Here is a 143,395-nt window from a genome sequence, read left to right as displayed (position 1 = left end):
ACCCAAATGTCCGTCGGAAGATGAACTGATAAAACAATGGTGGGTAGCCATACAGTAGACTATGATTCCGCCGTCACGAGGAGTGAAATACCGATGACAACTTGGATGAACCTCAGAAACATTATGGTCAGTGAAAGAAGCCAGACACAACAGGGCACAGATTATATGATTCCTTTCATGTAAAATACCGAAAATAGGCAAATCCATAGAGACAGAGAGCAGATGAGTGATCGCTAGGGGGTGGGGGGAGGAAGGAGCAGGGAGTGAGGACATCTGGGAAGAGGGTGTTCTGCTGGGGGCGGGAGGGGCTAGAAAACTTTGGAAACTGCAGAGAAGTGGGAGATGCACAACATCATGAGTGCATGAAATGCCCCTGAATGGTACACGTTAAAATAGGTGAGAGTATGTTGAATTTCACCTCCGTTTTTTAAAAAGTGACATAGAAATAGCGAGGCCAAGCCAGTGACAGGGACCTGGAGAGAGGGATTGAGAGGGAAGAGACAGAGCAATCAGGAAAAGCTGTAGGCCATTACAAGAAATTTATTAGTTTTGTTCGGTCAGCGGGTTGCCGGCTAAATTTAATATGGATCTATATACAAAGAAAATGCCTTATTCTACATAATGAATATTTAATCATGCATGGGTTGGGCAATTTCACAGAAGTAATTAAAAGCAGTCTTTTGTTTATTGCTCAAAAATGATAGCGACCCGCTGACCGGAGCTACAGACACAGTGACATATTGAAAACGTTACCTACTGACATATGTTATTAAAGAGGAATTAAAGGTTGCTTTCTTCCTCTCCCCTTAGAAGCTAATCATTCCTAAGCCCTGCTGTCTGCTCACATGCAGAGCGCAGTTCCAAGAGGAGGCCACCTCCCAGAAGAGACTAGAGAGCTAGGCCAGCGCCCCTTGATCTACAACCTTCCCCCCAAATCCATAAACTGAAACAGATGAGCTGGATATTGAGACCCCAGAAAGGAAATACGCCATGACGTGTATTCTCTGTGGAAAGTTCTCCCCACTGTCCTCTCAATCTGGCCAGTGGCAGATTCCTGTCAATTCCACTCCTGTGACCCTAGTCATGGCACTCCCTGGTTTGGCTCTCCACTGCACCACAGTCTTGTTCTCCCCATTCCCATCTACCGATGCCTCCGCCTGGATCTGTGGGCCAAGGCACTGCTTCGCTCACGCATCTCCTGTGGTTCCCACTGTCTGTATTCCTCCTCGCCGACACATTAAAGGCACTCCGTTCACTGGCACCAGCTGACCATACTGCGTTAGGGTTCTTGCTTGCCCAGTGAAAATGACCATGGCTAACTTAAGCCAGGAAGAACCTATTAGGAGGACACTGGGGATCTCACAGACTCAATGGGAAGGATGGGGAGGTAAGCCAGCAAAAGGCAGAGCTAGAGTCATGCATGCAGGGGTGGTCCAGTGAGGACGCCACTGCTGGCAGCTCCACCCCTGGCCACTCACCACCCCCCAGTGGCTCTACATCCTCCAGGTATAACCTCTAAATGTGCCCACCTCCTGGCATCAGCCTCTAGGCCTCCAGTTCTAGGTGGGAGCATCCAACAGAGAGAGTCTGGTCTTCTTCAGCCTCATCACCACTTCCCAGGGAGAAGGGAGTCTGGCCCACTTTGCTTCCCCAGCGAGAGGTAGGAGGCAGGGCCTTCAGTTTCCAGACACACTGCCTGCCCCACAGCTACACCAACATTTCTTCCATACCCACCTGGTGCTGTCCCATCACCCCAGCTCTGCTCTTGCCTTCTCTCCCCTCAGAATGCCTCACCCCTACTTCCTCATAGCCTGTGGATCATCCTTCAAATTACCCAAATACCACCTCCTCCAGGAAGCCTTCCCCGATTGCCTCCACCACCCCCAATCTGGATAATATGCCATCTGAGGCTCTCAGTGCGATGTATTAGAGCTTGTCATGCTCCTGGGTGGCCCTCCACTATGAGACCCTGAATGTCTAGAAGGAAGGACTCATGGCTTCTCTTATCCCCAAAGCCAAGCACAGAGCCGGGCTGGTGTATACAAAGAAACCTTAACTGGACAGAAACTGGGTCTGTGGAAACCAGGCCATGTGCCTGTGTCTGCCTTCTGGCCACATCAGAGGTCAACCCAAAATAGTACTGAAACTAGCTGGGTGTCTTCCATATGCACGCTTACCCAGGATTTCTGGTTTCCTTGGCCCACGAGCATCCCTGGGGAGCCTTCTTAAATTCAGATCCCTGGGTCCTACCTCAGCAGATGCTGATGCAGAACTCTGGAGTGGGGACTGGAATCTGCATTTTCCCCAGAGTCCCTCCCCTATAACTTGGACGCAAATGGTCCACAAATCACAACTGAGAAATCATAGCACTTGGGTGACCACCCAAGACTAAGGCTGAGCCTGACCACAGGCTCTTCAATATACAACAGTAGAAATTGTTTCTACAAATTAGAATCAAATTCATGACACCATCAGCACCTCTCCTTACTCACATAAGAGCCAGTTCTAAATCAATGAGCTGTATCACCCAAGATTTGTTCTAAAATAATGACAACAACACAGTCACCTAGGTGGGGGAATTTGTACTTGACCATGAATTCTTGATTTTATTTATTTATTTATTTATTTATTTATTTATTTATTTGACAGAGAGAGACAGTGAGAGAGGGAACACAGCAGGCAGAGTGGGAGAGAGAGAAGCAGGCTCCCCGCTGAACAGAGAGCCCGATGCAGGGCTCGATCCCAGGACCCTGGGATCATGACCTGAGCCGAAGGCAGACGCTTAACGACTGAGCCACCCAGGCGCCCCATAGTGAAGTATAATTTACCTGTAATAAAATGCATAGGTTTTACATGTGCAGTTTGATGAATTTTGACATATGGATGAATTTTAACAGATATTCACTCAAATGACCACCACCCCAATCAAGATATAGAATTTAACGCTATTCTAGAAAGTTCTTTCTTGTCCTTCCTAGTCAGCCCTCAACCCCACTGCTGCCCCTAGCAACCATGGTTCTGATTTCTATCACTATAGGTTAATTGTGTTTGTGCTAATATTGCATAAAATGCAATCATTCACTATATACTCTTTTGTGTTGGCTTTTTTCATCCAGCAACATTTCTGTGAGACTCACGCATGTTGTCGCATGTATCAGTTATTCGTTCCTTTTTGTTTCTGGATAGTATTCCATTGCGTGGATGTGTTACCATTAGTTCACCCTTCCTCTGGTTGATGGCGGCTGTGTGGGTCGTTCCCCCTCCCACCATGGGGGGCCATTATGAATAAAGCTGCTATGAATATTTCTATACAGGTCTTTTCATAAACAAATGTTTTCTCTTCTCTGGGGTAAATACCTAGGGGAGAAATGTCTGAGTCATGAGGTCTGTGTCTGTTTTACTTTATACACAATGCCAACCTATTTTCCCAAATGGTCGCATCATTTTATTCTCGTACTGCAGCAAAGGATGAGAGTTTCGGTTCCTCTGCATCCCCTCCAACACCAGGGTTGCTCATCTTTCCATCATGCTTTCAGTCATTTTAATTTGTGTTTCTGCCATTCACAATAATGTGGCACGCTTTTTCCTGTGCTATTGGCCATTTGTATATCTTCCTTTGTGAAGTATCTGTTCAGGTCCTTCACCTACTGCTTTTTAATGAGGTCGTTTGTCATTTTATTATTGAGTTATAGGTGTTCTTTATATACTCTGGATAGGGGTTCCTTGTCAGATACATGTAAGGAAATAATTTCTCCCTGTCTGTAGCTTGCCTTTTCATCTTCTTAATAATGTCTTTTGTAGAGCAAAAGTGGGTTTTTTTATTTTATTTATTTATTTTGTTTGAAGAGAGAGAGCACGTGATTGGGGAGTGGGGAGGGGCAGAGGCAGAGGGAGAGAGAGAATCCCAAGCAGGCTCCACTCTCAGAGCAGATTCCAATGCGAGGCTCGATCCCATGACCCTGATACCATGACCTGAGCCGCAATCAAGAGTCGGATCTTAACCAACTAAGCCACCCAGGCGCCCCAGAAGTATTTAATTTTGATGGAGTCCAAAGTATCCATTTCTTTCATGGTTAGTACTTTTTTTAGAGAGAGAGAATTTATTCTTAAGTAATCTCTACACCCAGCGTGGGGCTCGAACTTACGACTCCAAAATCGAGTCGCATGCCCTACCAACTGAGCCAGGCAGGTGGCCCCTGGTTAGTCCTTTTTTTTTTTTTTTTTTTGTCCTATATAGTCTTTATCCCAAAGTTCTGAGGATTTTTTTCCCCATATTTTCTTCTAGAAGCTTCATAGTTTTAGACTTTGCATTCAGGTCTGTGATCCATCTTAAAGTAACTTTTGTATGTGAGATGAGATAGGAGGCCAAGGTGTATTTTTTCCCTTACAGATGTCCAGTTGTCCCAGCATCATTTGTTGAAAAGACTATCCCTGACCTATTGAATTACTTTGGTGCCTGTAAAAATCAATGTACTATATATAAGCATGGATCTATTTCTGGATTCTCTGTTCTGTTTGATCCATTTGTTGATCCTTATACTAATGGTACACAGTTTCAATTCTTATATGTTATTGATGACTTTTGAGTCCAGCTCTCTCTGACACCTTTTGCTCTTCTCTTCCCTCTAGCACACATTCTCCAGGCACATTCAATTCAAGAGGCATTTTCCAAGGAAAGCAAAGGTGGTAAAAACTACTAGCTGCCCCCCAACACCCAATTCCTCCTGTTTCTAAAGAAATAGAACCCCATGTTTTAGTGGCCATTTGGATTAGAAGCTAGATTCTGCAACCTCCCTTACACATGGCTAGATGTGACCATGTCATATTAGTACTTGCAAATTCCAAAATGTGTCCTTAACAGGAGAAGGTGCAACTTTCTCCTTCTTTCTCCTGACGGGAATGCAGAGATAATGACTGGAGCCCCTAGACAGATTATAAAGCGATGTTGGAAATCAAGGCCATGAATGCAGAATAGGAAAATAAAAGGAGCTTGAGGCTCTGGCACCACGGATTAGCAGCCCTGAACCACATACGTGAATCTTTTACATGGGAGAAAAATTAATTTCGTTCCTGTATAAGCCATTGATATTTGGGGTTCCGTCACTCACAGGGAAGCCTACTTTACAACTGACACAGGAAAGGATGGGAAAGATACAATGTTTATCAGGAATGTGTGCACTAGGCTCTGTCCTATTCATTATTTCATTTTAAGTCATAGTTACAACCCCATAAGGCACATACGATTATCCTCAAATAGATGAAGAAATGAAGGCTCAGAGAGGTTGAGTGACTTCTCCATAGTCACACAGCTAGTAAGAAATAGAGTTGGAATTCAAACCCAGAACTGACCAGATCAAACCCAGGCTCATTGCATGAGCCTCTCATATGGATTCGAGGCCCGAGGCTGTCTTTTCGTCTGCACCAGCCAGGTCACCCCCCTCCACCCCGCTTAGCACTTCATCTGCATTGTCAACTGCTCCATCCCATTTCCTCCGGGACTCAGAACATCAGCTCCCTGAGGCCAGGACCCATCTTAGGAGGTTTCCTTGCCCCAGCTGTAGCCACTAAGCATTTAATACAGACTTACTGCATGATTGATGACTTAAAAACCTGCGCTAAAATCCCATAAAGATGAAAGGCGGCTAGAGCCGGGCTGGCCGACAACATGAGCACCCCGGGGCGCACTCACGAGACTTTCATCTTGCCGGCCCTTGGACTTTCTGGTTTTAGTGTGTCTCTTATTACATTGAGAAACAAAAAGAGAAACAAACGATTGCCTTTTATCAACCAACATAAATGAGTACAGATTCCAAACTTCATTTCAAAGATCTTCATGGCAGTATCAGCTGCTGACCAACTAAATCTCACAAGATGCCTTGGAGCTGGAGTGGGTCAGGCAAGGGCGAAAAACCAGGAGGCTGAGGACACGGTCCTTTGAAAGAAGGTGGGAATGAGGCATCGCCTGCCTGGGTTGCCATGTTGCAGGTATAAATAGAAAGGCAGGAATGGTGCTCAGGCCCAAAAGGGAAGCTTGAAATGAAACGTCTCCACCAGAGGCCAAGATCACTGTGATCAGCAGGGGCATCAGCCTGGCCTTCTGGAGACAGCTTCTAGGGCACGTGGGGCTGAGTGGCCCGAGCTGCACAGGGAAAAGCAGGATCTGTGACTGACACCAACCAGCCCCAGGTCACGCTAGGGCCAACAGCCTCCAGATTTCTCCATGCACTGCAACTAGGGTGGCTGGGATAGGGCTCTACTGTGCCTCAGTTTCCTCCTGGGCAAAGTCACCACTGAACATAAAAGCTCAGATAGAATATTATCCAAAAAGACATGTATTTGGTGTTAACTATGTGCTCCACCACATAACCAGCCCTAGGAACATTGCTTTCCATCTCTGTGCCTCAGTTTCCTTCCCTGTAAAATGGGGGAATAATACCAGGTTGCAGGAGTATTTCCAGAATCACAGGAAATTCGGGGTATAAAGCAGCTTCATTCCTGGGCTTTCTGGTCTTTGTCAGTTCCCATGTCCCTTTTTCTGAAGGAAGTTTTAGAGGCCTGTATCCTTTATAACCAACAAGGCTGAATAGTATAGAACCGTGAAGCTCTGTACAAATCCAGTAGTTTCTCCAACCATGGCAATGGATTTTCCCTTTAGTTGTGAAACAACTAGCAGCCCCCACCCCAAGCTTCAAGCCTGGGAGGCCAGGCTGGCCGTGTCAGGAGCGAGTCGAGGGCCATGAGCTCCTTTCAAGGCTTTGCTCCATCCCAGGAGCTCAAGTCCTGGGCCCTGGAAGGCCCTCCCTCTGCAGCCCAAGCTCCGCGGGGGCAGGGGGCGCACGGGGCCTGGGCCCTGTGCTTCCTAGCGGATGGTGATACCCAACGACCCCAGGCTTTCCTGAATGAGACCCAGTTTCGCACACTGGGGAGCGATGTTTTCTGTGTTCTTCCCATTTCCTTCCAGGTGATAGTCAGCTCATCACTGGCCTTTGGGGCCAAGCAACACACGGGCCATGTGTATACACTTTATGATCAGCAAAGTGTGTGGTCACTCATGACCTACCTCATAAACCCTCGCAAACACCAAACTACCAACAGACCCACAGGGATAATTAAACTCATTGTTTGCAAGTTGAAATTAGGGCCCAGGGAAGGTGAGCGGCTTGTCCAAGGCTGAACAACTGGAAATAGCAGAATTGTGGTTCTCATTCACACACACCCACACGCACCCAGGCAGCTTGGTTGCACCGCCTCACTGTGTCCTCCAGGAAACATGTCCAGTGAGCCCAAGATCTTCTCCTGGATGCCAACAGAAAGCTCAGCACTTGTGATTTAAGAAGCATTCAGAAGATTTAGTCCCAAAATGGTTCAGTGATTTTTTTTGGGGGGGGGTTCAGGGGCGGGGCCTGGGGATTCTGTCATCCGACTGGCATTCAAATCTCAGCTCCTCAATCAAGGTGTGGGGACAAGAGCCCCCGGGCCGCTGCGAGGATTCACTGAAACAACTTGCTATCAGCCCACAGCCAGTGCCCAATGGATGGTCATCCCCCTCCCCTGCTCCCATTCCATACTGACATGAGCTGCCTGTCATCTGTCCCAAACCCACTCATCGCTAGGACCCAGTTCAAGGTCTTGCAAGAGGCTTCCTTCTCGGACATCCCAGTCTACCTTGATCCCTTGTCTCCAGAACTCTTGTCCCATCCCTGGCCTGGCCTGCAGCATGTGGTTTGACGTTTCTTCCTTCCCAAGTGTGTTTTGGAGATTCTAGGTCTTCCCTCCGGACCAGCTTCCAAGGGAGCTCCAGGCCAAGTCCTAGGATCACGCCGCTCTCCATGGCACCTGGAACTGCCTTTGTTCCCAGCTGTTGCCTCCTCTGAGCACCAGGGAGCATCACAGGGGCTGAACATAATTGAGGTCTGTGCACAGAGAAAGACGCCAGCTACGTGAGACAGGAAGGGACTTTAATGTGTGACACCAGAGAGCTGGGGGGGGACCGCGCTCCTACACAGCAGGGCGGCCCTAGCCCGCTTCCCCTCAGAGTCAGTGCAAAAGGGATCAGCTGGGCTCTCTCAAAGGCCCTTTTGGCCCCACTTGTCTCTAACTACGGGTACCCCACGCCCTGCCAGGGGCCGAGCATGCTCCTGCTCCGTCCTGGTGTGCCAGCCCTTCATCCCTGTGCTGCAGACCTGCCGTGCCCAAACCCATCATTAAAACTGGCCACACCCCTGCCCTGTCGCCGTCTCTGCTCTGCTGCAGAAATTCCACAACAGCCAGAAATCTGGGAAAAACATCAGGTCATGAAAGGGGGGTCCGGGAAACCCTCTCTGTACCATTTTACAATTAATAAGGAGGCAGACAGCTTGCGAACAGGGGCCGTGGTGGCTGTCCTTCACGGTTGAATCCCTAGCACCAACCACAGATCTGACACGCTGCAGGTGCTCCCTAAAGATGTGTTGAGTGAATGGGTGAACAGCAACCTCAGTCACTGCACCAAAACGTGCAAGGCTGGGCCCGGGAGGGGGAGAAGGACTTCTCCGGGCCCTTCCACTCAAACTTGAACACAGAGTCTGCTCTGTCCCCAAACCTTGAGATGAGTATCAAGCCTGTCAATGCTTCAGCCTAGCTGCTCTGTACCCCACGGGGGCCCCATGGCCTCAGACATGGAAGGGTGCTGACCCAGCGCCCAAAATCAACCCAAAACAAGTGTGAGACTTGCATTGTTGCACGCACTGCATATTTGTTCAACTGTCTGGGGCTAAATATAAAACAATGAAGATGAAAGGGGTGGAGTAGGAGACGCACTGAAAGGAGAAATCAAAGAGAAACCAGCCATCAGCTTATGTTTAGCAATAAGCAGGGTAATCACAAAGGAAATTAAAAGCGAGTTTCCTTGAAGAAGAAGTGGGGGGGACTTGTAATTGGTTCCCTCTGCTCTGAAGTCCCAGCACCTGCCCTCCATCTGCACCCAGAGGTCGGGGGACTGATCTACCAAAATTCTTCCAGGCAGTCTTGAAATGCAAACACACACACACACACACACACACAGATCCATCCATGTGAGATTTAAAATGCACAAAGCTTCAATACTTAGAGGCCAATGCTAGGGCCCATCCTCCCATCCTTCATCTCGTACTAAGCCTTCAGTCACCTGAAGGAGCATCAGCAGGGGGGACGGGGTGGCTGTGGCTAGGCAGTGATCAGCTGTGAGGTGTGGAGTAAACCATTTGTTGCTGATGATATGATGTCAACGACTGTGAGTGGTTTGCTTAATTATATAAATTGGAGAGGGTCCAAGATGATATCATCACCTACAGTGATGTCACCCTTAACCCCTACACACTCCCTTCTGCTTTCTTGTCGGACGGGCAAAGGTGAGGTGGACAGCCATGGCACCGAAAATGTGCTTCACTCCCAGGAGTGAGCAGCCCTCCCAGGGGTGAGAAGCCCACTCCCAGGGGCTTGCAGCAGGAAAATGTTCATAGTCTGCGGTCTAGAATGTGGACCCTGAAGGCCGACAGCGCTGGAAGACATGGGTCTGGCCCATCGACAACCAGCGACACTTACTGATATTGTGTACCTGGGGCCTCGTGCTGGTGGAATCAGACGGTCCAAAAGAGAGAGAGAAAGCGGGTCAGAGGGAGAGAAGGAGACAGGGAGGGAGGGGAAGAGTGAGAGGAAGAGAGCAACGGAGCTGCTGCCGGGGTTCCCCTGGGCATCAGGCCTTTGTGAAGCCATCCTGTCTTTGTGTCCTGTGACCCCCCCTGCTCTTCTGGTCAAGTCACTTTTTGCTCACGCCCCTTGGGAGTTGACTCTTGTTCTTTGCAAAAAAAAAAAACAGACCTCGGTCAAGGCCCATTCCTGGCTTACCAGCTGCAGGGGAAGGACGAGCAGGCTGGGGGAGCCTCCCAGAGGCTGCACGGAGGTGGGGAGGCCACATGGAGCCCCCGGGCTGTGCAGCGGCTTTCCAACTGTGCTCCTGGTGGCTGTAAGGGTTCTGGAAAGGACCCCAGCAGCCAGCACATTTTCTCTTCCAGTGGAAGTTTGGTTTGAACCCAGTGCCCACGGCTTTACTTCTTTCGACACCCACAGGCACCGCCCAGGGCACTGGTAGGTAGAGGAGCCTAGATGCTTCCTAGCTGGTCCACTCCCTCGCTCATTCTACTCGAAGGAACAGAGGGAAATCCCAGCTGCTTCCTAGCTTCCGCGCAGTCCTATGGGGAGCACCGTAACTCGGGTTTGCTAGGAGGCCGCCATGTTGCAGGCCTCCAGCTGGTGTGGCCAGCACACGGACCGTGGAGGATCCCCCTGCTAGGCCCTTGCTGATAGGCAGGGGGACAAAATTAGACTTTGCAAGTGGACACCCAGATGAGGCAGAAGACCGCACCATTGGCCTCGGGCACAGAAGCAGGGGAAGGTGCAAGCCCTCGCCACAGAGATCCTGCCGGATGCCACAGGGGTCCCGACATTCCTGCAGAGGGGACACTGTGGGCAGCACGGGGTGTGAGGACTCTCTGCCCAAGAAGGAACTTTCAGAGACCTGGTAATCAAGTACCCATTTCACAGAATGGGAGACTGGAGGCCCCGGGAGGGAAGGACTTGTCTAAGGCCACACGGTGAGTAACATGTCATCTGACCCTTAGGGATAATGTCCCCTGAAGAATCAGCTGTGTCCTTCCCTGAGGCCAGATTGCTGAGCCGAGTGTCCAGACTCTAATCCCTTCTGGCAAAGACTTGCAGGACACTTTCAGCCTCCTTCCTGGCATTCCCCGGTGTCAGGAATCTGTGATGCGATTCCTATGATGCGAGTCTGGTCTAGGACTTGGCAGTTCATAGGACATAGAACGATAGAAAGAGAACTAGTGTCCAAAAGCTGTCTTGAGGGGGCCCTGGTTGTCTCAGTGGGTTATCTGCCTTCGGCTCAGGTCATGATCCCGGGGTCCTGGGATCAAGTCCTACATCGGGCTCCTTGCTCAGCGGGGAGCCTGCTTCTCCCTCTGCCTGCCACTCACCCTGCTTGTGCTCTCTCTCACTCTCTCTGACAAACAAAATCTTTAAAACATAAATTTAGGGCGCCTGGGTGGCTCAGTCATTAAGCGTCTGCCTTCGGCTCAGGTCATGATCTCAGGGTCCTGGGATCGAGCCCCGCATCGGGCTCCCTGCTCAGCGGGAAGCCTGCTTCTCCCTCTCCCACTCCCCTTGCTTGTGTTCCTTCTCTCACTGTCTCTTTGTTAAATAAATAAATAATATCTTTAAAAAATAAATTAATTAAAAAAAAAATCAAAAGCTGTCTTGACTCCTCTAGGTGATACTCCTCAAAGATATCACTTACCTCCTGGTCCTCGGTCTCCTCATCTGTACAATGGGATAATGCAAACTGTTCTGCCACTTTCTCAGGCCGAAGGGTTAAATACGACGGAGTCTGGGACCAGGATGGCCGCATGGGTATTGGGGACCCGTGATGCTCCCACTACCCCAGCCTTGCCTGCCTGATGAGACATTCCTGGTACCACACTGACCTCTTACGGAAAGAACGTAAAGCAAATACTTTCCACAGGACCTGGTTCAGATGCTCTACACCAGCACTCACGGCACCCTGTCTTGTTTTGATGGCGGAAGGGGGAGGTATCCGGGACCCTCTTAAACAAGGCTTCCAAACGTGGGATCCCATGCTGCTAGGGACCCACAAAACATGGCCATGGGACCTCCAGACTAGTAGCAAGATTTCAAAAAGTGTGATGGAAGATATTTCAAAGGTCAATTTTCTTTGCTTTGGACTAGAATGTTCTTTCAGCGTACAGTAGTAATACCTCCTCTCCCATGGCAGCCAGAAGCTCCGCTTGGTAATAAGATGTTTCTGATTAATATAACTATGCATCCTAATTGTTACATGATAAGTGAGATTTGCTTGATAGGAAGACCTTTTTTCCAAAGTTACAATCCCCAGCGATTTCACTTTTAGGTATTTCTACTAAGAAATAATTTTGAATACATGCAATGATTAATGGACAATGTATCTATTAATACATCATGTACAAAAGTTTTTTAAAACAATCGGTTAAAATTATGGTGCATTCAAATGATGGAAACATATGCAGTCACTAAAAATCCACCTTGTAGAAGAATCTTAAAACATCGAGGAATATAGTATTTGCATGTTGTCAAACAGAAGAAAAAAGCTTACAAAACAGTAATGTAGCATGATTCCAATTTTGTACAGTAAAAAGAAAGATGATGCAAACCAATGTTAAGAATAGTTACTCCAGGGGCGCCTGGGTGGTTCAGTCGTTAAGCGTCTGCCTTCGGCTCAGGTCATGAACCCAGGGTCCTGGGATCGAGCCCCACATCAGGCTTCCTGCTCCGCGGGAAGCCTGCTTCTGCCTCTCCCACTCCCTTTGCTTGTGTTCCTGCTCTCACTATCACTCTCTCTGTCAGATAAACAAATAAAATCTTAAAAAAAAAAAAAAATAGTTACTCCAGGGTGCCTGGGTGGCTCAATTGGTTAACCGTCTGCCTTCGGCTCAGGTCATGATCCCAGGGTCCCAGGATCAAGTCCCACATCAGGCTCCCTACTCAGCGGGGAGCCTGCTTCTCCCTCTGCCTCACCCCTTCGCCCACTTGTGTTCCCTCTCTCTCTCTCTCAAATACATAAATAAAATCTTAAAAAAAAAAAAGTTACTCCGGAGAGTGACCTCAAAAGTGACCCATTGTTTTCTGCACTTTTCAAGTTTTCTGCAAATAATATATGTGATTTTTACAACTGGAAGAAAAGGCAGTAAATGCGATTTGGGGAATTTCTGCAAGAATCAAGTCTCTAAAAGGGTCCTGAAAGTTGAGAGTTCAGGAAGGAGACCCCCAAGAGCAGGTATTAGCGGGTTCTCCTCCCCGACCTGTAACAACTGTTGGCTTACAAAACTCTCCCACCTCCATTTGTCAAAATGTCAAGCTGACATGCCAAGTGTCGGTGAGGATGTGGATTCCTGGTACCTCTTGCCCACAGCAGTGGGAGGGTAAATTGGTACGACCACCGTATAAAGCCTTTGACTTTACCTCCCTAAGCTGAACGGTCCCGTGCCTGAAACTGAAGGGATTTTATTTATTCATGTGAGACAGATACAGAGAGAGAGAGAGAGAGCATGAGTCGGGGGGGGGGGGCAGAGGAAGAGGGAGAAGCAGGCTCCCCGCTAAGCAGGGAGCCAGACTCAGGGCTCGATCCCAGGACCCTGGGATCCTGACCTGAGCTGAAGGCAGACGCTTCACCGACTGAGCCACCCAGGCGCCCCTCATGTGCCTGAAACTAACAGCCAACGTGTCCGCCAGTAGGCATGACAAGAATAACCTAGCAGCCCCCTTCACCTTGGCAGAGCCCGGGGAACACCCACCACCCTTCCTCCACAGGAGAAGGAATACATGCCCCGAGCTGTGCTCCCACAGTGTGCAGGAGGCAAAACAGATTAATTGGCATTTCAGTTCAAGAAGTTGGAAGAAGTTCTGGAGCTGGATATAAGTGATGATTGTACAACAATATGGATGTACTTAATGCCACTGGACTGGGCTCTCAGGAAATGGTCCAAGTGCTACATTTTATGTGATGTATATTTTACCACAATAAAAAAACAAACAGGCGCCTGGGTGGCTCAGTCGTTAAGCGTCTGCCTTCAGCTCAGGTCATGATCCCAGGGTCCTGGGATCGAGCCCCACATCGGGCTCCCTGCTCGGCGGGAAGCCTGCTTCTCCCATTCCCACCGCCCCCGCTTGTGTTCCCTCTCTCGCTGTGTCTCTCTCTGTCAAATAAATAAATAAAATCTTAAAAAAAAAAAAACTACAGTGAACTCAGTCATATGGATGTAATTCAGCGATGATAATATTAAGAAAGAAGTTTCCAAAGATGACATACAACATGATGTCCTCTTTATAAAGTTAAAACAACCAAAATTAAACATATACTTTTTTCTTTTTTTTTTCTTTTAAGATTTTATTTATTTATTTATTAGAGAGCGGGCGAGAGAGAAACAGCATGAGAGGGGGGAAGGTCAGAGGGAGAAGCAGGCTTCCCGCCGAGCAGGGAGCCCGATGTGGGGCTCGATCCCAGGACTCTGGGATCATGACCTGAGCCGAAGGCAGTCGCTCAACCGACTGAGCCACCCAGGCTAAACATATACTTTTTGAGAAAACCTAGAAATACAATAAAAGTATGTAATAAGAAAACAGTGGCTCAATCGGAGAAGGATGGGACTCAATCTTGGGGTTGTGGTTTCGAGCCCCATGTTGGGTGTAGAGATTATTTAAAAATAAAATCTTTAAAAAAAAAACAAAAACAAGAGAATGATGAACACAGAATTCAGGATGATGGTTACTTGGACTGGAAAAGAGTCACCTCATAGCTTGATGTGTGCTATGATTAGGGTCCTGTGTTTTGTTGGGTCAGGGAGTCACAGGTGCTTATTACATTAGAAGAAAGAACATGGAAGGAAGGGAAGGGAAGGGAAGAGAAAAGAAAGAAGAGAAGAGAATTAAGAGAAGAGAAGAGAAGGAAGAGAGTTGGAGGGTGAGAGGGATGGAGGGAGGAGATAAAGGGGGACAGAAGGGGGTCTTGCATGCGCCTTCTTTAAGATGAGAGTATGCCATGAAACAAGGATTTGGGTTAACCCAATGCTGGTCACCTGGGGTCCTTTTACTTTTTTTTTTTTTTTTTTTCAGGAAACAGTTATTTGTTTTTATTTTTTTTATTATGTTCAATTAGCCAACCCTTTTAAAAGTGCTAAACTGAACAATAATTTTTTTTAGGATGGATAGACATGTCAAAAACCATTTATAAAAAGTAAATGGGGGCGCCTGGGTGGCTCAGATGGTTGAGCGTCTGCCTTCGGCTCAGGTCATGATCCCAGGGTCCTGGGATCGAGTCCCACATCGGGCTCCTGGCTCAGCGGGGAGCCTGCTTCTCCCTCTGACCCTCTCTCCTCTCATGCTGTTTCTCTCTCGCTCGCTCTCTAAAAAAAAATAAATAAAATCTTTAAAAAAAATAAAAATAAAAAGTAAATGGATGATTAACACAAGATTTAAGATAATGGCTGCCCTGAGGTGAGGAGGGGGATATATTTGAACTTCCCTCCCTGCTCCTGGCTCTCCATTTCTTAAACTCAGTCATGAATACACGATTGCTCATTTTATTATTATTCCAAGAGCATACACATAGTTTATATGCACTCTTTTGTATGTGTGATTTACTTCACAATTAAAAAGTAAAAAAGAAAGGGAGCATAAATTAAGGAAATAGAATGCAAAGAAACAAGAGAATTTTGAGTTCTCTAAAAACGCTAACACATAATCAAAGCTCTGGCAAGACTGATCCAAAAAATAGGGAAGGCACATATATTCAGAATGCAAAAGAGGATACACACACCTATAGATACGTTTAAACTCTTAAGAGAACACTATGATCAATTCTATGCCAATAAATTTTAAAATAGACAAAATAAGTCAAGTTCTAGAAAAATGTGTGCCAGGATATTAAAATGAGCTTTTCTCCGGGCTCCCAGGTGGCTCAGTGGGTTAAGTGTCTGCCTTCGGCTCAGGTCGTGATCCCAGGGTCCTGGGATCAAGCCCCGCATCAGGCTCCCTGCTCAGTGGGAAGCCTGCTTCTCCCTCTCCCACTCCGCCTGCTTGTGTTCCCTCTCTCGCTGTGTCTCTCTCTGTCAGATAAACAAATAAAATCTTTTTTAAGAAATAGAATAAAACAGGACTTTCTCTATCTCCTCCTCAGTTAAAGTTCCAGAGACTGAGAGCAAGACGCATTGCCGAACGCTTCCCCATTCCTAAACAAGACGCCAAACCACCTGGCCTGCATAGGGCAAGCTAAGTTTTGTGAAACCAGTTCTGCCCGCACCGGCCTCCACCCAGATCTGGCTGCTAAAAGGAGAGGCCTGGAAGAAAGAAGGATGCCTCTGGAGATGAGTGTGAGGCAGATGCTTCCCCTTCCCTTCAAACCAAGTGAGAGGGGCTTGAGGGGGACCACCCAGGGGGTTGGAGGGGCTTCCAGGATTGGGGAGTCCTAAAGGCTTGCCTATACCTGAAAACGCTAAAGGCAAGTTCACAGAGAGCTGCCCGGCAGCAGAGAGAGAGTAAGGAGAAAGGGCTGTGTTAGGGGCGCTCTGCTGATGGTGCCCAAGGAAGCAGGCCTTCACCGAGGGCAATGGGAAAGGGGTTGAGGGAAAGGTGTCTGCCCTCTAGGAGGCAGGACCAGACAGAGAGGGTCTGACTGGGAGGAGCAGATGGCCAGCTGGAGTCAAGAGGGCACCTCGCCACAAGCTTAGGGACTGGAGGTCCCAATGGAGTGGATGGGCCTCGGAGAAATCCACAACATTACAAGTAGAGAAAGAGCCACCTTTAGACTTCCAGAAGCCTAGGGAGCACCAATCCCCTCAAAAATGCACCTGTCTCCTAAAACTCTGCCGTGTCCCTTACAACCCCTGATCCAGAGAGCCCTGCAGATTGAATATGGTTATCTCTCTCTCTCTATCTATCTATCCATCCGTCCATCCTGGCCACATGCTGCTTATCCTGGAAATGCAAGGAAGGTTTAATTTCAAAAAAAGTAACTAATGCAATTCTCTCTCTCTCTCAAATAAACAAATAAATCTTTTTTTAAAATATCTTTTAAAAAAGGGGGGGGTACCTGGGTGGCTCAGTTGGTCAGGCATCTGACTCTTGGTTTTGGCTCAGGTCGTGATCTCATGGGTCGTCGGACTGAGCCCCATGTCAGGCTCCACACTCAGCATGGAGTCTGCTTGAAGATTCTCTCCCTCTGCTCCTCCCTGAGTCATGCACCTGCTCTCTCTCACTAAAAAAATAAATAAATCTTTAAAAAATATATACCGAAAAACAAACAAAAATACTTAGAGATTAGGGATAGTGGGACCTTAACTTAATAAAGCGTATTCTTGGGGCACCTGGGTGGCTCAGTCTGTTAAGCAACCAACTCTTGATTTAGGCTCAGGTCATGATCTCAGGGTGGTGAGATCAAGCCAGGCGTCAGACTCCATGCTCAGCAGGGAGTCTGCTTGAGATTCTCTCCCTCTCCCTCTGCCCCTCCCCCTGCTTGTGTGCTCTCTCTCTCTCTCTAAAATAAATGAATAAATAAATCTTTTTTAAAAAATAAAGGGTATTCTTGAAAAGTATGCAGCAGCAAATGTGCTCAGTGATAAAACATCAGATGTGTTTTCTTTAAAATGACAAATCATGTTATCTAGAATTAAATCTAACAAAAATACTCAAGACCTATAGGAGAAAAATGTAAAACTGTACTGAAGAGCCTAAAAGGAGACTTAAATAATAGAGCAATATAGCACACCCATAGAAGGAATGTCTCTATATCATTAAAAACAATGATCTCCCCCAAATTATGTCTATAAGTTCAATGCCATTCCAATCAAAATCTCAAAGGATTTTCTCATAGAACTTGATAAGATGATCTTAAAATAATATGGGAGGAAAGAGGGCCAACAATAGCAAGGCAATTTTGAAAACCAAACTTGGAGAATAAGGAATTATTATAAAGGTATCTATTGTAATTAAAACTGTAGTATTGCTCCAGGAATAGATAAACAAGTCATGCAATAGAATATATAGAGCCCAGAAATAAACCCATAAACATAGCTAATATGTACTAGAGGTAGAATTACACATCAGCATAATGAATTCTATAAATAATGAAGATAAATAATGAATAAAAGAATGAATTATTCTATAAATTGTACTGGAAAAATAGCCAATTGTTTGGGGGGAGAAAAAGTAAAATTGAGCCTTTCCCTCACATTGTATGCAAACACACAATCCAAGGTGAGTAAAGATCTAAATGTGAAAAAAAAATCAACATTTTTAGAAAAAATAGGAGAAAAAAATAAATGTATAACATCAGTAGAGGAAAAAAATTAATCAAGATACATTAACTACAAACTATAAAGTTTTTAATGTTGGAATATATTAGAATTTAAAATTGCTGTCTGACAAAGGCTTTTATAAATGAAATGGAAAAGACAAGTCACAGATTGAAAAGATATTTTATTTATTTATTCATTTATTTTTTTAAGTAGGCTCCACCCCCAGCACAGAGCCCAACAGGAGGCTTGAACTCACGACTCTGAGATCAAGACCTGAGCTGAGATCAAGAGACAGACGCCTAACCAACGGAGCACCCAGGCGCCCCCAAAAAGGATATTTTTTTTCATTCTTATGTTAATCCCCATACATTACATCATTAGTTTTAGATGAAGTGTTCCATGATTCATTGTTTGTGCATAACACCCAGTGCTCCATGCAGAATGTGCCCTCCTCAATACCCACCACCAGGCTAACCCATCCTCCCACCCCCCTCCCCTCTAGAACCCTGTTTGTTTTTCAGAGTCCATCGTCTCTCATGGTTCGCCTACCCCTCTGATTTCCCCCGCTTCATTCTTCCCCTCCCGCTACCTTCTTCTTCTTCTTTTTTTCTTAACATATATTGCATTATTTGTTTCAGAGGTACAGATCTAAGATTCAACAGTCTTGCACAATTCACAGCGCTTACCAGAGCACATACCCTCCCCAGTGTCTATCACCCAGTCACCCCATCCCTCCCACCCCACCCCCCACTCCAACAACACTCAGTTTGTTTCCTACAATTAAGAATTCCTCATATCAGTGAGATCATATGATACATGTCTTTCTCTGTTTGACTTATTTCACTCAACATAATACCCTCCAGTTCCATCCACGTCGTTGCAAATGGCAAGATCTCATTCCAAAAAGGATATTTTAAACAACAAAGGATCAGTATCCAGAATATATAAAGAACTTCAACAAATCAGTAAGAAAAAGACAAACAACCCGACAAAATTGGGCAAGGCATACGAAATGAAGGGAACAGGGTGGCAAATAATCACATAAAAATAAGCTTCATCTCCCTAGTAATCAGGGCAACACATGGGAACAACAGGGATTCTAATTCATACTGATCAGACTGGCAAAATTTTGCAAGTCTGAAAACAGTCATAAGCAAAGGGCACTTTTATGCTTTCTGGCAGGAGAGTGTGTTGGTACAATCACTTTGAGGAGGAATTTAAGAATACCTAGTAGATTTGAAGATGGTGAAATCTCACAATACAGCAAAACCAGTTCTAGGCAGCCGCTCTGAAAGGACCTTCAGGAGCATAAGGAGACGGGTATGAAAATGTCCATTGCAGTCCCGCTTGTGCTAGTGAGAAAGTGGAGATAAAGATCACTGGGAGAATGGAGATCTACAGATGTGGTTTATTCAGACAGGGAAATGTCATACAGCAGTTGAAATATACCAGATGCATACATATTACCTCTCACATTTGTTGGCTACGCTTTTTATATATGCCACCTTCTTGAGGTACGTCGTATCTATTCACTCCTTTCCATCTGCCCTGACAATTCCCTGCCATCTTTTAGACCTAATGGACCCCCCTGCTCCATCCACATTGCTCCCCGCGAGCTATCCAGCAGCCAAAGTCATCATTCTAAGAGGCACACCTGACATCACTTTTTTTTTATTAAAGATTTTTATTTATTTATTTGAGAGAGAGCATGAACAGGGGGAGGGGCAGAGAGAGAGGGAGAAGCAGAGTCCCCTGCTGGGCAGGGAGCCCGATGCGGGGCTTGATCCCAGGACCCTGGGATCATGACCTGAGCTGAAGGCAGACGCTTCATCTTCTGAGCCACCCAGGTGTCCTTGACATTGTCTACTTGACTGCTTAAAACGCTCTGATGACCGTGGCCTACAAAAAAGCCCAAATATCTGAGCCGAGCCCACCCAACTCTCGCCAATCATCCTGCCCACCTTTCCAATCAAGTCTCGCAGGATTGTTCATGGTTGACCAGACATGCCAGCTTTTTGGCCACCGTGCCTTGGTCATAGGACTTGCTCCCTCTGCCTGCAATGAGCTCTCCCTTCCTTAGGCCCTTCTCATCCGCACTGGTCCACCTGGCGAAGTGCATCACTGTGCAAGTGTCCGTACCCAAAGCTCAGCTCAAGAATCCCTATGACTCCACACATCCGCAGCCCTCATTCCCCACTCCTCTGTTTTCTGTAATCCCTCTGACCGCCGCTCAGGTACAAGCCCAGGTTCTCTTTGCTGTGGGAACCAAGGTAAGTCATCTCCCACTCAGGGCCAAAACCCACCCCTGAGCAACAGCGCTGATCTTCTTCCCAGCGTCCCATGTAGAGGCTGGTGCGCACAGAGAGCCCCAGACTGGGGTGAGAGGCCGGTCCTCCTGCCCCGATCCCACTGCTCCTTCCCAGCCTTGTCAAGCTGCATCACTATACATAGCTGTTTCCCTGCTTCCTTCCTCTGCATCCCTGCACCAAGTTCACACTCTAGGACCAGCACTGAAGACTCACCAGTTGAGCCCAAAGACCCAGGAGCTCCAGCCTGCTGGGTTCATCATGGGATAACTTCCGTAGAAGAGAACCTCACCCGCCCCGCCCCCCAGGAGGCACCCATACCACGGATGCTCAAAGCCAAACTCCCATGTCCTTCTCCACTTTCCCACACACGTGGCCCAGAGAATCAGCCAAGAGGGAGGAGAAGGAGCCTGGATTACAGAGGGAGGAGGGCAGCCGGGAGAGCAAGTTTGGACACAACCAGGGAGGAAGGAACAGCATCAAATGCTACTGAATATTCTCGTTGGCAAGTTTGTCCAGAGGACAGCACAGAGCCCAGCCTGGTGGACAACGAATCAGAGGCAGTATCTTCACCCTGCCCCCGCCCAAGCTGTGTCAGGGCTGTAGCTTTGTAAAGCTTTTTATTTTTTATTTTTTATTTTTTTTTAAGATTTTATTTATTCATTTGAGAGAGAATGAGATAGAGAGAGCATGAGAGGGGGGAGGGTCAGAGGGAGAAGCAGACTCCCTGCCGAGCAGGGAGCCCGATGCGGGACTCGATCCCAGGACTCCAGGATCATGACCTGAGCCGAAGGCAGTCGCTTAACCAACTGAGCCACTCAGGCACCCCTGTAAAGCTTTTTAAAAAATCGTTATGATGACACCCTTTTATGGAAGCTTGATCTGTGGAGTAGAAGTCTCTCCGCCTGGCGAGCACCCCAGGTTTAGGCATGTGCACTTGCAGGCTGGAGCCGCTGGGCACTGCTGTGCGGAACAGAAGGAAAAGCATTTGGACATCCCCGAGGAGGGAGGGGGAGAGAATCAGAAAGGGAAAAGAGAGGGAGAAACCAGTCGGTAGGGGAAGGTTGGGCAGCTGGGGGCGAGGAGGCAAGGCAGAGTTGGAAAATAAGAGTGATTTTAAATCACCGCTGGGTGATGCTCAGTGTGGCCCCTCCCTGGGTGGGTGGAAGAGTCTGCCACGTTCCTGGATCCTAGTGTGTGTGTGCATCTCTCTCGGGAGTGGAGATGGAGTGGTGGGTTATGTGGAGTAAAAGAGCAAGAAGGTCCCTGGATCTGCACCTTGAGAGCATGGGGTCCCTCTGGGATCAGTGGAATTCTCTGGAGAGGTGGAGAGGCTTCAGAATGGGGATCTAAGATGCTCTGATCTAGATCTTAGGTGCCTTCAGCCGACATCTGAATCACTCTTGTTAACTGCAGAGCATCCAGTAAACTTCAAAAAAGCTGTTCATTTTTTCAGAGTACACTCAAGCCCTCCAGCACAAATGGATAGGTATGCGCACCGACCACGTCGTCACAAGTGATGTTTAACACTCCTTCCCTGCACCTGGCCACAGCCCATGGTCACTCAGTTATAGAGGCCACAGAGATAACCCAGACGAAAGCCCATTTACAGATGGGGTCGTGAAGGCCCAGAGAGGGAAAGCGACTTTCTCAAGACCACACAGCTAATGGGTGCAGAGCTAAGGTTTACTTTTCCTACCCCCAGGTTTGGGCTTGTTCCTCAGGGTACCACAGCTGCTTGTGGGTTAGGCTGGAGCCAATTCAGGTTTGAGGGCAATTCATTAAAGCATGTCCCCAGAGTCAGAACAGAAGACAAGGAGGCCTTGTTTTCTAAGTGAATCTCCCGGGGCTATGAGCTCCAAGCAAACACATTCTTGAATGTTTGCCACCACATTTAAGACCCAAGTAGAGAAGTTATAAATGGGCTTTTTCTCTCTGCAGATAAGAGAACCACAGGACATCAGGTCTGCGAGAGACGGATTAGTGAGATGGTTCCCTGCCTAGACTCTCTACAGCCTGAGAATCTGAATTCTCTACCAGGCACCCTTAGAGCTCCATAGGCAGGGAAGATGCGTGTGTCTTTATAACTTCGTCAACAAACACGGGATATATTTTTAAATTGTGCTTACTTCTTTCATCAGAGAAAAACAATAGGCATTCAATGAATTACATTAAATGTTTTGCAAAATTCAAATTTATTTCACTCATCAAGAATCCATTTCTTTTTTTTTTTTAAAGATTTATTTATTTATTGGGGGGGAAGCAGAGGGAGAGGGAGAGAAAGAATCTCAAGCAGACTCCCCTCTGAGAGCAGAGCCCGACTCGTGGCTCGATTTCACAACCCTGAGAGCATGACCTGAGCTGAAATCAAGAGTCAGCTACCTAACCGACTGAGCCACCCAGGCGCCCCAAGAATCCATCTCCATGACCAAATGTTAATAACCATTGAAGTTAGGTTCTGGATACATAAGGGATTCATTATAGTATTTTCTCTACTTTTAAGGTATGGTTTTCAAATGCCATAATAAAAAGTTAAAATTATATGCTTATTTTTAGAAGTCTCCTTCTTAAATAAGTATCAAAAGGACTTCCATTGTAAACATTTGGCCTCTTGGTTAAAAAAAAAAAAAAAAAAAGCCAAGGGGCACCTGGGTGGCTCAGTCGGTTAAGCGTCTGCCTTCGGCTCAAGTCGTGATCCTGGAGTCCTGGGATCATGCCCCGCATCCGGCTCCCTGCTCAGCATGGAGCCTTCTTCTCCTTCTCTCACTCCCCCTGCTTGTGCTCTCTCTGTCAAATAAATAAAATCTTAAAAATAAATTAATTAATTAAATAAATAAACAAGTCCTAGAACTGTAACATCCAGCATGGTGACGGTCACTAATAACACCGGATGGCACGTTTGAAAGTTGCTATGAGAGTAAATCTTAAAAGTTCTCATCATAAGAAAAAGAAATTCTATAACTATGTATGGTGACGGATGTTAACAAGACCTGCTGTGATCATTTTGCAACATATACAAATATTAAATCACCTTGTACACCTGAAACTAATATAATACATGTCAATGATACCTCAATTTAAAAAAATAGCTCTCATTTGAAAGATGAAATTAAAAGTGCTATTTGAAGGTGGAAATTGAGACTCAGGACAGTCAGGGGCACTGCATAAACCCCACCACAAATTGAGGCAGCAACTGCTTCTCGTCGCTCTTTGTCACACAATACTGGGGGTGTGTTGCTGGGTCCCATGTTGATCACTGACCCCGCTGGGCTCTCGGCGCCCGCAGCAGGAGTGGGTGCCCCCGCTAATCCACACTGGCCGCATGATCTTAGAATCCCTCCCTCCCCATCTGTGTCCTCAGCTACCCTCTGGCCTCCTTGAAGGCGAGGATGAGGCCGGCCCATCTCTAGATTCTGGGCTAGCCCCCATGCCCGCACACAGTGAGAGTGGGCACTCAATAAGTAAATATTAGATGATTCTCAAGTCAAACCAGGTAACATTCTGGGGTTGGAGTCCAGAGTAGGGAGAAAGATGGGAGAGAAGTGACCTAAGAAGTGAGGCAAGACCCACGCTCCTCATCTCCACTACATTGCTTGTATCCAAGGGGCCTCCGTCTCTCCATCAGCAAAATGGGAATAAGAAACTTGACTTTGGGGGCGCCTGGGTGGCTCAGTCGGTTGGGTGTCTGCCTTCAGCTCAGGTCATATCCCAGGACCCTGTGATGGAGTCCCACGCCGGGCTCTCTGCTCAGCAGGGAGTCTGCTTCTCCTTCTGCCGCTCCCCCTGCTTGTGCTCTCTCTCTCTCAAATAAATTAAATAAATAAAATCTTAAAAAAAAAAAAAAAAGAAAGAAACCTGACTTTGCAGGGTCGTGAGGAAGAAGAGAGATGATGGATGTGCAGTGCCAGGTCCATAGTAGGTGCTAAGTAAAAGGCTGCCCATGACTAAAACAATGACCCTGGGATGTAGATGACGTCTGATGCTGAGCTTGGGCCAACGATCAGTGTTTCCAGCGGGGGAATGCAGGGTTACCAGACGACATTAGCCAGAGGTTCAAGATCTTTTTATAAAAGCCAGGGAGGAGAGCAAATTCACAGGTGTTGAATGCCGTATATGCCGTAACTTTAATCCTCTTGTCCAGGAGGGAAGTGAGTGTTTCGTGCCCCGGTCTACAGGAGGGAAGGAAGATACGTGCCGCCACTCGCCCAAGATCTCAGGGACGGAAACTGGTGGCATTTCTGGCCTCTGGGGCAGGAAGTATTCCTGGGCTCCTAGTACTCTCCTTAGTCTCTTTAAATTAAATCAAGTCTTGGAAGCAGCTCAAAACTCACCCTTTTCGGCGCCCAGTCCCTCTGCCTTTGTTTAACAGCAAACATGGTTCCATTCCAGGCTGGCCTGGTTCGAGCTGATGAGGATAAGGCTGTCAGCCGGGAGGTGTACCAAGCTTCTCTTTTCCCTCCCCGCTGCCCAAAGAACACGACCCTCTCTCTCCTCCAGGCCTTGCTTGCCTTGGGTTCAGCTCTGAGCACTCCACCCTTGGAGACCCTTCCCTCCCTTCGGAATCTGGAGTGAAGAACTCCGAGGGGCTCAGAGGTTGGAGAGGACCTTGCCCAGAGGGACCAGGGAGCAAGAGAAAAGACAAACCCAGGAGGGCGATCCCAGCCGCCTCTTCACAGGCCATGTGATGCTTGGTCAAATGACTTCACCCCACTGTGCCTCAGTTTCCTGCAAAATGGGGACAACGGTGCCCGCCTCCGTTCTCAAGGGTTGCTGTAAGAGTCTTTATGATAGCAATGTGTAGACAGTGCCTGGCCAGTAGAAGGTGCTCAGTAAATACCCGTTTCCTAGTCTGTCGAGCCAGAGCAAAAGGGCCTTGGCCATTTCTGCGCACCACCAATAAGAGTCTCCTGTTTTTCTATACAATGATTCAGTTTTAAAACTCCATCTCATGCAAGCAGAAAGCCAGCAGCCCTTGGAAAGTTTTTATTTCTTTGTCTCATCAGTATTTGTTGAGTGTTCACCATGTACCAGGTACTGTTCTGGGCACTGGGGATACAGGAGTGAACCCCCAACCCCTCATCCTCACAGAGAGTACATTCCAGGGGGGGAAACAGTGAACAAAGAGAGATAGAACGTGACATCATTGACAGCGTCCAGGAAAAGAAACCAAGGCACAGGGTAGCCTAGAGAGACAGGGTACCTGTTTCATTCAGTGGGAACAGAAGTGGACTCATCCCAAAATTAATAAGGCTTTCGCTTCAAGGCTTTTTGTGTGGTCAGGTCCCTTCCTGTTCCCATTCTAGATACTTCCCTACCAAATTTTGTAGCCCCAACTGGGGATGCTTTTTCCTAAAGAGCACTCTCCAAAATTAAATAAGCTTCAGGCAGGCCCCACAAAATCTGGTTCTGGGCCCGGTGGCCAGGGAAGCCCTCTCCAAGAAGGTGCTACGGGAGCCTGGACCTGAATCCATAGAAAGGAACCATTCAAATGAGCAAAACAAAATTCTTGGCCCTGCGGAAGCCAGTGATTCTAAAAGGCCCCCAGTCTACCTGCTTTGCCGAGTGGAAAGGCTGACTCTGAAATCCTACCTCCAGCCAGGTCTCCAAAACAGGTGGAGCTGGAGAGTTTCTGTCTCCCCAGACCCCCCTCCCCACAGGCCATGGGCCTATGCCAGGCCCAAGCGTGGATCGGAGAGGGTGGGAGCTCGGGGAGGACAGGAAGCGTGGACTGGCCGTGGGCCCCGGGCAGTGGCAGGGACTCGAGGCCAGAAGGAGGAAGGAACCCGGACAGACAGCGTCAAGTGCCGATGAGAACATGGAGCAACTGGAACCTTCACGCACTTCTGGTGGGAAAGCAGTGATCCAACCATTCTGGGAAACAGTTTGGCAGTGTCTTGCAAAGTGAAACACGTACTTCACACATGACTCAGCAGTCACCCTCCCTGGTATGTATTTTAGAGAAATGAAGCCTTATGTTCAAACAAAAACCTGTACACGGATGTTCCTGGGAGCTTTATTCATAATAGCCAAAAACTGGAAAAAAGCCAAAAACGGCCCACATGTCCACGAGCGGGTGAACGCGTGAACAAACTGTGGTCTGCCCAGCAGTGGAGTGCTCCTCAGCATTACAAAGGCACAAACAATGGATACGCCCAACAGCACGCGTGAATCTCAGACATCACGCTGGCTTCTGGAAGAAACCAGACACAGCAGAGTTCATCTGTAGGATACCATCATGTGACATACGTTCTAGCTCTAGGAGCAGAGGGCAGATGACTGCCAAGGGGCAGATGGACATAAATACGTTGTCAGAACTCATTTTATTGGATATTAATTGCTCATTAGAATGGGCGCATTTTCTTATATATGTTACAGCTTAATTGAGTGATAGCCTAATGAAGTTGACATGAAAGTTCCATCACCGTGTAGTCCAAGGGAAAGACCCTCCTTGAGCTCAGCCTTCCGCCCCCTTCACTTTATACATCAGGAAACAGGCCCAGAGAGGGGAGTGACTTTCTCAAGGTCACACAGTGAGTCAGGACTATTAACAATGAGCAACTGAAGGGCTACTTGAAGTTCACAGAGTGTCTTCCAAACCTGCTCTGACTCAGTGCCCCGGATACTTTGTGAGGCTGCAGCACTCCCATTATGCCCGGGTTACAGATGAGCCCACTGAGGCCCAGAATGGTTGGAAGACGCACCTGAGGTCACAGAGCCCCCTTCATGACCTACCCTGTTGACGGAGTGGGAGTACAAACCCAGCTACTCTGCTCTCAAAACCCAGTCCTTCCCTCCTCCTCAGCACACCTCCTCTTGCCCACTGAGTCGGTGTGAGCCAGAGACCCTTCACGGAAGCCCCAGGGCCCAGAGATGGAGGGAGGGACAGCATGGAGCTCCGGGGGGCTTTCCACTGTGGGGCTGCAGGCTGGGCCTGGCAGGGCACACCCAGGGGGCAAGGGGGTTGGTGGGGGGGAGCAGGGACAGCCCTGGCTTTGCTCAGAAAGATCCGGTTTCCCCTGGATGCTTTTTCCAGTATGGCCTGCCAGGGGAGATTAAGATCGCAGAGAGCAACATGATGCCGCTAGAGAAGGAGATTAGTGGGTTCCAGGGTATTTGTCTCTCTCAGAAAGGCGGTTTGTTTGGGATCTGACTCCAAGCCACGGGATGAAGCCACGCCAAGCCCTGCTGGAGCTGACTCCAGGAGAGACACAGCCCCTCGGGCAGGGAGAGGGAGGGAGGCCAGACCTAACAAGACTGGGGTTTTCAGAATCCCGGAAGGACCATGCGGGGGTCCCTCTGGGGTCCCACGTAAGCCTCCAGTTTAGCCGAGCCCGGGCTGCATTACAGACAGACCGCTGGTTGGCTGAAAACCCACCTGGCCTTGACCCTGTCCAGCCAGCCTGGGATGGGAGTAACTGGGGTTGTTTGCTCCAGAGTGGGAGGGCCTGGGCCCAGAGGGTAAGGGGGAAGGGGTGGGGGGGAGTAGCCACTAGCATGAAGACTGGCGGAACCTTAAAAACAAGTAAAATGTGTAACACAAAACCTTACTGAGGTTCTCACTGACCCGAGCCCAGTGAGATACCAGCTGTATCTTCAGTAAGGTTCCTGTTGCCCCAGCAACTTTGGAGTGGGAGACCAAAGAGAAAGACCTAGCCCAAAGTTTGGGTCCGCTCCAGGGAACAGATAAGGGAACAGCCGAAAGGAAAAGTAGGTCTCACGGAGGCAGGAGTCTGAGCCTAAGTGGGTGGGGACAATTCGCAGGAATTTGCATCTTAGAGGCTTTGTGTCCCCCAAGGGCTGACATGAGAGTTTCGGTCTATGTCATTCAAGTTCCCGGAGGCCGGGGACTCTGGCGGCCATCTGAGTCACATGTGTTCGTGCCATGGCAGTGGGGGTGGGAGTGGACACAAAATTGGATGTGGCGTGTGTCCTGCCCTCAAGCAGCACCCAGCGGAATTCCGCAGTTACGGCAAGCTCGCAGCAAGCTCTGGGTGGTGGGGACCGAAAGAGCATGATGGGCAGGGGCAGGGCGGGTAGAGCAAAAGCCGGGAAGAGGGAGGGACAGAGGGAGAGAGGTGGATTTTTTTTTCGCAACCTGGAGACAGTAACATAAGGAAGCCCTCTGAAATGAGATCACATTTAGGCCAAACAGTTGCCAAATCAGTAGGCTATGGCCTTAGGGATATGTGGAGAGGGCCCCTCGGGGAACCTGGCGTGAGCACAGAGGGGCGAAGGCACAGAGCACTGAGAAGCTGGGGCAATGGAGACATGAAGGGGGAGCCCTGGGGGAGCAGGTTGGCCGAAGTGTTAGCCCTCCACCTTGCCGGGCACGCCAGGACCTTGCTTGAAGATTACAGTCCCGGAAAGGAAACACCTATGAAATAGTCACACAAATAAATACAATGTTTGAAATACTGATAGTGTCGCGGGGATACCATTTCAATAAGGCTCTTTCCAAGCCAACCCCAGAGAGCGTCAGCTTGGTCAGGGCAGCGATGTCTGCGATCAGAGGGGAAGCGTGGGCAGAACCAAGTGGCCGAGGAAGGCGGGGTGGGGAAGAGCGCTCTAGGCCGAAGGAACGGCCAGTGCGCAGACCTCAGGGCCGGACAGAACATGGCACCGTTCAGGAACTGAAGTGAGTTCCTCCTTGCACCTCCCCCATTGCACTGCACACCGGCCTGGGCCTCACATGTGTGCCCGAATTCACAGACTCCGACTGCTAATTTGCTCCCACGCTCATCCCTTTCTGCAACTTATACTGATCACCTCGGGGCACCACTGCATATCCCCGCGGCTGATTTCTTAGCCCACGGCCACCAGATGCACACCAGTTTTGCTCAGTTTTGTGAAAGTGGGCCTGCCTGAGTCCTGCTTGGGTCCTCCCCACTCACCCCTCCCCATCCTGCCTGGGAGGCGAGAAGCCCACAGGAACCCCCTTGGTCCAACACAAATTCACCATGCCATGAACCCTGGATCAGAGGGGGCTAAATAGGTGTTACCCCTTCTTCTCCAGCAGGCCCTTTTGAGACTCATCTCATGAGGCTCTGTAGAAGGCTCTGGGAGACAGAACGGAGGCAAATCCGTCTTGCATCCAACAACGCGTGCACAGATGGGCTTTGCAGATGGCTGGGTCCTAAACCCCCAGCCTCTCTGCTCAGCTGCCACACCCCTGACTTGATCACGTTTGAACACCCAGTCTGGTCCCCACGCTGACTTCTCTTAATAGCCAGTCGGCATGTTTACCAAGAATGTGTTGACCTTTACTTTCCAATGGCAGGGACAACGTGATACATTACTTCCTTGTTTGGAGGTTGCTTGCTCAAAGGCTAAGTGGCCACTCCACCGAACCTATATGGTGGCCTGTATTTTCACCGGCCGCTCCAATGCAGCCTGAGGTCCTGGTGTAGAGCCCAGCACCACTGCCTGGGTGCTGGGAGCCTGGGCTCCCAACCAAATTCGGCCATGCATGCTATGCGACCCTACACAAGTCCCGGGCCTCTTTGTCTCTTCCCTATGAACTAAGGTAGGATGGACGTTCTCCAAGGTCCTTCAAGCTCCAATCAGAGGATCACGCTCCTTCCAGTGCCCAGAGAAAATCAAGTTCAGGTCTGCCCAACAGACCACCTCCCCAGCTAACGTTCTCCCTGCAATCAATCACTTCTTTATAGTACCTTTAATACCATGTATCTTTAATACCACGCTTTTTGACTGGGATTTACGGGAGGTGGGAGGTGGTAGTGTATGTGTATGTCCCCAAAATTCAATGCAACATTTTTTAACAAAATAGGGTGTGGGAAAAGAATCAAGACACACTCCAAATACAACTCGTAGAAGGTCCAAATCAGGCTGTGTTTTGAAAAACATGAAAACAGCAACAAAGTGGGCGGTGCTTCTTGGCTGTCACTGGCACCAAGAGAGGCCAGATTCCTAGGTGGGGGCAACTGCTTGTGACTGTCCATATTAATTAGGGGGTGACCAGGAAGCCGAGCCTGAAGCCTTTGACAACCTAACGTGATTGTTTCTTACATATAGAAGCATTTTACCATATTGTATAGTTAGATCTAGGATGTTGGTTGGGATTGGGGTTGACAGGTAAAAATAAAATGTTCCCCCTTTAAAAATAATAGAACATAAACAGAAGGAAAGGAAAGGAAAAGAAAGATGTTCCCAGAAGCATTTTCACTGAACAGCTCATTTTCAGAGATAAATTACTGACATGAAGCAAGAGATACTGTGAGCTCTTCCCATTTGCATGGTAGTAGTATTCCGGGGAAACGCAGTATATATTAAAGCCTTGCAAATATATTTGGTGTTTATTATGTAAATCAGAGTTTAGTTTTTAGCTCAGATAATCATCTACATCAATGTCTGGAAAGACGTTCTAAAGTCACGTGGAATGCAAGACAATTCTTCATCGTGAGATGGGCCCAGGCCCTGCAAAATATCTAGCATCTGGCTCCTCCCAGGCTCCCCAATGCCAGCAGCACCTCCGTCAACCCTGTGACCCCCGGAAATACCACCCCCCAACATTTTAATCCCCTGGGGCTTTCCTACCTTCATGGTGACATGATCTGAAAGAACACAGTCGCCAGATGCAGTAGGGTGGGTGAGGACAGGGCTTGGCAATGGTTTCAAGGACCCCACCATTCTTCCCATGGGCATTTTTTTTTTAATTGAGTTATTCACATATCATAAAATTCATGCTTTGAAAGTGGTTTTTAGTATATTCACAAAGTTGTGCAACCCTCACCACTAACTCCAAAACATCTTTATCAGCCCAAAGCCTCGTACCTGTTAGCAGCCACTCCCATTCTCCCCTCCCCACGCCCTGGCAAGTTCTAATCCACTTTCCACCTCCATCCATCTGCCTACTCTGGACATTCCATATAAATGGAATCATATAACATGTGGCCTTTCATGTCTGTTTTTTTCACTTAAAACAATGTTTATCAAGGTTCACCGATATTGTAGCATGGATCAGTACCTCATCCCATTGAATGGCTGAATAATATTTCATTATATGGATATACCACAACTCATTGGTTGATTCAGCCGTTGATGGACAGTTTGACCATTATGAATAGTGCTGCCATGAACATTTATGTATAATTTTTTGCGTGGACATATGTTTTCAATTTTCTTGGGTATACACCAAGTTGTTGCTGGGTCATATGGTAACTCTACAGTTAAATTTTTGACGACCTGCCTGTTTGTTTGGTTTTTTTTAAGTGATTACACTATTTTAAAATCCCACCAGCAAAGTATGAGGGTTCCAGTTTCTCTACATCCTCACCAGCACTTGTTACTGACAGTCTTTTGGAAAACAGCCACCCTAGTAAGTGTGAAGTAATGTCCCATTAGGGGTTTTGTTTACATTTCCCCAGTGACCAATGATGTAACACATCTTTCCAGGTACTTATTGGCTATTTGTATTTGTTCTTTGAGAAATGTCTGTTCAAGTCTGTTGCTCATTTTTAACTGGATCGCTCATCCTCTTGTTGAATTGTAAGAGTTCTTTATATATTCCTGCTACAAGTCCCTTATCAGATGTGTGATTTGCAAATTTTTCTCCCATTCTGTGGGTTGTCCTGATGATGCCTTCTGGAACACTAAAGTTTTTAATTTTTAATTTAATTTTGATGAAATCCAAAGTATCTCTTTTTCTTCAGTTGCAGTATGCCATGGACCTTTGAACCAGCTGTCCCAGCAGCCCCACCTCACAGGGCAAGGCCAGGGAATGGAGGCTGCCGTGATTTGAATGTGGGGCCACACCCTTCCAGCTTCAAAGCCTCTTGCTGGGATTCCATAAACAGGGTTTAATTTCTCTAGATAAAAAAACCTCTGTCCCTGCCCAAGTAAATAATGTCCCCAGAATGGGCAGCACCAACCCTACCAGTCATTCAAACCTTAGAGGCAACTACTACCCTCCTGGCCCTTTCTCAAAGAGCGAACCAAGCTGAGGGTATGGGGACCCTGAACCCCGAGTGGGCACCACGTGGGTCAAGGGACACCAGAGAGGCAAGCTGGACAGTGGGGAAGGCCAAGGTCACCGCTTTGCAGAGGGAAGTCATCACGAGCTGTGTCCTCCATGGGCCTCAGCTGGGAGCCCGCCCCTTCTCTACCTCAGGCCACGCTCGGGGTGCACAGCAAAGGGTCCTGCTAAAACGTAAAGATGTCTGCAGGCTGGGGACACATTCCTGGACAGCTGATGCTGGACTGCTCTGGGGAAATCAAGGAAATCCTGCAGCTGGGGAAATCGAGGCCCGGTGACACCAAGGCCCTTACAGCGAGTCCACACTTATCCTCCTGCTCCCCCTGCTGACCTCCAGTGAGCATGTTGGCCGGAATGAGGTTCGTGGGTCTCTGGCAACAGGCAGGGCCCGTGGGACATGAGCAGCTTGCTTGGGCAGAAGAGGCACAGAGAGGTCCATGTCCCAGCAGGTGAGCCCACTGACGGAGCAGAGCAGGGAAGCCTGAGCAGCACAAGGACGTGACCCCTTGGCAGGCAGGCGACTCACCTCTTTGGGACGACCCCACAAATCCCATTGTCTTAATAACAGTAACAGCGGCCGTCCCTTAGTGCTTCCTTGAGCGCCAGGTACCGTGCTCAGAAATGTACACGCACCACGGCACGGATCCTCCCGACAACCCCACGAGACCCACAGTAAGTTTCTTCCACGAGGACACCGAGACTAGAAGAGGTTAAGTGACTTGCCCATGATCGCGAATCGTAAGAGCTGAGCAGGCTTTCAAACCCAAGCCCTCCAGCTCCAAAGTCAGTGCTCATAATGGCCATACCTCCTGGGTTCCGGAGACCCTGGAGTTCTCAGCTCTCCAGTTGAAGATCCTCCCCTGAGTGAATGGGTGGGCTGCTACCCTTAGCCGGCTTCATCAAGCTGAGCTTGGCTCTGGCGCCATCAGAACCCTAGTCTGTTCCCCCAGGGAAACCTGGGCTCTCCTCTGGTGTCACAGCGCCCCCTGCTGCTCACTCCCACTCTCTTCTGCAAGAATCTCTTACTGCCAAAGGGCCACCTGCTAACAGAGGCTCTGGGGGTTCCCTATCCTCTTAAAGGTCCTCCGGGGGCCTGGAGCAAAGCAGGGAGAAAATATGCATGTTTGTTTCTGGATGCTGAGGTCGGCCCCGGGGCCCCAAATCCCTCTAGCTTGCCACCCTCCCGTCACAGAGCAGGCAAGAGGAGCCTCCACACACTGGAGGTCAGCGACCCCACTCCAGCTCTTCACATTCCTGCAGACGTGTGTAAACCGAGTCTCGGTTCCCTCATCTGCCAACGGGAGACAGAATTGCCTACTTCCCTCCAGCACCCCATACTGAGCTCCTCCCCTTCCTGAGCCTCAGCTTCCTCATCTCCTGATGTTTCTTGGGTACCTGGCCTTCACCTGCATTACCTCATTCAATCATCACGGTAATACACGAGGTGGGATAAGGAAATCGAGGCTCAGAGGAGTCAGGCAAGTTGCCTGAAGTCACACAGCTGGCAGTATCTGGAGCCAGGATTCCAACCCAAGCAGCCTGGCTCCAGACGCCCGGCTCATAACCACCATGTCACAGTGTCGTCCAGGGGCAAGATGCCTTATACACTATGAAATGTGCAGACTTGGCATGGGTCTGGGCAGATGCGAAGGAGGAAGAAATTAGAAAAATTAGTAATTAGAAGAATAAGGCCACAGTGGGAAGACTCCTGGGCTTGCATCCATCTTGGCAGACTTCCTGGAGGAGGTGGGGGCTGAGCCAAATCTCTCAGTGTTACAGGGTCCAGTGGTCAGAAGGACTGGAGGAAAAGGGCCTGCCTGTCCTCCATTTGCCCATCTGGAAAGGAGGGGTTCCCAACTTCACAGGAACCTCGAGAGAACAGGCATGAGGGATCGTCACACTAATAAACACATTTGCTGGGTATCTATATGGACCAGGCACAGTACTGAGTGCTTCACGTGGATCATCTTTTTTAATCTCCCAAGAGCCCTGTGGGTTAGGAACCATTAATACGGCCCCTTGACACTTGAAGAAACTGGACTTTCCGAGACTTTGAGTGTCTTTCCTGAGTCCTCACAACAACCAAGAGGAGAAGGCAGGATTTGAACCCAAGTAGCCTGACTCCATGCCCTGTGCTACACGCCCAAGTCATAGAGCTACACTTTCCCCAGGAAGAAAGCCTCTGGCAGCAATCCTCACTCTCCTGCCATCTCCGTGTGGGCATCCTTCCTAGATGTTCCTCCGGGTGACTTTGCTCTTGGCTGAAGCAAAACAAGGAGAAGAGGAAAGCCTTCCTTTCTCCCGTGTCCCAGCATCCAGAAGGTGTCAAATGGAGGATACTCCCAGAATGAAATGTTCTTGCTTGGGGAAGGACAGATTATCTATGTCTCTGGCGCCCCCTGCTGCCCCAACAGAGAACTTCATGAGATGGCCTCGCTAGGGGATCACCCCAGTGCAGGCAGGCAAAGGGGGTCAGGAGCAGGCTTCTGACAAGCCATCTGTGAAGAAGGACCAGGTTGTCATTGTGGTTTTTTTTTTAACTTCCAGTCTGTCGCAGACTAAGACTTTTTGTAAGATGCAATACAAATGAATTAGGGGAAAAAATGAAATGCAGCTTAAATATTACAGGCAGCCATGTCAAATTTCTATAAAAGCTTCTCAATGTGACTCTCAAGTTCTCAGTTCTCTAAGAATTTCCTGGGCCTGTCTTCAGGTGACAATGGTCTGTGAGCCAGCATGGGCCCAGGGATCTCAGTTTGAGTAGCACTGGTCCAAAGGGCCACTGGGCAAGGCCGGCCCAAGATCGATGGCTAGCTAAAAGGAATCCACCCCCTGAGGCACTGCCTCAGTGGACAGCAAGGGTTCCTGTGCCATTCAGAGACTGCTAACACTGTTAGCTGCTGCTAACTTGGGGGACAGCTCTACACCTGCAGTTGGGAAAGAAGGAGTAGCCTCGGCCTAAGAGAGCCCCAGGGACAGCGTCCCAAAGAGGGTGTGCAGAAGCCAGGCCCTGGACTCTGCCCTCCCCATCTGTAAGCAGGAAGGTGAGCCTTTCTGAGCCAAGGAAACCTCTGGAAATAGCTCTATCCTCTAACAAGCTGGGAGGTTGGGGGGTGGAGGTCTGATGTTAGACCAGGATGGTGGATGCCCTGGTTTCTAGTCCAAATCACCTCCCCACTCTGAGTTTCCTCTTCCACAAATGTTAAAAATGAGGGGATCCAGGGGCACCTGGGTGGCTCAGTCGGTTAAGCGTCTGCCTTCAGCTCAGGTCATGATCCCACGGTCCTGGGATCGAGCCCCGCATCGGGCTCACTGCTCAGCGGGAAGCCTGCTTCTCCCTCTCCCACTCCCCCTGCTTGTTTCTCTCTTTCGCTGTGTCTCTCTCTGTCAAATAAGTAAAGTCTTTAAAAAATAATAATAATAAAAAAATGAGGGGATCGGATTGTCTCTGAGGTCCCTTCTAAATCCAACATGCTGTGCTTGTCCTGGAAGATCTACCGCCTGCACTCGGCAGGGGAGGGCGGGGAGCGCAGCAAGGCTAATGCACAGCCAGGAGGAGAAAGCAGAGTGGAATGGAAATGCATGGGTTGTGCATTACAGGCTGTCCCCAGGGCTCCTTGAGGACAAGGGTGATCCAGGGCCAGGGAGACCAGACCTGGCTTCTGGGCGGTACCTTGGAGGGCAGAGGTGTGGCGGATCAGCTGGGCAGAGGCATTTGCTGGAACTGAAGGAGCACTTGAGGGAGGGGAAAACAGCTCTTTCCACGTTAGCTAGTGGCCACACACAGCCACACTCATCTTGTCACCAACCCCCCCCCCACCAGCACCCCCCCACCACTCTCGGGCCCCGCTTGAAAGAGAGCAAACAGCCACGGAGCAAGGAGCCAGCTTCCCACCCATTCCCAGCCAAGGTGAACAGGCTGTGAGTTTGTTGACAGAGAAAAAAGTCATCAATTTTTCATTACCCAGTGAAGGCAACAGAATGTCTCGGGATGTCAACAGTTTCCAGGCAACAAAGACAAACCAAATACACAGTCCCCTCACCTAAAAAGATGTTTCCTTTACAAGCATCAGCTTGGATGGGGAGCCGGGGGAAGACGAGAGGCTGAGGCAGGTGAGATCACTTGGCAGGCGCAGGGCCAGATTCATCCAGACGTCGGGGGTTTGTGGCTGTCTCCAGTGACCCTGTTAGCAGATCTTGTCAGACTATGACTCAAGCTGAGCCTGCTTTTGGAAGCATTCAGGCCCAAGACGTCAGAGCAAGACCCAAGAGATCAGCTGGTGTAGCTTATTCATCCCTTCATTCAAAACAAACATTTTGAGGATTCTTAGGGCCTTGCACTCAGGCCTGGGGCCCAGTCTAGCTGCGGCGATGTGTCCGTAGACCACTTCACCTCACCCTACAGATAAGAAAACTCAGAGCCAGAGAGAAGAAATGACTGTCCCAAGATGACGCAACCACGTGTAGGCCGAGCTGTCCTTGAACCCACAGCTGAAGGCGCTCTGCAGCTGTGCCATGGTCCCCAGCAGGCTCAGGACTGGGCTCTTGGCAGGGGGCCCACCAAGTGGCTGGCCCAGAAAGAGGCTGGTCCAGAATCAACACAGGAAGCTTTCTAGAGACCCCTAACAAAAGTGTTCAGATATCGAATCTAAAAACTAAAAGGAGATCATTAGAATCTCTTGTGGTGGGTATATTATTGTGATTTTTAACTCTCAAGGTGGTTCTAACCAAAACAGGAAGGATGGCCCTTTCCGGAGCACTTTGTCAGGCCTGCAGGCCTCCAGGATGTCTCCTTGTGTTTGCATTGACATTTCCCAGTGAATGTCAATGACGACTCAAGAATAAGTCAACACAGGTCCTCACAATAAATGCCAAAGCTTGTTAGCAGAGTAAACCGTGTGCTTAGCCTGTCTTAAAAGAATCTTTGCTGAGTAAACAGAAGGAAGGCTTTCCTTGAGAGCAAACAGAGCAAGGAGCTGGGTGCGCCCCTCCGGAGGGCTGGTAGGTGACTCCACTGGCGGACGCTGTAGAGACATCTTCAAGGGGGGCCGCGAGGTCAGGGGGCTTATCTAATGTCACACAGCCCCTTCAAGCAGAACAGACCTCTCTCCCCAACAGCCTCTGATCCTTCAAGGAGCCACCTCTCTTGGGAAGGAGGCAGAAACCAAGACTCAAAGTAGAACCTAGAGATGCATCTCCTTTGCTCAGAGATGTCAAGGAACTCATGTCTTAACCTCCCCAGGACCATTTTTTATTTTTAAACACGATTACAATGAAAGGTAGCCCTAATGGTGGCTCGTCAGAAGGCAGTGGGAAAGATGTTTTTGGTCCAAATGGGCTACCAGCTTTCTGTCTCAATATTATCCTTGGTGGTAGTGGATAAGGAAATGATCCTTAATAGCTGCTGATCTTTAGCTCACAACTTACCACTTCCTTCTTGGCCTTATTTACATGAGCTTCTCATTTTCCCAAGTAAAGACACATTACGGTCTGAAATCTTTGACCCATAAACTTGTTAGTCTCAAAAACCCAAGTGCAACCACTGACTTAAAATCATCTCAGATAGCTTTTCACCAAAAAGAACCCCTCAAATATTCCACTTTCCATTTAATTTATGGATTCCTTGCCTCTTTCTTGAAAGAATAAAAGAGCGTAGATCAAAGTATAAATATGCAGCGAAATCATTAAAAGAGCCACACACAAAAATTTTTTTTTAATTAGCACCAAGTAAACAAGGAGGAAACATTACCCATCTTGGGTCAATTTAACTGCTGAGAATAGGCATCCAGCCTGGCACTGTTCCTCAGTAGCTGAGACGGAGGGGCAAGCGTGGTAAGTCACAGAGCTCTTGTTATGATAAAAGAGGCATGGCTACCAATTCCTCAGAGGATACAAACTTTCTCTTGGCCCTAAATTTTTAAAAGAATTTTCACATGAGACCTTGTAACAACAAAACAGCCTCCACAAGTCTTATGGCAAAAGCAGAAGTGGTTTTCATGTGGCTGTTTCTTCCAACAACCTTGGAGGAAAGCCAAGGGCACGCCAGATAGCACAGCAGCTCAGCAACGTGCTTCTTTGTTTTTCGACAAGAAATGAACTTGAGCACGTTAAGAAGAAAAGTCAAATGTTCTAAGTAAATTACACAGGAGGCATGACCATATTAAATAAAGTGCACTTGGTTTCCTCTTGGCGGAGTCACTGGTGGGCATACAAACAAGCCTCTCCTTCCTGAGGTGGGGACTCACTTGCTCACCCCTGGGCCAACAGCCCACCACCCCAGCCGGCTTGACTCACACACCCCACCCAGCCCAGGCGTGCTCTGGTAAGAAAAAGCCGACTTATCTAAGTAGCCAGTCAGATGATTGGCCACTGTGGGGCAGCACTGAGCCAGCATCTGGAAAACAAACTTCCAAAAAATTCCCTTCGTAAGCAAAGCCATCCAGCATATATGCAATTCTACCAGTCCACTAAATCCATTAATCCTGAAAATCCCATATCTGGTTATTTCCACAAATATTTAAGGGTGGAAAAATAAAATAGCCCCTCCAATAGTAGAAATGTTTTCTGTGATTCTCTTTTTAACTTTTTAAGTGTCGATCCGTCATACAAAACAGCAAAGAAATACGAACATTTTTTGAACAGGAACTGTGCTGAGTGTCTTACATGTACCATATCATGTAATTCTACAAAAATTCGATGAGGTAGGTGTCATCATTATCCTTATCATGTAAGTGAGGAAACTGAGGCACCCAGGGTTTAGACGACTAGCCTAAAGTCACACAGCCCTATTCAGTGGCAGAGTGGGATTTGAATTAATCCAGGTAGTGTGACAGAGAGCATTTAACCTACCTCCTTAAAGACCTGGGTATCTTAGAGCTGCAAGAGACATCTAGTCCACACTCCTCCCAGAAGCAGACATTGTATTCCCCATCCCAGCCTCAGGCTAATGGCCAGCAAAGTTTTTCCTTACTTTTCTTATTTTGAGCTAAAACTGTCTCCCAGTTGGTCAGAGTTCTTCCCTCCAGAGCTACATAAAATAAATTCAGTTTTCCTTCCTTTTTTTTTTTTTTAAGATTTATTTATTTATTTATTTGACACACAGAGAGAGCACAAGCAGGGGGAGTGGCAGGCAGAGGGGGAGGGAGAAGCAGACTCCCCACTGAGCAGGGAGCCCCATGCGGGGCTCGATCCCAGGGACCTGAGCTGAAGGCAGATGCTTAACCAACTGAGACACCCAGGCGCCCCAAGTTCAGTTTTTCTTCTATATTGAAGCCCCTTCACTTTTTAAAAAAATTAACGATACTGTTAACTGTTGCTCCCCAACCACCCCCTCTCAAAAAAACCAGCCCTGTGGCAGGAATGGGTCATTATTCCTAATTTACAAATGTGCCCCATCCCATTCCTGCTGGTTAACAGCAAGTGCTAGAATCTCCTGATGCAGAGGTGTAACAATAGATTAGTTGCTTTAATTGGCTAACCAGTGCCGGAGATGACAATGCCATTACCAAACCAGACTTAAAGGCTATTAAAAGTAATACGTGGTTGTGGTTTTTAAAAATCCAAGCAATATGGAATGGATAAACTGAAATGGAAAAATCTCACTCCCATCCTCCCAACCCTTCTCCTCAGAGGTAATCTTTTACCTTTTACTTGTTTTGTGTTTTTCTTCAACCCTTCCAGAATTTCCTTTACACATACAAACACGTGCATGTGAATCTTTCAGGGTCATATTACGTATACTGGTCTTCAACTTGCTTGTTTCATTTAACACCGTATTCTAGATCTCATTCAATAACAGCGTTCCTGTTAATAGCCACATGAAAGCTTCCTCACATGCAATTTTCTTCTCTCTTACAAAAATGCTTCATTGAAATTGTACATGCACTTTTGGATGGATTTCTACAAGTGAAATTCCTGGATGAAAGAGTACGTTTAATTCTGAGAGATGGGACCCAATCACCCTCCTTAAAAAGTGGCAGTAATTTACACTCCAACCAACAGTCCATTTTCCAAGTGTGGTCAACGGGGTTTATTATCCAACTGTTAAACCTTCCTTCAATATCTGAAGACAGTTACTAACTCAGTCATTCTTTCGGACCGTGTTTATCATGCACCCTGTACTTGTCAGGCACGTGAGCAGCTGGCTTTGCCCTAAACCAGGAGTTCCCAACGCTTCCCTCGCCCACACTCGGCCTTTAGCCCCGCCTCTCGCCCCGCCCTCCCAGACTCTTGCAGAGAGGGGCTGAAAACGCAGATCCCCGTCCCCCTTCGCCCGCCCCCCGGGTTTCGGTTCCGCGGCCTGTGAAGTGTGCAGGGGCCCAGGAAACTGGGTAGTTGTTGCTGTTTGTTTCATTCGGGTGTTTTGTTTTGTTTAACAGCTTCCCAGGTGACTCAGCTGGATGATGAGCAGCCAAAAGCAGAGCAAATCTCACTTCTTTCTCTGGGTGAAAACGCTTTCTGGAAATGAAGGTGCTGGGAAGAGTCAGTACCCTCTTCCCTAAAGTAAAACAGGGAACCAGTTGGGGTCATATTAACTACTAAGGTCCAACCGCCCCTTCCGTCGAAAACCAGCCCTGGGACATTATTCCCAGTTACAAATATGCCCCATTCCTGCTGGTTAGCGAAAGTTCCGGAATCTCCCCGCAGGGGGGTTTCACAACGGACTAGTTGCTTTAGTTCACCAACCAACGCCCGAGCCCGGGAAGCCTCCCCTAAACCAGACTTAAAAGCTAGTTGTTGGAGGACCTGGGTGGCTCAGTCGTTAAGCGTCTGCTTTCGGCTCAGGTCATGATCCCAGCGTCTTGGGATCGAGTCCCGCATCGGGCTCCCTGCTCTGCGGGGGGCCTGCTTCTCCCTCTCCCGCTCCCCCTGCTTGTGTTCCCTCTTTCGCTGTGTCTCTCTCTGTCAAATAAATAAATAAAATCTTTAAAAAAAAGAATTTTTTTTTTAAAGCTAGTTCTTGCGGGACCATGTTAATGAGCATGCGCAAAAGGCTCCGCGGACCCGCGCGCGCGTCCCTAACGGACAATGGGCCTCGGTGCAATGGAGAAGTTCGGCTTCCCTCGCCCACACTCGGCCTTTAGCCCCGCCTCTCGCCCCGCCCTCCCAGCACGGACGTTGATTGGCGAACAGCGGCCTATAAAAGCTCGAGGGCGGGCGCACGATTCTCAGGCACCTGTGCGGGTTGAAGACCTTTTTTTCCCGGTACGTGAAGCCGAGGCGAGCAGAGGACCCTTCATCCGGCTGCCTGCCCTCCGTCTCCAAGCTCGTGCACCTTCTCCGTCATCCTAGACGACGTGGACGTGACAGGTCACTGTGTCCGGAAGGCAGTTTGCGGGCTCCGGGGCGCCACACCTTTGCTTCTGCTGCCTCACCGGCTGAGAATTCCCGGTTCGGCACTGAAGCCTGGCTCGGGCCTCAGTTGGGGAAATCTCCGGACGCCCCTGCTTTCCGTTCACGGAGCCGGGTCCCGCGGGTTCCCGCCTCGGGGCCTGACCGCCCACACCTGTACCTGGCAACCTGGAAGGTGCGTATTAAGTGGGGAATGAATGAACGAATGAAGCTTGCGGTGGGGGCAGGCCTGGGTTTGTGCCCCTGTACCGCCTGCTACAATGATAAGACTATTCGCTGGTCCGGAGACTTGGGTTCCAGTTCTGGCTGTCCCATTCCCTGCTGCTGAGCAAGGTCCTCCTCCACTCTGGGCCCCGAATTCCTCACGTGTAAAAGGAGAGGGTTGGACAATGGGATGAATGCATATTGAACACCAACAATGAGCCAGACATTGTGATAAGTATTGGGGATACAGGTGAGCAACACAGCCCCAACCCCCAAGCTTACTGTACGGAGGAGAAAGATACTGAACAAACTCTCACAAACGCCTAATTACACATCTACTCTAAGCAGCGTAAGACAGGGAACTTTCAGCAGAGAATTTAATACAGCCTGGGGTGGGCTTCTGAAAGCTTGAAGGAATAGAATTAACTGGGGTAGGTGGTCAGTGGCCTGGCGATAGTGGGGAACAGCAAGTGCGAAGATATGAAAGGTGAAACATGCACATTTTTTTTTTCATTGTAATTGGATGTCCTAATAACCCTCAAAGTATACAAGCCAGAGGAGTGGAAGCTCTGGTGAGTTAAATGGAATAGAAGTTGGAGGGTTCTTTGGAAGCCCCTATTTGAGCAATCCTGTGAAAATACGCAATGGCCCCTGACCCCGTGTCCTGATATAAGTGTTCTGGAAGATTGTTCAATCAGACCTAACAGCTCAGGTTCGTGATGCAGGCTGTGTGGCCTCTGCAATCTGACTCTGAGGGGCATCTCCTGGCTGCTTCAGAAGAACTAAAAATACCAACGCTCTCTTGAAAGTGGCCCATTCTACCTCGAGCTGAATTATCCAGGCTTCTTTGCAAAGATAAGAAGATGGAGAAGAGGCTTGTACGGTGACAGAAAAAAATCAAAGGCTCACCACCGAACCTTACAAAAGTGCACATATGGGGGGGGCGCTGTGTCGTGGTAGAAATACTGGAGACAACAGAGGTGGCAGGCCCAGCTTTGCCTTCCATTAGCTGTGCAAACCTGGCAGGCACTCAGACTCTGAGCACCAGTCTGGTGTGTGACTAGGGCAAATTCCGTGCTCTTGACATGGTCAAGTTCAGAATGGGAAAACCCGTGAAAGTTATTTCTAAATTATAAAGCACTATGCAACCAAACCCATAGGCACCTGGCTCACGTTGTTCCCTCAGAATTTTACTGAATATGCTCCTTCAAATTATGGGGAGAAAGGATTCGACATATTGTATTTGAATTTGTAGCAATATACCAAGTTGTTTTGTTGCATAAATATTTTGAATTCTTTCATTTTAATTAGAGTGTTTCTCTTTTCCAAAAGGTGGTTTTAGAATTTCATGTGTGGTTCTCTCATTTTTAGAAGAAAGAAGAAAAAAAAAAAGAGTAAAACTGTTGACAGGAGCTTTGGATTTTTTTTTATCCCATTGTGTAACACATTCAGTGACAATATGGATTTTTTTAAAAATTGTTGTTCTTAGATGGTTTGTCAGCAAGTCTGTTCCTAAAATTCTCCCCTACACCTAATCCTGGCATCTTGCTGATGCAAGATTATAAAAGGAGTGAGTGAGCCAGCCACGGACCTGGGTATGCTTTCCTTGTGGCCGCCACAGGAGTGAGTTGAACAGAATCTTAGGAACAACGGAACTTATTAAACAAAGTAGAGAGTATGTTTGGTGAACAATCAGTAGCGCAAAACCAGTCATGAGAAACCAAACTTGCTGCCTGATTGCGAAGGACTGGCAGGGAGAGGTCTGAAGAGCACAAGGCTTAGGCTTGCTGGACCTAGGGATTCTCAGAACTGTTCTTTGTACCTTACACAGAAGGGAAATGGCATCTACATACCAGCGAGCATTGATGGGCAAGTTCATTCCCCAATATAAACTAGATATTCCCATTTTGCAAAGAATAAATAAAGGGTCAGGAGAACTAAAAGGGGAGTGGAACTGGGCAGACTTTTTAATTCAGTATCAAATGAATAAAAGGTTAGCATTTCTACATGTATAAGTGGGTCTCCTACTTTATCAGATCATTCTTTGGAAAGGTTTTAGCTCTATTTAGATTTTTTACTACGTTAAAAGATTTCTTTTCAAAAGCTGGGCCCACCCATGAGGCCATGTTAACACTTGAGTCTTGCTATAGTGAACATTTGTCACTGTATAGTTTGGGTAACCGAACTTGGTATTTATATCCCAATTTACCACTTAATTTTCAGCTGTTCTAGATGCTGTTTTCCTTTATCTTCTAGTTAAGTGTTCTTTTTAATCTGTTCAAAATATTTTCTTGGCCAAGTGTCCATATTCCCTCCTCACACTTAAGTGCTCACCGACTGCAAGGAATTCCTGTTATCTCAGAACTGTCTAAAACCCAGTGAGGCAGGTCTATCGTTATAGATGAGTAAACTGATGCAGGAGGGGAAAAGGGAGCAGCGGTACGGGGAAAGATGCTAAGAGCAGGTTTAGCAGAGCCTGGTCTGAATCCTTCTACCCATTTACTAGTCTTTACCTCATGTTAACCTCTGAGCTCCCACTGACCCATCTGTGACATGGGGTTACCATGGGATTGTTGTGCAGAATGACAGGACACGCTAGAGATCAGCACAGCATTGGCTGTTAGCTGATAGATGAAGATAAGGAGGAAAAACACTTAAATGTGGGCGTATATCAAGCTTTAGGTAAGCTCTTCACCGGCCGGACTTGAACTCATGACCCCAAGGTCAGAGTTGCATGCTCTACCAAACCAGCTAAGCGCCTCACAATCGCTTTATGACCCTTTCCTCACGTGCACAAAGGACTCATCTCTAATACATGAGAACTCCAAAATTTGAATGACAGTAACATCTATGTACTACTATTCATTGCACTTCCTCAAGGTCCTAAATTGATCATCCCTTACCTTTCTTGTCTAATCCATCTTATTTTTGAGCTTTAGGAAAAGGGTAGTGTGCTGTATGCAGTTTACCAGGACTTGTTCTTTATCTAACCTTACTTTTAATAATTCCTCTATACCCAGAGCTCATTTTCAGGGCTGATAATTTAGGATCATTTGTTTTCTGATTGATGGAACTTTGAGATTTTTGCTATCTTTTAAGTACTACTTTAAACATTCCCAAAAATGCACCGACGTCCATAATGTAGGGTTGTTCAATTCTGTAAGGTACACCAGCCATTAACCCATGTGGTTCTAAAACTTAACACTAATGGTCTTATACACTGGACAGCTGGGGCTAGGAATCCTGCTTTTCACCAACTCCTGATCTCCTCTATTAAATGGAGACAGAGCAAAGGGCAAGATGTCCAGGTGCCTGGCACCTAACAGATGCTCTGAAGACAAAGTAATCATATTTTATAAATCCAAATCTTAGGGTCCCCTGGCATTTTGAAGTGAACTAGTCTCCACACCAGTGCTCAGCCTGCCCCCTTCCCCAAACCCTACTTTGTTAGTGTCAAATACAGGTTTGAATTTTGGTGTTAGCCTTTGTGTAAATAAGGACCCAAACCTGATTTTTGAGAGTGAGAGCGAGAGTTCAGAGGGAGAGGGAGCAGCAGACTTGCCACGGAGCAGGGAGCCCGATGTGGGGCTCAATCCCAGGACCCTAAGACCATGACCTGAGCCCAAGGCAGACGCTTAACTAAGCCACCCAGGTGCCCCATCAAACCTGAGTTTACACCACTCCTTCAGTATTGCTGAATTATAAGCCCAGGGACATAGCAGTATTCTACCTCTGATGGCTCAGCACAGCTCAAAAATTTGTAGCCAGGATTCTACTTGGGATTTTTAAGAGGCCTTGATTATACCACCACCGCTGCTTCTTATTCCTGTCAAGGGGACAAACCCTGTCATCGTGAACTCACACAGGTGACCCCGACAAGGCATTTGCTCTGATCCTTCTCCCACCTCTCCATGCAGTTCTAGATGCAATTATTAGGTACATTCTTGGCACAGAAGTGGCTGGTGTACTATTTCTCACCATGAGATGGTGGCAGGGGGAAAAAAACTCAGCTGGTGTCATACCAGAAAAGGCTGAAAACCAGTGTTGCAGAAGGGAGATCATCCATACATAGTACATTCCCAAATAAATGGCAAAACCAACAGCAACCAAGAGTTCAGCTTTTTATTGAGCAGCTTATAGAAGAGGTTTAGTCAAAAAGACCAAAGCCCATGTCATCATCGGACTCCTCAGATTCTTCCTTCTTTGCTTCCACTTTCTTCTCCTCAGCTAAAAAACAGAAAGTCAATCACAGCTGCTCAGTATTTTAAACTCCAAAGAGCTCCAGGCCCTTCAACTTACATGGTTAAAAATACCCTAGCCTTCTTTCCAACTATGTCCGAGTTTAGGATTTCTACACATCATCTACTCTTAGCAAATTAAGTATTATAGGCAACACTGTTCTTCATCTCCACTCCTCCCTCCAATACCAAAAAAAAAAAAAAAGGTCTACCTGGGGCAGCAGCAGTGGAAGGAGCAGGACCTCCAGCTGGCGCAGCACCAGCTGCTGGGGCAGGTCCACCAGCTCCTACATTGCAGATGAGGCTCCCAATGTTGACGTTGGCCAGGGCCTGCAACACACATGCATACAACAGATCACACTCAGTTCTGGCCTTTTGTTATGGTACCAACCCCCTTTTGAACGGACAGTAAGCAATTCCCAACACTATTACTGTTCTTCCTTCTTCGCTAGAGTCTGCCAGTGACATTTTGTCTTCTGCTTGGATTAGACATAGATAGGGCCACACAGCTATGTTAAAAATTAATCACACACACAAAACTACTCAAGCTTTAAATCTTGAGTATTGCATTGCGATACTTAAGTAGCAAGGCAGAATAACTAACTGAATTTCTTCCTTTTATAGATGAGAAACTGGCCCACAAAAGCTGGCTTAAGTTGTTGGCAAAAAACTCAAGCTTCCTTAAACACTCAAACCAGGATTCTTTCCACAGTTCCAAATTTTTTAACAGTGAATTCAATTTTTCAGACTGCTAAGTCCAGGGACTTTATTAAAGGCACAATGTTTTCAATCATTCAAGTCTTTGGACACAACCTGAAGAGATGAAGCTAAAAGCCACTTACCAAAGATTAAGTAACATATACAACAGAAAAGGGAGCCAGTGCCAAGTTCCTTGGGTAGGAATCTTGTCTTCATTAGTCTTTTTAGGTATCCCAACAAATAGTAAATGGTCAATGAAAGGCCACTACACCCAACTTCCATGAAATCAGAAGGAAGGATCTCCTTGGAACGGCATGGGTGGTGGTATCCCCTGGGTGACCCTTTTAAGGAGGAGTCATTTGGTGCATATGTCATATATACATATACATACACGTACAAATATATGTGTGTGCCATGGTTTCAGAACAGAAGGAAAGAGAAACCAGATTGAAATCAAGGAAAAGACAAGATAAACTTTAATTAGGTTCTAGAAATGGAGCTATGAAGAAATAGAACTTAAAAAAGGTCCAGTGGAATACGGCACCTTCCAGTCTTTTTCGTGTTACGTGAGCACCTGACTTAATAAATCAGTAATGTCCCCAAATTTGCTTCTCCAAATCACTTTGCTGCCACCACCTTACCTTTGCAAACAAGCCAGGCCAGAAAGGCTCAACATTCACACCCGCTGCTTTAATGAGGGCATTGATCTTATCCTCCTAAAAAAGATGAAACAGCAATCCATCAGAGCAAAGTGTAGTTTTCGTAAACGTCTCCAAAATACTGCAACTGACAGTAAACCACTCAAAACGTGTGTACAAAACCATGTTTAACCATTGCAAATATTCTATCTGTATTTCACGTATGCTTATTTAAAACGACCATTTCTTACTCCTACGATTACCACGAGCAAGTGAAATGCATCCGGCTCCTGTGTGCCAGGCACCTTGCAAGGCGGCGAGCCCATCGCTGCCATTTCGCAGGCTGGGACCTGCCCAAGTCACGCCGCTATTTTAAGTTACGAGACAGGCCGGGAGGTGGAGCAAGCTAACGTGCTCTCCACATCACGCAGCCTGGCCCAACAAGACCTACCAGGACCACCACAGGAGTTCCAGGCCATCACACCAAAGAGGGATAGTGACCCTATCCCATCACACCACAGAGGGATAGTGACCTAGAGGGTGAGGATGCCCACACGCCGCGGAAGTTTCGCTAAAGCAAGCTTCCAAAGCCGGAGCGCGCAGCCCAAGTGTACTCCAGTCCCCCAGGAAGCTGCAGCACGTGGCCGGGGCCCCAGGCCGCCCCGCACGTGCGCCCGCCCGCCGCGAACGTCGATGGCCGCGGCTCCCGCCGGAAGGGCCTGGCAGGGAGGCCCGGCACGCGGAGAAAAACGGCCGCCCGCAGGCCGACCCCGCCGCCGGCCCGGGCCCGCACTCACCGTGACCGTCACCTCATCGTCGTGCAGGATGAGGGCCGAGTAGATGCAGGCGAGCTCCGAGACGGAGGCCATAGTGCTGGCGAGTGCTGAGCGGACGCTGCCGGGCACGGTGCTAGTCGCCGGATGAAGTGAGGGCCTCACCCCAACGCGGCCTTAGCTTCCTCGGAAGGACCGAGCACCTTAGCGGCAGCTGAGGAAAGGAGGTCCCGCGCCTGCGCGCAGCCTCTTATACTGGTCACGCGGACCAATCGGTGCCCCGCGCCTGGCGGAAGAGGCGGAGCGAGAACCGCCCGCACCGACCACTGTTGGCGCCTGCGCACAAAGTGCGACTCGCTCGTTCAAAAAGTTGGTGGGTTCCAGCAACTGCGGGTTCTTTGGGTTAGGCTAAAACTCAGGACTCGTGAACAGTAAAAATATTTTTAAGAAAAAGTTATCTAAGTACATGGCTTTCACCCCCATCTACTGTAGCCCGTGTGACACTATTTGGACCTTTAATGACGCCGCCAGCCTCTCCTGGCTGGCTGTGACCACCTGGAGCGCAGGAGCTAAATTTCAGCCTGGCGGCCTCTGGTCCTTAGCACAGCGTCTCGGATGAATTAAGTGATGGAGGAGGAAACGAGAAGCTTCCAGCGTGACGATAGCAGTACCATTGGAGCGCCTACTGTGTCCCAGGCACTGAGCCACACTCTACAAGGATTCATTTAATCTTCACACAGCATAAGAGGTAAGTACTATTATTATAAGTATAAAAGATCTATTGGGAATGTAGGGGAACTTTCCATATCAATTTCATTTTTTTGTAACTAAGGCATGTGTTTGGGTGGAAGCGTCTTGAAACGACCCTTAAGACGTTCAAGACTTCTTGAAGCAACTCTGTCTAGGTGCTGCATTGCTGTTTTGTATCTTTGAGGCTTAATAAAACTGGATTCATATTGAGAGTTGGGCTTTTTTTTTTTTTTTTGAAGTATAATTGACATAACATTTTTATTTCTGGTGTATAGCATAATGATTCGATATTTTGTGTATTGCAAAACATATGTCAACCATTTTTAAGGTCTATTCAGCAACTTTTAAATATGAAACACAATATTATTAACTATAGTCACCATGTTGTACATAACACCTAGTGACTTACAACTGCTGGTCTGTAACTTTTGACTCCCTTCACCCATTCCACCGCTCCCTCTGGCAACCACCAATCTGTTCTCTGTATCTATGAGTTTGGTTTGTTTATTTTTGTTTGTTGTTTGGATTCCACATATAAGTGAGATCATTTGTCTTTCTCTGACGTGTTTTGCTTAGTGTAATGCCCTCAAGGTCCATCCATGTTGTCTCCAATGGCAAGGTGTTATACTTTTTTACAGCTGAATAATGTGTGTGTGTGTGTGTGTGTGTGTCGCATTTTCTTCATCCATTCATCCATTGATGGACACTTTGGTTGTTTCTGTGTCTTGGCTATTGTAAATAATGCTGCAGTGAACATCGGAATGAATATATCTTTTCAAATTAGTGTTTTTGTTGTCTTCCGATAAATACCTGAGAGTGGAATTGCTTGATCATATGGTAGTTCTACTTTTAATTGGGGGGGGGGAACCTCTGTACTGTTTTCCACGGCGCCTGCACCAATTTATATTCCCACAAACAGTGCACAAATGTTTCCTTTTCTTCACATCCTTGCCACCACTTGTTCTTGTCATCTTTTTTTTTTTTTAAGATTTTATTTATTTATTTGACAGAGAGAGACACAGCGAGAGATGGAACACAAGCAGGGGGAGTGGGAGAGGGAGAAGCAGGCTTCCCGCTGAGCAGGGAGCCCGATGCGGGGCTCGATCCCAGGACCCTGGGACCATGACCTGAGCCGAAGGCAGACGCTTAACGACTGAGCCACCCAGGCGCCCCTGTTCTTGTCTTCTTGATGACAGCTTTTCTAACGGTTGTGAGGTGATATCTCACTGTGGTTTTATTGATTTCCCTGATGATTGGTAATGTTGAGCATGATTTTCATGTGCCTGCTGGCCATCTGTATGTCTTTGGAAAAATATTCAGATCTTTTGCCCATTCTTAATGAAATTTTTGTTGATATTGAGTTATAGGGGTTCTTTATTCATTTTGGTTATGAACCCCTTATCAGATATATGATTTGCAAAAATTTTCTCCTATTCAGTAGGTTGCCTTTTCATTTTGTTGATGATTTCCTTTGCTGTCCAGAAGTTTTTAGTTGAATGTTGTCCCACTTGTTTACTTTAGTTTGTATTGCCTTTGCTTTTGGAGTCAGATCAAAAGATCTTTGCCAAGACCAATGTCAGGGAGCTTACCGCCTGTGTTTTCTTCTAGGAGTTTTATGTTCCAGGCCTTACATTCAAGTTTTTATTCCATTTTGAATTAATTTTTGTGTATGGTGTAAGATGGTGGTCCATTTTCTTTCTTTTGCATGTTTCTGTCCAGTTTTTCCAACACCACTCATTGAGGAGACTGTCCTTTCCTGATTATATATTCTTGATTCTTATGTCATAAATTAATTGACCATATATGAATGGGTTTATGTCTGTGCCATTGATCTGTGTGTGTGTGTGTATGTGTTTAAGATTTATTTATTTATTTCGGAGGGGGGAGAGAGACAGAGAGTGCCTGAGCACACAGGGTGGTGTGGGGAGGGGCAGAGGGAGAGGGAGACAAGCAGACTCCCCACTGAGTGGGGAGCCTGACAGGGCTTGATCCCAGGACCCTGAGATCATGACCTGAGCTGAAACCAAGAGTCAGATGCTTAACTGACTGTGCCACCCAGGCACCCCTTAATATCCCAAACTTTTAAAAAAGCTTTAAAAGCTATCAAGCTTTCTAAAAATAAAACTTGTTTTGAGTTTTCATCCAAATCTAGAAGCAATTATAGTGGACTTTGGGTGGAAAAAGGTAAAGCTATTGAAAAATTCAAACATTTCCAAAGCCAAAATGAATCAGTCTAAAACATAGTCATCCCCCTTTCCCACCCCTAGTGTACTTCAAAACAAAACAAAACAAAAACTGATCTGGCAAATATACATCAACAAAAAGTAAAACAAAATATTGCCTCTCTTAAACTATACTAATAAGGGACCTTTTTACATCAATGTTTTGTTCCCCAAATTGTTTTATAACTGTAATAGTAAAACCTGAACCTTAGAATATAAGAAAGGTAAATTGTAAGTTCTTCTCACTTATGAATATAAACACAAAAATCGTCAATTAGTAAAACTGGAAAAACTTAAAGATTAATGAACTGAATGCAGTACTGCGTGTCGAAATATGGTATATCATGACTAAGGATAGTTCAACATAAAAGCTATTAAAAGTAATCCATTAACAAAGAGGAAAATCTAGATGAAATTCTTACAGATTCAGAAAAACCACTTGATAAAATTAAGTATTAACATAGACTCTTAGAAAATTGGAAGAAAAGGTAACTTCCATATCCTGATAAGATATCTGCTAAAAATCTACAGTAAACATCATACTTAATGGTGAAACTTAAAACCTACTCTTTAAAACCAGGAACAAACAAGGATGTGTCCTTCCTCTGCTTCTACTTCAATTATGGTTTTAGAATTTACCCATCTCCATAAGACAAGAAAGAGAAAAGGTATTAAATTGGAAAGTTGTGAACTCTCATTATTCATAAATAATATGATTATTTACCCAGAAGTTCCAAGAGAATCCATAAACAAATCAGCCTAATAAGTAGTTCAGCAAGGTAGCTAGTTTCAAGATTAATACACAAAAGCCAGCAGCATTTCTGTGTTCAGCAAAAGTCAGTTACAAAATGTAGTATTAAAAAATACACCTCATACAATAGCAACAAAAATCATATAGTTTCTAGGAGTAAATCTAACAATTTATGCATGATCACTATTTTTAAAATTACAAACTTTATGGAACAACATAGACGCAGCCTAAATAGAGTGATACACCATATTCACAGATGAAGATCTTAAAGTGGGTAATTCTCTTCAAATTATATAATTTCAGTCAATATTCCATAGGAATATTCCAATATTCCACTGGTCAAATTCCATCTCAAAAACCCTAACGGGGTTTGACCTTAAATTGACCTTAAATTTTCATGGAAGGCTTAAGGACCAATAAAAATGAAGGCAGTGTTTCAAAGTAGGAATAGAAGCTTTACTTAAATGTCAGTTCCATGGAGGGCACACACTTTGGTTTGCCACCACATCAATTGTGCCTAAACAGTGCCTGGCACATGGGGGCACTCAAATAAATACATGCTGAATGAATTAAAACTATGTTATTGATATACAAGTAGATAAACAGACCAAGAGAACAGAGAACCTAGGAATCCACTCTCATACATATGGGAACTTGGTAAGTCAGAGGTATGACTTTATAAATGGGGAAGTGAGGTGGTTAGGGGGAAGAGTACCTTTTCAAAAAAACATAACTGGGACAATTGATTTTCTATCCATATGGAAATGTGGAAAGAATATTTTTAAGTCCATCCTCATCATATATAATGTGAAAAGAAAAACTCTAAAATTTTAGAGGAAAACAGGAATTTATTATTATTGAGTATATGAAAAATTTCTTAAGGCACAAAAACATAAAGGAAAAGATTCATAGGTTTGATTACATTAAAATTGAAAACTACAAGCCAAAAGAAACCATAAACAATGTCTAAAAAAACTGTTATAGCCAAGAGCCTAAGGAAACACAATGACTAAATGTGATATGGTTTCCTAGATGGGATCCTGGGAAGGACAAAAGACATTAGGTGAAAAGTAAGGAATTCCAAATAAAATACGGACTTTAGTAAATAACAGTGTATCAACATTGGTTTATTAATTGTAACACATATTGATATGTTAATAATAGGGGAACCTGGCTGTGATTGTAAGGGAATTCTAATCATAATTTTTTGGTAAAACTAAAATAATTCTAAAAATTAAGTTTATTTTTTTAAAAAACCACCATAACCAAAGTAAAAAAAAATGTCAGATTGGGAGAAGATACAAGGTCCAAAGTACCCAAAAGCTATATAAAGTCCCACAAACCAGTAAGAAAAGACACAACTGTCCTGTTTTGCAAAACATCAAAAATTACCAAGTAAGGGGCGCCTGGCTGGCTTAGTCCACAGAGCACATGACTCTTGATCTTGGGGTCCTGAGTTCAAGCCCCACACTGGGCATAGAGCTTACTTAAAAAAAAAAACAAAACAAAATTATCAACTAAAAGTAACTATCTAGGGCTAAGAAATTTTTACTTAAACTGTAAAACTGAGACAGTCATTAGCTAAGTGGTTGAAAGCTTTGATGTCAGGCTCAGACTTGGGCTTAAGTATCAGCTCCATCATTTATGATTTTGGGGTCATTAATCCTCTCGATCTGTTTCTTCACCTATAAGTTATAGATAATACCTGTACAGCGTGTCAGATGCTGAGCACCCAGTTAACCACAGCCATTCTTCATAAATGTTTAGGAGAACTCTTTAAGCAAAACATCAACTGCCCATGCATTTCCCTTTGTTATGTGTAGTTCCCGGACTTAAAATGGATTCAACATCATACTTTGACTTTAGACAAATTCTACTACCCTCATTCCCCTATCATAGTACAAACGTCCTGTTAAGATGTATTTTCAAAAGACTAAGCAATATGCCATTTAAAAACATTAAAAATAAGAAATGGAGAGGTTAAATCCAGTAACATCTACTGAAATAGGATTAAACTTTAGTGCTCTGGAGCATTCTAGAAACACAGTTGTGACATTGCTTACTACTATACTGTTAGTGACAAGTGGTTTTTGTGGACTAATATTCCACCTTCACTATTAATGTAACAGATTACCATTGTAGTTAAAAAAAAAAAAATCAGCCTCCAAAGAAACCCTAATTTAATCAGAAGAAAAATGTGTCTTTACCCAGGTAATAATGTCTATTTCATCATGTTTTTCAGTAGTGCTTTTTCTAATTTATGTTGTCCCCATACCATGTTTTTTGTTTAAATGTCTAGAAGAGCATACTTAATACATAGATATAACAGTTGTTACACAAGAAAGACATTATCAATTTATTGTCAAATTACTTTATATTTCCTACTGCCTTTTTTTTACAATTGCAAAAATTCTACTTTTCATTTTTTTCTATTGAAATGTGTTTGACATAATATTTTATAAACTTACAGTGTACAACACCTTCTAGTATAGAATTTGATACATTTGTACATGGTAATATGATTGCCACTGTATAGCATCTCTATCAGATTACATAATCATGCTTTCTTCATAGTACTTACAATAATTAAGTTCTAGTCTCTTAGTAAGTTTGATGTTTGTAATACTGTATTACAGTATTACTGTGCATTAGATCTCTAGGACTTACTTACTACTTGTTTTAAGTTTATACCCTTAAAAACATCTGTCTTGTCTCCCCACCCCCATCCCTTGATAACCACCATTTTATTCTCTATTTTTACAAGTTTGGCTTTTTAAAATTGCACATGTAAGTGATATCATACAGTACTTGTCTTTCTCTGGCTTACCTCACTTAGTATAATGTGTTCAAGGTCTATCCATGTTGTGGCAAATGGCAGGACGTCCTCCTTTCTCACGGCTGAATAACACTCCTCTGCGTGTGTGTGCAGGGCATGCGCGCACCACATTTTTTTATCCATTCATCTACTGTTGGCCACTTAGGTTGTTTCTGTATCTTAGCTGTTGTAAATAGTGCTGCAGTGAACATGGGAGTGCAGATATCTTTTCATGATAGTGTTTCGATTTTCTTCAGGTAAATACCCAGAAGTGGAATCATATTGTAGTTCTAATTTTAATTTTTGGAGGGACCTCCGTACACTGTTTTCCACAGTAGCTGTGCCAGTTTACTTTCCCAGCAACAGTGCACGAGGGTTCCCTTCTTTCCACATCCTTGCCAACACTTGTTATTCTTGTCTTCTTGGCGATAGCCGTTGTAATACCTGTGAGGAGATATCTCGCTGTGGTTTCATTTGCATTTCCCTGATGATGAGTAATGTTGAGCCTCTTTTCATGTACCTGGTGGCCATCTGGATGTCTTCTTTGGAAAAGTGTCTATTTAGTTCTTCTCCCCATTTTTAAATCAGATTGCTTTTCTCTTATTGAGTTGTATGAATTCTTTATATATTTTGGATATTAAACTTTTTTTTAATATTTTATTTATTTATTTGTCAGAGAGAGAAAGAAAGAGCACAAGCAGGGGGAGCAGCAGGCAGAGGAAGAAGCAGGCTCCCCACCAAGCAGGGAGCCCAACGCGGGACTCGGTCCCAGGACCCTGGGATCATGACCTGAGCCGAAGGCAGACACCGGCGTCCCTGGATATTAACCTTTTATCGGATGTGTGGTTTGCAAAAACTTTCTCCCATTTTGTAGACTGCCTTTCATTTTGTTAAATCTTTTGTTCAAAAGCTTTTAAGTTTGTTGTAATCCCTTCTGTTTTTACTTTTGTTGTTTGATGTCATATCCAAAAATCATTGCCAAAACCAGTCTCAAGGAGCTTCTTCCCTATATTTTCTTCTAGGAGTTGGATAGTATAAGTCCTTATGTTCAAGTCTGCAATCCATTTCACGTGAATTTTTGTGAGTGGTGTAAGATTGGTGTCCAGTTTCAGTGTTCTGCATGTGTTCAGTTTTCTCAACACCATTTGTTGAAGAGTCTTTCTTTTCCCCATTTGGTGCTATTGGCCCCCTTGTTGAATATTAGTTTAATGTATAAGCAGAGGTTAACGTTGGGCTCTTTGTTCTGTTCTGTCAATGTGTCTGTTTTTGTGCTGGTACCATACTGTTTTTAATACTATAGCTTTGTAGTATAGTTTGAAATCAGGAAGTGCAATATCTGTAGTTTTGTTCTTTTCCTCAGGATTGCTTTAGCTATTTGGAGTCCTTTGTGGTTCCATACAAACATTGCAGCTTATTTTCTATTTCTGTGAAGAATGCCATTAATATTTGTTGGGGATTGTGTTGAATCTATAGATTGCTTTGAGTAGTATACACATTTTAGCAATATTAATTCTTCCAGTCCATGAGCATAGGTTATCTTTCCATTTGTTTCTGTCTTTTTCTATTTTTTTCATCAGTCTTGTAGTTTTTGTTGTACAGAACTTTCACCTTCAGGGCAGCCTTGGTGGCTCAGTCAGTTGGGCGTCTGCCTTCGGTTCAGGTCATGATCTCGGGGTCCTGGGATCAAGCCCCATGTCAGGCTCCCTGCTTGGCAGGGAGTCTGCTTGTCCCTCTGCCCCGCTCCCCCTCTCTGCCTGTGCTCTCTCTCTCTCAAATAAATAAATAAAATCTTTAAAAAAAAAAACAAAAACTTTCACCTCCTACATTAAATTTATTCCTAAGTATTTTATTGTTTTTGATGCTACTGTGAATGGGAAAGCTTTTTTTTGTGTGACCATTATTACCTTTTTCTTAGACTTGACAATCATTCTATTGAAACATAATTGACATAAAATGTTTTATTAGTTTCAAGTGTACAACAGATTGATTCCACAGTTCTGCACATTACTCATGGCTCACCATGATAAGTGTAGTCACTATATGTCACTACACAACATTATTACACTATCATTGACTATATTCTTTATGCTGTACTTTTCATCTCTGTGACTTATTTATTTTGCAACTGGAATTTTCCTCCAATCCCCTTTATTTTGCCTATCCCTCCACCTGTCTCCCTTCTAGCAGCCACCAGTTTGTTCTCTGTACTTAAGAATCTGTTTTGTTTTTTAGATTCCACATATAAGCGAAATCATATGGTATTTGTCTTTCTCTGTCTAACTTATTTCACTTAGCATTATACCCTCTCAGTCCATCCAGGTTGTTGCAAATGGCAAGATCTCATTCTTTTTGATAGCCAAGTAACATTCCCTGCGCACGCACGTGTGTATGCCACATCTTTATTCAACCACTGATGGACACTTGGGTTGCTTCCATATCTTGGCTATTGTAAACGATCCTGCACTGAACATAGGAGGGAATATATCTTTTCAAATTAGTGTTCATTTTTGAGGGGTAGATACCCAGTGGTGGAATTACTTGATCATATGGTATTTCTAGTTTTAATTTTTTTAGGGACCTCCCTACTGTTTTCCACAGTGGCTGCACCAGTTTGTATTCCCACCAACAGGGCATAAGTGTTCTATTTTCCCCACATCCTTACCAACACTTGTTATTTCTTGTCTTTTTGATACTAGGCATTCTGACAGGTGTGAGGTGATATATCATTTTGGTTTTGATTTGTATTTCCCTCATGATAAGTGATGGTGATCATCTTTTCATGGGTCTGTTGGCCATCTGGATGTCTTTGGAAAAATATCTACTCAAGTCCTCTGCTCATTTTTAAATCAGATTATTTGTATTTTTTTTGGTGTTGAGCTGTACGAGTTCTTTACATATTTTGGGTATTAACCCCTTATTGGGTATATCATTTGCAAATATCTTCTCCCATTCACTGGGTTGCCTTTTTGTTTTGTTGATAGTTTCTTTTGCTGTGCAAAAGCTTTTTATTTTAATGTGGTCCCAGTAGTTTACTTTTGTTTTTGTTTCCCTTGCCTGAGGAGACAGATCATATATATGTTTAAGGACACATTCCATGAGATTACTGCCTATGTTTTCTTTTAGGTTTTTATGGTTTCAGGTCTCACATTTAGGTCTTTAATCCATTCTGAGTTTATTTTTGTGTATGGTGTAAGAAAGTGGTCCAGTTTCATTCTTTTGCATATAGCTGTCCAGTTTTCCCAATACCATTTATTGAAAAACTGTCTTTTCCCCCATTGTATATTCTTGTCTCCTTTGTCATAGATTAAGTGACCAGGTAAGTGTGGGTTTATTTCTGGGCTCCCTGTCATGTTCCACTGATCTATGTGTGTGCTTTGTGCTGGTACCGTATTGTTCTGATTACCATAGCTTCGTAGTAAACCTTAAAATCTGGAATTGTGATACCTCCAGCTTTGTTCTTTCTCAAGATTGCTTTGGCTATTTGAGGTCTTTTGTGATTTCATACAAATTTTAGGATTAAAAATCTGTGAAAAATGCTATTGGTATTTTGATAGGGATTACACTGAATCTGTAGTTTGCTTTGGGTAGTATGGACATTTTAACAACATTAATTCTTCTGATTTATGAGCATGATGTATCTTCCTATTTGTGTCATCATCAGTTTCTTTCATCAGTGTTTTATAGTTTTCAGAGGACAAGTTCTTCACCTCTTTGGTTAAGTTTATTCCTAATAATTTGTTGTTTAAAGCCACTGTTCCCTTACGGATTTTCTGCCTGGATGATCTAGCCACTGATGTTAAGTGAGGTGTTAAAATCCCCTACTGTTATCGTACTACTGTTAATTTCTCCCCTTATGTCTATTAATATCTGCTTTTATGTATTTAGGTGTTCCCATGTTGGGTGCATAGATATTTACAATTGTTATACCCTCTTGTAGGATTGGTCCCTTTATCATTATGTAGTGTTCTTCTTTGTCCTTTGCTACATTGTGTTAAAACCTGTTTTGTCTAGGGGCACCTGGGTGGTGCAGTCAGTTGAGTATCAGACTTGGTTTTGGCTCAGGTTGTGATCTCAGGTTCATGAGTGAGCCCCACATCGGGCTCTGCATGGAGTCTGCTTGAGATTCTCTCTCCCTCTCCCCCCACACATGTGCATGCTCACTTGCTCTCTCTCCAATAAGTAAATCTTTAAAAAAAATAATGAAGTTTGTTTTGTCTAATGTAAGTATTCCCACCATGGCTTTTTTTTCTTTTTGCTTCCATTTGCATGGTATATGCTTTTCCATCCCTTCACTTTCAGTCTGTACATGTTTTTCAGTCTGAAGTGAGCCTCTTGTAAGCAGCATATAGATGGGTCTTGGTTTTTTTATTTTTTATTTTTATTTTTATTTTAAAAGATTTTATTTATCTATTTGACAGAGAGAGACACAGCGAGAGAGGGAACACAAGCTGGGGGAGTGGGAGAGGGAGAAGCAGGCTTCCCACGGAGCAGGGAGCCCGATGCGGGGCTTGATCCCAGGACCCTGGGATCATGACCTGAGCCAAAGGCAGATGCTTAACCAACTGAGCCACCCAGATGCCCCCCTTTTTTTAACCCACTGAGTCACCCTATGTGTTTTGATTAGAGCATTCAGTCCATTTACATTTAAAATAATTGTTGATAGGTATGTACCTATTGCCATTTTGTTAAATGTTGTCTGGTTGTTTTGTAGCTTTTCTCTGCTTTTTTCTACTTCCTCTTTTCCCTTGTGATCTGATGGTTTTGTTTAGTGTTATGGTTGGATTCCTTTCTCTTTTTATTTTTTGTATATCTGTTATAAGTTTTTTTTTTTTTTTTAAGATTTATTTACTGAGAGAGAGAGAGCACAAGTGAGAGAGCACAAGCAGGGGAAGCAACAAAGGGAGAGGGAGAAGCGACTGCCCGCTAAGTAGGGAGCCGGACACGGGGCTCGATCCCAGGACCCTGAGGTCATGACCTGAGCCGAAGGCAGCCGCTTAACCGACTGAGCCACCCAGGTGCCCCTCTGTTATAGGTTTTTGATTTGTGATTACCACTGGGTTCATGTATAACGTCTGATGTATATAGCAGTCTGTGTTTAAGTTGATGCTCTCTTAAGTTTGAACACATTCTAAAACCTCTAAATTTTTACTCCACTCTCCATGTTTTATGTATGTGATGTCATATTTTACATTCTTTTGTGTATGCTTTGCTTAATTTTGTAGAGATAATTGATTTTGCTACTTTTGTGTTTTAACTTTCATATTGGCTTTATAAGTAATTAACATACTATCTTTATTATATTTTTGTTTTTATCTGTGAAATTTTTTCCTTTCATTATTTTCTTCTAGTTATGGCCTTTTTTTTTTTTTCCCCAACTTAAGAATCCCCTTTAACATTTCTTACAAGGCCAGTTTAACTATAACTTTTGTTTGTCTGGGAAACTTTCTCTCTCCAGTGATAACCTTGCTGGGTAAAGTATTCTTGGTTTAAGTTTTTTCCCTTTTAGCCCTTTGAATATATCATGCCACCTTCTTCTGGCCTGCATAGTTTCTGCTGAAAAATCAGCTGATAGCTTTATGGGGTTTTCCCTTGTATCTTGTTTTGGTTTGCTGCTTTTAAAATTGTGTCTTTATTATTACTTTTTGCCATTTTAACTATTATGTGTTTTGGTCTGGACCTCCTTGGGTTCACCTTGTTAGGGGGGCTGTCTTTGCTTCCTGGACTCGGATGTTTGTTTCCTTCCCCAGAGTGGAGAAATTTTCAGCTCTTATTTCTTGAAATGATTTTCAGCCCTCTCTCTCCCTCTGGCACTCTATAATGTGAATGCTATTATATTTGATGATGTCTTTTCTCAGGTCCACTGAGCATCTTTATGACCATTACTTGGAATTTTTTATCAAGCTTATTATCTCTCTTTCATTTAGCTCTTTTACTGTGATTTTGTCTTATTCTTTGATTTGGGACGTATTTCTTTGTCTCCTCATTTGGTCTGTTTTTATGTATTCGGTAGATCAGCTGTATCTCCTGGTCTTTAAAATAGTGGCCTTGTGTAGACGAGGTCCTGTGGTGCCCTGTAGTGCAGTGCCCCCGTGGTCAGCAGAACCAGGTGCTCCAGAAGGATCTCCTTTGTGGGCTTGGGTGCCCTCTCGTGGCTGAGCCGTGACTGCCTCCAGCTGCGCTAGCTGCAGTCTGCCTGCCTTGCCTGCTGTGGCGTCCTGGGCGTTTACTCCCCCGCTGTTGTGAGGCCTCTGCAGCAGAGGGGCTTTCATTAGTGGACAGAGCCGGCAGTCAGTCCAGCTGTCTGCACTTAGCCTCTCTGCCACAGCTGTGGGCACACTGACGGGCAGGGCTTGCTGCATGCACAGTCAGCTAAGAGGCTCAGTGCAGGGACTGCATGCATGTTGGTGCGTGGGCTTATTTCCACCACGCCTCAGGACAGGAGTCACTTTGGAGGGATACTGGGAGGCGGGCAGTTGGATTGGGCAGATCTGCAGGAGAACACTGGGGTAGGGGCACACAATGCTAGCAAAGTAGAGGGAGAGTTTAGTGCTGGCTCCTGCAAGCATCCAGCCATCTAGGCTGGGGAACCAGCACTTTTGTTCCTGGAGAAATCTCCTGCAGATCCCTACCTCTCCAAACACATTCTAAAATTAGTCAGGATATCTCTTTCAGGTATACCCTAGGTGCTTTTCAGACTGCTGTTTTCATGCTGTGTCTCCAGCCAAGTTATTTAGTAAATTGGCTCTTTAAGGGTGGGGACTCCGTTTCCCTTCACCCACCCTCTGAATTTTAAAGCTCTTGGGCTGAAGGCCTGTTGGTTTTCAAAGCCGGTTGTTATGGGGACTCCTCTTCCCCAGTGTGCGTCCCCAGTGCTGGGCGTGCCTGGTGTGAGATCTCATCCTCTCGCTTCTTCCTGTCTGTGGCTAGTCACACTGGGGGTCTGGTTCCCAACCCCGTCTCCACCCCCCTGCACTTTCTGATGTGGCCTTCCCGATGATTAGCTGTGGAAGGTCTGTTCTGTCAGTCTTCAGGTCATTTTTGGAGTTAGTCATTTAGATGTAGCTGTTGTCGCAGTGTGTCCATGGGACAAGGTAAGCTCAGGATTCTCCTCCGCCGCCATCTTCCCAAAATTCCCTCAGCAGAAGTTTATTTCTTTTTCAGATGTTTCATACCTCGTGTATAGAAATGCAATTGATTTCAGTATGTTGGTTTTGTATACTGCAACTTTATTGAAATCATTGGTTAGCTCCGACAGTTTTTTGGTTGAGCCTTGGGATTTTCAGTGTACAGAATCCTATCATCTAAAAATAGTGACAGTTTTACTTCGTCCTTCTCAGTTTGGATGGATTTTAGTTCTTTGTCTTGCCTAATCGCTCAGGCAAGGACTTCCAGTACTGTATGGGATAAGAGCGCTGAGAGTGGACATGCTAGTCTTGGTCCTGATCTTAGAGAAAAATTTTTTCATTTTTACCTCCACCGAGTATGATGTTATTTGTGGGTTTGTTGTATATGGCCTTTATTATGTTCCATTTTTACCTCCACCGAGTATGATGTTATTTGTGGGTTTGTTGTATATGGCCTTTATTATGTTCCATTTATATCCCGTCTACCAAGGGTTTTTACTATTGAAAGTATGTTGTATTTTGTCAGATTGCTTTTTCTGTGTCTATTAAGATGATCATATGATTTTTATCTTTCATTGTTTTAATGTGATATATTACACTTATTGATTGGCATATATTGAACCATCCTTGCATCCCAGAGATAAATCCCATTTGGTCATGGTGTATAATTTTTTTTTTTTTTTTAGATTTTTTTTAATTTTTATTTATTTGAGAGAGAGAGCACATGAGAGGGGGGAGGGTCAGAGGGAGAAGCAGACTCCCCGCTGAGCAGGGAGCCCAATGCGGGACTCGATCCTGGGACTCCAAGATCATGATCATGGTGTATAATTCTTTTTATGTGTTCTCAAATTCAGTTTGCTAATATTTTGTTGAGAATATTTGCATTTATATTCATCAGGGATACTGATCTAGTTTTCTTATGGTGTCCTTATCTCTCTTTGGTATCTGGCCTTATAGAATGAGTTTGGAACGATCCCTACCTCCTCAACTTTTTGCAAGAGTTTGAGAAGGACTGCTGTTAATTATTCTTTGAAGGCTTGGTAGAATTTGCCTGTGAAGCCATCTGGTCCTGAGGTTTTCAGTGTTGGGAGGGTTTTGATTACTGATTCAATCCCTTTATTCCTTATTCATCCTTTCAGATACTCTATTTCTTCCTGACTCAGGCTTGGTGGATTGTGTGTTTCTAGAAATTTATTCATTTCTTCTAGGTTGTCTAAATTGTTGATGTACAATTGTTCATAGTAGTCTCTTATGGTCCTGTGTATTTCTGTAGTATCAATTGTAATGTGTCCTTTTTCATTTCTTGAGTCTTTCTTTTTTCCTTAGTCTGGTTAAAGATTTTGTTTACTGTTTCAAAGAACTGGCCTTTAGTTTTGTTGATCCTTTCCGTTTTTCTGGTCCCTATTTCTTTATTTCTACTCTGATCCTTATAATTTCCTTTCTTCTGCTAACTTCTGTTCTTTGGGGGAAAGGTTATTTGTGATTTTTCTAATTCCTTAATGTATGCATTTATTGCTATAAACTTTCGTCTCAGAACTGCTTTTATTGTATCCTGTAAGATTTGATATGCTGTATTTCCATTTTCATTTGTTTCAAGGTGATTTTTTATTTCCCCTTTGATTTCTTCTTTGACACATTGGTTGCTCAAAAGTATGTTGTATAGTTTCCACATGTTTGTAAATTTTCCGGTCTCCCTTTTGTTGATTCCTAGTTTCATACCATTATGGTAAGAAAAGATAGTTGATGTGGTTTCAGTCTTCTTAAATTTGCTGAGATTTGTTTTGTGCCCTATCATGTCATCTGTCCTGGAAAATATTTCATGTGCACTGAAGAAGAATGTGTATTCTGCCTCTGTTGGATAGAATGCTCTCATATGTCTGTTCTTTTGTTCTATAGTTCAGTTTAGTTTCTTTGTTGATTTTCTACCTGGATGGCTTATTTATTGCTAACAGTGGGGTACTGAAGTCCCCTACTATTAATGTATTGTTGTCTGTTTCTCCCTTTAGATCTTTTGGTATTTGCTTAATAAATTTTGGTGATCCAATGTTGAGTGCATATATATGTACTATGGTGTTGTATCTTCCTGATGTATTGACCATTTTATCAGTATATAATGACCTTCTTTGTCTCCTTTTGTTTTTAGGCTTGACTTGCACCTGCTTTCATTTGGTTTCTGCTTGCCTGGAATATTCTCTTAATTCCTTCACTTTGAGCCTGTGTGTATTTTAAGAGTTGAAATGAGTTTCCTGTAGGCAGCATATGGTTGGGTCTTGTTTTTATCCATCAAGCTACTCTGTGCCTTTTGATTGATGAATTCAATCCATTTATATTGAGTAATTATTGATCTTAAGGACTTAATACTACTGCCTCTTATATTTTGCCTTCTGATTGTTTCTTTTCCCTATGTTTCCGTCTGCCTTTATAACGTGGTGGTTTTCCATGATGATTTGCTCAGTCTCCCTTTTTTTATGTTTTGTGACTTTTCTCTAGATTTTTGCTTTGTGATTACCATGTGGCTTACATAAAACATCTAAGGAGTCCTCTTTTTATGCTGATAGCACTTTATCTTCATATAAAGCTTCCACCCTTTTACTCCTCCCCTTTTACATTTTTTATGTCATAGTTTACCTTTTTTTTTTGCTTTGAATTATTGAGGAATTATAGTGGTGGTGGTTTTTTGTTGTTGCTCTTAAGCCTTTATACTATAATTAAGTGGTTAACACATCATTCTAATATATAGTTTTCTAAATGTTTTTCACCTTTGTCTAGAGTATAGGTCATTTCATGTGCTTTTATGTCACTAATTAGCGTCTTTCCATTTCAGCTTGGAGAAATTTCAGTATTTCTTGCAAGGCAGATCTAGTGGTGAACCCCCTCAGTTTTAGTAGGGAAAGCCTTTATTTCTCCTTCATAGCTGAAGCATATCTTTGCCAGGTAAAGTGTTTTTATTTTTCAGCACTTTGAATGGGTCATTCCACTCCCTCCTGGGCTGTAGAATTTCTGAGAAACCCATCATTAAGCTAATGGAGGTTCCTCTGTAGGTTACTTTGTTTCCTGGGTGCCTTTTTTTTTTTTTTAAACAGATTCATTATAGGGGCGCCTGGGTGGCTCAGTCGGTTAAGCGTCTACCTTCGGCTCAGGTCATAATCTCAGGGTCCTGGGATCGAGCCCCACATCGGGCTCCCTGCTCTGCGGGAAGCCTGCTTCTTCCTCTCCCACTCCCCCTGCTTGTGTTCCCGCACTTGCTGTGTCTCTGTCAAATAAATAAATAAAAACTAAAAAAAAAAAAAAAAAAAAAACCAGATTCATTATAATGTGTCTTGGAGATCATCTTTTTGCATTGAGATAATAGAGTATTCTGTTAGCTTCTTGGACTTCTCCACTTCCTTCCCCAGGTTTGGGAAGTTCTGTTCTATTTCTCTAAATATACTCTCTGCTCCCTTTTCCCCTTCTCCTTCTGGTAGACTATTATATTTTTCTCATCATACGTGATAGCTCTTACGGGGTTTCTTCTTTTTTATTTTTTTTAATCTAAGCTCTCCTCTCCTGGGTCATTTCTAAATTCCTATCCTCCAAGCACTAAATCCCTTCTTCAATCTGATCTGCCCTATTTCCTAAGCTCTCTATCTCATTCACTGAATTCGTCAGCTCCAGAACTTGTCTGGTTCTTTTTGAAAATTTCAAACTCCTTGGTAAGAAAACACCTCCTGTTCAATAATTTTATTCCTAAATAGATGAGCTTGTAATAAAACTCATGTGCTTCAAATTTCTTTGTAGTAGCTATTTTGAATTATTTGTCAGTTAAGTCACAATATTTTGCACCTTTGGTTCAGTTGCTGGAGAATTTCTTTTTTTGTGATACCATATTACCATCATTTTTTATAGTGCTTGATTAAATGTACCTCTGCCATTGCATCGAAATAGCACACTTCTCTCAGTTGTTTACTTTGTTATAGTTCAACAGATTGGCAATTGCAGACCTTTCTTTTGTTTCCCAGAAGGTGGTGCAATAGCTCAGGTTTTTGGCTTCTCCTCACCTGAGCTGGTTCTGGAGCTGCACTCAGGACCACATGTAAAAGCAGTCAGTCCAGAAGCTGGCAACAGAGGTAGGGAATGAGGGGAAGTGTAGGCTTGGCACCGTGCTTTGTGGTTGCCTACAGGCTGGTAGGGGGAGCCTGAGACAGGGCAGTCCCAGAGGTCCTTGCGTGGACCTCCTACTGAAATCCCAAAGCAGATAGCAGGGAATGTTCCTTCAATGTCCTTTGCTAGTCTTCTGGTTTCCATTTCCTCTCCCTCTCCCTCTCCCCAGTCAAGGAGGCCCCTCCTCAAAGCTGTGCTGCTGGGGTGAAATGCGTCCCTGGGCAGGAGAAGTACCCTGTTTTGAAGCTGTTCCTTTGTGTGCTTTAAAACAGGTAGCCCCAAGATGAGAGAAACAAATGAGCATCAGCTCAATGCAAGGCATGACGCTAGATGCTAGGAGTATGCGTTAAATGACTGTCACACAACTGTATTTCTTAGTGTTTATTTCAGTTCTTTTCACATATCTATAAGGTCAGAAAGTGGATATATACATACAAAATTCAAAACAACTTCCTAAAATGGCTTTAGTATTAGCCAGTTATTGACATCCTTATTTTGAAAGTTTGAATTGTCAAATGTGTCTAAAGTGCATTCTCGCAAGCTAATCTATAGCAGCATTTGTTCTGTTTATAAAACCTTAAGTATCCAGACAAGAGCAGGAAACGTCACAAAAAAAAGTGTGATCTACATATATTTTTCCTTAATCACCCAGGACAAAACACTTGTGTGAATTAGTTATTAAGTATATAAGAAATATACAAAACAATAGCATTATTAAAAAGTTCATATGGCAAGGCATGGAATATAAAAAGTGTGCTGAATCCTAGATATCTTTGGAACCATAGGGGGATCTCTGATCTGCACCAGTGTATGATGTATCTGAGGTCTGTGATAGTCAACAAAGCTGCGAGATGACTCAGAAGACTCCTGGCACGGCTTTGGAGAAATCACCAACACAAATGAGATTGTCAGGTCATGGTTTCTTGCGCCTAAAACGTGAAAACCAGCATTTAGTATTGACTGTTGCAATCAGTGACACATTCATAGCAGTTGGATCTCCTAGGAAAGGCTTTACAAGAACTCAGGTTTTACTGTGAGAAAGTTCAAATCCTGAGAAAGCAAGTAACAGTTATAAAATATATGTACCCAGTATTAAATTTAAAAAGCAGGATTCCTGCCTTCATCCTCTTGCAGTGATTTTCCAACTTGCCTAAGGAATACATGTGTTAAAAATGGACACAAAGATTTGTATAGGTAAACATTTGAAAGGGGGTTTTACTAATATGGAAAATGAATAGACCAGACTCTTGGGTATGTGCTTTAATAGAAGGAAAAGTGTGATTCCTTCCCCTACCATAAATTCCACACTCCGTTTTATTTTAGTGAACACTTCACACTATAACGAGACCAAGAGGCAAGTTCGGAAAGAATGAAGAACCGGAAGAGCTGTCATCCCTGACTAAAGCCTCCAGCCTCCCTCCTTACAGATGATCTCAGTCCAGCCTCTGAGAGCTTTATGAGCGCTAACAGAGTATCAATGAGCATGAGCAATCTTCCGTCACCTCCTGTTAATGCTCTTACCACGCGTTCTGAGGTTCTCAGCCCTGCTGTTGAAGTCTGCTAGAGGACCCAGATAGTCCAAGGGGTAAACAGAAACCACATATGTCCTCTTAGAAGTGGATAGTAGGGAGAAGCGGTGATAGTGGAAATACTGGAGGAGGGAGAACACACACAGAAAGGCCCAATTAGTCAGGACTCACTTGGGTTGTGCATGATGCTGATATCCAGGTCCCAGCTGAGATCCTGCTCTCATCTCCACAGCCACAGAACACTAATAGGAACATTACAGAAGAGGAAAAGATCAGCTACTCTCTCTAGAGTCTATAAACACAGTTCTGCTCAGACGGGCTCAGCCCCGGTGGAATCCCACATTGCTTTCTAGTGCAGCAGAGACACCTACGTTAAAATACCAGATCCGTGCAGTTTATTTGACAGAGGCCCCAAAGCTGGTGAGATGGAAGGGTCTCTAGAGATCATGCAGGTAATTTTCTTGAGAAGGTTAGTGACCAGGGCCAGAGCTTGGCCTCCTAACACCATCTGCCCTTCCCATGCTCTTTCTAGAGGAGCCTCTCATCAGGAGTAACAGTGAGTAACAGTTCCACAGGGCACTGTGCTTCTGTGAAGATTCATTCCCACCAATTTGATGTGAACTGTTGTTATTCTACAGGCATGCTCTCTGACTCGATCCTCGGGCCCTGTCCCTCTACACTGAAAACAGGAACCTTGAGCCAGAGAGCTCCAGTAGGAGCAGACTAAACAAACAGGAGGACCTTGGCAGGTTCGCGGGGAACCATGCCTACAGGCCCCACTGGCAATGTCAGATCGGACCTCAGCTGCTTCAGAGAGCAGGAGAAGCTGGAGCCGGGGGCTTAAAATAGGTTGCCCCTAACTTTCATGAAGCAGACAAATATTTAACTTTTACCCCTACCCTTGTTTCTACATCAGTCCATTCCGACTCTGTACCATCTGGTGGGGCAGGTGCTGCTGTGGAAGATCTTCGTTTTCGACTGTGGAAAAACAGGAAAAATACTAGACATGGGATATCACTACACTCTTTCAGATAATTAATGCTACATCTTATAGGATATTGTGTTCTGCAAGAATAAGCAGCTAAGAAAGCTATAGCCCTCTGAAGAGATACATCTGATGATCACTCACCCAGTTGGTGATTCTTGTTTTAAAGTCTCAATATCCGTAAACTGAACAGACTGTCCACCACCTCTTGTTTTATAAACATCACCCTGAAGCCGAGAGAAAAGGTCAGCATTATACTTTGATATACCTGAATGATAAACATGTATTTCAAACTGAACTTAAGATTCTCCATGAAACAGTAAATAAAGTCCTAGTCACAAAAACCAGATGGTGCTGCAGACTGTGCTATTAAAATACTTGAGAAATTATCTCTCACTAAACAAAAGAAGTCCGATGCAATATAATCAGTAACATTCTTAAATTGCAAAAAATATTCCTTTTTGTTCAGTCTATAATTTAAAAATACCAAGGGTCAAGAAATCTACCAGAAATTTCTAAATGTTCTAAGGCATTATACTGTCCTCTGGGTACCACCTCCCTCATATTACAGTCATATTTATAACTCTGGTTATAATTAAGAACCATCCTCTAAATTAAATTTTCTCCAGTTGGCTTTTACGTCCCCAATTATTCATTGACTCTCTGATCAAAGGATAATTTTTCTACAGGCGAGGGAAGGGAAAGGGCTCTGGGTAGCTCAGTAATAAGAAATGTTGATAGGTCACATTTTAACGTGGGCTTTTTATCTGGAACTGACAAATGGTAGGAGTTCTTTGTTTGGGTTTACTTTTAAAGTAGTGGTTAAAACTAACTCTACAAGTACATAATAGATCTGGAGTTCCTCTAACAGAATCCTGAGGATCTGAAACTGTTCACTAGAGAGCAGCTGATTTAGTCCTAGTTTAGCAGATTTAGAGCCTGAGCAGTTCCTTTAGTTTTCTAAGACACAAACAAAAAGGTTGTATCAACACCCATTTATCTTCGTTGACACTGCCTGTGTGTCATCAAAGGAACAGAAGAGTAAGTGGTTTTTTGCGAAGTTGACTTTCTGTGTTTTTCGTCCTGTGTCAATTTGTTTTTACCTTGATTAGTTTAGTTTCAATCTCCCCATCGGAGGCTAGTTCCTGGTGGGTCAGCATGTACTTCTCACACTTAGCTAGTGCCTTTTCATTTGCAACAGATACTGTGATGGCATGAGGGACATGTGGCTGCATGACTGTCTCAGTTTGCACGTTAGAGGCAGGCTTATGATCTACCCATCTGTCTCCTGCAGAGCGAGATCGTCTGTGGCGGAGACGAACTGGTGGTGCGTTCTGATCAGGTTGAAAGAGGAATCAAGAAACAAGCATAACCCAGAATTAATTTAAGGGCGTTATTAGAAGTGCAGCAGGTTTGGCTACGGTAGTTGATGACACAGTATCAAAACAAATGCACAAGCCTTTTCAAAAGCTAAATGTTACTCAGATAAGTTAAATGTCGTCTTTGTATTTAAGCACAAGACCAACAAACATCTTTTAATACCGCTCGTCTATTACACATTCTACACCAGGGAGCTTCCCTTTCAGCAAAAACAATGGAAGGAAAACTTCTGGTTATGCTGCTAGGCTTTCCTGCATAGGTGGTATTCAAGAGAATTCATTTTATATTCCCTATCAAAACCATAATGGTTTTATTTGTGCCTGCCATTGTAAGGGAATCTGTTAGGTCCACAACTATGTTAAAGACTTCAAATGAGGTCAGTAAAAGCCCTAAACATGCCACGGGCCTCTAAACAAGGAGGAAAACACTCCATATACAAAGACAGACAATAAGTAAGTAAAAACTAATGGACTGTATGGGCCAAAATGCTAAAGAACATAAGGTATAATAAGAAACCTATGTATAAAATGATTAAGAGAATAGAAATGGGGCGCCTGGGTGGCTCAGTTGGTTAAGCGACTGCCTTCGGCTCAGGTCATGATCCTGGATTCTCGGGATCGAGTCCCGCATCAGGCTCCCTGCTCAGCAGAGAGGTCTGCTTCTCCCTCTGACCCTCCCCCCTCTCATGTGCTCTCTCTCAAATAAATAAATAAAATCTTTAAAAAAAAAAAAAAAAGAATAGAAATGAAGTACTTCTGACTGCTTTGAGATCTTAAAATCTCAAATAGAACTTCATGACAAGTTCAAATACAATAATGGCTAAAACATACCAACTATTTTTTTTCTCAAACATTTCATAAAGATTCCAAGAACCAAACTAAAAATGTAGTATCAAATCAGTCTCCGTCAATTCATACAATAAAATACTAGTTGCTTCCAGTTGACTATCATGTAAATCTGGGAAAGTTAAATTTAGCACATTCAGTCCAAGAAAAAGTATTTCACATACAGAACATAGTTCCAAAGACAACTCATTGCTTCATACATCTCCTGTTTGTATAACTGACAGCAAATAAAACAGTCTGTCACAGGCCAAATCCTTCCAAGCTGGTCACATACGAAGATCCCAACTTTAAGATGCCTGTCTGGAGAACTGAAGCGTTTCCCCTATGTAATCACAATCAGCAGCTGAAGTGCTAGTGACAAGTCATTGCTACTACAGAACCTGGGCCATAGAGTTGGCCACGGAAGGTGCCCACGCCTCCAGCAACCCAGGAAACTTTCCACTCTTAAAGTGGCCTGATGTTGAACAAGAAAGTCAGGCTCTCGTGAGCATTTAGCAAAGGTGATAGTTTTCCTGAACACATTTAGCAATAAATGCATTATGAAACTAGCTTCAGAAAGATAATTGTTACAATCTACTACCATTTATGGAATCAAAGATATTTACAACTTCTTCCTCACTGAAGTATAAACTCAGCCCACCTGACATAATTTTTGGCCAAAACAAACCTAGATATGTTGTTGATTCTAGCCTAAACTTTGCTGCACTTCTAAAAAGATCTGATTTCAAGTGAGAAGTTAAAGGATCTCTAGTAAATCCTCTTAAATACCTGAGAGCCGAATTAGATACCACATTAATGTTGACCAGGCTTAAGCAGGCCTTGAACAGTGTTCACTCTGTAAACTTTCATGAAAAATAAAGGGGATTTATTAGAGTTGATCAGAAAGACCAGTCACCATAATTTGCTCCCTAAAAAGTTTTCAAGCAAAATTTGCAAAGTAAAGAACTTAGGCTTTAGAATCATCTGTTGTCTTGGTAAATACCTTGCAATTCATTACTATCCCTTAATAAGCAGGAGTGCAGGCCATCTAAATGAAGCTTATCTGTACCCTAAATTATAGGAAATCTAAAGTAAAATACTATTAGATTAATTTGTTAAAAGACAAATTCTAAAAGAACTATAGTAAGATTTTACTAAATATAAATCCACAATATTAACTTGGTCCATTTATTCAGAGTCAAAGGAAAAACTTTAATCCTTAAGAAGAGAATTTAAGCGTGAATTTCTTTAAACACCCTTAACTGAGGCCGAGCCCTTATAGGTTGAGATAAAGGTCTTGAGATTAAAAACAATTTACTGGACATGCAAACCTTCAGTAGTTACAAAACAACAGGCCTGGACTATTCAAAAACAGTCAAGGTCATGAAAATCAAAAAAAGTGTGTGGCCGGGAGACTATTTTATATTAAAAGAGATTGAAGATTGGGACGCCTGGGTGGCTCAGTCGGTTAAGCGTCTGCCTTCGGCTCAGGTCATGATCCCAGGGTCCTGGGATCGAGTCCCGCATCGGGCTCCCTGCTCTGCGGGGAGCCTGCTTCTCCCTCTGCCTCTGTCTCTCATGAATAAATAAATAAAATCTTTAAAAAAAAAAAAAAAAGATTGAAGATACATAATAACCACATGCAGGGCATTGACTTTGTTAGGACCATAGATTAAAAATAGAGGATATTTATTCAATTAATGTTAACTTTCTTAGATTTGATAAAGACTGTTTATACAGGACAATGTCCTTAGTAGGGATGAAGTGTCACAGAGGGTAGGGACTTCCTTTCAGAAGTTCAAGGAAAAAATGATTACATATCTATATAAATGACAATTGGTAAATCTAGGTAAGAGGTAAGGTAACTCAACTTTTGAGTTTGAAACTTTTCAAAAGAAGTTTGAGAAAATAACTTTAAAAATAAAAGTTCAAAAACAGCAAAAAATCTGAGGAAGGAAAACAAGGAAAAAAGGGAAAATGTGCTCTGAGACCCTCGTGCGCTGATTTTGTGGCTGCTCATTAGCTTATGCAAACGAAAAGCCCAGATTACTCTGGGATGCGCCCCACTGACCCGTGTTCGCTGGCGGCCTCGCGGTGGCCAGATGTGTGACAGCTATTTCAGATGAAGAGCTAGGCCTCAAGTTCAGGGTGATTTTCCAAAGTAACTAACAGAAAGATTAGACCTTGTTTATATTTCGAGTTCGCCCCTCTTTCCATTGAACCTTCTGAATGAATCAAGTCACAGAAGCCCCCACCAAGCCCCGAGCTTCGACGCTCCGGCTGCGATGCTTTCGGAGAACACCAGCACTGACCCTGCAGCAGTGGTCCTCTTCTAGCTCTACCTCATTTCTCAGTGTGGGAACCACCTCCCTGCCTTCCGTCCAGTACATGCCTCGCCTTCTGTCTGACACGACACAAGTTTTACTTTGTCCTGGCTCCTGCTGCCTACGCCTTGCAATAGAGGTGACACGGACAGGTGTGCTGTACGGAGGCATTTTCTGCTCCCATTCCGAAATACAGGAAGCTACAGAAATGCTGCTGCAAGAGTTAGAGCGCCTGCGTAGCTGCGGCTGGCCCAGGAGCTGCTGGCCGGTGGGAATCTGAGCAATATAGTTACCAGAAAGCTAAAAAAATGGAAGAGAAATTAATGAGCAAGACTGAAACACCGAGAGAAACAAGTCACGGCTATTCTGTCATTTTAGCACATGCTAGAATTATTTTTACTGAGTTACTCAATGTTTTCTTCTGAATTTGCACTAGATTTGTGTTTAGGCTAAACTGAGAAATATTTACATAGCGAAGGTGGAGAAATACAGTAAGTAATCTAAAACAACAAAGGGAGCGTCCTAGAAAGTTACCTAACCTGAACGGATTTTCTCTAGTGCACGTGACTCCCCAGCCACGAAGAACTTACAGGTACTGGTGACGGGGAGACAGCTCTTTGAGTGCCTTTTTCCCGGTCCCGCTCCCGAGAGGGTCTCTCTGGCTTTTCGGCTTTGGGTTCCGTAACAATAGCCTTCAGTTGTTTCAGTTTCTCATCTTTGACCCAGAGTTTATTTTGCATCTCCAGCTGCTTGGCTGCCACCCGGCGCTCCTAGGTTAGCGACAGGGACACATCTCTAATTCAGTCACACCAAACGCACGCACCCAACCACCAAGCCACCCCGTGTCCTAAGAATGACCGGCCTCCCGGAGTCCAGCACGCCTCGTCGTGCATTTTAAGGGCAGAGAAAGGAAACGGGATGGACTGAACAGAGGCTCCTGCTGCCGCCGCCACCAAAACCCTAGGCCTGGGAACACGATTCAGAACACGGCGGGTGGAAATCAGCCCTCGTCCCAGAGGTAAGCACCGCGGGGGCGACACTCACGCATTCTTTCTCCCACTTCATGGTCGTTTCCGTCACCATGCCTTGCAGCCTGGCTTCCAGTCTGCGTTTGTCAGAAAATTGCCGCTGGAGTTTCTGGTTCTGAGTCTCGAGTTCCTGTTGCAGAGTGCGCTTATCTTCTTCATAGATCGTAGTTGTCTTCTCTAAAATCTCAATCTGGGAAGGCAGACCGTTCTGTTCAGGATCTGGCTCATAAACACTGCATGTAGCTGTGAACTAACCGCTTTCGTGATTTGCTCATGCGGGCATAGTTGCGGAAAGAAAAATCATGGAGAAAACAGTTCCCTCTACAATTTCATCTGAATTCCCACCTCCATTCCTAGAAGTTAGAACTTCTAAACAAGGTCCTCACAGAAAAGACGAAGCTTTAATTGACTTCATGTGAAAATGATTTTCCCCTAAAATTAGACCTGAATTTTGTTTTTAAGGCTGTTTTCAGAAGAGAGAACACTTGGTTGAGATGAGTTTCTGTCTAGAATGAGTAAATGATACTCAGTAAATAAAAGAACAAACCTATCATCCTAAGTCAAAAAGCAAGCCATAACCAGAGCTAAATTCATGAAAGCCCTCTAAAAACTCACTTGTTTGGTCCAAAAACATTCTCTCCAGTTGGTAAAGTCTAACTCAGAAAATTAAAGAGTATATTACCCCTCTGAAGCTCTTCACTCACATTTCTTCTTCTGTAGGCAGCCGGGTGCTGCCTCTCCCTCAGTCAGCAGTGGTGAAAGGCCGGGAGGGCGAACACTAGGTCACACAAAGCAGTGCTAACCTGCCAGCACGCACATCCACTCAGTCATGCCAAAACAAACCTTATACTCTAAAGTTTTGTTTTTCTTCTCCAGTCGTTCTATTTCCAATTTCTGTCCTGAGATCACCTTTTCTTTTTCATTTAGTTTTCCTTGAATGTAGTTTTCTTTATTTAAAACAGCACTGTCGAACTCTTGCAACAACGCTTTAAACGTAATAGCTGAAACAAAAACATGGAGGCCGTTTACTCCCAATTCCAAAATAACCAGTGAAATCAACTTTTCCTAACCGGTATGTAGCTATTCAGCAAATCATGAGGGTCAGTCTGTAGCAGAAAACACGTTGAGAAGGAAATCAAGAGTTTGGTTCCCAAATCTACATGAGAGATATTCCTAGAGGCTGGTTTTTACTGAAAAACACGGAGTCTTTCATTTTGCACTCTGGCATTCCTTGTCAGCCCTTACAGGTAAGTAATTTGCTTCAAAACAAATGCAAAAACAGAAATAACAGATTCAGGATTGTTCGGACTTGAAATCCCTGGTACACCAATTACTAGTTATGTGACTTGGGCAAGTTACTTAATTTTTCTGAGCACATGTCCTCCTTTCAAAACGGGGCTATAGATACCACTTACCTCACACCTTTCCTCTGAAGATGCAAATGAATTGATGATGATAAAAATCGTAGACCTGCTCACTGAGCACTTGTATGTACCAGGCTGTTTGTTCACTGTTCTACATGATTCTCACATATTACCTCATTCCCACAATACCCTCTGAAGTAAGAACAGTTAAAATCCTCATTTTGCAGATAGGGAGACCAAGAAATGGAAGACGAAGTCATTTGCCCAAAGACAGTCCTTAATATGTAATATTTATGAAGTGCCTTGCCAAAGTAAGTAACCAGTAGGAACCGAAAGCAAAGTAGCTATTACTCCTTTGTGTCCATCACTGTAGATTTTAAAAAGGGAGAGAATACACACCCACCGGTTTCTTCTGTTTTATGACCTGTGGGAAAGTTCCTTGTCAGTCTAATTGAACAATGCCTTGAACACTACAAAGTGCAGAAACAACCCTTCCTTAAAGATCTCAGATTCGTTAAAATTTCTGGAGCTGAAATGATCGCAGACCGCTTTTGGCCCTTACATTGTTTGTGAAACTCATCGATCATCATCTGCCGTAGGTGATGTCGTTTCTCTAATGCCTCGATCAGCCTGGGAAGAGTCTGCTCGTCGTTGATATCCAGAAGTTCACAGGATGGCAGAGGTGGAAAACTCTGTAAAACCACTTCTGTAACCAATGGTTCTGCGTTGAATTATAAAAAATTACAAGTTACACAGGAGAGAAAGCTTATTTAAATATCTTAAATACTTGTGATTAGAATAACCCCCAGTTCAATGAGCCATGTACTTTCTTGAGTTGTCACAATCATACTTCCTTAAAAATGAGGTATAAAAAAGGAAAAGTGGGGAAAAAAAGGGTTACAGTATGTAACAAAAGAAAACTCATTTATCTCATTTATACTTTGGTTCTTTTTCTTGCACTTGGTTCTTGAGAGGGAGGGAAGTAAGTAGTAGTTCTCTAATGTGAAATCGATCTTAAGGAAGGAGAGACTGACAGATGTGAGTGTGCACGTGATGTGACACCAAATCATACCATCTCCAACTGGACCTCCCCGAGCCTGGTTTCTGTATCTCCTTCCAGGCGTCAAACCACATATTGCCTTGTCCACTGGTCTTGCCACTTCAACTTCTTGGGTCACTTCTGCAAATCTCATGACTTGCTAAGATACAAAACACATCAGAGGGGGGTTTTTTGTTTTTGTTTTTCTAAATCAGCATATTCAAGTCCTTCAGAAAATACTTAATGAGATAATAAATTGGTCATTAGTTCATTTCTGTAACTAATGGTTCTGTATCAGTTTTAAAAATATTTAAAATGTCATTCTTCACATCCAAATAGTTGTTTTCTCCATAGAAACTCTGAGACTTTATAAGATAAATATATCAAAATTACCAAGCTCTCTTCATAGTCTTCAGCCTTTGGATTCACACACACGATCATGCGTACTTTACCTTCCCCATCGAAGTAGTTCTTGAACAGATGGGTTAACTTTGAATCTCGGTATGGAACCATCTGTAAATACATTCAAACCCAAATATATAAGGCACAAGAATGCACACAAACAGAGCTCTACAAATGATGGTTGACAGGCTCTTGCTTACTTTGTTAGTTCCGTACATTTGGTTCTCTCTCAGGACTTCCATACACGTTCTTAGCGTCATTAATGACTGATTAATGTTACCTGACAGGAAAATATAAACAGGAGACATTTGAAAACAATAGAGTAGCTACAGTGTGGTCTGTCTGCCTATAAAATCCCCACTTCATAGAAATACTATATGGAAATTACAACTAACAGGTTTTAGTGGCTCAGTCTAAGGAGCTGTCCTCACATGGCCTGGCAGTATTTCAGGAGTATTTTAATAGCAGTGTTTCAAGAGGGGGTTGAACACCATCCTTCAAGGATTCTATCAAAACGACTGTCCATGGAATGCAACATTATATACTTCATGGCCCATAAAGTTTCGTCCAAATCTTAAATTCTATGAAAGTATATTAGATGCAGATGTTTAATATCCTCATATTAAAATATTATCTCAAAAGCATGACAATTTCAGGCTTCATCAGCACTGAAGTCCCCCCAGCACCCAGAGGGTCTCCTGTTTCCAACAGTCATGTGTGTTAGGATCCAGCTAACTCTGTCCCCTCCACATCCAAACAAGGATTTTTTTTTTTTTTTTTTTAAGATTTTATTATTTCTAAGTAATCTCTACACCCAATGTGGGGCTCGAACTCACAACCCTGAGGTCAAGAGTCACATGCTGTACTTGAGCCAGCCAGTCGCCCCCAAACAAGATTACTAAGGCAACATAGCTGTTACTTCTGACCACTCCTGTTTGGACTTCTGAGCCAAGGCAAGCGTGACTTCATCAAGCGTCCAGTAATGCAGGAGATCTCACTTGCAGAGACCCCCAAATACATCAGCTAACCCCCACCGTGCTCTCATCCTTGGTCACCTCTCAAAACACAGAGCTCATCTGTGCCTCCATATTGTCCCATGATTCATGATTCCTCTTCCTTGACCCCAACTCCCGGTGTCCTTCCTGCTTCCACTGTGCTCTCTGGAACCCAAATTCCTGTTAACAGACTTCACTACATCCTCACACCTTTCACAGAGAGCTCTACCCATCTCTCACTAATTGCCAGGGTTTCTTAACATGGGGCCCATGTTGTCCATGGATATGTTTCAGGAAGTCTGCATACTTGGATGAGAAATAAATTATACCTTTATTTTTTCCTGACTTCTGAAATTTAGCAGTTCCTTTCAATTATGAATGTAGGCCAAAAATATTAGTGGTGCCTGTGATTTTTGTCAGTACAAATCATAGGTAATTTTACAGCATATTACAGTTTATTGCTGATCAAGATATTTATATTCATTACTACTTTGAAATTATGTAGTTATAAGACCTACTGGTTCATCTTTAATTAAGGCATTAATAAAGAAGCATGTAAATTATTGTAGTGACAAATGCCTTAAGAATACTTTTGGGGGGGCACCTGGGTGGCTCAGTCAGCCATCAGACTCTTTTTTATTAAGATTGATTTATTTATTTCAGAGAGAGTACCAGCAGGGTAAGGGGTAGAGGGAGAGGGAGAGGATCTCAAGCCCAGACTCCCTGCTGAGCGTGGAACCTGACGTGGGGCTCGATCTCATGACCAGGAGATCGTGACCTGAGCTGAACCAAGAGTCAGACACCCAACCAACTGAGCAACCCAAGCACCCCAGGCATTCACCTCTTGATAGCAGCTCAGTTCTTGATCTCAGGGTCGTGAGTTCAAGCCCTGCCTTGAGCTCCACGCTGGGCATGGAGCTTACTTTAAAAGGGGGAGGGTGGGTTGCACCTGGGTGGCTCAATCAGTTAAGTGTCTGACTTCAGCTCAGGTCATGATCTCAAGGTCCTGGGATCGAGCCCCACATTATGCTCCCTGTTGAGCAGGGAGTCTGCTTCTCCCTCTCCCTCTGCCCCGCCCCCTGCTCATGCGCTCTTTCTCCCTCTTTTAAAACACATTTCCATCTAATCAGTTTCCTCTGTAATCCTGTGTATTTTATGTTATTCACTCAGGATTATTCTGTGAAGTGTCCATGCAGTCATGGTGCAAAGCCCTGCAGGCTTACCCTCTAACTGTCAGAAGGACAGTGCTCCCTGCTGCAGCCCAAGTGTAAATTGCTTGTTTTCTGAAGCCTGACATTTTATAAGGATGGTGAGCAGAGGAGGCCAGCAACATTCTCCTAGTCCCTAACTGCTGCCCTTCCATGTTCCCCCACACGCCTGCTCCTAGGTCATTCTGGTGTCGGTGAGGACTACTCTAACATGCTGCCAGAGGACCCCCACTCCCTCAACTCCAGTCAGTCTCTCTCTTCACCATGGGAGCCGCACAGCTATGCCCACACCCCACATCTTTATCACTCAGAACCGCACCACCTCTAGAAACCTGTGCCCCAACCACAATCTCCTCTTCTTCCCATGCTCACGCCCTCGTTTTTGTCCCACCTGTGACCTGTTCCCCATCCATATCAACAATGCTAGTCCTTTCTGGTTTTTTCCCAAAGCATCAAAACCCTCAAGCTTCTACTTTCTTCCACTGAGATAAACCTCTGCCCATCAAGGTGAATCCTTCCTCTCATGACCTGGTTTCCAGATTCTCTGTCTCATATACACATATATAATGTGGAGCTTTTTTTGTCATCTCACTTAGCTATCACCTTCTTTCTCCTTCCCAGGCTCTTCAAATCAATCACCTCAAGCATCTGTTCCTCAAGGCTTTGCCCTCAGCCTGTTCCCATGTGTCCTCCATGAATAATCTCATCTCCTCTGTTGCTTCCATCATATTGGCAAAACCTAAACCTATACACCTCAAGTCAAATCTCTCTCCTTGCAAATGCGTGTACATCCAGTGACTAGGCACTTGAACTGGAATAAGCTGAACACTCCAGCACAAACGCTGTAATGGCCCACACCGGCACCTCAAACTGCTCTCTCAGCCAAGATCTTGGATCTGCCCTCCCCTCCTGCTTCCTGTCCACATGCAGTTCGACTTCCTAACTAGCTCTCACTTTTCTCGCACCCTTGCCTCCAGGGTACAAGATTGCTCCTCTGAATTACTGCAAAAGGCTCCCAACTGCTCTTCCTATCTCTAGACCTGCCTCGGTACATTAATTCTCTATATGGGAAAACAATCTTTCTAAAAGACTAATTCTTTGTTGACTTTAAGGGGAGGCTGTATAACCATAGGAAGACACAGTGTTGAGAATCCAGCCAACCTCGGTTTAAACTCAGGCTCCAGTCTTAGGAAAATTACATAACTTCTCCCAACCCATTTCCTCATCTGAAAAATGGGTATGACACAATCCTGAAAGGTCAGAATCAAGAAATGGAGCCCAGGCATTGTTAATACTGAGATACACACTAGTCCTTTAATAATTGGCAACCACCATTATTCCTTCAGGACAAAATTCAGACTTTTTAATATGACAGACAAGAGTCCTCTTGGCCTTGCCTTGCTCTGCCGCCTCAGTTGTCATGGGTCACCAACCCACACCCTTCCACTTCAGGGACCTTGACCCTGCCATATTCTCAGTTTACAAGTGGCTGCCTCCTCTGTCAAGGATGACTTTAACCCTATCTTCCATATAGCTCGCTCAATTGAAGTGTCAACTTCATGAGTTTCCCCCCTAAACTTCCCCTTACACACCCCCCCAGACTGGACGAGTGTTCAAATACTAGTGCACAGTACACACTCCATAAATGCTATTATGTAAAACATAACATGAATGGCTACACTAATGAAAGATTAAAAAAAAACAAACACAAAAAAACACAGATTTCCTTCCAATCCGCTTTGTGTTCAAAGATTTTTCCCACCTCTAAAAGCTAATTTTCACCAGTATGAATGTTGGAATCACTGTTAAATCACTTAATTTTAAGGATCTAGTAGTTTACTGACAATAGATACAATATGAATATAACTTGCTTTATATTTATTTTAATCACTTACCCTTATTCTTCAAGAAGTCAGTGTATTGTAACATACTGATACCAAACCAGCATTACTAAAGAAACAGCAATGACCACTAAGCCTCTAAATTACCAAAATTGAAGGCAATTATGCTTAAACCACCTATCAATAAGCAGATGACAGCCTGGCATTGCAAGTTTCTGAAAGTTGTAGCAATCAATCAGTACTATGCTGTGCTCACCAGCTTCACGTAATCTGTTCCCTTCTGCTTTTGTCCGGTTCGTTCTTTCACTTCCAGCAAGATCTACCAGGGACAACTGGCTTATAGTGATTTGTTCCTTTTCCTGAAGGAAAGATCGTAATGCCAATAACATAAGGTATAACTGGTTTACAATGTTCTTTAAATATATTCCAGTCAACAAATCATTAAGTCTTATGAATATCACGTTTGCACAAATCAAAACAGTAGGGCCAAACGATACAGGGTTTGGGGGAAGAGTCTGCTAAGAGCATGTGCTCAATATACTCATGGTAGTGATGATGACTTGCCCATTGTCTGGTCTTCCACATTATACTCTAAGCTCCATGAAAGCAGGGACTGCCTGTCAACCAATGTTCTCATCTCTAGCACCCTGCACAGCACCTCATGCGCAAGATCTCAATCCATGTCTGCTAAGTAGTGAGTCTAGAACAGGCCTATCCTAAATTTTTCTATAACTAGATACTTAACAATTTTATAATCGAAAAATTTCATAATACTCTAATTGTATAAGAAATGAAAAGTGAGAGGTACATAACTGATCTGTAATATTAGAGGTGTTCAAAGGACAGCAAGTGTATATGGAGGCTTGACTTACAAGCATTTTCTAGCTAACATTTATAAATGCTGACTCTGTGTTAAGTCAGGCACTGGCCTAAGAACTCTAGATACATTGCCTCCTTTAATCCTCACAACATTATAAAGAGTTTATAATAGGTCAGACAGCTGGCAAATTAATAGGACTCAGAATTCAAATCCTGGTGGTCTTCAGTACGCTGCCGTACCATCTTCTCATGACATGCGGAAACCTTCATGATAATGTTCACATGGAATTACACTTTAATAGCTTAAAGTTATTAAATGATTCCTATTCAGCTCAAATGCTTTTACTAATTGATGTAAGCCTTGTAGTGTGACAGGCCCAGCAGTAAAGGATGTTCGGCAAATGGGAGCCCTACTGGCCTATCAGCCAAGAGAAGAATAATTTAGAATTGTCATCTCCTAAACCATACCTACCCTGGAAAGTTAACCGCTGACATTTTAAAACCATTAACTGAATTCCCACATACAAAATGAGTCTTCAAAGAAGAAGGTAGCGGGAGGGGAAGAATGAAGTGGGGGAAATCGGAGGGGTAGACGAACCATGAGAGATGATGGACTCTGAAAAACAAACAGGGTTCTAGAGGGGAGGGGGGTGGGAGGATGGGTTAGCCTGGTGGTGGGTATTTAGGAGGGCACATTCTGCATGGAGCACTGGGTGTTGTGCACAAACAATGAATCATGGAACACTTCATCTAAAACTAATGTTGTAAGGGGATTAACATAAGAATAAAAAAAAAATTAAAAAAAAAAAAAATGAGTCTTCAGAGATAAAATAATGACTCATACATACTCATTTTACCTCCTCTATTAAAGAGATTTATAAAAGATTTATAAACCTTTTTCACAGCAAAATTCCAGGTTCTCAGATTCAATAGCCAGCTTCCCAAAACTACACTCTCTAATGGAACAATTTTTAAATGTCATCACCCACATTTAATAATTCTAGAATAGTCTTCATTGCAGTCAAACTTCCCTGATTTAACTCTAGTTCCAAAAACTCAGGGTTCAGTTAAAACAAGAAGAACTCCACACACTACAAATTTACCTGTAAGACATTGTCTCCATCCGCATCCAAGGGAGCCTGAACTAATTTAATGTTGAACACGCTATGGGAACGGCTGGACTCACGATTCAAATGTGTGTTAGCAATACGTCTCTTTTTCTGGCCTGTGATAAGAGACATCATTGATCAAACCTGAACTCAGTCATTACAGTATACATGCTTTCTACGACAAAGTACTGCCATCAAATTATAGTAGCAACTCTCAGGATTATATTTATTGTTTCAGATTTTCCTAATTTTAGCTCCATTTCTGACCTCTCCAGAAAACTTCAAAAGCCTCCTCAGTAGATTTCACTTCTACTTCTGTACATCCTGCAACATACATGTTATGGTTCTTATCTTCACGAAGCAATTTAGATTGTGGCGGTCTGTGAGAAAGAAAAAGACATCAGTCTCCTAAATGATGAGATCCTAATATCTCAGCTTAAGACTAGAACTAAAATGCCAGGCCACATGACATCGATTCTTACCATAGGAATAGGCCTAGGCAAGAGCTCCAAAAAAATAGGAAATTTGGGTAAGTATAAGGGTATATAGTCAGGATTAGTTACATAACGAGGTCACAGGAATCTATGTTCTAGAAGCTTTGCTCTAATTTGTTCTAATAAAGCACACAAAACACTAAACAAGTAGAGAACAAAACAGTATTATAGCAACATCACATGCACAGGTTAAGCATCAAAATCTAGCCTTTCCCTAATTTTAAAGATCAACAGAGAGCTGGTTCTCACATCAGAGTCAGCAAAAGACAAATTCAGAAAGAGTTTGGTATATACTAGGAGTGGCAATCTTTTCAAAGTGGCTGGTCAGGTTTTGATCTGCACAGTAGGATAAAGATAGAAAGCCTGCTGGGTCTCAGTCTCGTGAGCGGTGGGGGTAGAAATGTGTGCCAGCCACCATCACTCAGTACAGGGCAGATTCCCCAGGCAGCAGGGAGGGGCTTAGAGGTAGCAGCCAGCCCGCGAAAAACCACCTACATGCAAACATGCCACAGACGCCAGCCACTAGTATAACTGCACCCTTTCTCCTTAAGGAAAGAGTCAATGTCATCACATACACAAACTCTGTGTTCCTCATGGGCGTGCTGCAACTGTTCCACCTACCAAAGGAATAAGGTGTAAGTTACTGTTTCTACAGCAGCCAGGCTCAGTCCACAGTAGTGACGGTCACGATGAGTCAGCTCTTAAAAACCCTCTACTTATAATACTTATCATATTTTCAAGTTAACCAGCTCAAAAAAGCAGAATAAACACCACCTTAACCAATTAAATCTGAATTCAGTGCCAAATATGCACCCAGTGAGTTCATTCAAGGAGTTACCAGAAAGGTTACAAGGCATGCAAGGCACATTTGTCAGTCTTCCTTTTGTAAGACTAAAACCAAGATAGGCTTCTTTGAAAATAATCTCATTTAAAACAAACCAAACAGAAACTTGGCACATGCGCAAAAAAGTGAAATGGATTGGTATAGCAACGAATGACATCACAAAAGTTGAGGAAAGTGAGTACACACAACTGATACTCTGAAACAAATGGGAAAGGAAGTAATCCATAAATTGCTTAATGTAATTTATTAAACCCGTTCTCAGTCTCATGGTTTTCTAAATAACCAGCTGTTTCTCCAATAATGTTCAGTTAGTCTTCATATTATTTATGTTCTGAGAGGCCCTAACAAAGACAGCACTGAAGATAAACATTTAGCTTAAGAACAAAACCATCAACTCAAGAACAAGCTACTAATATGAAATGAGCCTCCAGAGTCCGCTCTGGCACAAACACAGACGGTGATGCCAGGCTGTAACTGCTCTTCAGTCTGAGCCAGCCAAGACCCAAGGAAATCTAAGGAGTTGTCTTTTAACTCTGGTGGAATGATGATACAAATGTAACTTCACATTAATCAGGGATGAAAGATCTGTATTAGTTGTATGGACAACAGCTTTGGTCTCTGCTCTGTAGATTACCAACCACAGATGGTTAACGTGGCTATGAACTCCCAACACTAAGTGTTAGGTTCTTGAAAGGTAACCCCACAAGGACACTTCCTTACACAATTACAGTCCTTCTCAAAATACAGCCCCAAGGCCAAGAGTTCTCAAAAGTAATGTCTAAGATGAGTATTCAGGTCTCTCTTCTCCTTAGATGGCTTAACCCACTGGTTCCCTAATATAGCTGCATGTCTGGTGAAGAATAAAACTATGCACTGAACACCAACTGCATGATATACAAGTTTCATTTCATTGTGAAAACAAAAGCATTATCACCATTTATCACTGAGAAAACTAAGGCTCACTGAGGTAAAGTGGCTTCCCCAAGGTTAAGCAGCTAACATGGGACTCTCTTCACTACTTACTTAGGCTTTATGGGATCAAACGGCACCTCTTCCAATAGATCATATATGTAATTATTATATATTTCAATATAAGAGACAAATACACCATAGACGCTATCTTCATCAACCTCTTCTGCTTTGCAGAATTCTTGTACATTTATCATATCTGCAAACTCTGGGTCTACTTGTCGTCTGAAAAAAGAAAAAAGCCAAAAAGTCTGTTCTTTCCCACTGAGTCAGTATCAAAAGTAAATGATCTCAAGGAGAAACTAAAAGACCTAAGTTAAAAGACCTGTCACTGCAAGCAGAAATGCACAAAGCCATCCATTGATACTCATGGTCGGCCAACAGTACCACGCCCCACCCCCCACCCATGTCCTTATAGATACACAACACCAGCTTTTCTACCCTCTCCCACCCAGAGTGGCACTTTCTCTAAATAGAAATTCAAGGACCATGTGCTCAAAACCAAAGAGAACATCTGAGCAAATAAACTTAATGAAGAACATTCCTCAACTCTGATCTCACTACAGTCAACTGTCAGACCAACTCCCCTTCATGTTCATCATTCCCTATGCCTGAGAAAGCCACCAGACAGGGTTCCCCTTAGGCTAGTGTCACATTGAATGTAATTACTTACTTGCTAGAGGGAGTCTTTGGATTGGGCATGGCTTCTCTTTTCTGCCGTTCTAACAAGGCGTCAACTTCACACTGTATATCCATGCTATTCCTGTCATTAGATTTAAAAACCTGAAGTGGGGGTAAAAATCGGACCATGATTTTTTAAGAATTTGACTTAAGGAGCAAGAAACATATTTGAGAAATAAGAAACATTTACTACTTAAGGTTTCAAAATGTATCCAGTGAATTATTTTTCCTTTAACACTACTGTATCCACAGGTCTCTTGGTCCCTATGCCCTCAAGTGAAATTACACTTACGTATCGTTTAGCTTGAAATGACCCTATACTGTTAAAGATCATGTCCAAACAACGAGGAAGCAGACCTCCTTCTCCTGGAGAACCAGTCATCGTGTGAGTTTTTCCACTTCCTGTCACACCATATGTGAAAAGGAGACCTACAATGTAGCAAGTTACATGGAGTTATATTTTGAAAGTCACACTGGGTTATATCTTAAAAGTCCTCCACTTTTAATATTTCTTCATTGTATTAAGAAACACTTAAAATTAACCAGCTCAAAAAAAGCAGGATTTAGGGGCGCCTGGGTGGCTCAGTCGGTAAAGCATCCGACTCTTAATCTCAGCTTAGGTCTTGATCTCAGGTTGGTGAGTTCAAGCCCTTCATTAGGCTCCACGCCCAGGGTGGAGCCTACTTAAATAAAAATTAGAAATTTTAAAAAGCAGGTTTTATACCACCCTAACAAAGCAAATCTGAATTCAAGGCCAAACAAAACCAAATATGTAAGTATCAAAAAAGTTTTTTCAGAGGGGGACAAAAAAGAAAATGTAACAAAAACTCCAATAATCATACCATTTTTGCCATGAATGAGGTCATCTACCAAGGGATTAGCCACAACATCAAAGAGTTCCTTCTGGGTGGTATGAATGCCAAATACTTGTTTAAATGAATACTGAGTCTGTGAAGAAGAAGAAAAAAATAAAAAGCATATGAATGGAATTTCACTCTATCTAAGCTAGAAATACACCCGTTTAAATGTGTTCAGTTGGGGGCGCCTGGGTGGCTCAGTCGTTAAGCATCTGCCTTCGGCTCAGGTCACGATCCCAGGGTCCTGGGATCGAGCCCCGCTTCGGGCTCCCTGTTCCGCGGGAAGCCTGCTTCTTCCTCTCCCACTCCCCCTGCTTGTGTTCCCTCTCTCGCTGTGTCTGTCAAATAAATAAAATCTTTAAAAAAAAAAAAAAAGTCAATACTTCAATTATCAAATCTCTATCAAAATATGATTATTATAACGCTATAACCATATTACCAAAAATATTACCAAACTCCTATTTGGAAAATTTGATTGGGGATTGAGGTATATATATTTTCATGTAAACTAAATTGTCCTAATTGTCCAGAGCCTGAAGTTCTATTATTTCTGGTTTTGTTATTTTTTAGGTTTTTTTGTATTGTAGACATTAGAGTTGTTTCTGTGACCTTCCTGAATTTCGCAATTTTTACTTCACGAAGGTCAGTGCTTGCTGAGCTATTTGTTACATGAGCATTCACTAGAATTTATCACGGATTATAGCCTTTGTCAAGAGCACCCCCTTTCCTGTTTTATACCCTTGTCCTTAAATTCAACCCGTACAGATATCACTATCATGACACTTACGTTTTTAAAATGAGCAGTTCTGTCCCCCCAAAAGGAGACGTGTCTAGAATAGTACTCAAATGTACACTAATACAACACGTACCAAGCACTGCCTTAGCCTGGCCGTGAATCATTTCACTCTTACCTTCGATTACATACTATTATTATGCTCATCTGATAACTTGTTAAAGATCACACACCTGCTTCAGCTAGGCTAACTCTCACTTCGTGAAGGTTTTATTCCAATCCTGCAAAACAGCTGTAGAGTTCACAAGAAGAACAAAGAATCTTAGAACGGAAAGGATACACATAAAATAGTGCTGACAGATCAGTCAGATGACCTCCAAGTTCTTGTGAACAAACCCCTCCTTACCAGTAAAGAAAACCAAGGCCCAGAGGAGGAACTTGCCCAATCCTATGGTGCTGACTGCTATCCCAGCCATTTCCAGGCCAGCGCTGCCTTCTGTGACAAGGCAGTGAGGACTGCTAATCCTCACCAAGCTTTCTGTCTACTTATACATACAAAATTAATCTAATAGAGAAGTGAAGTTCTTCACAGTAAGGCAGTTCTCAATTATTTGACTTCTTTGGAGGCCCACTCCTCCATGAAGCCTTCCCAGACTATTCATTCATGCTTCATCCATATTCACTGAATGGGGAACAGGACAGATAAGGTACATATCCCCACCCAAGCTTACATTATAGCAGGGGAAAGAGACAATAAACATACCTCTTGATGTGCTAAGTGCTTTCAAGGAAGCACATAAAGGGCAGACCAGGACAGAAGCAGGGAAGACTGCCACTTCTGATAAGGTAGTCTGGACACTCTCTCTCAGGAGGTGATGTTTAAGCTGAAATCCACAGATGAGGAGCCATCCATGATAAGAGCCAAGAGAAAGAAAAGTCCACACCAAGAGAACCGCCCTGAAGCAGGATCCGGGCTTAACCAAGGAACTCAAAGGACTGGATGACTAGCAAGAGATGACCGTGGAGAAATAGATAGGAAACAAATTAAGCAGGATTTTGCCCATTTAAAGACTTTATGCCTTGAAAGATTTTAAACAGGGAAAGGGTCAGATCAGATTTACACTTTAAAAGATCTCTCTGGCGGCTCTGTGGAAAATGGACTGGGAGAGTAAGATTCAGAGAAGAAGCAAGCAGTCCAGTTAGATTTCAAAGTATGGCCAGCAAGCCAGTGCCCCTCTGGAAACTGTTTCGTTTCCCTAGAAGGAGAGAATTAGAGAAATCTGGAGTAAGTTTAGAAACTTCTGTAGCCATTTGACATGGCTGCCACATCCCAGCATGTCATCACTAGGCTCATCTCATTGAACAGATTATCAAATCACTTCTCTATGGACTAACTCAGATGGCAAAGCTACATGAAAGTATCAGTCACGATAAACTGAAAATCTTAAAAAGCTGTTCCTTCACCACAGATCATTTGAGAAGCACCTAGTCTTGGTAATTATAATAGCAAGGCCAAGACAGGCGGTGGCAGTGGAGATAGAAACAAAAGGACAGTTTCACACTGGAGCAGAACTGATAGAATGGGATACGAGCGGGGACACATGGTGCTACCATTGACTGAGAGAAGACGAGGGAGGAAATGATTCAAAGGGGGAAAAAAATCAAGAGTTCTTTTGGACACGTAGAATTTGAGATGCCTATATGACATACAGACAGTGGATGTTCAAGTTTAGAGGTGAGAAAAGGTCTAGGCTGAAGATAAAACTCCAGAATTATTATCGTATAACCAACATTTAAAGGTGTGGGAAAGTGTAGAGAAGAGAGCCCTGGGTATAGTCCACCCCACTACTGAGAGGTTGGAAAAGGAAGAGGAGCCCGCAAAGGGTGGACGGTGAGAGCCGAGAACATGAAGACCTGGACAGGAGACAGGAGAGGGCTTCGGGAAGGATGGTCCTGCTGAGAAACAGATTATGAGGACAAGAGGTGTCCATCCAATATGAGCAGTCCAGAGGCCACTGGTAGGCTTCTGACAAGCTCACAAGAGCAGGGTGCACGAGAGTGAAAGGCTGCTAGAAAGTAGAGACAACAGTCTGAATCAATGCTTCCTCTTGCATTCCCATAGTCCATCTCTTTCAGCACACCGGTCTGTCTTCTATCTGTGCCTCCAACTCAGCTGTAAGCCCCGTAAAGGGAAGGATTGTGCCTTACTCATTTTTGAAAATCTCTTTCTGCCCTGCAGCTTTAGTGTAATGTTTGTTGAACTGAACTAAACTCACTTTGCTCAAGATTTTACTAAAAAATAACACTTCATGAAAATACACAATGCCTATTGCTATTTTAATATGCACATGAAATTGTATGTATGTGTGTCTGTGTGTATAGCCACCCAGCACAATCATTCATTAAATGATCCCTAACCTATGCTCTTAAATAATCCAGTACAAGAAATTAACTTGTAAAAGCAATCCTCTAAACTCAAATATACCAAACGTATGCCTATCCACACTTTATATATGGTGGTTATAGGGAAGTAAACAAGTTTTTCAAAAAAGTGGAAACATGAATTGTGTTAAATGTAAAAAATGGTAAAGCCCTTCAGGAGAGAACATCTCAAGTAAAAACAGCTTGGTTCCAATGGGAATTACCTCCTTGTAGTCTCCATTTCGGTTGAGTCTGTAACCCTCAGGAGTATGAAGCTGAACAGTTGTATTATTGATCACTTCTATGCAGCACTCTTGATCAGGAAGGCTCAGTGGGCGCACCCTACAGTACACCTGAAATTACAGGAAGGTGCTTCCAGAGCGAAAGTTGACTACTTTTCATTTAAGCTTCCCATTCATTCATCCAACACTTGGTTTCTCAACATAAGAGATTTATATAAACTTAGAGCTATGAAAACCAAAACTTGCTACCAGAAATTGTCAGATGTAAACAGGTATATCAGATACAAGGGATTTTGAATACACATAGAATTAAAACAAATTCGGATAACAAAAGCATCAAATCACACAGCTTCTCTACACTATTATTATACTGGCACAAATTGAATAAAGCTATATACTACCGTTAATACAAAAATTTCTAAAATTAATAACATCATACAAGGAGAATTATTTGAAAAGCTGTTAGAATTCTTTGAAATTGGATGTCAAATAAAACTTGGCAGCTTAACATTTAATATACAAGTAAATATATACAAATAAGTATAATAATATACATATATACAAATAACCGCAACATCTAAAACACGACTTCTCAATCAGTGATAGGGTTAAGGAAAAACTGTTCAGCTGTATGTGCAAATTATCTGGTTCCCTCAACTTAAAACAAGAGACACATTCCAGTGCCAGTGAAGGAGAGAGAGAAAAATATCCCAGAGCAAACCAACCTTCTTTTATTTGCCATTTGCCTTTAAAAGCAAGTTCCCAAGCCTGAAACTCATGAAATACATGCAATTATGATTAGTTACTGGACTGAATCAAACTGTTCTACACCAGAGTCTTTATGAAGCGTGCAATCAGTTACTATTTAACAGCTCTGAAGATGGGAGAGGACACTCATCCAAGCAGAAATTTCCCTGCCTTCCGAGAAAGCAGGAAGAAATCTCCAGGACAGTTGAAGAATATTTTTCATTATCTAACTTTTCAAATTATAATTAGTTATAGGAGTTATGCAGTTGACAACCAAAGACTTCATTTTACTGGACTATGAATCCCCCATAGAAACAAAATTTTAAAGCTGGAACCAGCCTTACCTATTTCACTAAATGTTTTCAGACTCTGCTTCCACATCTCCAACCTTTCCAAGTATATATAGAAGACAGAAAAGGCCTGAAGAAACACACACACACACACACACACACACACATATTTATAAGGAGACCTTACCCCAACTGGGTCTTTAAGACTCGTTTGGGATCCTTTCTTCACTAGAAGTTTCCTGGGCGTCTTAGTCCTCCTGGTCATAGGTTAAAAAAATTCAGTTCAAAATAACATACAAAAACCTCACCTGTAATTCATACAGAGACAACCTTCCTAGGGTTTATAAAGTTCTCCCTTAGCAGTTCCAAAACATTACACCCCAACATAAGAATAAGCTGCATTAGAAGAAAGTTTGTGGCACACAATGCAAAAGTAAGGATAACTGGGTTCAGGAGATGGTTTCGGTACTAGATAATAGTTCTATATTTAAAATAGCTTGCATTTTTTCTTGAAGGACAATTTTACAAAAGCACTGCAAATTTGAAAAATCTGCAGATAATTGACCACGCTTATCTTGAAGGCATTTATCTATGCACACAAGCACACACACTGCTCCAACAGCCATTGCCAAGGCAGACTGACAAGGATTAACTTCACCAAATGATAAAAAAGTAGATGGGGAAATCCATTCTTTCATCAACATCTGTCTATACTTTTAAGAAACAATTGTTTATTGAGTTCTCCAAGCTATCATCTTGTCCCCAGACAAAATTTAGTCTCCGACCTGCAATTTCTTGATCTCTTAGAATCCAAAGAAAAAGATATTTTGACTTCACCAATTTCTCTAGCATGCGGCTTTCCTCCAAGGCAACCCCCACATTTATCTATAGTGCAGATGAACATTTAACACGAAAATTAAGTGTAATTATTGGCATGGACTACAGATCATTAAAATATTTTCTCAACACATGCCGAGATGAAACAAGCAAATTAGTGTTTTCAGTACAAAGTATTGTGGTTTTGCTTAAACTCGATTTTTTTTTTTTTTTTAAGATAAAAGATTTTGACTTCGGCCCCTTAAGAAAACCAGCTGCGTTTGGCAAAGTGTTGCTTTTACCCAGGAGCGTCCGGACGCGGGGCAGCGCGGGCGCCGGGTCTGGGGCAGGAATGCGGGCTTGGGCGCTCGGGGGCGGAGCGGGACTGTCAGCCGGCCCAGACTCCCGCCACAGCACCTGGTCTCGGCCTCCAGGCCACCGGCTGGGCTCGGAAGAGCACGCCGCGCTCGCGGGGGGCCAGGGCCCTCCAGGGACGGAGGCCGCCCGGCGCCCCCACTACCAGGGCACGGCCCGCGGGGCGACCCCCGCCCGCAGCACCCGCCGCCGAGTGCAACCTGGGCGCGCCGGCGGCCGGGCGGCAAAGGGGCACTTCCTTAAGGGCTGGCGGCGGCGGTCCCGGAGCCAGGCGGGTGGCACCCCGGCTGACGGGAGCCCACCCGGCCCGGGGCTCCCCGTTCCCCTCCTCCCCCGACGTGGGCCGGCCTCTCCTGCCCTCGGGAGGCGCGGGGCGGGACGCCGGACTCCGGCGTGAGGGGGAGTCGCGGAGGGCGCGCCGCGGACCGGTCCCCGCCACCCGGGCTGCCCCCTCAGCGGCCCACGCGGGGGCTCCCACTTTGGGGGCCGCGGCCCGGACAGCACGGGGCTCGGTGCAGACCGAGGAGACGCCAGCCCCAGCCCCGCGGCCCGGTACTCACGCTGGCTTCATGGCAGCGGGCTCCGTGCTGCCCGGACGCGCGCGCGGGGCGCCGGGCTCGATCGGGCGGGCTGGCGAGGGCGGCGGGCCACAGGGACGGACCGCGGGAAGCGGGACGCGGCGGCTGAGGCGCGGCGCTCCGGGAAGCCGGCAAACGCCGCCGCGAGCCCAGGTGAGCTCGCGCCCGGCGCATTTCAAACGGGCCAATCAGCGCCCGCCCGCGGGGAAAGGGGCGGGGCCTCGGAGGAAATGACTGCTCTGCCGGAAATGGTGCTGGTCTCCTAGGCGACCGCCGGGCCGGAGCGCGCGGCGTCTGGGTGTCAGGGCTGCGGGCCTGGAACGGGGACCTCAGACGTAGTAAAATCCAACCCCTCCCCCTTTCCCAGGAGGAAACTGAGGGTTTTTTTTCCCCTACAGCACAAGAAGTCCAGTGGAAGGGCAAGTCCAGGGTCGACTCGGAGGTCAAAGGCGTTCCCGCCCAGGAGTGTCCTGTTCTTGTGCTGTGCCCCGCATCTCTCCCTCCCTGGCTTCCACATCACCTCATCAGGTTGGATTTCGTTCTCTCCTTCACCTTTCCTGGGTTCTCCCTTTCCGGTTCCTCCAGCTCTTTCGTGTATACACATTGTGTTATGAAATTCTTAACAACGTTTGATGCTGGGCGTTGTTAAAAAGAAAACCACAGGCCCAAAATGGAGTCCCTCATACTAGGCCAAGTCACCAAAAAGGGCCTTACTCTCTAACCTCAGTGCAGTTTCTACCTTCGCCAGAAACGTAGTCTGAACCGGTCAGTCAGGGACTTTCCCGTCGGCAGCCGCGACGTCATCTCCATCTGCCCTCTCCCCCAGCCCCCCACTAAAGGAAGATGAGATGATCCTCAAAATAAGACCCCCTGCCCTTCACCCTGAGGGAAGGTGACCTGGCCTGAAACAATCCTGTCTTTTCTCTCACTAATGATTTCCTTTTCCCACCCTCCTTCCTATAAAAACCTTTCCTTTTGTACAGCCCCGGGAGCATCTCTCTGCTTGCTGGGCGGAATGCTGCCGATTCATGGGTCACTTAATGAAGCCAAGGTGATCTTTTAAATTACTCAGTTAAATTTCGGTTTAACAGCAGACAGAGATGAATCAAGCTGGGTCCTTGCCCTTGAGGAGCAATGTCCAGAACCACTCTTTTCTCAGATGAACGGATTCTCTCCCACTTTGACATTTGCCCCTAAACTGATGGCTATCAAGTATGCATCTACACTGTGCTCTCATGGGGCTCTACTCCCACCTCCTCAACCAGGCACTAGTTAAATAAACATAATTTCATATCCTTGGCCCATGCTGTTCTACATAAAGATGCTTTTTCCTAATGCCTTTATTGCTTTGTTTTTTATATATGAGTCTTTGAACCATCAGAACTTTGTTGTTAAATGGCAGGTTGGGATTTGTATTATTTAGGAATTAGGCATCACTGCTGGCTACTTACCTCTTAGTTACCCTGCAGTCTGGCTTTGGCCTCAGTCTCTCCATTGGAACTCTTCTCACCAAGACCAACATCTCCTTCATGCTAAACCTAATTGACCCTCCCCACCCCTATCTTACTGGACCTCTCAACAGCACTAAAAATATTTCTTATTCTTCTTTTCCTATGCCTTTTTTTTTTTTTCTCCTAGCTCTCTAAGCCCATCTTTCTCAGAACTCATTTATGAGGTGTGTTGTTTGTTTGGGGGACTTTTGTTTTGTTTTGTTTTTGTCCCTTAAATGTAGCTTAGGGTTTTGACCTGGTCGCTAGCTGAGGCCTCTCCTCAGGCACTCCCAGTCACTCCCAGGGCTTCACATACCATTCAAATTTGTTCTTCTCAGCTGCAGACCCATATGTCCCCCGCCTTCTGGATTCTGCACTTGGGTGTCCCACAGGCACCTCATACCTACCGCACCCTGATCTCTTCCCCTGAACCTGCTACCCCTCAGTGGATGGTATCACCATCTACCCAGCCACCCAAGCCAGGGTCCCAGGTACCATCTTTGACTTTTGCCTCTCCTGTTCCAACATCCACTCACCACATCTTGACAGCTCTGCCTATTAAATAGCCTTCGACCCTCTCCTTCCACTTCTCTCCATCCCCTTGGCTCCTACCATGTCTTGTCTGGATGACTGCAACAGTAACTAAACAGGCTTCTCTGCTGCTACCCTCCAAATCCACTTGTAAACCACAGATCCGGTCATGTCACCCTCCTGCTTGTAAAACCACAGTACCTCCCCAGGGCTGGACAACCCCCACAGGGCCCTGAGGCTCTTCCTCTCCAAACCCATCATTTATCATTGCCCCCTGCACCCCTCCAGGCACGTGGCCCTTCGGAGCCCCAGGCTCACATAGTAGTCCTGCCTTCCTCTGACACTCAGTTCTCAGCAGATCTTCGTCAATGACCTGGCACTGGATGCTGAACCCCTACTCTATACCCCCAGTCCCCTGCACCCTGTCAGCACGTGTTGCTTTGCTTCAGAGCTCCCATCCCAGTATGGTCACTGTTCCTTATTGTGTCCTCTACTGGCGTATCCCCACATCCACGCTAGGTGGCGCTCTTGCACCCCAGCGCCCAGCAATTTACCCTCTTGTAAATGTTGGGAAGGAATAGATGAATCCATCCCAGTTGAGGACCCGGTAACATGGAGCCCCCACCCCAGCTTTTCTCCTGGCCTGTTTCTTCTTCCTCACCTCTATCCATACTAAAGCTCTTATTTTCTTAAAAAAAAAAAAAAAAGGCAAAAGCGAAAACAAAAAAAACAGGCATCTCACACCTAACACAGTCTTTATCTCTTCCCCTGAAGGGTTCCCCATAGCCAGTAAAGATTTGCACTTTCCCCTAGAATTAGAGATCCAGACCAGGGATAATGGTAGGAGATGGGGAGGTAGTAGAACCGGGAGGCTTCTACTAGGATCAGGTCATGGAGTATAATTTACGTCCAGTAAAATCCACCCTTCTCGGTTGTACTGTGTATGTTATGTATTTGACAAACAGAGCATCCCATAGCCACCGCCACTATCAGATGTGTAATACCCCCACCACTCCAAAACTTTCTTTGTGCTGCCTCTTTGTGGTCAGTCACCTTCCTCTACCCCCAGCCCTTGGCAACCACCTTTCTGACTTCCTCCCTTAGAGTTTTCTCTTTTCCAGAAGGCCTCTTCTCTAGCTGGGCAAAATGCTTTTGAGATTCACGCATGCGTTGCACGTATCAGTAACATGTTCCCTTTTTACTGCTGAGTAGTAATCCCTTGTATGAATACATGACAGTTTATCCATCCACTAGCTGATGGACATTTAGGTTCTTTCCATCCTTTGGCAATTGTGGTCTAATTATTTGTGTAAAGGTCTTTAAGTAGATAGGGATTTTCATTTCTCCTGGGTGGGATTTCTGGTCTCATCGTAAGTGTAAGTTGGACTTTATAAGAAACTGCCAAACTGGACTGGGAGGGTTCTATGCAAATCACAGGGGAGACGCTGAAGTCACCGGGTGGAAACCGTAATTAACTCAAACACCCAGCTACGTGAGTCCAGCTGTGGAACCGTATAACCACTAGTGACCAGAAACTGCCAAAGCCTAGAGTGTTGGAGGGAAGGTGGTACAATGAAGAGAGGGACACCTGTGGCATTTTCAACACACTCAACACTGGGGCGCTCTCTCGTGGCCCTGCTGTTCACTCCCAGTGGCTGCAGCATGGTCTCACATCCACGGCCATGTGACTCGCCCCAGGCCATCTGAAAATGAATGACTGGATGTTAATGTTTTACAGACTCAAAACACAATAAAATCAGCAAGCTGGGGGGAGGGGGGAGGGAGGTTGTAAAATTGATACAAAAAAAGAAACAAATGATCTGAACTGTATTTCAAATGAATAACATACACATAAATGGGCCATAACTAACACAAGTAATTTAAACTCTTGAGACCATATGCCCTCAGGCTCAAGACAAAAAGAATTTGAAACATATATTGAATTCTAATTAGTAAGCCTTTTTGCAGACATGAGTTGGTAATTCTGAAATGACAGTCTGTACATTCTAAGATTGAGCAAATAATACGTTGTGGATAATGGGAGCCACGTTTCTCACTGTTGGAGAAGAAGAGAGTTATATACATTGCAAAAGGGGGAAGGATGAAAAGTGCCTGAGAAGTCTCTTTTTCTTTTTTTAAGATCTTATTTTTAAGTAATCTCTACCCTCAACATGGGACTCAAAACTACAACCCTGAGATCAAGAATTGTGGTCTATCAACTGAGCCAGCCAGACACCCCAGTACCTGGGAATTCTTCCTACTATTTTTTCCAGATGTGAAAAAAAAAGAATGGTTGGACCAGACCAGTGTTTCTTAAACTTCCTTATATTAAAAATCACTTGGGGCTTTTGATAAAAATTTAAAACTCTAGGACTACTTTTCCCACCCAAGGTTTTCTGCATCTGTCCATTTGGGCCTGACAATGTGCATTTTACATCATCAAACACATTTTTGAAAGGCTGGATTAAATTATCTTGGAGATTCCTTGTTCCACGCTTTAAAGGAGGCAAGAATTAAGCCAATTTTAGAAATCTGTTGCCCCGAGTGAAGAGCATGGGTGTGGCAACTCTCTCTTTGTCTGAAATACATGTATTAGAGAGTTGAAGCATTCATACAAGTACCAAGAGGACAGGGGAAAGCCCCCTGCACAATCTCCCGGGGAGAATATCCAGGAGAAATTCCACAATTCTTCAAAAGTCAAATGATCCATACATTTTCTAGAGTTACACATTTTGGAATGAGTGGCTTGATTTCCATCCTTCCAACAGGACGAGTACTTACTGGTCTTGGGGCCTTTGCATATATGCCACCTCGACCCAAAATACCTGGCCCCGCAACATGCTGGCAAAGTGGGCCCTTTTTTGCCCATCAAGGCTTTCCTCAAATGTCAGCTTCTCAGAGTGGCCGTCCAATCTCACCTGCCCTGTCCCTCCCACCTGCATTTCTCCTCCAGGCTTATTTCCTTCAGAGTACTCACCACTATCTGAACTGATCGATCTTTTCCTACTGACAATCAGCACATTTCCTCCACACAAGTGAGGTGGGTTTTCCTCACTTCTCTTATCCCCAGCCCCTAAAACAGTGTTCATTCTATATATATCAGGCACAAAATAAATATTCACAGAATGATTTAGCAATGCACACGTGTATAGGAATTTCTTACGACGAACGAACACGTTTGCAGTGATAGGTGAAACATAACCAAATCAAGTGGGAAATAGATCTTTATTGTAATAAATAAATTTTATTTTCTTTCTCCCACACAATTTAAGAAAACCAGACATTGCTGTAAGTTGGAAGAACATCTGAGTTTGGAAATGGGTCTTTGCCTTTTCGTCCATGATGCATTGTTGGCTAGAAAATCAGAGGCTGGCATTCAACTAATGTTATAAAGTGTTGTCATACAGTGTTAATAGCTGTTTCATATAGTGCCATGGCCAAAACAAATTTGGGACACAACAGAGCCAAATGAAGCGTCTCTCCAACACATGTGACCTCACCATTCTCTTCCACGTTGCCTTCCTTAGAACTTCTCACGTGAACTGGGTTCCACAACAAGCACTTTGAGAAAGACTACAGCAGACCAAATATTTAGACCACTTTGTACTCAAATGATTTCTAAGTCCTCCCACTTCTCATTCTAATCCACAGTGACAAATTCCTTTCTCTCCAAAACTGAGCAATGGAAAGTGAAACTCTTAAGATGAGCGGAGGAAGGTGAAGTTGACTACATGACCTCATTCAAACACATTCAAGTTTTATCCCAACTGTAGCAACTGGGAAATTTTGGAGTAGTATTTCTCAAGCCAGGGGAGGAAGAACGGGGGGACATCCCATCAGGTGTCTGTTGCTCCCCACAAAATCCCTTTTGAGGCAGTGCCGTGGCGAGCAGTCCCTACCAATGGAAGAATGGTGTATCTCCAGGGCGAATTGAGACACTCAAAAAACCCTGAGAGCCGCTACATGAAAAGACCTCTTCCCAGTGAGGTCTTCAGCTCAACCAACGGCAGCCTTTTTGACTTTCTGGGATGGCTTACGCAAAACTCTACCCCCATTACTCTTAATACCTAACTGTAATTAATATATGTGAACCCATTTTCCACATCTAGAAGCTTCCAAATCAGTATATTGGAACTGTTCTCAAATTTTAACTTGTAACACTGTCCAAAAGTATACCATGGGACTAAGTTTACCAAACATCTAAAAACATTATGAAACACTGCTCCTATTTTGTAGATTTAACATTTCTTTTCCATCATGCAGTATGATGAAAAAGCCACATAACCAAAAATTAAATAATCTAAAGGTCCTTCAAATGAATCACCTATTACCTTTCAACTATTTCTGAGCTAAACAAAGAACATTATTTTACTCTCTCTAAATAAGAGATATTAAAAAAGCTTCATGTCTTTGGCATTACTAGAATAGGGTATTTAAACTTTGTACTTCTCAGCATAAAATTGCAGTGACAGCAAGATGAAATGGAAGCCCACAGACCCTGCTGGAGTAAAATTCCACTAACTAACAGTGTCAGATCATTGCCAAAAACAAAATTTTGTCATCCAACGGCAATTAATGTAACAAAAATTTACCAGCCCATATAATTTTATCAGTCTACCTTCCCCAGAGGAAGTAAACAGATAATAAAACTAATGAAATCATATTTCTTGACCACTCTCATCCAATATAAATTTTTACTTGTCCTTAGAGGATTGGACGATGAGCTATTCACAAGGCCATTTGGGTTTCTGGGCCAGTTAACCATAGAGGCAGTATTCTAAGATATGGGGGTGTTCCTGAGTCAGCAAAGAAGATCCTGCTTTGTGATGGACAGCCCCTTAAGTCATTAGCAAGTGCAGATCAGGGGTTGATGGGCCTCTGTTAAAAACTGTTTTGCATCAGCATTTCTGTACTCTCTGAAAACACCATGAAATACTAAACTTTAACTCCCAGTGCAAAAGATGAGAAAATGCTCAGTCTCATGCAGAGTAGAAAGCAGGGGAAACATCCTTAGGTGGTAAATTGCTGAAAACTAGGTCAATCCCAGCAAAGCTGATAGGCCCAGTGCCTTCTGGAATTCGTGAGGAAAGCATCTCTTCAAGTTTGGCCTGGGGCCCTTCTGCATTAGAATCACCTGGGGACTTGCTCAGATTTAGGGCAAATCTCCTCTAAAAGACCTACATTTTAAACCATGTACAAATGCAGAATCTCCTGACTTTGCCTGGAAATCTGCATTTGTCACAAACCCACCAAGTGTTTCTGATTCACGGTAAAGCTCGAGAATCACTACAGTTGACCAACACTTTAGCAAGGTCTTAGCATCCTCTGCACATGACAGTAACATCTGCAGCATTTAAAATGCTGAAGCGACATCAAATGTATAATATCCCCAGATATCGTGCTGCCACTGGTTTAAAAGGTGACGGATGAACACCGCCAACTGGGCTTAAGTCAGCCAGCCCCCACCCATAACACAATGGACCTGTACTACACAATACTGTGCATCAAACTGGCAACAAGAAAACAGAAAAAACACAACATGGACACCCAGCCATGTGGACCTTTAAGAAGATCCAAATCCACATGACATGGGAATTGGCACTTTAAGGCAGAACGGACTTGTGGGAAAGAGGACCCTTTCTATTCATTCCCTTACTAGGTGGGGAAAGGAAGAAGACCCTTCCCCAAACCAGGTCTCTCCATTCTGGAGTGTTTGCCCTGTCCCCAGAGCTCCCACAGACCCCACACTTCCTCTTACTCAGGTTCCTTACCCTGGTCTTCCTGGCTCGTTCCCCTCCCACTGTGGAGCTCTCAGCAGAGGCAATGCTAGGTGGAACTCATCAAATGAAGCAAGTTCCATTTGCAAAGGGTAATACTACAAGGGTGGTAAAGCTTCGTTCAAGTGTTTAATAGTCAAGCTACAATACAAGGGTGGTATGCTTAATCCAACTGTTTAAATAGAATTGAAAAACCCATTTTAAATCAATTTAAAACTTAATGAAATATTAAGAATCTTCCCCTTTTAAAATCATAATACAGAATCAGTGCACCTCTAGAGAAATTTCCCCAGTTCAATATCTTATTGACATGAACCCACTCAAAAATGCCAAGACATCAGCCATTGTGAATACTTTAGACCTTTGGAAACGGGTACCCTGCTGCTGGCTTATGGTGGTTAGGATGTTGTAGCTTAAGGTTGACATCTGGCACAAGAAGCAAATGGTCTGAATCATGTTTCTTTTTTATGTAATTCTGGCTCAGGAATCCGATACAGAGCAGCTGAGAAATAAATTATGTTGCTGAGGCTGAAGATGAGGCACAGAAGGATGGCTCCAGTTATCTGAGGGAAAGACAGGGGCCTGGAGTGGGCCAGGAGCCATTCCTTCCTCAGAGTCTTGTCCAGAAGTATGGCTTCCATCTGCATGTGAGTGGCCAGGATCACACACACATGGAACAGCTGGTGACTGTGACCTAAGGCAAACACAGAAAAGGCCACCAAGATCAGCAATAAAAAAGGAACAGACTGTTGATACTATAATTGTGGCCTACAGGCCAGACACGTTATGCTGGGTGAAAGAAGCCAGGCACAAGAGACCACGTATTGAGAGATTCCGTCTATATCACACATCCAGAAAAGGCCAATCCACAGACATGAGGTAGATTAGTGGTTGCTTCAGACAGGGGGTCGGAATTGGGACTAACAGTACATGGGCATGAGGGATCTTACCGGGGTGATGATAATGTTCCAAAACTCATTTATGGGGATGATCGTACAACTTGGTAAGTCCGCTAAAAGTATCGCTGAATTGTACACTTGAAATTAGGGAATTGTTTGGTATGTAAAGTATGCCTCAGTACGTTTATTTTTAAAATGCGGTGTGAGGAAAAATAAAAAGGCCATCTGAGCAAACCAAGTCCATGTTTCAAACACCTTATCCACCAGTCCTGTATTTCACGTAAAGAGGTCTGGCATCACGTTCTGCCAGAGGTCACCTCTTCAGGGCCAGCACTCATCGGCTCCAATTCTGACTTTAGTGCCAACGGAGAAGCCATCCAGACTTTCTGCTGGCCACTTTTGAGGTGGTCCTCTCTCACCTGCCGGTTAATCCCAGACATGACCGGGAGCTCTTCCTCCCCGTGACCTGCCGGACCCTGGCTGGCCAGCTGTGAGTGCACAGAGGGGAGAAGCCAGCAGAGGGGGCAGGGGTGGGGGTGGGCAGCCATGGGCTGAGTTGGTAGTGGTGAGAAAAGGAGTCTATCGCCCTGGGCTGAGGACTGTGTGCGGGACAAACCTCAGAGACCAGAAGATGAGAAGACAGCACAGACAGCACGTGTCATGGACTGACTTGTGTCTCCCTGCCCCCAGGTCCGAAGGTCAATGTCCCACCCCCCCCCCCCATACCTCAGAATGTGACCGTATTTGGAGACAGGATCTTTTAAAAAGACAATTACATTAAAATGAGGTCACTAGATTGGACCTCTGGTGACTGCTGTCCCTCTAAGAAGAGGAGGTAAGGGTCTGGGCAGGCACGTACCCAGAGGAAAGACCATGTGAGGGGAGACAGAGAAGAGGGCCGTCCACAAGCCAGGGAGAGAGGCCTCGGGAGAGCCCAAGCCGGCCCCCACCTTGGTCTCAGCCTCCCGGCCTCCAAAATCCTGAGAAAATGCATTTCTGCTGCATAAGCACCCCAGTCTGTGATTCTTTGTTAGGGCGGTCCTAGCACCCGAATACAACACAAGAGTTCAAAAAGGATTCTTTCAGTAAAAAGAGAGAGAGAGAGGTTATACCCCCAGGACTTATCCCGGAGTAAGTATTCAATAACCGTGTCCCAGGAAGGGGACATCCTGGGCACGTGCACTCGGGAGCAGAAGCAGAGTCGGGAATGGGAGTGTGGGAGCGAGAGCCCTCTCAGGTGGGTGGCCCGAGCTCCTTACCACAGCTCCTGCTGGCCCCCCAGGCTGTGTCCCCTGGGCAAGAAGGTGTGCCCGGACGAGCCGCCCCTGCCTCGCTCAGGCTATATACTCAGAGGCTGTATAGGATTGCCAAATCCATTTGGGGTGCAGCAAAGTGGCTTCTCGTCCAGCAGAGAGCCCTGCTCTCCAAGGACACATCTCCAAGCAGAGAGAGGTGACTAGCTGAGCTCACCAAGGCTCAAACCTGTCTGCATCAGAGCAGGAAATAAAAAGACAGAAAACGCCATGGCCACAGGATATATCTGAAAAGTGATGTCAGCACTCCAGCCCGACAGGAATGTGGAAGAGCTTCCTAGGGGCCAGCGCCTCACCACTAAGCACTTTGGCCCGCACTGCAGAGGGAGGCCCACGTCTGGCAGGCTCCATTAATGCAGGACAGAGAATTTTCCAAACCCCTTGTTGATGATCTGTCATTAACAATTGTCTGGCAAATGTCCCATTATAGGGGTGTCTTTTTGCTCTGCACCCCGAGACCCAAGAGGATGGGACTAAGGTGACTGAATGAAACAACCAGGGAGTTGGCAAAACAAGGCCCAGGGCTACTTTTCCTGCAGCCCCCAGACTTCATATACAACCACCTCTGCTTCATCGAGGCGGGGCTGGGGGTGGACGTGGCTCCTGCAAGCAGGTTCCAGTTACCAGGCCTTCTTGTTTCCCTCCTTTTGGGGGGAACCTGCCCTCCAAGCCTTTTGGTCTTTGCAATCCCTTCTGGTAGGAGAGAGTAAGTGAAGGAGATGAAGCTCTTATCAGAGTCCACAAAGCAAATCTGGCCACGTCTCAGGTGGGAGGAGATGGAAAATCACCGGGCAAAATGGGTTTGGGGAGAACCAAGGTCCCTGCCCACCATTTAAGGACAGGGACTGACCCTTGGATGCCCACGATAGCTTATCTAAGGAACGCTCATCCCCGGACTCATCAGCCTCACCAGAAGTGGCCCAAGGGTGCCTCCTCCAGCCGGTGCCCACCCCGCTTCCCTAGACAGGGAGGGAAGGAACTCTCCCAGCAAGTGGAGGTCCCGTGGCTCGGACGGCCCCTCCCCCACCACATCACTTCTCTCACTGTAGTGAGCTCAGGTTCCCCTGGAGAGTCACACAGCCTGAGTGAGTGCTGGGCCCCCGGCCTCAAGCCTCTGGTGTGGGATATCTGGGGTAGGGCCTGAGAATCTGCATGTTCCCAGATGCTGCTGAAACTGGTGGTCTGGGGGGCCAGACCTGAGAACCACTGTTCTACCAAGACTCCTGGCCCCACTGCACCCACCTGAACACGAAAGACACTCTCCCCTCAGCACGGCCCCTGTCATCTGGTCGCCTCAGAGCCAACTGCACTCTGTCTGTCCTGTTCCTCTCCTGGGCTGCCCTCAATGTCTGTTTAATAATGGGATTTCATGTTCTGGGTAATAATGGCACTCCCCGGGCCCCATAACCCATGGGAATGCCTTAGAATCCTAGATCCACCTGCTCTCCATCCTCCCCCACCATCCCCTGCCATCTGCTGGCTGCATACATCCCGGCCTCCAGTTCCACTCCCCTTGGCCTGCTCCTAGACAAGCTCCTGAGGAACCACTTCTCTCTCTGCCCCTGCTTCCCCTTCACACTGCACACACTGGTGTCGGCGGGGGGCTCTCTCTGAGTTGGAGGACACCAGGCAACAGGGCTCCCCCACACTCACCGATGTAGTCGAAGCGTCCAGGTGCCAGGCGCTCTGGCAGGTGCGCAGAGTAGAAGAAAGAGGCCAGGAGGGTCATGGCCATGTGCTTCTGGTGGTTCAGGACGGCTTCATTCTGCACACTCTCCCCGGGGAGCAGGAATAGCTGCAGGCAGTTAGAGAAACATCAGGTCTTGAGGGGAGGCCCTCTCCCTTCTCATCGCCTGAAGACATCTCTGCGCACACGTGTGGTCGTCATAGGCCAAGGCCCTCACCTCCTCAGGTCTGTGGCTTGGAAAGGAACTCAGGGACTGTGTGAGCAGAATTCCCATCCTGACGGTGATCATCTGAGAACGAGGGCAACTGTATTTTAATCCTCCAAATGCTCATAAAGCCTTTTGGGTTATTTAGAGTACAAAAGAAAAGGAAAGGAGTGAAAGAAAAGAATCCTATTAGACCTATTGCTACTCTACTGTCTGGGGGCAAAACGTAAGTATAGTAAAAAGTGGTCTATTCACCCTTGAACTCACTTCTTAGCAGCGCACCGCCTGGTTTCATGTTCCTAGTTAAGGCTTTAAGGCCCTGAAATCCCTGGAAGGCCTTCTGAGTCATCAGAATGTATTAATTACGGCCATGATGCTGTTTGAGAGCTAAGCCTAGTTGTTGTGTTACCATTATGAATAGCGACAGCAGCGGTCACTAACCTGGGGCACTGGGCCAGCCCCTCTCTCGTGGGATCTCATCAGCGCCTCGCCTCAACAATTACCATGAGGCAGACTCTAGCTTCCCGTTTTTCAGATGAGGAAGCCGGGCCAGAGGGTGACGCGAACCACTAATGAGCGGTGAAGTCAGGATCTGGATCCAGACAGGCTGATTGCCAGAGCTGCGCGCTCATCAACATCACCATTCGGGATGAGGCCTCCCCTCCCCACTGCCCACCGTCAGCTGCAGCCGAGCGCCAGGAGCGCATGGTGCCCCTAATAACCGGACCTCAGCTATGCGACTGGGTGGGGCGTGGGACCAGCTTGTTCTCTCTGCTCTGGTTTCCTATGTGTGTTCTCTCTCCTCCAGGAAGGAGTCAGGGGGGTCTCCCCCGGGCCCACACAAGTGGAGCCAGCTCTGACCCTCCCCTTCCGTCCCTGCCTCATGCATCAAGCCTCAGGCTGCCCCTGGGAGGGGAACTCCACTCACCGGTGCAGGCCATGTGCCAGGCACAGCTGAGCCCTTCAGATCTGCGGATCAGATGAACCCTCTCCACCCCCCTGTGCAAGAGGGGATGTTAGCCTCCTTTATGGATGAGGAAACTGAGGCTCGGAGAGGTTATGTGCACTGCCTAAGGTCACACAGCCAGTGAGCAGTGGGACTGGGATTTGAACTCAGGTCTGTCTGATTTGAGAGTGCCTGGGCTCTCCCCCTTCTTGTGTCCTTCCTACACCCTCTTCCTTCGTGTTCTCTGTCTAATCCCCATTTATCCTTAAGACCCTCCTTCACACTTTTTCCTTTGCTCCTAGTATGTTAATTGATGATAATACATAATAATGCGTTTATTGGACACTTGTCACCAGCTAGCATTTTATATGTTCTCTCCTGTAATCTCCCCCACAGCTGATGGACTGAGGTGTTACTACCATGCCCATTTTACAGATGAGGGTAATCAAGGCACAGAGACACTACATAACTTGCCAAAGTCTTACAGTGAGTACGTATTAGAGATCTGCCTCCAGAGCCCACTCTCCTTGTCCCTCCACTAAACCCCAGGCTGCCTCCCCTACCCAGCCCTCCATGATTACTTCTGAGCCCCCAGTCAGTGCCGGCCATTGATGCGTCGCCTGTGGTTTTCACGGCGTCTATGTTCCTGCTATCTCCTCACTACTCTGCACCTGCTCTTATGGAAGGTCTCAACTCCCACGTGTCTTGCAGTGACCAGCCTGGTGCTCTGACTCCCAGGACCTCAGGAAACAACAGACTCCCTGGTGTTGCCAACAGGCAGAGAAAAGACGGAGCTGGGCCCTTACCCTGTAGAAGATGGGGAGGGAGTCCCAGGTGTAGGGATAAGCAAAGGCCAGGACGCGAAGCATCTTACAGAGCGCAGGCTTCTGGATTTCAAGAAACCTAAATCAGGAAAGGAAAAAGGAGGAAGAGACTGGAATGAAAACAGTTTCAGTAAATGACACACACGCACGCACATTACAAGTAACCGAGGGCAAGTCATCAACAGAAGGCAAGTATTTTGTGCAAACTCCTCCTGAGACCAGCAGCTTCTCCACCAGCCTCGTCCATTGCTCCCGCCCCCCGTGGTAGCATGTGGAAAGGCCTCAGGGGAAACCATCTCCTGGGGCCGCATCATGAGAAAGCAATCGTGTCCAACGAAGCCAGAGTGGAAGTCCTGGGCTGGAAAGGCCCTTCAAGAGGCAAGTTATCTAGCTGCTCAGGAGCCTTTGCGAAGTCCAGTAACAACAGAACAGGGAGACGTGTGGGGTGTGGGTGGCCCCCTGGCACAGTCTCCTGGGGCAAGCAAGTCTGGGAAGAATGAGAGATCTAACCAGTCAGAGCTGCCCAGCTGATCGCTGTGCAGAAGCCCCGGGTTCAGGGAAGTGTTTAACGACTTGGAAGAACTTTCTGGAATCCTTAGTGCCACACCCAGGGACACTGGCCTGGGGAAACTGAGTAAATGTGGCCTTTTCCCCTCTTCTTCATCAACCCGCCTCCAGTCCAAAAATGAAGCCCATGTTAAAATGAGTGGTGCTGACTGCAGGGCCTCTGGGATGGAGCGCCACGGGGCCTCAGCGGGCTTGGGCCCAGCTGGGGCGGGGCTGGCAGCCTGGGGTGTGGGGAGTGGGGCAGCACAGATGACAGGCTGGATACTGACAGGACCTGAGAGGAGCAGGGAGAATCTCCACACAAAATCACAGCCCTGAGCTGGGGCTCAGGTAAGGAGTGCTCAGGCCCCAGGCTGGGCTGCCCAGGCAGGGGGGCAGGGCACGTCCCCGCTTCAATACCACAGTGTACTGTGGAGGGCTGGGTCCTCTCTCGGTGCCCACAGGGGTCCCCACGAAGGTGGTGTGCAGACTCAGGGCGCCAAGGCCGGTGGGGTGGCTGTTCCAGGGCAGTCAGTCAGACAATGGAGACCCTTGGGCCCTCTCAGCCCTTCCTGACAGTCCTGCCCCTCAGCATGCTCTCCATGGGGGATGGAGTCATGTCCCACCACTGCTCCCCACCCGTTTCCCAGACGCCCTGTCCCAGCCCACAGCCTGCCCTTTCCCCTACCAAACACGATCTGCTGCTCCACCCAACCCGGGCCCTCGGACCCTGGCCAGCTTACTCCTGGCCCCACAGCCGGTGCAGTCACCTGACTACAAAGCCCTCTGCTCCCCATGTCCTTTGGCATGGGACAGGGCAGAGACTCCCGCATCCACCCCGAGCCATCAGGGGACCCTCACGTCCCCCAGGCTGGTGTGTTATGCCTAGCCCTCAGGGCAGCCAAGCACGAGGATCCCTGCTCCAGAGTAAGAGGCAGCCACCGTGGGCCCCGAGAAGCCCCCCAGCTTATCCCCTCCAGGGATAAGCTCCAACTTCTCTCAAGCCTACTTCTGCAGGTCTCTCCTCTCCTGACCCCATCCTAAGTCATGGCAGGCATGGGGTAGCAAAGGAAGAGAAGCTGAAGGAAAAGGAGGAAGAGAAATAAGGGACCTCAATTTATCATCCCCCCAAACAAGACCCCCAGCCTTGGAGTAAACCACCAACCCTGGGAGAGGTGAGGCGGCACTGGGCCATGATTCATAAGCAGCGTCTGACCTGGACAGTCTGGGTTCAAATCCTGCCTCAACCCTCCGTGATCATGCGACCCCAACAGGTTATGTAACCTCTGTGCATGTCAAAATCCTCACATGTAACGCAGGGACGACAACTGTACCCCATCGCGGGCTTGTTGCAAAGATTTGATGAAACCATACTTGCAAGGAGCATACCCACCTCACAGAGGAATGATCGCTAAATGGCAGCTTTTAATAAAAGGTGTGTAGTGAGATTCATTCTTTCCCCTTCCCCACCTTACAGCTATGCTGTGCCAGAAAACAGGACCAGGAGGGAACAGACAGGTTCTGGGTGACTTGCCTAAAGTCAGGTGAGCTGATAAGAGGTGAAGCTAGGATTTATACCCAGCGCGGTCTGGCTTCCAAGTTTCACACCCCCACCGCTCCGGCAGGCTGAGCAGGCCTCGGACCACCACCCAGCCTCCATCCTTGCCTATATCCCCTCTGCCCCAGGGAGCAAATGGGACACACTCCCACTGCCCCCCACAGCCAGAGCCTGGCTCAACAGCCTTCACAGCCTACCCTGGCCAACCCAGTCCAACCGCAAGCCCGCTCCCTCCTTCCCCATGCACGGCCACCGTCTATCCTTTCTGGGTTCAAAGAGGCTCACTGTGAAAGCATGCTCTTTCTGTGACCACTTACACAGGAAGAAAGCTGGCTCTGGCTGGCGAGGGCCATCCCCCAAACCATGGATTTCCTGTGACTTGAGACAACATTTCGCCCAGCCTGATAAAGTGCTTCCCCAGGGGCAAACGAACCAGCCTCTCCATCTGCAAAGCCGAGTCTACAGGAAAAAAAAAGGAGAAAAAGCAGAACAGAAGAGAGACAGCAACACAGAATAAAAGGCGGAAAGGCCAGCAGCCACAGAGAGGGGCCTCCCACTACCAAGGTGCAATTCCACAGTTAGCCACAGGGTGTCGCCCCAGCCAGAGATTCCAGGAAGGAGGGGCGGGAGCCACAGAACCCTCCAAAGCACTGGTTGCCCCCAAGTCTCGGAAGCCCCACCTGGGAAGACAGTCCCTGCGGGAAGACAGTCCCTGCACCGCAGAGCGGACACACCAGTTTAGGGAAGTCAGGCCTCCTCTGCCTAGAACCAGGTTGGCAGGAAACACTGGATTTTGGCAGAAGCCTCCACCAGGAGAGGGTCAGTGCATATCAGTCTGTTCTAAAACCTGATAGATCTTGTTGCAACAAAGCCGACAGGATGTGCAAGCAAATTCTGGAACCAGCGCTTGAAACTAGTGGGCCTTTGGAAACATTCTATTGCAGAGGGGGTGCGCGCACACGCCTGTGTGTATCGTGCGCGCGCGGTGTGTGGTTATGGCTGTTTTACTGCGTGGGTGACATCATAGGAATGTGCACTTTGTCATCTGGCTGAGCCCTCCGACCTCCAGAGGTGTCTGAGAACCACTGACTGCCCGTGAGCCTCCTGACTCCAGCTCTGCCCTCCAAACCCTCTCCCGGCCCCAGCACCACCCACCGCCAAGGGATGAAAAGTCACCTCTCTCCCTCACAGCACTGACCACAGGACATTTCACTGAGCAACTGTTTGTCAAAACAAAACCACTTTTGGATGCCTTGGATGAGTGAATAAAGTGCCTACGGTGACTTGTGATGGACAGCAAACTCTGGGTGACTGACGTCCCTAAGGGAGTGAGGACGCCTTCCTAGGCTTCTGGGTGGCCAGTGGGATGAGCAGGCAGGGTCTCCGTCACCCCACCTTGCTCTGAGAGCCACAGAGAGGTCATGCATTCTCTCATCTCCCTTCTCAAATGCTACAGAAGAAGGCAGGCAGGTTTCTGGAACATTCATTTGAACTAGATTCCAGGGAGTCCACAGTGCTCGGTACTATAACGGAACGAATGCCATTTAGACCGTGATATTCTGGCAAGCACGTGAATAACTAAAGACCACTCAGGAGGTCTGTGCTCTGCTTCTTGCTCCGGGAAGGAGATGGCGGCTCTCTGCCACTCCTGGCCACATCATGGACTGATGGAGCCTGAGGCGGAGGCAGGGTGGCCTTGGGGAAGGAGGAAGGCGAGGAGAGAGATCTCAGAAAAGACTCTGAAGCCCCGGCATGGTAGAACACCCAGAGACATCTTCTCAGATGCCCTTCTTTAAGGTGAAGCCAGAAGTCCGTGAAATCCGGGACCCTGGGGGGCGGGGTTCTCCTGAAGTGAATGGGGGCCGAGTCACTCCTGGTGCAGGAGTCAGCCCTCTCACTCCTCAGACACTGAAGACAAAGGGGATGAAAACAGGAAAGAGGACCAGGTGAGAAGGGACCGCACAGGGTCCTCAGATGGGACATCCCACTCTGCCTCTGGCCCCCTCCCTCGGCTTCCGTTCCAGCACAGGCCTCCTCCAGCCCCCAGGCCGGCAGCCAGCGACACACCTGGATGCCCCTCGACTCGGAAGCTGAGGCCGTGGAATGGCCCTCCCACAGAGATCACTGTCCTTCACCAGCACAGGACCAGTCCGCTGCAGGACACACAAGGCACTTCAAATCCCAGCCACTGTGGGAAACCCTCTCTAGCCACGTGCCTCCTTCCAGCTGTGCAGCTCTGGCAACTCGGAAGCCCCTTGCCACCTCCCAGGGCTGTCTTCTCTGGCCCCCTCACCCTCTGCGCTGTTTGCTCTGTCCCACAGGCCCTTCCCTCCTCTCTGGCTCAGGTGTTCAACCTCCCTCAATACTCAGTCCTAGTACCACTTTGCAGAACTTTGTGTATCCAAGCAGGGGTGTCATTTTGTATTACCATTACTTGCATACATTACATTCTGTAATGCTATACTCTATGTGCCATTTCCTTTGGCCTTTAGAGGAAACGATGACTCCATCTGGGCTTCTGGGGGGTCTGTAGTCGGCTTCAACTACTGCCCTGGGTGCTCTCTCAGGGCAAGGGCTGCGCCTCACTCCTCCTGGTATTCCCAGATCTTAACATGATGCCTGGAGTATGGCAGACATTTAAGGAATATTGAGTGGTTGGTTGGTTGGTTGGTTGACTTGTTGGTTGGTTGGTTGGTTGGTTGGTTGGTTGGTTGGTTGGTTGGTTGGTTGGATGGATGAATGGATGAATGAATGGGTGGATGGGTGCATGAATGGATGGGTAGGCAGATGGGTGGGAGGATGGATAGGCAGATGTATGGGTGGTTGAGTGGATGGGTGGATGAGTAGATGGATGGATGAGTAGGTGGATGGATGCGTGGATGAGTAGGTGGATGAATGGATGGCTGGATGGGCTGGGTGGATGGATGGATGGATGGATGGATGGATGGATGGATGGATGGATGGATGGTTGGGTAGGTGGATGGGTGAATGGGTGGGTAAGATGGATGGATAGGTGGTGGTTGGGTAGGGGGATGGTGAATGAGGAGGTGGCTGGATGAATGGTTGGAGAGATGGAATAGCAACAGATGTGTCCGGTAAGTAAACAGAAATAATCCATTTCATTGACAAGAGAGAAACCTCCAAACACAGGCATCAGGAGATTCCTGGCCAGCCTACTCTGTCAAGTAAGTTTGTCCAAAGGTAACAGGCATGCTACATCCAGAAGACCCATTTATTATTAACAACCAGGATGGACTTCTGGCTAGAAGAAAACCATCTACCCTGGTGGCTTACAGATGATTCAGGAAGCTTTAAGAAAAAAGAAAAAAGAAAAAAAAAGGCAGCAACTTTGCATTGGGGGTTCTTAGGAAAACAGTCCTGGATCATGAACTCTGGGACTTCTACTTCAACACTCATGGAGCCTTCCATGCCCCCTCAGGCCACAGTGCTCACCTCTCACCCAAACAGCACAGCTACACAGCCAACGGGAGCTAACCAAACAGGATTGTGACTCATCCAAGGACCAGAGCTAGGTGTGTCCACACATCTGGGCCCCGTGCCTCCAGGGCATGCTTCATCTCTCCTGGGCTGCTGCCGGCAACCTGGTTACTTTTCTATGTGTGTGTTATGCCTTGTCTCACCCAAGGCAGGGCCCCATCCCCTCCTCCCCATCACCCGTGCAGCCCTCGAAGCTCCACCCTGGCACAGAGGCTGAGCTCCAGAAAGAGTTTCTAATTGACAAGAGTCCTTGAGGAAGTGGGGAGGAGGCAAGAACAACCCGGTGATGTCTGATTCGGTTTCCATCCCAGTGGACAGACCCTCTGTCCTCACAGCTGTAGGGGGGCTCTGCATTTCCAGGGAGAGGGAAGAGAGCTGAGCTCCCACTCCCTCCCCCAGGCTTGTTTTCGTGGGATGAACAAACCCTCGTTGTTGACACTGAACCTAGAAATGAGATGCCCTCCCACGCAAAGCAACTCCACGCTCCCAACCGGTCTCAAGACCGGCAAGTGGAGACAAGTTGGGGCAAGTATTCTTGATGCTCTTTAAGAATCTCTATCCTCCCATTTTTTAAAGAAAACCAGCTTGTCAAGTTTGTGAAACCTGCCTACCTTCGGTCCCACGACACCTTAGTGTCACCCAAGGAAAGGGAGAGCCCCAGTCATTGCAGAGAAGGTACAGAAACTTCCCACTCCCTCCATTGCTTCCCGGGGGGTGGGGAACCATGGTTTAATGGGGCAACTGCAGCTGGCTCCCCGGAATCGAGATGGGGGCAGAGGATCGGGTGCAACCTGCCAGCCTCCCATGGGCCCTTTCCTAAACCAGCCCCCCTCCCCGAGAGCCCCCCAGCCCAGGGAGCACCCAGCACCCCGGCACCATCCAGACAGGGCTGTCCCCCCAACACCACCATTTGAGAGGTTTTCTAAATCATTTAGGGAAGCAGAAATTTGGACAGTTCGCTTTTACAAAGAGCTGAGTAAACTAGAGTCATTAGCCCCCAAACAATGTCTCTTGGATTCACGCTCCAATGAGCTTTCTGGAGTGAAACTGAGAAACCAGAGGGAATTAGAGCCAGTGTGAGTGGGTGAGACTCACAGCCATGGGGCTTCCCCAGGGACACAGCAGACACGTGAATATCATCGGCCAGGGAGCATGTGTGTCTAGACGCAGGCCTGCTCAGTCACTGTCAGCAGACTGCCCATCGATGGGGTGCCGCCTCGGCCAGACGTGCCAGGCACATTCCCTGCAACCCTTACATCCCCCTCACAAGGTGGGTAGATGTGTGGGCCCCATTTTACAGATGAGCAAACTGAGGTTCAAGAAGGCTAAATAAGCGACCCGCCCCGCAACAGGACCAGCTACATCATTTGTAGGGCCCAGCGCAGAAGGAAAGTGTGGGACCCCTTGTTCAAAAATCATTATGAAGTTCAAGACAGTGACAGCAGAGTGTTAAGCCAAGTGTGGAATCCCCTCGAATGTCCCGGATGTGTGCCCGTGGAGCGGGTCTGGAACTGAGCCCCAGGCTTCCGAGAGCCCCTTCCATGGAGCGTCCTCCCCCGCCCCTCTGAGGCCCAGCAGCCGGGTACCTGGAGTAGCAGGAGAGGCCGGTGCTGACGATGGTGTTCAGCACGGCCAGGGGCACGTAGTAGTCATGGAATGCGGTGCACACCATCACGTCCGGGATCGAATAGGCCGAGTATGCGATGGCTGAGCCTGGAGAGGAAAAAACCAGCCTTGGGCCAGAAGCCAGGCCGCAGTGTAGCCTGGACCCTTGGGAAGCCCAACCCCAGCGTCTGGCTGAGCCCTGTCGCCGCACGTCACTTGTGTCATGCTCCCCCCGCGCCCCCGCCCCAGAACGTCCTACCTCTCTTCTCTGCCTGCCAAACCCTACCCTGCGAATTTACTATGAGCCCAGCTTTGCCCCAACTCACATAATCCTGACAATCACCCTCTAACATAAACCCTGCACTTATCCTCATTTACAGATGACGATGCAGAGGCAGAGAGGGTGAGCAACCCCCCTGGGGGGCACACAGCTAGAAAGTGGCAAAGCCAAGCTCCCACCTGAGGCAATTCAGTGACAGTCCCCCCTTTGATCCCCAAGCTCTGGTCTATGATGACACCTCAGAGTGCTCAGCTTTTCTGAGTGCACATCTCACCTGCCGATGACACGGGGCACCCCTTGTGGAAAGACGGACGTCGCAGGGAGGGAGGGATCTTGTCAAGGGGAGGAGGCCTTTGGTATCAGGGGGCTGGGGGACTGGCCAGCTGAGAGGCAGGTGTAAGAGGCTAGCCTTGATGTTTCACTGTTTTAGGTTTGGGAGTCTGTGACAGGAGGGTTCCCCAAGGGCCCTCGGGAGACCCATCTGCTGCAGCTTTTCTTTGAAAGAACAGGGGCGATCACTGTCCTTTTCAAAGGGGCCACGTGTGTCCGGAGGCCTGGCCCCGAAGGCCTCTCCAGCTACCCTCACCAGGTCTCCTCTGGCCTGTCCGCCCAGGGCCTCAGGGGTCGCCCCTACGCTCACCTGTTATTCCAAAGACACAGAGAAAGCTGGAATCCTAGCTCAAAGCTGAAGCAGGCCTCCACCACACAAGTTCAAGCTCTGCCTCTGACCCCATTTGACAGATGGAGTCTGGTGCAGCCAAGTGGTGTTCCCAGGGTCACACAGGCAGAAAGAGCTGATAATCAGCAGGCTGACTATGGGATTTCAGCTGGGAACCGCCTCCTGGGGGACAGACTCTTCCTCAGCCTGATAGGAGCGGGAGGTTCCCCTCTGGACCAGGATGCATTCGCTCTGTGTATGCTGGCTGGGGCCAAGGTGCACGCCAATCTCCGCGGGCAACACAGGAGCGGGGGAGCCCCAGACCCTGCCCAAAACGGCAGTGAGAAGCCAAATGACTTCTAGTAAGAAATAGACATTTGGTCTTCTCCACTGTTCCTGGCAGAGAGCGCCTAAAACCCCTGAATTTCCTAAGCCACGGGAGCAAGGAAGGTGTCTTTTGTTATGTTAATGAGGTGATTTGGAAAGCAGGGGACTGGAGGGTTGACCTCTGGGAGGGGAAGAGGGGCTGGAGGTTGAATCAATTGCCAGTGGCCAATGACTTCATCAGTCATGACGAATGAAGTCTCCATAAAAACCCAAACAGAGGTTCAGAGAGCTTCCAGGTTGGCGACCACGTGGTGATTCAGGGAGGGGGCGCACTCAGAGGACACTGAACTCCGAGCCCTTCCCCACACCCTGCCCTGTCCATCTCTTCCATCTGGCTGTTCCCGAGTTCTACCCCTTTATAATCAACTGGTAATCCAGTACGTAAAATGTTTCTCTGAGTTCTGGGAGCCAGGGTCATTGGAACCTCCGATGTATAGCCAGTCTGTAACAACCTGGGCTTGCGCCTGGCATCTGAAGGGGGAGATGGTCTTGTGGGACCAAGCCCTTCACCTGTGGGAACAGATGCAGTCCCCAGGACGGTGTCAGAAATGAGCGGAATTGTAGGACCCCCAGCTGCTGTCAGAGAATTGCTTGGGCTGGCGTGGGGGACCGCCTCCCCACCCCCACACGCATTGTACTGATGCTCAGACCCCTTTAGAGGGCTTTCTGGGGAGCAGGAATAGAGGCAGCTTTGGATAGAGACTAAGGAAAGTAAACATCCTCTTGAGGCCATAGGGAGCCATGGAAGTTTTCTGAGTGAGGGACTAAGACGGCCAAAACCGAGTGAAAGTGCACAGGACAGCCTAGAGGGAGAAATAGCTGGAAACCAGGGAGGAAGTAGGCGCAAACACCACCCTCGGGACTGTGGGTTTCCACAGGGTAGAAGTGAGAACAGGAAGGAGAGGTGGCTGTGGACAAAGGGGCAGGGAGTCTGAGGTGGAAGCCAGAGGCCCTCTCCACTGGCCAGACCTTCCTTCCTTGTTCCCAGAACACCCCTGTGTCAGGCACCAGGATACCGGCTGGAAGACCAGACTTGAAGGACCGGTGTCCCATCCTCAGGGAGCCGTTCTGAGGAGCAGAAATGAAGGGCTCACTGATGAGACTGGGGCCCAGAGCTTCAGAGAGGGGGTCCCGGTCTGGGGGCTTGGAGGAAGCCGTGATTGGGGGCCCAGCCTTGAAGGACCTGCAGGGAGGGAAAGGGGAAGATCCGGGGAAGGGCCTATGGGAGGGTACCAGACCCTGAGGAACGCTTACAAATCCAGAAAGCCAGTGACGGGAAGGGAGACAGTTCAGGGTGGCGGCTGACCCCCTGGGCTTTGGTTCGAACCCTGGCTCTGCCATTTACAAGCCATGTGACCCGAGTCACTTCCCGTCCTGGTGCCTCATTATTCTCGCCTATGAGAGACACCATCCCAGGGCACGGATGCCAGGGTTCAGGACATAGCCGTGGTAATGGCCCCCCTCAGATGCTAGGTGCCAGGCACTGCGCACTCCACTTGCAACACTCAATTCATCTTCGTGCCATCCCATGAGGAGGGTACAATGCCGAGTTTGTGGACGGGAGGACTGGGGCCTGGTGAGGTGAAGAACCTCGCCCAGGATTTCAGGGGTGGCGGCGGCTGGGCCACAAGCAAGCACTACATGATGCCGCCCCTCGTGACCTGTCTCAGGTGCCATCTAGGCACTGAGTCTGGGCAGGTGATCAAGGGCTCTGGAAGCCTCTAGACTACGGAGTTCGAACTTCATCTGGGGTAACTGGGAATCCTGAAAGGTCTTAAGTGGGAGGGGAGCCGTGGTCAGAAGGTGTTAGAGAAGCCTGGGGGGGGGGGGGGGGGGGGGGGAGTCGGTGGCAGTCGGGGAGGGCCAGGAGGCGGAGAGGAGGCTGTTGTCAGGGTGCAGGGGGGAGGCGGGAGGGTCTGAGCAAAGGCCATGTTGGGGAGCCATGTGGGGAATATGGGGAAGAGACTCACCTGAACTACCCGACAGGGTGGCAGGGGCATGGGAGGGAGGGGAACCCGAGGGCTCAGATTCTGACTCAAGAGACCAGGTCGGGGTGGAACCACGAGCCAGGTGAAGTACTGCAGGAGCGGGGGCGGATGTGGATAGTCTCGGTCACAGGGCTGGACACGGCGTGGATCTCAGGTTAGTGGTAAGCTAGGATGGGTTTGGGAGAGCCTGGTCCAGAGGTGTTCGGGGATGGTGTGAGGTCACCCTGACGCCGGACCACACGAGAGCAGAGTCCCAAGGCCTGATTCTGAGCTTGCCCACTGCCTGGGGAGCAGAGCAGGGAGCCAGCTGAAGAGAATGAGAACATGCACAGGCAGGAGGAGAAGCGGGAGTGATGTGACAGGGACCAGAGGAAGGGAGGTGGTTTGGAAGCATGGAGAGGCCCCTGCGTCAGAGGCTGGCGAGAGCACCCAGAAGCCATGTGTCCGCAGGCGGGGCCCCAGCAACTGCGGCTTTAGTAAATGGTGGGGGCTGGACACAGAGCACGGAGGAGTGGGAGGTGACACGGTAAAGCCCGTGGGTGTGTGTGTGCACGAGAGCACGTGTGTATGTGCCTCTGTGTGTACATGTGTGTGCACGTGTTCGTGCGTGTGTGACTTGTGAGAGGGAGGGGAGGAAACAGGATGGGGACAGGATCCTCACGGACACCCCCTTGGGCAAGGGAAGACAATGCCTTTGCTTTCACACCTGGAGCAGGAGCAGGAGGGAGAAGAGGCCAGAGCAGGGGAGACTTGGGGACAAATGGCTGCCCACCAGCTGGGGAGAGAAGTGGAGCCAGAAGGAGGGGACCCCATAATTGGGAGGAAAAACACGAGGAAGCTCAAGTATCAACACCCACCCGCGCATGCTTTGGGCTCACCCCTCGGTTCCCATGGCACTTTGAGCACATTGCTAACTTGTCTAAGCCTCTCGACAAGCGGGGTTCATGAGCCCCCTTCTTTGTCAGGCAGGACAGACAGCAGCCCTGACGTGCAGAGCTGGCTCACCCTGGCCTGTGACGGCAGACGGATGAGGTTTCAGAGATCTCGCAAGACGACTGTTAAACCCCGCCGACTACCTAAACTGACAAATAACCACATTAACACAAGTAATAACTTTCCTTTAATGCCTCTCCTCTATCTGCATAGAGGAATTACTGCGTGATGATGTGCAGGGAGGTCCCACTGGTGGCCGGAAGTTGGCCATGGTTGGGGGTCAGCCTACCCCACAGATCGGGGCTTTTGTCCCCACTGAATCAGTTAATATTTGCCAGCACAGCCCTGGACAAGTTTCTTACCAAACATCAGGAACCTGGAGGAGGCATGGCATTCCCATGACTCTTCCGCAAGCCCATCAAAGCCTTCTGGTGAGCCCAGCTCCCGGGGGCAGGGGGGAGGAGGGGGCGCAGCTATCTCAGTCTCAGGGAGAGGAGGACGCAGGGCCCTACGCACCCAGGCTGAAGAGGTTGACGGCCCCGTAGTCCAGGAAGTAGCAGATGTGCCGGGCGTTCTTGGACATGGAGCTGAAGGTGTGTGCACAGCTGGACGCGAGGGGGTACACACAGCTGGTGCCCATGTACACGAACAGAGGCCAGGAGTAGCTGTCATTCTGGATGTCTGTCACATACAAGGCGGTCACAAACCTCCACACGAAGAACCTGGAACACAGCGTGGCCCACTCGACCTCCGTGGCTGGGGGCTCCTCTGCACCCCTCACAGACTATCTGCTGCCCCCCATTCCCCTGGGATAACTGAACCCTGTGTGTTCTCACTTTGGTGAAATACTACGAGTGAGGGAGGGTGAATGGGATCCTTTTACGGTTAGAACTGGGCAGAAGGGGCAAGAGGAGAGCCTTAAGATTTATCTAGTACATTCCTCTCCCCACCTTGCAATGACAGAATCTCTCTTACAGCATCCTGCCTAAGTGATTCTCCAGGCTCAGCTTGCATGCTTCCGGGGATGGGGAGCTCACCACCTCTCAAGGGAGCTCTAAGTGTCGGGAAATTCTTCACTGAGCTGACACCGGTCTCCCTGGGATCTATCTCCATTTGATCAGCCCGAGTTCCCCTCAACGGGACCACAGAAAACTAGCACATCAAATATCTAAGGCAATCAATCCTCATAATGCCTCCTCACCTCTTTGAACCTTACATTAAAGAACCCCGTGGCACTCAACCACTCCTCAAAGGATCCACATGGGGCTGTGTCACCAGCCCTGTGGTTTGTCTTTGTCCCCTTGCAGGAAGGTTCCTCAAACAGAAGCAACCTCCCAGGAGGGGTCTGGAGAGTCTAGAAAACAGGACGATTGTTCTCCCTCCTCTCCATGCTATTCCTCCTCTCACACTACCATTGCCTTTCTGAGTGGCCTGGTCCCATGCTGCGATCTGCTGAGTCTAGCTCTCTGGGTCCACCCCACACAGAGACACAGGACAGCTCTGCACCATATCTGCCTCCTCTATGACCCAGGCAAGGGGGGCCTGCCTGCAGAGCTGCCCACTTCCACAGACCAACCACTGCTAGAAAGCAGGGCCTCTGCCCACGGGCTCTCCCAGGGGAGGAGACTCCAACGCTTTTCCCACAGGAACCCAAGGAGCATCCGTCCATCTTCTGGTTACATTTGCGATCTTTCTCCTCCTGTCCCAGCAAAAACAGAGCTGAAGCTATGTGCTGGTCTCAAAACCTATCCGATCATCTCAAGATGACTCCCTGGCCCCACTTCCTTAGGGGCATCTTACTCCAGGCTCTCCCAACCTCTCCCCACCCTGTGTTGCTCAGTGGTGACCATCTCCCAGGGTCTGGCAGAGCCACAGGCTATATGCAGCGGGGAGCCTCGGCCCAAGTGGCCCAGCTTCGGGACAGCTAGGAAGTCACCCCACAGGGATCTGTGCACAAGTGCCCCGGACCCACAGGCAAGCAGGGAGGGGCCAGTGCTCCTGGCAGGAGCACAAACTGCAAACCCCATAAATCACCTGTGGTTCATCCACACAACGGAACACCATGCAGCCTGAGAGGCCTGGGGGCCAGACGGAGATGGGAGGGAAGAAAGCCAGGGAAGAGAACAGGGGCCAGGGGAAGACACTGTCTCTGTCCCCATCTGCAAGTTGCACTTCATGAGCATTTAGACTTTTTACTTACATTTACTTAGGTTTGCTTAAATTTAAAAGGACACACACACACACACACACAAATAAAGTAAAATGACAAACAGCCCCCCTGAGCAGGATCTGGAGGCCACCCTGAGCAGTCTGCAGGCCCTAGAACTTCCTTCCGGATCTCCCTAATCCACCGCAGGCCTGCTCTCTCTTCTCTGGGGAGGCCTCTGGCACCAGCCTTGCCCTGCACTTTAGCCCTGGATCTGCCCTCTGACTTCTGAGCAAGCACGGCCTTCCTCGAGCCCATCTCTGTGGGCGGCACACCCTGGGGTCCCTCCTATTCCCTTGGCTTCTGGACAATGATCAGAGGGGAGTCCAGAGTCTGGCCTGTGCCAGGACTTGCCGTGCCCTTTCCCTGGGCCACACATGTGTCAGCCAACGGGGGTCTTAGTGGGCCCCTGAGCTCGTGGCTTCTCCATTAAAGTGCCTCCTGGCCAGCATGATCACGGGGCCCCCACAGCTCCCTGCCCGATGCCTTTTCCAATGCTTCCACCAGCACCCCCACCACCACCCCCCACCCGGTAATCCTCACAGCAACCCTGGGCAAGGCACGGACCATCCCTCCCACTTTACAGACGGGAAAACATTAAGCTCAGAGAGATTGACTCCCTCAAGCTCATGACATTTTAACCAGGGCTTCTGGAGGACTCCAAAAACCTCCAAACTGAAGGGGATGAGATCAACCCAGGCCCCCCAGTGCAGGGAAAGACTGGGGAGCTGCCAGGAGCCTCTTGAATCCTACTAGAATCCATATGCTAAAGCTCACCCCAGCTGCCGGCCCCAACATCTCCCAGCTCCATGCTCATGTACCACGGGGGAGTCCCCAAAATCCCAGCGTGGACTCTCAGCCTTCCCAACCCCCCTGGGTTTTAAAGAAGCCCCAGGCCCAGGGCTCCTGAATTGACATGGCCAGTCAAGGGGACTGGAAGGTACCAGAAGGGCAGCAAGTGAGTCCAGATGTTGAGAGTCTCATTGGTCATTTGGAAAAGGCTGAGGATACAGGCAGTGGCGGAGCTCTGCGGGTGTCTGTAGCCGAAGAGGATGCCCTGCTCATGGAACACCTGCAGTGGGGGTAAGAGAAAGGAGCACTGAGGTGAGGCCAGAGGGTGGCAAGAGGGTCTCAGGAGGGACAGCTCTGGTGGTATCTAGTTTTCTCCCAGGCTGCGCACTTGAACTCAAGCCTGGAACACGTGACCCCAAGCCCTTGAGCTGTCAAGCTGCTTCCCTCCCCCACTTCTCTCCTTCCCGTAGGTTCTAAAATCCCATGTCCTTCCAGAAGCCTGTAGCGGCTGGAGGAGGTAACTCAAGACGCCGGCTCCCTTTGGGAATACAGCCAATCTTCGCATTCCCAGACAGACACACTTACTCTTGTCATGAATATTGCCTACGAATCTGGTTTTGCGCCCTCTGCCTGGGGCCTACAGCCCAGTGTCTGGATGCCTTCGTGGTTGGAAGACATATATGCTGTCTGCCTGAGCCAACGTGCCCCAGATGTCAGGAGCCGGTGGGAAGATCTCTGCAGAAGATTCCCCGCCCCCCCAGTGCCAGGATATATTCACCAAAGCGCTTCATAAAGGCTTTTTGATGATGAAGACAGTGATGGCATTAGCCTGGGATGCAGGCGGAGCAGGGCCTGCCACAGCTGGGCCTGCCCGAGCCAGCCCCTCCCCACGCAGCCCACCTGGCACGTCTCTGGGTCACCAGCCCCGAGAAGACAGGTGGACTGGTCAGCTGACCTCTGGGCATCAACCCGCCCAGAAGACTCCATCGGACCCATTAAAAATGTAATTGTGAAAAGGAGGCAAGAGGGACGAACCTCAGCATGTGCTATTAAGTGAAAACAAGTAGAATGCAAATTGTATTCCTGGGCAATTATAAGTATTATAGAAGTTTAAGGACACAAGGCAGGGCAGAGGCTGGGGAGAACACAGGAAAGGGGAGAGTTTGATTCATTGAGGATCCGTAGGAGACTTTGTTTCCCTTTTGTGTTGATTTGAGCCAGGGTTTCTCAGTCTTGACACTGTGGACATTTTTGGCCAGGTAACTGTGTGTTGTGGGGGGCTGTCCTAGGCAACACGTGAGCGCACCCACGGCCTCTCCCTAATGACACCAGTGGCCCACACGGTCCCAAGCTGTGACAACCCAAAACGTCTCCAGTACTGCCAACACCCCTGGGGGCAGTGACCCCACTTAAGGACCACTGATGTAGAGGAATGTTGTCAGAAGCTTTGAAAGGTAAACTAAAAACAAGTAGATTCATCGAGGCAAATAATGACAATGATAACACTAGTAGTCATAATATAAATCGAGTCACAAGAACATTTTACAGTTTTCCCTGTGGTTTTCTGGGACTGAGGGAGAAAGGGAAGACAGAGAATGCCAACCTAGCCACCCATCTCTCCTCTGGGTTACAACTTCTTAGCTTAAGAGAGAATCTCCATTCAAAGGTACATAATAGGGGGCGCCTGGGTGGCTCAGTCAGTTAAGCAACTGACTCTTGCTTTTGGCTCAGGTCATGATCTCAGGGTCATGAGATCGAGCCCCATGTTGGGCTCTGCGCTGGGGATGGAGCCTGCTTGAGATTCTCTCTCCCCCTCTGCCCCTCCACCTCCCCCACCTCTGTCAAATAAATAATCTTAAAAAAAAAAAAAAAAAAGAACACAATGGGTAACATGTACTATGTCTTGAGGTTCTGAATCAAGTGGAGAGACTGAGGGTAAACAGTCAAATCTGGGCCACTGATGTGCCATGTGTCCTTGAGCCAGCCACGACTCTCAGTGCCTCAGTGTCCTCACCTATAAAACCATGAATACGCGCTCTTTCTCTCTCTCTGACAAATAAATTAAAAAAAAAAAAATCTTAAAAAAAAAAAGGGACGCCTGGGTGGCTCAGTCATTAAGCATCTGCCTTCAGCTCAGGTCATGATCCCAGGGTCCTGGGATCAAGCCCTGCATCAGACTCCCTGCTCAGTGGGAAGCCTGCTTCTCCTCTCCCACTCCCCCTGCTTGTGCTCCCTCTCTCGCTATGTCTCTCTCTGTGAAATAAATAGATAAAATCTTTAAAAAATAAATAAAACAAATAATGATAATTCATTAAAAAAAAGCATCTATGTTTTGTTTCACATTTTATTGTAATAAAATACAGAGAGAAACTATATTTAACATAGCTTATTAAAACATATTCACGGGGCGCCTGGGTGGCTCAGTCGTTAAGCGTCTGCCTTCGGCTCAGGTCATGGTCCCAGGGTCCTGGGATCGAGCCCCGAATCGGGCTCCCTGCTCAGCGGGAAGCCTGCTTCTCCCTCTCCCACTCCCCCTGCTTGTGTGCACACTCTATCTGATAAATAAATAAAATTAAATTAAAAATCTTAAAAAAAGCCATGAACACATTCTCTTCTTAGTTCAGTTCTGGGTTCAACTGGTCAACCAGGGGGAGGGGGACCCATGAAGCTGGTTCATGGTCCAGTGAAAAAATACTATTTAAATTAGGTTTGGGTCTTAGCTGATTAAAGCAATTTGTTCCAGTTTTTGATTCACGGTTCAATCCTGCTGACGTCTCTGGTTTACAGCAGACAGGCCTCTGTCCCCGGCAGCAGGAATCCTGGCTACCAGCTGCCCACCCCACCAGGGCCGCTGACAGGGTGGCAGACAGGCCCATGGCCTTCAGCCTTCAATGCATGTGAGGAGGGTAGCATGTGCTTGGTGGACATGCGAAGGCCCTGCGGCAGAAATTGGGGGTCTAGCATTCCATCTCACATTTCAGTCTTCCCTTTATAAAGAAAAATAATTTATTAAGGCATTGGCCTCTTATTAAAATGTAAAGACTCCAGAACAGAGCCACTGTTGTTGATGATTCATGCCTTCACATGAATGAGTTTAGCAGATCCTGTGTAGAAGGAGATCTCATGACCAGGCGGCCTGCAGAGCGCTGGCACATGGGGGGTGGTAGCACACAGGGAGGGGGGCTGCAGGACAGCTTGGACACGGGGCCCACAGGTGGGTAGTGGATGGGCGGGAGCCAGAGGGGGAGACCACCTACATTTTGCTGGTGGTGACGCAGGGTGTGACTACCGTTCTTCCCTCTTTGGATCCTGCATTTGGGGAAGCAAAAGAAGGTGCCAACACAGTCAAGAGCCCGAGGGGAACAGAAGGGCTGGGAAATTCACAAGCTGGACAACTTGACCGCACTCAAGAATCTTGCCCCATATCTCCGGAGGCTACTTGACCACCAACGCCAGGACTGGGCCTATATTAAAAGAATCTCCTCTGACCTGCTATCCTGACCCCAGACACGGATGGGAAGCCCACCCACTAACCGTGCCGTAAAGACAGGATTTAAAGCAGCCCTTCCAAAAAGAAAAGGACAGATAGATAAAGAATGGACAAAACAAAGAGAGTCCTTCAGTCCCAGAAGAGCCTGTTCTGACCTGCTCCTTCCCTCCTCAACTTGAACCTCAGTTTATTAGGCCAAAATGCTCGATGAGCTCTTGTTCTGAGTCCCTCTGAGCAGGGGAAAGGAGAGGCATTCCCTCCATCTTCCCGCTCTGGCCTTGCCAAAGCGCTTTGCATAGAGTAGATCTCAAAAGAAGACATGCTACGTAATTCTAAACAACAAATGAAACATTTGAAAACAATTTTGTATTCATACCCAGTCTCAACCCCCAAAGGCAAATTGCAATCATTGCCTTTAGTACTCCGTAGCTGGGTCTCATTCCTAAGCAGCCCCAGGTTAGCAGGTGCTGGCTAATTTGCACATTGGAATTGATTTGTAGGAATCCACCTCGCATCCCTGGTTGCAGGCTAGGCAGTTTAATATGAAATGAAATCAAATTGTGTGCAGCCTATTATTTAGAAGTGAGAACGCCCAGGTTCTCGGGGTGGAAGGCCACAGCAGCAGGTCTTCCTTTTAGTGCCTGCCAAGGCTTGGCTTCCAGGAAAGACGCTGTGCACCCGCCAGCTGATGCCTGAAATTCCACTGCGACCACTTCAAACCCTTGGTTTTTCTAGCCATTAATCACCTGGGGAAAATCATCGCACGTTCTGGCTCACGGTAAATAGGAGCAGATTCTGACAGCAGGCCGAGGGGCGAGGCAGAGTGGGGGGGGTCAGGTGCTGTCAGGGAGGCAATCTGCATTTCCCACCCAAATCTCAAGGAGTCCTCATGACCTTGTGAGGGACAGCCTTTCATTGTCCCCATTTCACAGAAAAGGAACCTGAGGCCCAGGGAGGTTAAGACATTTTCCAAGCTCCCAGAAGCGGCAGGGGGGGGGGGGGGGGGGGGGGGGCAAAACTGAAAGCTGCATGCACACCTCAGACTTCATTTCTTTGGCCTCTTATGCTATCATGGGCCTCTCAGAAGGGCTCTGGAGGAGAGGAAGCGCTCATCTCTTGACCTGTGGTGTGATTTTGGACTGTCGGGTACTTCTCTGAGCCTCAGTTTCTTCTTCAAAGTGTGTCACAGACTGAATTGTGTCCCCCACAAAATTCAAGACCCTCACACCCCCCACCCCCGTACCTCAGAATGTGACTGTCTTTGGGAGACAGGATCTTTAAAGAGGGGATGAAGTTACAATGAGGCTGTTGGGGTGGATCCCGGTCCCATCTGACTGGCATCCCTTAGAAGCAGGGGTGACACCAGGGGCGGGCGTGCACAGAGGAACGGCCACGTGAGGGGCAGCATGGAGGCCGTGTCTGCAAGCCAAGGAGAGAGGCCTCCAGAGAACCAACCCTCGCCCGCACCTTGATATTGGACTTCCAGCCTCCAGAACTGTGAGAAGTAAATTTCTGTTTATCCAGTCAGTCTGTGGCACTCAATGATGGCACCCTGAGCTGGCTGGTTGGGTGACAATTTCTCTAAATCGGTGCCTCACAAACGTTCTTCCACAGGTGTCAGCAGATGGCCCGGGGATCTTGCTGCAACTCGGTGGGGCTAGGGGAGCATCTGCCACTCCTCACAAGCTCCCAGGGCATGCAGGACGGGCCCATCCCGTCCCTCAGCATCCAGCAGTCACCTCCCTGCCCAGAATCCAATTCATTGCCAAATACGAGGTTCCCTTTAGGTAAGAGGGACAAGATGCACCTAAAGACACGGGCACGAAAAGCCAAAGCAGGAGAGAGAGACAAGGGAGGAGTCTGGTGAGGTGTTTGCAGGCAGAAGGCATGGAGGTAACGGAGAAGGCAAAGGGCAGGCCGCGAGCTGATGCACCGATTACAACCTGCCATTTAGGGAGTGCCTACAGTGTCCTTGGCACCGGGTTGGACACAAAGCCACTGTCTTATGCAGGACAGACCACGCTTAGCCCTGGCAAGAGGGAGCATTTAGGATCTCAACTAAAATACCATAAAACCGCTTGTACATAACTCACATGCAATTACTAGAACTACAAATAGGCTGAAGTAGGGCGCCTGGGTGGCTCAGTCAGTTAGGCGACTGCTTTCGGCTCAGGTCATGATCCTGGAGTCCCGGGATCGAGTCCCGCATCGGGCTCCCTGCTCGGCGGGGAGTCTGCTTCTCCCTCTGACCCTCCCCCATCTCATGTGCTCTCTCTCTCTCATTCTCTCTCTCTCAAATAAATAAATAAAATCTTTTAAAAAATAAATAAATAAATAAAAAATAAATAGGCTGAAGTAATAGCCAACCATTGTCGGTATTAAGCAATGACAGATGAATGTCGTTGAGAACTTTGGTGTCGTGTTTTTAAAAAATTAAGCATCGGATGTTCAGTCAAGAAGAAGGATGCTTTTGTACATATGCCCCAATATTTACAGAAAATGAAGCTAAATTTCTTCTGGCTGAACATAAAAGATGGATAAAAAGTAATTAACCAAATTACATCTCACTATCTAAGATGGAGGATCCAAAGGATATTAGTAATTTAATAGACAATAAAGTGACAAAAAAACACATAAAATGTCTTAAAAAATTAGTATTGCTCAATTCAGGTGTGGTGTACCAGGGGGAAAAGTCCCACCTACAGAAGAAGCAAGGAAGTTGAAACAATGGCACATTCCATCGGTTTTCCCTTTGTTGTAAAAATGCAGTCTTCAAGAACTAGGAAAACAATTTTCAATTGTAGGTGCTGATTTAAAAATCTGCCATGGACTAGGCTGTGGTAACAGTGTAACATGATTGGAAAGTCTGCAGCAGGCAGGATTACGGCCCCCCAAAGCTGTCCACACCCTCATCCCAGAAACTGTGACCATGTAAGGTTAACGTGGTAAAGGAGAATGAAGGTCACAGATGGAATTAAGGCAGCTGATCAGCTAACCTTAATACAGGGAGATGATCGGGATTATCCAGGTGAGCCTGGTATAATCCCAGGGTCCTTAAAAGCGGAAGGAGGGGGGCAGAAGAAGAGGGGCAGAGGGAGATGAGGCCATAGAAGAATGGACAGAGATGCCACACTGTTGGCTCTGAAGTCAGGCAGGGGCTGGGAGCCGATGACACAGGTGGCCTCGAGAAGCTGGAACAGGCAAGAAAATAGATTCTCCCCTCGAGCCTCCACCAACACCTTGATTTTAGCCTAATGAGACCCATGCTTTAAAGCCACCAAGTCTGTAGTAATTTGTTCTGGCAACAATACAAAGTCAGAATTTGACCAAACATCCAAAAGCAATCTGAGAGCTAGAAATAAATGGCAATACATGGTCTCAGTTTCTTACTGGGAGGACTGATGACTTCCTTATGGAAAATTCAAAGATGGTGTGTAACATTCTCTGAATCTTCTCCAATATGGGACTTTTTTTTTTTTAAGATTTTATTTATCTGAGAGTGTGAGAGAGAGAGCATGCGAGCATGAGCAGGGGAAGAGGCAGGCAGAGGGAGATGCAAACTCCCTGCTGAGCAAAGAGACTGATGTGGGGCTCGATCCCGGGACCCCGGGATCATGACCTGAGCCAAAGGCAGAAGCTTAACCCCCTGAGCCACCCAGGCGTTCCCAATATGGGACATCTTGCTGAAACATGTATCAAACTTGACCATAAACCTCTGATTCACACCATGGGAATGCCAAATAAATGCCATTACACTCTTAGATTTCATCTAGACAAGATGCAAGATGATGGAAAGAAATCAGTGAAACAGAGGGTCCTCAAATACAGAGCAAACCCCATCTTGGGGAGGAAATGACATTAATTTTGAGTCTGAGCACTTCACACGTATTCATTATGGGATGTTGTTAGCAAAAGCTTACAAAAATATCGAGGTTTGGCTATTTCACTTTTAAAGGGATTCAAAGTACACATTTATTATCTTAGATACATACAGGATTTTTCTAAACCAAAGAAGCCACATGTGAAATATGTAACAAAAATGACGTTTGAAGAAAACAAAACTTAAAAAAAGGAACAAAATCATCTCTGAACTATGGAAGAGAAGATTCACATACAAATAATCCTGAAATTAACTCTCATACAGATTACTTTTCTGAGCATTATAGATTATAGTACAATTTTCACTAAGCAAAACATTGCTCTATCAGTTTTCTTGATGGTATCTTTTTTCTTGAAAAAAGAAAAATCAAATTTAAGTACTTTATGGATCTAGGTATTGTGTTAAGAGAGAGTAAAAACAACCATATAGAAGATTGTAATGTATATAATTAAAATATGATATAATTTTTCTTCTTAATTGTAATTATCATATACAACTTCACTGTGTTTGAACTTGATAAAATTTATAGTTCATTTCTGATTCTAAATATGGCTTTAAGAATATTTTCCAATAATTCCAGTTGCTCTACCTTTAGCAAAACTGAGCAGAAACTTACCAGAAGTTTCTCCCAAATGAAATTAATAAAAAAAATTTCAAAAAACTAAGACTCAGGGACTCAAGAATAGTGGTCTAATTTGGAATTACTGTTAGCAGAATACAAATTATGTGATAATGTTGATTACAGCAGTATAACCTATAATTTTGCTGAAATAAAGACAAAAAATAAATTTAATGGAATAAACATGTAGTAACTTATAAATTATGTACGTTTTTATTTTATTATGCATCCAAACATCACTAATCCATCAATATAACATACAGATATGTGCAACAATCATTAAATTTAGTTATCTTTGCTATTTTGCTGACTTCCGCTATATAAAAATTAGAGCTTTACATATACTCTTTTGTGATTATGAAGGGATATTTGTCAAGGGAGAACAGAACCATTCTATAGAACTCTTTGCTAGCTCCATACATAACTTCTACACATTCTGTGGTCTCCACGGTTCTCCTGATTCAGACCCAGCTCATGTTAGGAGAAGTCCCTGTTTCACTGGATCATCATGAGAGGACTGCACGGTCAAGACTGTCAACCCCATTTTACAGATAAGGAAACTGAAGCTCCATGGGAGACGTTTCCAAGGCCATAATTAATAGCAGAACCAAGATGTAACCGCTAGTCTGTTGGCTTGCAAAAGCCCATCACGCTTCACTGCATCTACCCAAGTGAAACGAGCGATTGCTATAGTGGATGGGAATGCTAAGTGTGAGCAGAGTTCTCAGAAGGGAAAGATCACCGGGACCCTCTACCCATGATGGAGGAAGAACCAGAAAGAATGGCTGGGGGCCTTCTGGCTTGGGAAGAATGATGGACCACTAGATGTCACGAAAGATCCTTCTAACTAAAACAATGAAAATGCTGGATGAACTCTGCATCGTCTGTTGGATAAATGTATCAGCAAGATGACAACAAAAGTAAGGAAGTCACAAAGCCCCCTAACAAAGGGCAACTGGGAGCCCCATGTGGGAAGCTGCCTTCAACATCAGAGTTTCTGCTGCTAGGCTCTGCAAATAAAAGATGAACCCTAAAGCCCACCAAAGGCAGACCTTGCCATTAAGGCTAGGACTATAAAGGTGAGAGAATGTGAAATAAATCCAACCAGGCAGAAGGAGACAATAAGGAAAATTGTCTCTCTGAAACAATCTCTCCCCAGAATTCAGAACCATCAGCTAGGTTTCATATGGCCTTCTGATCCAAACCCACACTACTTCTATGGTCCAAGAAATCTCCAGTAGTAAAATTAAAGTGGTTACAAATAAATAGAGGTCAAAGTTTTGTGGCTCCCTCAGGTAAGTAACAAAAGCAAATGCAAATCCTTTCTGGAGGATTTCTGCTTTAACACAACAAGCATGCCCACGCCTGCAAACACCACCAGGCCTCAGAAACAGCAAAAACCATAGGTGGCAGAAAGAAAGCTCGAGGAATAGATGCTGAAATATAAAATCAGTATGTTCAATATGTTTAAAGAAATAGCTTAAAAATATTAATGAAAATAGACTTAAGAAGAATCTAATATAACTTGGAAGTTCAACATTGAAATAAAAAGTCATTGAAGGGATAAATAGCAGACTATATCTCACTGAAGAGAAAATTAGTGAACTGAAAGCAGATTCAAAGAAAGCAGTTCAGAGAGATTAAGAGGTAGATATGAAAAACCAACGGCGCCTGGATGGCTCAGTTGGTTAAGCATCTGCCTTCGGCTCAAGTCATGATCCCCGGGTCCTGGGATCGAGCTTCGCGTCGGGTTCCTTGCTCAGCGGAGAGCTTGCTCTTCCCTCTCCCTCTACCCCTGCCTGCCACCCATGTTTGCTCACTCTCTCTCTCTCATAAATAAAATCTTAAAAAAAAAGAAAGAAAAACCAAATTAGAGAATATTTCTCCAGAAAGAGAAAAATACAATGGTTTTGTTGTGATATTTGAAGACAAACTTGTACTTCTAGGAGTTTTTGAACATTGCCAGTCCTCAGATCCAAGAAGTTCGGTGTGGCAGGGACAGCTGGGGTTCACCAAATATCCCATTTGCTTTCCTATGTTTCTCAGCCTTTTCTGCAGTTAGGTTGGGGCCATGTGACTATTTCTACTTAATGTGACATCTAGGTCAGGTCAGTTAAAGCAGGGTGTCTTCTTGTAGTAGATATCATGATGTATCAGCAGGGAACACTGCCCTCCTTCAGAACTGAGCCACCCACCCCTCTATGGGAACTTCTTTTGGCAAAGCCCGCTACACTGACCACGTTATACTCCCTGCCCAGCGGCAGCACATACATCCCCTGATGGTGGATATGAAGTCCTGGCTTCCTCTTCTCATTTGGGACAAGTCTGAAGGACAAACCCCATTCTAGAACATTCTGTGTGATCAGCTGAGGCCTTGCCCTTCCTGCCTAGTATAATTTTTCATGTTATAATGCTGGAGTAGCCACCAAGCTAATAAATATAGAGCATGTTTCTAGATATTAACTATAAAACAAGTGGAGGAGAAAATCAAATGTTAAAAGGCAAAAAGAAATAAGGATGTAAAACTCAATCCAAAGAAAACAAGAAAGGAAAGGACAACGCAACAGAGAAAATAACAAACAGAAACCACATAAGATGATCAAAATAAATGTAAATATATCAATCATCTTTATAAATATAAACAGACTAAACTGTCCAGTTAAATGACAAATACTGTCAAACTAGATAAAACCCAACTGTGTGCCATTTACACGAGACACAGTTAAAATATAAGGACAGGGAGGCATTAAAAGACAAGGGAAGGAAAGAACTAAACCAGAAAAAATAACAAAAACAATAAAGTTGAAGTTGCTACATGACTGTGAGACAGATTCTAAGATAGAAAGCATTACTACTTAGCAAAAGAATCACTACAAAATATTAAGAAATTTACTGCACTAGGAAGACATTACATAAATTCGGATGTACCTAAAAAACACAGGCTCAAAATATATAAAGCAAAAACTGACTTATGCACAAGGAGTAATTCACAAATCTGCCATCATGGTGGAAGATTTTAACATATCTCAGTGCTGGATAGATCAAGCAGAATAAAATTAGTAATAATAGAAAAATTTTTGATCTTACAGGACACATATGCAATACTGCCCCCAACAACTGAAGATTATACATTATTTTCGGGCACACTTAGAAGATTTATGAAAACTGATCATGTGCTAAACCATAAAGCTAGTCTGAACAAATTTCAAGGATGGGAATTATACAGAGGACACTCTCAGTCTGCAATCAATTAATTTAAATCAACAACAAAACTCCAGACTTTGGGGGAATTAAAAAAAAATACACACACACTTCTAAGCAATTGTAAGTTACATAAGAAACCAAAATGGAAATTAGAAATGAATTCAAAAAGCACATGTGGTCTGCAGTTAAAGCAGTACTCGAGGGAAATATATGTACTCAGTTGCTTACATTAGAAGGCAGAGTATGATTAACTTAAGAAGTTAGAGAAGTGGGGCGCCTGGGTGGCTCAGTTGGTTAAGCAACTGCCTTCGGCTCAGGTCATGATCCTGGAGTCCCGGGATCGAGTCCCGCATCGGGCTCCCTGCTTGGCAGGGAGTCTGCTTCGTCCTCTGACCCTCCCGACCCTCCCCCCTCTCATGCTCTCTCTCTCTCAGTCTCTCTCTCTCAAATAAATAAATAAAATCTTAAAAAAAAAATGTGTGGGGCTGTGTACAGAGAAAGACAGATCAATTAGAAGGCAGTATAGAAAACTGTTACGGGGGGCGCCTGGGTGGCTCAGTTGGTTAAGCGACTGCCTTCGGCTCAGGTCATGATCCTGGAGTCCTGGGATCGAGTCCCGCATCCGGCTCCCTGCCCACCAGGGGGTCTGCTTCTCCCTCTGCCCTCTTCCCTCTCGTGCTCTCTGTCTCTCATTCTCTCTCTCTCAAAAAAAAAAAAAAAAAAGAAGTTAGAGAAGAAACAGCAAAAGGAATCCAAAGCAGAAAGAAAATAATAAAAAATAACAGACACTAGAGATATAAAATACATAACAGAGAGGCTCCACTGAGCCACAAATCCACCTCTTTTCAAATATTTAAAAAAAAAGACAAACCGGCAAGATTAATTAAGAGGAGAAAAAAGCAAAACCACATGATTATGTCAAGAGACACAGAAAAAGCATTTCACAAGATCTAATACTCTTTCATGACACAAAGACACTTGGCAAAATAGGAATAAAACTTCTTCAACCCAGAGGCACCTGGGTGGCTCAGTCCATTAAGCCTCAGACTCTTGGTTTCGGCTCAGGTCATGATCTCAGTGTGTGAGGTCAAGCCCCGTGTGCAGCACCCCCCACCTCCCCCTTGGAGCCCTGCCTTGAGCCTCTCTTTGAGCCCCATGATGGGCTCTGCGCTCAGCGAGGAGTCTGCCTGTGGTCTGCTTGAGATTTTCTATCTTTCCCTTTCCCTCCCCCTTTTTCCCTCTGCCCCTCTCCCCGCTCTCTCTCTTTCTCTCTCTCAATAAATTAATAAAATCTTAAAAGAAAAAATTTTTTAAACTTCTTCAACCCAGTAAAGGCCACCTATGAGAAACTCACAGCTAACATACCTAGTGTTGGAAAATGGAATGCTTTCCCCCTAAGATCAGGAACAAGATAAGGATGTCTGCTCTCGCCACTTCTATGCCATATCAGAGGGAGGTTCCAGCTAGGTCAACTGGACAAGGAAAAGAAAGAAAAGGCATCTAGATAGGAAAGCAAGATGCAAAACTATATTTTCAGGTGATATAATCTTACATATAGGAAATCCTAAAGGATCCACTAAAAAACTATTAGAACTAATAAATGAGTTCAGCAAGGCTGCAGAATGTAGGATCAATATACCCAAAATTAGTTTTATTTTTATATACTAGCAATGAACAATCTGAAAATGAATTTAAGGGAATAATTCCATGTACAGCAATATCAAAAACAACACAATGCTTAGGAATAAATTTCACAAACTCTTTTAATGGTATGAGACCTGTGCACTGAAAACTACAAAATATCACTGAAAGAAATTAAAGACCTAAATAAATACAAAGCCATCCCACGTTCATGGATTAAAAGACTTACTATTGTTAAGATGGTAATGCTCCCCAAATTGATCAACAGATTCAATGCAATCCCTAAAATAAATCCCAGCTGCATTTCTGTTCATTTATTTTGCAGAAATTGACATGCTGATCCTTAAATTCATATGGAAATGCAAGAGATCCTGAACAGTCAAACAATCTGGAAAAGGAAAAACGAAGTTGAAAGATCCACACTTCGGGGCACCTGGGTGGCTCAGATGGTTAAGCGCCTGCCTTCGGCTCAGGTCATGATCCCAGGGTCCTGGGATCGAGTCCCGCATCGGGCTCCCTGCTCCTTGGGAGCCTGCTTCTCCCTCTGTTTCTCTCTCTCTCTCTCTCTCTCTGTCTCTCATGAATAAATAAATAAAATTAAAAAAAAAAAAAGACAAATGACTCAATTTAAAAATGAGGAAAAGTCTTGAACAGGTATTTCTCCAAAGAAGATATATGAACAGACAATTAGCACAAGAAAAGATGCTCAACCTCACTAATCGTTAGGGAAATACAAATCAAAACTACATCCTACACAGTGGGATGGCTACTATTAAAAAAAAAAAAAAAAAGAACCCAAACAAAACCAGAAAACATGTGTTGACAAGGATGTTGAGAAACTGGAACCCTTGTGAACTGTTGATGGGAACTTAAAATGGCACAGCCACTGTGGAAAACAGTATGGTGGTTCCTCAAAAAATTACAAATAGAATTACCAAATGATCCAGCAATTCCACTTTTGGTTATATACCCAAAAGAACTGAAAGCAAGATCTCAAAGAAGTATCTGTACACCTATGTTCATAGTAGCATTATTCACAATAGCTAAAACATAGAAGTAATCCAGTATCTATTGATGAGGGAATGAATAAGCAAAATCTGGTAGATACATACAAGAATATTATCCAGCCATAAAAATGAAGGAAATTCTGACATATACAACATGGATGAACCTTTGAGGACATTACGGTAAGTGAAATTAATAAGCCAGTCACAAAAAGACAAACACTGTATGATTCCATTTATAGAAGGTACTAGAATAGTCAAAATCATAAAGACAGAAAGTAGAAGGATGGTTTTCAGAAGCTAAGGGGAGGGGGAAATGGGGAGTTATTGTTTAATGGGTATAGAGTTTCAGTTTTACAAGATAAAAAGAATTATGGAGATATATGATGGTGCTTGCTGTACAACAATGTGAATACATTTAATACCATTGAACCGTGCACTTAAAATTGGGTAAGATGGTAAATTTTATTGAAATGTATTTTACTACAATAAAAAAAATAGTTCAGCACAGAGTTACCACATGATCCAACATTCCGCTCCTAGGCATGTACTTAAGAGAACTGAAAACATGTTCATACAAAAACGTGTACTCAAATGTTCATGGCAGCATTATTTGTAGCAGCCAAAAAAATGGAAAGTCAAGGGTCCATCAACTAATGAATGAACAAACAAACAGCGGTACATCCATACAATGGAATATTATGCAGCCACAAAACAAATGAAGTACTAACACATGGTACAGCATGAATGAACCTTGAAAACATTTATGCTCAGTGAAAGAAGGCATTTGCAAAAGGCCACCTATTATACAATCGCGTTTATACGAATTACGGAGAAGAGGCAAATCCAGAGACAGAAAGTAAATCAGTGGTTGCCATGGCAAGTAGGAAATGACTGCTAATGGGTACAGAGTTTCTTTCTAGGGTAATGAAACTGTTCTAAAATTGACCATGGTGAGAGTTTGTGCAACAGACTTTGTGTATGTCACCATACTAAAACCCCCGGGGCTGTGTATTTTAAAGGATGAATTTTATAGTATGTGAATTATATCTCAACAAAGCTGTTATAAAAAAAAAAAAAACTTCCCACACAGAAAATTCAGCTGCAAGATGAGTCATTCCATCCACCACTCCACAGGCTGCCATACATGTAGATTAGCAGGTAACGGTGCTCCCCTGGGTGGGAGGGGCACAAGGTGGTGGCCTTGCGGGACAATCGTGCAGGTACATTCTACGACCCACTCAGGAACACAGAAATCTAATATTATACGAAGTTTTCCATAGAACAAATAGGCAAGGCTCTCCAACTCGTTGTGGTTGGCACAATCATAACCCAAATCTAGACAATGGCAGTATCTGAAGGAAACATTACAAGTCAACTCATTAGAATTAAGGCTCCTAAACAGGAGCAAGTGGGTGGCTCAGTCAGTTAAGCATCTGCCTTTGGCTCAGGTCATGATCTCAGGGTCCGGGGATCAAGCCCCTGGGATCAAGCCCCGCACGGGTTCCTTGCTCAGCAGGGCTCCTTGCTCAGCAGGGAGACTAATTCTCCCTCTCCCTCTGCCCCTCCCCCTGCTTGTGCTCTCTCTCTCTCTCAAGTAAAAAAAAAAGTTCCTAAACAAAACACTAGCTGATTCCAGCAATAGATTAAAAAGATATTACATCATGACCAAGTTTTATTTAAATGCAAGGTTAACTTGACATTACTAAATTGGTCAGTGTAATTCACCACATTAATAACTTAAACAAATCATACACGACCATCTCAAAAAATGCACTGATAGGGAAAAAAAGGGTTCTGTAAAATTCATTCTTATTTAAAGGGAAAAAATTCTAGAAAACAAGGGGTAGAAAGGAATATCCTTGACTCGATAAAGGTTATTTACATACACACACACAGACACACATAGAGCTACATTATTTTAATGATGAAATGTTGAAAGCATTCTTTTTTTTTTTTAAGATTTTATTTATTTATTTGACAGAGACATAGCAAGAGAGGGAACACAAGCAGGGGGAGTGGGAGAGGAAGAAGCAGGCTTCCCATTGAGAAGGGAGCCTGATGCGGGGCTCCATCCCAGGACCCTGGAACCATGACCTGAGCCAAAGGCAGGAGCTTAACGACTGAGCCACCCAGGCGCCCCTGAAAGCATTCCTTTTCATTAAAATCAAGAACAATATGAAGAGGCCTGCAATCATGCTTCATATTGTATTTTTTTTAAAGATCTTATTCATGAGAGAGAGAGAGCACATGTGAGCAAGAGCATAAGCAGGGGAGAGGGGCAGAGGGAGAGGGAGTCTGCCTTGGGGCTCGATCCCAGAACCCCAAGGTCATGACCAAGCCAAAGGCAGACGCTTAACCAACTGAGCCACCCAGGTACCCATTCATATTGTATTTTAATAAGCTCCTGATGATTCTGATGGCGGGGATCCAGGCACCCACTTTGAGAAACCCTGAGCTGGAGAAACCATTTGCCTACTGAGTTGGCTCCTGGGTCCTCAGGGCCCAAGCCCTCCTACCCAACACCACACCATCTGGCTATGCTACCGTTCTTTCATAATAATCCCACTGTTCTATTTCATTTTTCTTGGATCCTCACAATAGCCCTGTGAGACTAAATTAACAGGTATTATCTCCACTTTACAGATCAGGAAACTGAGGCTCAGAGAGGGTGGGGAAGTGGCCCAGTCCACACAGCTCATTAATATGCTAAAGGAGAGGCTATCCAGGGCCCCTGTATGAAGACCTGATGATGGAAATGGCAGCCGACATTACTGACTCGACCCCATGTGCCAGGCACTTCACATGGGCCATCTCATAACCGTAACCCCAGGAAGCAGATATTCCCATCACCCCATTTTACAGGTGCAGAAACTGAGGTAGGGAGATTAAGTATCTTGCCCAAGGTCACTCCACAGACTGGGTATCAGAACCCAAGAAGCCCACCGAAAATAAGCTTAGCATTTGTAGGAGGTCTATTCTAAATATTCATGCAAATTACGTATGCATTTTTCTCCTCAATATATTTGCACCTGTTTTAACAACAAACGTTTCCGTCCCCCTCCCCCAGCAAATCTTCAAATAAAAGTACCCTCCAGGCAGGCAGAGCCACTGTTCGCTCCACGGCTGCAGAAACCTTGAGCATGGGGCCCCAAAGCCCGGTAGTGGATGTAGGCACCCAAGGAAGGTTTCGAAGCAAAAAACAGTGGATGTGAGGTGCGATGTTGGTTTTCCGCCTCTGACTAGCACCATTTTACTAAAAAGGATACTGTCACCTCCCACCTCTATGAAAACCTGGACACAGGAGACACGTTCCTCTTTAGCACTCCAGGGTTTTCTGGTCCTCGTCTTCAGGATCCCCACACTTCAGAAGCCCACAAAGTAGCCATTGAGACCTTCACTTCCCCTTCACGTCTTTCCTGGGCACATGCTCTGAATGCGACCTTGCCCAAAACACCCAGGGAGACATCTCAGCAGCACCCATGACCCCTCTCCCAAGAGTCCCCACGCCTGCTCGCTGCTTCCCTGTCCCCAGGCCTTTGTCCACGCCAGGCCTTCCACCTGTTCTGGTCGGCCCACCTCCCACCTCCTACCCACCCTCAAGCCATCTTAAAGATCTCCCTGAGCCCTTCCTCCCCCATGATGGAAGTGACCGATCCCTCCTCTGGGTCTTTCAGGACATACCCTAGCCCACTTTGCAACAGAAGCACGCGTCCACATTTTAAAATCCTTAGGGGCAGGATTTGTATGGGATTATTCCGGAGTGACACCTTGCACGTGGCAGGGCGTCAAGAAAAATTTTGTGAGTGGATGAATCAAAGAATCACCCCGTGCTCCCACTAATCGCAGCCACTAGTGGTCTGTGGGTAGAAGCCAGCGGAGAACTGCACCAGGAGGAGGTACGGCCCTGGGAGCACACAGGAGGCGTCCTGCGAGGCCAGCCTCATTTTAATTTGTCTGTCACCTGCCGTGTCCCTCGCCTCTTCCACCAGACTGCTCTGCCCCGTGTCCCATCACCCCCCAGTGCCACCTAGCTGCATCCACCCAGCTGCACAGGCTTTTGGGACAGAGCCTGGCAGGTTGCCCGCTCCTCATCTCTGCGCGGGGCTGAGCGCGCCCAGGACTTAGGCCTCTGAGGGAAGTTGGAAGTGCCTGGCAGTCAGCAGCGTGGAAGGGTCTCCCTTCAGTCTGTGACATCCTCCAGATGACACGTCCCACCCTGGCTCGTCTTCAGTCAAAAAGGAAGGGAATGTGACGTGGCAACAAGAGTGTGCAAGAAGTGGTGTTTGCCCCGCCGGGGAAGGGGGTGCGCCAGCAGAGGGGCCTCACCTCAGGCCGCTTACAAATGCGGATTGTCAAGGCCTGCCAGGTGTCTCGGGGTGGCCGCCTGTGAGCTCCCGGGCCCAGGAGTCCACGATGGGGCCAGGCCTGAGGCCCACAAGACACCCTCCTCCTCGCCCCAAGCCACACGGGGCCCGAGCCTCCTGCAAGTGATACGGACAAGGGCAAAGCCACACACCCGAGGCGGCCTGGCCCCTGGCCTGCTTTCCAGCACCCCAGGGAGGGGCCCAAAGGAAACGTCTACCCAGCCGGATGCCACTGGCTACATGTCTTCAGCTCGAATGTGGAGTCTCAACAAAGACTTGGCTTCGGGATAAAATACAGATGTCACAGGGAAGGGTTACGACGTCAACAGTCTCAGGATCCCTCCCATGTCCAGGTTCAGTGTAGGTGGGGGAGACGGGGGTGCTGGCTGAAGCAAAGCCAGCACCCCCCCACCCCGCCCCAGGGCAGAGGCCACACGGCGCCCTCATCACTGCCCGGAACTCAACCACCGGACCCACAGCACATACCTGGGGCATCTGGTCGATGCTAAACAGCCGGGGCAGCTTCAGGCTCAGCATCTTGAAGCTGGGTTGGGGGGGAAGGCCAGGGGTGGAGAGCAGCTCCCCGTCACCGGCTCAGAGTCCTGACAATGCTCGGGGTGTCTGCGGCCAGTCGGTACCCGGGCTTCTTCCCTGAAAGAGGGCGGCGTGAAGAAATCCAGTCAGCCTCAGCCCAACTCCAGCTGGATCAAGACTGTCAGATTGTTTAACCACGGAACAAACACTTGCTTGTGATGGCAAAATAATCAGGCTTCCTTAAAAACAGCAACAGAACGATCAGAGTGCTGAGTCATTTATTCCAAGAGTGCTGGAGGGGGGTCATTCACTCATGATATGGGTGATCATAAAGCTGGAGAGCCGGAAGGGCCGCGGAGACCACTGGGTCCCCTCACGCCGGACAGCAGGGCCAGAAGGGCGGAGTGACTTCTCTAAGGTTGTGCGGCTAGGGGAGAGCAGGAGTGGCTGGCTCTCGGCTGCATCGTGGGCAGACCGTGTGATCCCAAGTCTGTGTCCACTCAGTGGGCAGAGGAGGACAAGGGCCATGCCTCAGATCACCCAAAGAAAAGCAGCTCTTCCAGAAGGCCGACGGGGGCATTGTTGCCCTGAGACACACACACGAACCAGACAAGCAAATCCGAGGCACTTGTTGGAGACACAGCAACTCCAAGTAACAAGGTTGTTTAAATGCAGGATTAAGACTGCTTAACAGCTGTGAGTAATGTGAGCTAGAGGGACCCGAAGCCCTCAGGACAGGCCTAAGAAACAGAAACTTGCCAGCTGGGTTTAGCTGAGAAAGAACAGTGCTAGGAATTTACCCTAGTTAATGCCTCCCCTGCTCCCATCACCACTGGGCCAAGATCTGCCACCTCCTTAGAGCCCCCTCTCCCGCCCCAAGGAATTCTGTCCCTGCCTCTGAAGGTCCAGAGACCTTGCCTGTATCTCTCCTGTGACACCAACCGCCCCTGCCTGCAAGCAAAGCTACCTGCCCAGGTGCTTGGAAAGGAACCTCCTGGATGGCTGGAAACTCAGGGTGTATGCGTGGCTCATGCTGGGAAATGCTTGTTTAACACCATTCATTAAAGCAACGGTGCTCGTCCCCTGAACTTACAGTGTGTTTTGGTTTTTGTGGTTTGTTTATACTTTTGCTGCTTATTATAGTTCCTTATGTTTTATGTGTTATTATCTGGAACTCTGTAGCAAAACACAATGTATTTGTGTTTCATTCCCATAAATTCGCTTCTTTCTTAAAACCATTGATGTAAGTATTATTCACAATAGTCCAAAGGTGGAAACAACCCAAGTGTCCACCAGCAGACAAAATAACAAAATACGGTCTAAGCACATATGGAATATCATTCAGTCTTAAAAGGGAATGATACTGTGATCTGTACTTCAACATCAATGAAACCTGAAAACATTATGCTAAGGGAAACAAGCCAGTCACAAAAGGACAAATGTTCGATGATTCCCCTTATACAAGGTACCCAGCGTAGGCAAATTCACACAGACAAAAAGGAGATTAGAGGCTGGGTTGGTGGAAAAATGGGGCGTTGTTGTTTAATGGGTACTGAGTTTCCGTCTGGGATGATAAAAAGTTCTGGAAACGGGGGTGGTGATGGTTGCACAACATTCTGACTGTGATGTCACTGAATTAGACACTTAAAAATGGTTAAAATGGTCAGTTTTACATTGTGCATATTTTACCACCGTAAAACCTTGTGTAATATTTCCAAGTTACAGAATAATGCAGAAAATACGTTTTTAAGAAAATAATTTTTTAAAAAGATTTTTTTATTTATTTTTTAACAGAGAGAGAGACAGCGAGAGAGGGAACACAAGCAGGGGGAGAGGGAGAGGGAGAAGCAGGCTTCCCGCAGAGCAGGGAGCCCGATGTGGGACTCGATCCCAGGACCCCGGGATCATGACCTGAGCCAAAAGCAGACGCTTAACGACTGAGCCACCCAGGCGCCCCAAGAAAATAATTTTTAAAGCATATTTTACTTGGGTTAAAGAAAATAAAAGTTAATACTTTGCAAACAACATCGATGTGAGTGGGCCACAGCCCACCCTGGTTCTCTCGGTTTTACAGGCCTAATTACCAAGACTCCCACACTCTCCGAGGCACCACGAATTCACCCAGTGGCAGGCCACAAGGTGGAGGTCCGGTACTGGGGGGACCTCAGGCACACCAGGAAATCCTCCAACAATAATGGGACCAAGGCTGGTCTCCACAGACCTGCCCGCCTTGGTCCTCTGGTTCTCCCTCGAGTAGCCTCAATGTCAAGGGCAAGACAAGCAAACGGAATGGTCCCCTACTCTCCCAGCACACACCATCCCAGTAGGATGACCAGAGTAAACGGCAAACATAAAGGGTAATGACAATAGCATATGAGTCACCCATTTCTTCATTCAGCCACTGTTTACTGCATGTCTGTCATGTGACAAGTAGGAGTAAGGCTAAATGAGTAGTTAAGGATTCTTTGTGGGTTGCTACAGCTTGAAGGACAAGGTGAGACTTTAACAGATATAAAAATTGTATGGGTTTGGGGCGCCTGGGTGGCGCAGTCGGTTAAGCGGCTGGCTCTTGGTTTCGGCTAAGGTCATGATCTCAGGGTCGTGGGATTGAGCCCCATATCAGGCTCCATGTTCAGCGGGGAGTCTGCCCAAGGATTCTCTCTCTCCCTCTCCCTCTGCTCCTCCTCCCCCTGTTCATGCTTGGTCTCGCTCTCTCTCTCTCTCTCTAAAATAAATAAATAAATCTTTAAAAAATTGTATCGGTTTGTGACACATAGAATGGAGGGAAGTAGGCATCCTCCATACCATTCTCTTCTTTCACTGCACGGGGAAAGAAGATGAATAAGACAGTCACTGTCCCCAAGAAATGTATAAAGAAAGAGAGGAGACACCCAACTAGTCAGCACAAGTCACCCTGAGGAGGAGGGAAACTCTCACCCACTGCACCAAGCCCGTACTGGTCACCTTGCCCCCCAGCCCCTCTCATTCACCCCCACTGTGGCCATCTCAGGAGGCGAGGCAGGGCGGGGAAGGGCCTGGGTGCTGGATTCCAGCCACTTGCATTCAAAGACTGGTTCATCATTTCCTGTGCAACCCTGGGCAAGGAACGTTAACACCCGTGCCTCAGTTTCTCTAAGGGTAAAATGGAAATAACAGTAGTACTTTCTTCATAGGGGTGTCATTATGATTAAAAGACAGAACCCATGTGAAGGGCCTGCCATAAAGTAAGGGTCCAACAAACACTTGCTATTATTATGAATTTTCAGAGAGGAAAATTCATTTTCTATTTTACAGGCAGGAAAATGGAAGCGTGGAAAAGCTATGGGGCTTGCCCAAGATCCATAGCTAGTGGCTAGTAGAAGTGGATTTGATTTCTGGTTTCATAAGTTTCCTTTTCAAAAGAAAATGGACTTTGAATAAAGGTTATGAAGAGCACAGAGCACCAGGTCTTATTTTCCCTTTGCTACTGAAAGAAGATGGACAACGCAGAGTGTTTACGATGTTTATAACCCAGAGGCTAAAGGATGGCCCTCCTTGTCTGTTAATCAGGTTGAGACAAACTCTCAGGTAAGACTTGACCTTGGCTCTTTCAAAAGCGGGAGATTTCTTGTGTCGTGTCTTTCTGCCAAGGAGGTAAGAACTCTTCCATTAAACTATTAACTATTAAACTATTAAACATTAAACTATTGTTAGGTTGCATCTGAAACGTAAGCCTCTCTGTTGAAATCGTGAAACATCCCAGGATGGTCATGGAAAGTCAGAA

General features: G+C 46.2%; 3 protein-coding genes and 1 long non-coding RNA gene across 7 annotated transcripts; 1 reads left to right on the top strand and 3 right to left on the bottom strand.

Moving 5' to 3' along the window:
* Positions 1 to 45,833: 45,833 nt before the first annotated feature.
* On the bottom strand, positions 45,834 to 48,325 carry RPLP1 (ribosomal protein lateral stalk subunit P1). The gene is made up of 4 exons (XM_034993611.1): positions 48,099 to 48,325; positions 47,305 to 47,379; positions 46,177 to 46,294; positions 45,834 to 45,953 (listed from the first exon to the last, which is right to left on the bottom strand). The coding sequence occupies exons 1-4, from the start codon at positions 48,168 to 48,170 to the stop codon at positions 45,874 to 45,876; spliced, it is 345 nt and encodes a 114-aa protein (XP_034849502.1). The 5' UTR covers positions 48,171 to 48,325; the 3' UTR covers positions 45,834 to 45,873.
* Positions 48,326 to 48,425: 100 nt separating this feature from the next.
* On the top strand, positions 48,426 to 68,402 carry LOC118002975. The gene is made up of 3 exons (XR_004677235.1): positions 48,426 to 48,822; positions 67,200 to 67,461; positions 68,044 to 68,402. It is a non-coding gene; the product is annotated as an uncharacterized LOC118002975 (long non-coding RNA).
* Positions 65,888 to 92,791, bottom strand: KIF23 (kinesin family member 23). Of its 4 annotated transcripts, XM_034993616.1 has the most exons (24): positions 92,753 to 92,791; positions 91,189 to 91,258; positions 89,947 to 90,075; positions 86,554 to 86,659; positions 86,004 to 86,140; positions 85,704 to 85,813; positions 85,085 to 85,255; positions 83,793 to 83,834; positions 82,991 to 83,103; positions 82,718 to 82,839; positions 81,052 to 81,154; positions 76,952 to 77,031; positions 76,743 to 76,862; positions 76,383 to 76,509; positions 75,873 to 76,031; positions 74,790 to 74,947; positions 73,963 to 74,136; positions 73,509 to 73,688; positions 72,907 to 73,218; positions 69,494 to 69,724; positions 68,535 to 68,617; positions 68,305 to 68,383; positions 67,577 to 67,647; positions 66,185 to 66,805 (listed from the first exon to the last, which is right to left on the bottom strand). In XM_034993616.1, exons 1-24 carry the CDS (start codon positions 92,761 to 92,763, stop codon positions 66,790 to 66,792), a joined length of 2,904 nt encoding a protein of 967 aa, XP_034849507.1. In that variant the 5' UTR covers positions 92,764 to 92,791; the 3' UTR covers positions 66,185 to 66,789. The 4 variants fall into 4 exon arrangements, with proteins under 4 accessions (XP_034849508.1, XP_034849507.1, XP_034849509.1 ...); XM_034993617.1 differs by lacking the exon at positions 83,793 to 83,834 and having other exon boundaries at positions 65,888 to 66,805; XM_034993618.1 differs by lacking the exon at positions 72,907 to 73,218 and having other exon boundaries at positions 66,194 to 66,805; positions 92,753 to 92,790.
* Positions 92,792 to 100,610: 7,819 nt separating this feature from the next.
* Positions 100,611 to 139,868, bottom strand: PAQR5 (progestin and adipoQ receptor family member 5). The gene is made up of 7 exons (XM_034994211.1): positions 139,585 to 139,868; positions 121,046 to 121,173; positions 118,412 to 118,617; positions 113,631 to 113,757; positions 106,425 to 106,521; positions 104,434 to 104,575; positions 100,611 to 101,262 (listed from the first exon to the last, which is right to left on the bottom strand). Exons 1-7 carry the CDS (start codon positions 139,633 to 139,635, stop codon positions 101,021 to 101,023), a joined length of 993 nt encoding a protein of 330 aa, XP_034850102.1. The 5' UTR covers positions 139,636 to 139,868; the 3' UTR covers positions 100,611 to 101,020.
* Positions 139,869 to 143,395: the final 3,527 nt, after the last annotated feature.

The sequence above is a fragment of the Mirounga leonina genome, unplaced genomic scaffold, assembly GCF_011800145.1.
Source record: "Mirounga leonina isolate KUSES-001 unplaced genomic scaffold, KU_Mleo_1.0 Mir_91, whole genome shotgun sequence".
In the NCBI taxonomy this organism is placed as follows: Eukaryota; Metazoa; Chordata; class Mammalia; order Carnivora; family Phocidae; genus Mirounga; species Mirounga leonina.
Note: the sequence above shows the minus strand (reverse complement) of the source record. Positions and strands in the feature narration are given on the sequence as shown.

Excerpts from the sequence above, each read along its gene's own strand:
- RPLP1 (XM_034993611.1), bottom strand. The coding sequence starts at position 48,170 with ATGGCCTCCGTCTCGGAGCTCGCCTGCATCTACTCGGCCCTCATCCTG. Across the intron at positions 47,380-48,098 it reads ACGATGAGGTGACGGTCACG|GAGGATAAGATCAATGCCCT; the intron begins GTGAGTGCGGGC and ends CATCTTTTTTAG. Across the intron at positions 45,954-46,176 it reads TTCCACTGCTGCTGCCCCAG|CTGAGGAGAAGAAAGTGGAA; the intron begins GTAGACCTTTTT and ends TCTGTTTTTTAG.
- KIF23 (XM_034993616.1), bottom strand. Across the intron at positions 82,840-82,990 it reads TTTTGAAGTTTTCTGGAGAG|GCCAGAAAAAGAGACGTATT; the intron begins GTCAGAAATGGA and ends CTCTTATCACAG. Across the intron at positions 76,510-76,742 it reads AAGACTATGAAGAGAGCTTG|CAAGTCATGAGATTTGCAGA; the intron begins GTAATTTTGATA and ends TTTGTATCTTAG.
- PAQR5 (XM_034994211.1), bottom strand. The coding sequence starts at position 139,635 with ATGCTGAGCCTGAAGCTGCCCCGGCTGTTTAGCATCGACCAGATGCCC. Across the intron at positions 106,522-113,630 it reads GGCCTCTCCTGCTACTCCAG|GTTTCTTGAAATCCAGAAGC; the intron begins GTACCCGGCTGC and ends TTCCTGATTTAG. Across the intron at positions 104,576-106,424 it reads CCCTCCCCATCTTCTACAGG|CTATTCCTGCTCCCCGGGGA; the intron begins GTAAGGGCCCAG and ends AACTGCCTGCAG.